The sequence below is a fragment of the Tachysurus fulvidraco genome, chromosome 12 (assembly GCF_022655615.1).
Source record: "Tachysurus fulvidraco isolate hzauxx_2018 chromosome 12, HZAU_PFXX_2.0, whole genome shotgun sequence".
Taxonomy (NCBI): domain Eukaryota; kingdom Metazoa; phylum Chordata; class Actinopteri; order Siluriformes; family Bagridae; genus Tachysurus; species Tachysurus fulvidraco.
The window spans coordinates 5846407-5990585 of NC_062529.1; the positions used below are offsets into that span (position 1 = coordinate 5846407).

The following is a 144179-nucleotide window of genomic DNA, read 5'->3' on the forward strand; positions in this document are numbered from 1 at the left end:
GCTCTGGTCTCTGGCTCCACCTGCAGCCCCGCCCTGGTCTCTGGCCCTGCTCTGGTCTCTGGCTCCGCCTGCGGCACCGCCCTGGTCTCCGGCCCTACTCTGGTCTCTGGCTCTGCCTGCGGCTCCACCCTGGCCTCCTGCTCCGCCGGCTCTGCCTTGGTCACCTGCTCCGCCGCCTCCGCCCTGGCCTCCTGCTCCGCCCTGGCCTCCTGCTCTTCTGGCTCTGCCCTGGCCACCTGCTCTACTGCCTCCATCCTGGTCACCTGCTCTGCCGCTTCCACCCTGGCCTCCTGTTCTTCCGGCTCCGCCCTGGCCTCATGCTTTTCTGGCTCCGCCCTGGCCACCTGCTCTGCCGGCTCCGCCATGGCTACCTGCTTGGCCGGCTCTGCCACAACACGAACTCAACCCGCCCTCCCACCCTTGTGGTGCCTTCGTTCCACCCTCCTGGACTAGTTTCCGTGGCCTTGGGAGCATCTGGGAGCCGCTTGTGGGGTGTGTGTGTGTGTGTGTGTGTGTGTTTCTGTAATGAGCCTGTCTGTGTTTGCCCTGTTTCTGTCCGCTGTTTTGCCCTGCTGTTGATTGTTTGGCCCTGCCTACTTGTTTATTACCATGGACACTAATCATACCCAATCCTTCCCTCAGGTGTGTCGTCTCAGTCTCTCCTGTCACATATATATACACTGTTTGTTCACTTCCCTGTCGCGAGTCGTTATATGTATGTGCATGTTTGTCTGTTTCTTATCCGCCCGGTGTTTTGCTTAGTCCTGCTCTCCTGTCTGTGTTCCTGTGTCGTGTTTTGTTCATTAAAAGGATTTACTGCAATTGGATTCTCACTCGTCTTTGCCTGTCCATGACATCACCACTGTTTATCTTTGTTAGGCAGTTTTCAAAACAGTGATGGCAAAGAATAAATGAACATTTCCATCGTATTTATATTCTGCCAACCTATAGCAAGAAAGTAAAGTACACATAAACCATGTCATGCTCACTGCACAGCGCTGAGTTAAAGGCAGGGTCTCCGATTTTTTAAAGCCAATGTTAACATTTGAAATCACCAAAATAACACACCCCTAACCCAAATGGGTCCCACCCCTGAATTGATAGCTTTGCCCACACATACATACTGTACATAACCCAGGCAACTAATGGAAAGAAATGTGTCTTTATCATAGCTGAAGGGAAGAACAATACGATTGCAGATAAACAAACAAGCAAAAATGACACATAAGCATAATCATGCAAAGGACGGCATATATTAGTCTGTGAAACAAAGTGAAACAAACGTTACTCACCCATCGAGAAGGAAAAAAGCGTCTTGGCGTCTTAAGTAAAGTTGGCCGCATATTCACAGATTGGAGTTTCCCGCATCAATATCTCCTGAGCTAAAAGGCTCCTTCCCGCTCCTTCAGTTCTCTCCAGCGCTGGAAAGCTGATCCTATATTAACACGGGTCCTACTTCTTTCCTTATCATAAGCCTTTCTTCACTTTCTTTCTTTGTTTTTATCCTCCATGTCAATGTTAAAACCGCTTTCTGCTAATGTCACACATGTAGTAATCTAAAAACTCAACTGGGAGAAGCACTGATGGCGAAAATGGTCATAATTAAGAATTAGGAATTTGTATTGGGATAATTACAGATGTACTGTAGAAGAGAGTCTTTGTAGAATACATGTAAGGCCAGGGAAGACACACCCATTCACTATGGAGAATTCATACCCACATGTGTCACTATTAAAAGATGTACCTGTAAAAGAGAAGTGTGAACACTTATGAGGGTGACATTAAAATGTGTGAAATCTGGTGATTAGAAACACTGTTCAGATCCCACTGTGTTTTATAGTGCGAAAATAAAAGTTTATTGTGATGTCTTCTAGCTGAATAGCCTTGGCTGACAGAACATTTGAGATGACACCACAAGCAAACACAGTTGTGCTAAAAGCAATGTGGCAGTTACCACATATTTTTGTATATGATCCCCATTTAAATGCAGTTCTTAAGGAACTCTGAGCAAACATAATGTGGGTCTAATTTAGTATTGTGCACTGGGGCAAATAACCCCCAAATTTGATTACAAGCCATGTAAAATGTGGTATCCTAAATTTTGGTTTTATATTAATATTAATATTAACCATTTATAATGAAGCTTGAAAACTGCAAATTGTAAAACTACAGGTGAAATTTTTGAGACATCTGATATCAGAGTTGCAGATATACAAAACAATCCAAAGCCTAAAACAAAGAAACAACTAATGTTATTTTTAAGCATGTGTTCTTTATACAGAACCTTTATACATAATTATGCAATCATTGAGGCACCTTTGAGTGCAGTGGCTCATGGGAAGGGTCTACAGGCCCACAGTGCACTTAGTAGGACATCTGAAGCAGAAAAGGCCTTTTTAGGATTTGAAACTAGCTTTACTATCCACACCAGGATTACATATACCAGGTCCAAACAAATCATTCACACAGATATTGGATTAAAAAATGGCTATGAATTCAAAAGCCATAGCAGCAGCAGAAAAAGCAGCCAATGCTTCAGGTAACATTGTAGAATACAGTGAAAATACCCTATAGTTCCAGGTCCAGTACCATTTCTTCTCCTTTAACAGAAAACAGTACATACTGTATGTCAGCAACCATGATGGTTATGATTTTCTTACTTGAAAATGCCAAATGTCAAAAGGAATGCTGTACTGTACTAAACCTTGTACTAAACCTTGTGTAACAGTTGTAAATTAAATTTGTGGGTCCGATTTGCAGGGGACGCCATCTCAGAATCCAGACCATGAAATGTTTTTAGATGGATCAGCCTTCAGAAACCAGAAAACAGGCCGTAGCTACAGTACGTATATACTAGATATGCAGTAGTCCCACCATATGACGTAGTGAAAGGTGAATCACTAGCAGGACATTTTGAAGGACGTACCTTGAAGATCTTCAGGCACGTTGCACAGCAGAAGAAAGAGCAGCATGGAGAAAAGCAGGATGTGTGGTAAGAAATGGGGTTTGGTACAGGCCCAAAGACAAACCATTCTTGCCTAATAAATTGTTTCCTTAATGTAATAAGTTGCCGCATGAGTAAAACCATGTTACACCAAGGGCTTTCGAAGATTTTGTGAAAAATGGTATGTTATTGTGAAACCTTGTCCTCTATTCTTTTACAAATCCATAAGTAGATGAAGGAGTAGCTGCCCAAGGTGATGTAAACAGATCTCAAGCCAGGTATTTGGGTGGTGGTGAAGGATTTCAGGAAAAACTGCCTGGAAAGCCAGGTGATGGCTGGGAAGGTTCCAGGTACTTCTGACCCTGCAGACTGCAGTGAAAGTTGCAGAGAGAAGGACGTGGATTAACCCTAGCCATTGTAAACAAGTCCCAGAGTCTGGGGGGCCCAGAGTCTTAAGAGGAGCAAGAAAGGACTTCAAGAGCATGTGTAAAGTGTCGGAAGAAACCTCCTGCTATAGCACACCTTGTCAATGCTGAGAGAAGAAGCAGCTTCATTTGAGCCCGCAGGGCGAAGACACACACATTTCACACATTGCTTCCTGATAGAGTAACACATGTATGTGCAAGTATAAAACCGGACAAACATAAGACAAGTTAAAAGCTTTGTTGGAACAAGGAACATAGACTTGTAAAATTAGATGACACAGACAGTGACTGGACTTCTCCATTTGGAGATGAGTTCTCTGATTGGCCTATTCAGACTGACTTAGAACTAGACAGAGGTAAATACAGAGAGTAGAGACTGCATGTGACTTATAAAGAAGTCATAATCAGATTGACACTTTGCTTTTATTTGCATTTTATATGTTCGGATCCTATATAACAATATCATTCACGAACAGGTAATTGGCTGCCACCAACAGATCCTGCACGTTTCTTCACGTGATTCTAATCCGCTTTGTGTAAGCATACCGGATGATGGAGTTCATTATGTTTGGAGCCACGCCGGGGATGGTGTATGTATATGATCTGGTTTAGGCTGCTCCACCTTGAGAACAGAGCTCTGCTCAAAAACCCTCCGATGTGGCTGAATTACAACAATTCTACAAAGATGAGTGGACCAAAATTCCTCCACAGCGCTGTAACAGACTCATTGCAAGTTATCGCAAACACTTTATTGCAGTTCTTGGTGCTAAGGGTGGCCCAATCAGTTATTAGGTTTAGGGGCAAACACGACCATGTAGGTTTGGATTTTGTTTTCCTTTGATAATAAAAAGCTTCATTTAAAAACTGCATGTTGTGTTTGCTTGTGTTATCTTTGACTAATATTTAAATTTGTTTGATGAAATAATGAAGTGTGACAAAAAATACAAAATCATCTTTTTCACACCACTGTAGAACATACAGTATGTTTGGTTGCATTCCACCCTGTGTTTTTTGTTGCATTTCTTTCTATTATTTCTTTCCAAAGAAATTTCACCTGGGTTGTGGTTTTGGATTTGATGTTCAAAGTCTTATGTTTGTCCAAGGTTTACTGCTACCATTAGGCCCAGTTGCGGAGGAGCATATGGAAGCTTGGATTACAGTAAAGGAACAGAATGTTCTGTGTTTTTTTCTATTTCAGTAACAGCTTGACTAATGTCATGTCTAAATTTATCCAATTTGAAAGAAAACTGTGAAACATTTATTTAAGAGATAGCAATATTAGAACGAGGAACAGAAAAATATAATAAACACATGTTGTACCATTAATTAAGTTCTCCCAAGAAAACCATTTCATGCAACAGTTAACACATTTATTCCTTTAGCTGTTTATGGAGTGTTTACAAATTGCAAACTTATGCAAACTGAAAATTTATGCAAAACAGAGTAACTCAAAATTGCAAACTTATGCAAACTCCATAAAAGTTGTTCATGGAGTATCTGCAAATTGCAGATACTGTATTTTTCTGAAAAACTCACATTTTAGGTAAAAAAAAAAACTATTGTGTGCTGTCAGAACATTCTACATTCTAAATAACTTTGCAGATCATTCATGCTGTCCTTATATCAGTTACACTCTGACTCTCTCACACACACACACACACACGCACACACACACGCACACACACACGCACACACAAAGTAGTCTTCTTTAAATGCCTTACATCCAGGAAGAAACTGAACAATGAGACAGACATAACTGAACAAAAAGACCAAAAAATAATGCCTGATTATAACCTGCTATTAAGAGACAGATAATGTTTATTAATTTATTAACAATTATTAACATTTATTAATTTTTAATGTCAGAGACAAAATCCCACTTGTATTGATACACAGCATTTGTGAATGCTAAAATCCATTTGCTGTGACGTTCATTTAATTGTCATGGATTTCCTGAGAGGATCGTGTGTTATTGATGAACTCCATACGCCACTGGAGGACAGCCACTCTAGAACATCTGTATCATGCATTCTCTGGACTTGCCTACGCCAACCCACTTAACTGCAAAGATATGAAAACACTAGTTAAATCACCAAGGTGCTGAATTACCTTCAAAATATAACTTATTGCTTTGTATGTTTTTGACTTACTAGGTACACCAATGTGATTCTCCACAAAGCGGATGTAGTTCTGTGATTTGGGGGGCAGATCATTCCACTTTCTGGCTGTTGAAGTATCTGTCTTCCAGCCAGGCAAGGTCTCATACTCCACTTCAACCTTCTGGAGTACCTCCAAGTTAGCTACATTTCCGAAAAAGAATACATTGAAAGAAATCTAGCAGACCAGCAATTTACATAAAATTACAAAGGATTCTAACTGAATATACTCTTGACCAACCAGAAAAATAAAAATGACCAATCAAGTAAAAAAAAAACAACAACAAACAAAAAACTAATACACAGTGCCCTGGCTGAAGTCAATTATGTGTTTCATAGGTGACAGCCTTTGGCTTAAAATCAATGTTTTTGGTCATTTTGACATCATTTGGCAGTGGCAGTGATATATGAATAAGTGTATAAGAGAAAAGTGAAAATAAGTAATAAGAATAATCTTAAGCCTTTTTTGTTCAAATTAAGTCTTAATAGAAAATATGCTTACTTTAAGTAAGTATGGCTTAAGAATTTCCATATATGAGTATGTAAGTGTATATGCAACATACAGTTTAAATGGTATTCGGACCATTGTTTTACCTTTCTATTCCTCCTATTACTGCTCTAATTAGCCCTTATGTTTTATATATATATATAACTTTTGATGTGTAGCAGTCAAGACCTATACATTTTATACATTTTTTAATTTAAATGGCAGTTTCCACTGTTGGCTGGGGAATGGAATAAGGATCTATCACTCATGTTAATTGAACAAGAACAAGAAATTTCCACCTATAGTAAAAAAATGTTGTATGCAAAAATCCAGGTATATAAGCAGTTTTTAAAATACTCAAAATACCCATCTGGTACCAACATCCAGGCCAAAATCAAGCCTCCCAAACAAGTCAGAGAGATCACAATTTTCTTTCATTCTGCTAATGTGAACATTAACTGACAATATTGATAGTGATTCTTTCAGATTTTACCTGGGAAATGGGGAATTCGTTTGCCATTGAGTTTGTAGGCGATACCCACTTTAATCTCATCAAGCACATCGAGAATGTCCAATTTAGTCAAAGCAATTCTGCAGAAAAACACAAAAGCACAAAACTCTTTGTTTACACAATATATTATGCAGTACTTTCATTTAAATATTGTTACATAACAAAATTTACATTTTTCATATGTACTAAATAACTCACGCAGTGAAGCCATTGATCATGTGAGCGTATCTAAGGATAACTAGGTCCAGCCATCCACAGCGTCTCTTCCTGCCGGTCGTCACACCAACTTCATGACCTCGTGTCTGTAACAGCTCCCCTACAGCCTGAATAAAAAAAAAAAAAAAACATTCATTAAAAACAATAACATTTCAATTTATTCATTGTAAATCAGCACTTCTGTCAGTGATGATTACTGTATTATTTACTTTGAAAATGCCACATTAAATACCTATGGTATTCATATCATGACTCTCTGTAATAATTCACACATTCTGCCTTTTCTGTCTAGCATGGCGTGTTATGGGGCTGGAATTTGTCTACATGCATGAAATGGTTTTCTCACATTACTGACAGTTCAGGAACAAGTGGAAATGTTATGTAATTGTACTTGGACCTAAGCCCTGAAAAGTATGACCGAAGGCAGTGTTTATGTTTTGATTTTCTTTGAGTGAGCTTCCCCCCCTTGATAGCAATTATTTAATATCAAGCTAAAATAAAATAATTTAAAGGAATAACATTTTATTTTATAGATTTTATTTATAGTAATCCTCTGAATAACTCTCAGCAAGTAGACCGCTGTCACATTCTGAAACTAAACTCCTGGCACAGTTTCACAGCCTAAAGTTATCTCCTGATCATGTGATGTTATTAGAGCACTGAAACAGCTGGTGCTGTTGGATAATCCTCTCATTCAATGATGAATGAAAGTCACAATATGTATAAGATTGCAGTATAGTGTTTACCATTTAAGTCAATAAGGTGTGCGTTACATAGACGTTACGTGTTACCACATTAGAAGAATATGTGCTGATAGTCTGCTGACGCTCACATATCCATGCAATAAAACAGCTGTGTTTTTTCAATCGTGTTCAGATGTGAAAAACCTCAGATCATTTAAAAATAAAGTACTGATTAAATTATTATGGCACTCTGTCAAAGCAATATTAAAGTGTGACACATGTAAATGTATTAACCTAGACATGAACAATAAAATTTTAAATAACAACTAGTGTACCCAATCACAGCTTGAGAGCAAGTTTCTATTTGTCTGCGACACTTATATTTGTCGTTAAATCAAAATGACTGTCCCATTACCATGACTGATGATGAACGGAAGCTAAAGTGTGGTCAAGAGGATTATTTAAACAGATTGTACATAGCTCTTACATTGAGTTGTTCTGTTGGGAAAGCCCCAATGCCCACTCTAGTGGTATAGGCTTTTGATACACCATACACATCGCCAATATTTGCTGGAGGAATGCCAAGGCCGGTGCACACTCCCCCAACAGTGCAGTTGGATGACGTCACGAATGGATAAGTTCCTAAGCAGAAGACAGACAGACCCTTTGAATGAGCGGTGTAAGTCACGCTGATGTACATGTAAAACTCTCTTGGATGTCAGTACCAAAATCGATGTCGAGCAAGGCAGCGTTTGCCCCCTCCACAAGAATTTTCTTCAGAGGTCCGTGAATAGCATCATACATAAAATACACTCCATCCCTCACCATGGGTCTTATTCTCTCTGCATAATCCTGCAAATGTTCATACGGAGGATTAGGTCACAAAACCATTGTGTCCATGTTCATATCACGTAAATCTAGAGCTTTTTTAATTTGATTTGCCTTTAGTATTTTTAGTTCACCCTCAACATCCACTTTAAGAGCTGGGTACATGGACTGGTATTGCTGCACCAGGTTTTTGAACCTAAAAGGGAAAATGCAGAAGATGTATAAGTTTAGACTCTAATCACAACCTTGTAAATTTTGGTTGGCAAAAATATGTTAGAACATTACTTAGTAGAAAACTCTTTAAAGTCTGCTAGCAGGTCACAGATGCGAAGTCCAGTTCGGGATGCCTTGCATGCGTACGTTGGTCCAATGCCTTTCTTGGTCGTTCCTATACTGTTATGAAAGATCAAACCGTAAAAATAAATGGATATGCTTCCTAAACCCAAGTCCTGTGCTAGTCTAGATAGAGCCTAATTATTTCATGAAATCACCACATCTTACTTCTTGCCTTCCTGTGCTTGTCTTTGTACTTCTTGCATTCCATCCACAGCCTGGTGGAAATCAAAAACTACGAGAGAAAAGAGTTCTGCATCAGTATAATTTTTTAAAGATTGCTAAATCCATGTAAAATTACGACATGAATGTGAACATAGTTATTGGCTGACCTGTTGACTACCTAGCAAAAGTGTGTAGATTTAGTTGTTGGTATAAATAAAACTGTATTAGATTTTTTTTTCCTTCAGAGGGTTGTTAACAGTGCGTATTACCCCAAATGAGAGAACATTGATTAAATAGTGTGTTAAAATCAGGATAGGAACAAAGCCAACATACAAATATTATACCTATGTGAGCTCTGTCAGAGATGACGAGTCTCTTCTCCCATCCTTTCAAGCCTAGTCATGAAGAAGATAAAAAAAAATCAATAAAATTCCTGGATGAAACTGACACAACCGTATAGCTGTTAATTGTTTAGATATTTACCAAATGAACAAAATTGTATAATGAAAAGTGAATCAAATTGGCATCATTTGGCTCTGCTGTCCTCCAGAACATAGCCAAGTCAAACACACCTGTTCCACAGACATCTCTCAAAACAGGACTGTGGTTAAATATCAGATGTTTGTGCTCTTTGTGCCCAAAAACAACACTTGTGTCAGACCCATTTGATTTAGGACAATCACATTACAAAGTAAACTAGCTCTACTTTACCTTTCTTCTCATTTTTGTCAATCTCTTCAAAAAGCCCTGGAAGATGAATGACTACACCGTTACCTGTTAGTGGACAGAGGAAGGAGTAAAGTTCAGAAGCAGAATGACCTTCGTAAGTCACTTCATATAGTTATTTTATCTATTATTTCTTTACATGCCCCTTGATCCCCAACAAATACCTTCCTAGGTTTAGGAACATAATGAGAGGTTTAGGAACATAATGAGATTAGCAATAAAACAAGAAACAATGGCTTCCTGATAAGATAAACAGGTACCGACCCTCAGTATCAACACACAAGGTAAAAGAAATTATATATTAAACACAGTTTAAAATAATTGAGACAAAACTGCATTGTGTGTTTGCATTTTTGGGGTAAATTAAAATACTAGAAATAATAAGCTAGTAGAAAATCCATCTCTTCATCCATTTCTTCATGCTGTGCAAATCTTCATACACTTTTATTATAAATTACTGTAGAAATCTCAAATCTGAAAATAGTGCTGCCTGTAACAGAAATGATTTTATATATAAATGATAGTCTTTATCCTTTTCCACAGTTTCAATCACATAGACTATTGCTATTTATCAAAGAAAATCACTGATATAAGTTTTTAATTCCACATTTTCCATCATGGGAGAGTCTTAAGGACAGCTTTCTGCTTTCTCTGTAACATGACTGTGTTTTCTTTTCCTTATTTATTTCAAGAGAGAAAAATGAGGCTGGTGAGTAAACAACTGTTTATAGCATAAGTGGAACATTATAAACTATTAGTTTATGCAAGAATTAGATATACATTCATATATATTTTCATAAACCAACAAGTTTCAAATTGTATACATTTTCAATTCAATATTTTACATACTGCCTGTTAATCACATGGCTTTAACAGTAACAGTGATGTTTTAACATGACCATTTTGCATTAAACACTAAAATGTTACCCATCAAGCAACATTTGGGCTAAAACAAATGCTCAGTAAACACAGATTGAAGGTTCTGTGTTATATGTTAGAGAGCGGTGAATTAATTTATTTGAAGTATACAGTATGTTTAAAACATTTAAGAAAAATATCACAGAGCTCTGATTTTTCTGATTTCTGATAACAGGAACTAAATTCTCTTACCGACATCCCATAACATTAAATGTTTCTACAAATAAGTAAATGTATGGTGAGTCCTTTAGTTTAATTGTTGGAAAATCGAGGTGTATAAGAGAAATAAATCCTATTGTGATGTGTTGTAAAAGCAAAATAATCCTCTTGAAACCAATGCTCTGTGCCAGGGGGTAACACTACTCTCTGACATGGATTATTTTCTTAACTGCACAGCCTGTTTTATCCGTTACTTAATAGCCAATGATCATAAACAACTTCTCCACACTAAGAAATATTATTAAACCGCTCGTGTTATGCCGTGCGTACAACTCAGCTACTCACCAATGAGTGATATACATTTGGTGTTGATGATACCACTAGGCAGGAGATGAAAGTCATACTCTGTCCCTTCGACCACTACTGTATGGCCTGCATTATTTCCTCCCTGCAAGATGACACAGACATGACTTTCATATCCATATAACACAAATGTCCATTATAGCTTGTGGATTTTGGCTGGCTGGCTGGCTGCCCAAAACCATGATTTTTATTCTTGTTTCCATTTGAAAATATTATGCTGACCCTTACTTGCCCTTTCTCAAACCTGAGACAGGTCAAACCAGAGCTTACAATACAGGGCCTATTTTTTGAACTGCTATGGCCAAGCGGCTCACTTCACGCTTCGAGCTAAGTCTGACTTGGCCTTCTCACATGTCAAAGCTAGCTTGTGAATGTAACCCAGCCTCACTTGTGAGAGGTTGCACCCAGGCCTGTGAGTGACATTTAGTGATTTTATGGACATCACTGTTACAAAAATTCCAGACTAGAATCTCTGTTGAGCAAAAGGAGTTAGACCAGCTTTTCTGTTTTTATTTATTTATATGTTTGTTTGTTTGTTTGTTTATTTATTTATTTCTTTTTGAAAGCATATGTAATGGCTGGGTACAGAAAGGGTTGACTAAAAAAAATACCATGAAACTGTGTGAAGAAATACAAGGTATAATACATACAAGAAATCAGATACAGAGCTGTTTTTTTTTTCATACCTTCACTGTTCACTCACAATTTAAAACAACATTGTCATAAGGTCCATGTTGACATTAAATGATCATATATTTGTAGACATTATAATATACATTATCTAAGTTACTTGTTTTTGAGTTACTGAGGTTTGGGGTTAAATCCATTCAATCCTAATAATAAGCCACTCAAACAGGATCATAATAAATACATACAATAATAAATACATTGGAACACTTTAATAACCACTAATTTAGCATCATGTAAGTCCTTTCCAATTATATTAACTTTGCAAATCTCCACAAAGAAGCTACTAATAAATGTCATTTTCAGTTTTTAAAAAAAAATAAAGTTACCTACATACAGTATGCTAAAAGAAGCACGAACTCACCTGACATCTGCAGACGATGTCAGCCTCTGTGGCCAACAAGTCCACCACTTTTCCTTTGCCTTCGTCTCCCCATTGCGCCCCGAGCACCACGGTCACTTTGTTGCCCGATTCTGCCCGCGGTCGTTTTGCCCCTCCGGAGGCGTTTTTGGGGTTGTAGTGGTCGTTCCCTGAGCGGCTCGATGACATTCTTACTGGCCTGAAAACCAACAACTGAGTCAGAGCAGAGGGCAAAGACTGAGCGCTCCGCTGAACGAAAAAGACTCACGCATGCGCAGTGACCCTCCGACCTGCCTGCTCTATAAGACGAGTCAGCGCAAAAAAGTACCAAGGTAGATTTGACTGAAGCACCGAAACGAAAACCGGAACAATTTACATAATTTAATTCTGATAAAGTATATCATTTTAATAAATGCAATAAAAATCCTTATGAGTAGGCATGACTAAGATAATTAAGTTATGGGAACCAGTTAACAAAAGGCACGAGGTGAATTTCATATGTTTTTCTCTGACTTAAAATGTAACAATGCTATTTGTTTGTTTTACCTCTGTATAGATTCTTACGCCTATTTACTTATTAAAATGTGTCCACATTTAATTATCTATTTACTTTTCTTTACTAAATTGTGACTCGTTATAATAATCCATCCCCATACCTTACTAAATTGTGACTGGATATAATAATCCATCCCCATACCTTATTAAATTGTGACTGGTTATAATAATCCATCCCCATACCTTACTAAATTGTGACTGGTTATAATAATCCATCCCCATACCTTACTAAATTGTGACTGGTTATAATAATCCATCCCCATACCTTATTAAATTGTGACTGGTTATAATAATCCATCCCCATAATTTACTAAATTATGACTGGTTTAATAATCCATCCCCATGACTAACTAAATTGTGACTGGATATAATAATCCATCCCCATGCCTTAATAAATTGTGGCCAGACATTATTATTTACGAAGAAGGGATGTCACCATTAGTGCTTAGTTGGCCCTTAGCACCGGTGACTGTTTTTTAAATAATTTAAATATTTTAAATTAAAATAAATAAAATAAAATAAAAACAGCATACTGTGATAATACGAAAATGTTACTGTTACCATTTTCTTTTTCACTTGCACATCGTGTACTACATAAAGGTGAATTCAACGGTAGCATCATTTAAGTACTATTGAAGCTAGGGTCGCTTCCTGTGGATAGCCCCCTCATATGTCCATACTATGTTTCTCTTTCTCTTGTTTCTTCTTTTTTCTCTTTGATGCAGTAAGTACCTTCTCATTTTTTAACAACTATGTTGGAAAACATATCCTGTGGTCAGGAAAAAGATGGTACTCTCATAATGGTCAAATTACTGTTCTGCATCAAATAAAGAAAACAACTAAGGAGATTGCTGAAATTATAGATCAGTATATAGATTACTAAAATTGTGTTAAAACAATGTTTTCTGTCTACCACTATTAAAATCTGGAAGGATCATGATGAACCATCATCTTCGAGGAAGAAATGTGGTCAGAAAAAAAATCTTTAATGTTCATGGAGACTTAAAAATTTTGTGTAACCAGATTCTAAAAAACAACAGTGGAACTAATGGCAATATTTTATAGTGAAAATAAGGGCATTTCTACATGCTCAATGTAAAGAGGGATTAAAATTAAACAGCCTTAAGAAAACTGCTTCCCAGTGATTCTAATTGAAAAATATGCTACAATTTGCTAGGAAGTGTAAAGTTTGGATAGAAAAATGACATGTGGTCTGATAAATCTAGATTTACACTGTCCCAGAGAGATGGGCGAATCAGGGTAATGAAACAGGCCGATGAAGTATTGCTCCATCATACTTAATGGCTACTGTCCAACCCTATGGGGGCAGTGTTATTATCTGGGGTTACTGGGGTCATCGGGCCTAGGTTCAGCAACATTATAAGCCCAAAAGCTGAATATAGGAATATACTGAATGCCCAGTTTTTTCATCAATGGACTTTTTCTTCCCCAATGGCACAGCAAATTCCAAGATGACAATACCATGATTCATCGGTCTCAAATTGTGAAAGAGTTGTTCAGGGAGAATGAGACATCATTTTCAGACATTCATTGGCCACCAGACCTTAATCCCATTGATAATCTCTGGGATGTGCTGAAGAAGACTTCATGTATAGGTCAATCTCTTCCATCATTGATACCATCATGATGATCTTGGTGAGAAACTCTGTATGGAAATGAATGTTGTGACATTGCATGAGCTTATTGAAACAATGCCACAGTGAATGGATGTCATAATCAAAGCAAAAGGAGAACCAATGGAATATTGGTGTTTTGGCTATTCAGTGTATGTGCTGTCAAATGAGCAACACATACTGCTTCACTTTTCCTACCAGGGCAGTCCTTCCTTTGTGTATTCTCCATTCAATCGTTCATTGCTGAATCTTATATACTCATATTTATGTTGCATATCATATAATGATCATCAGTCATGTTTGGACTGATGATGGCAGCCACATCATTAATTCCCCTATGCTCGCTAGCATTGCAGACATTCCAAAGATGGATCATGATCCTGTAACAGGATCCCACACACTACAAATTAAAATATGTTTTTGTCACAGGCTAGGGAACCCACTGGCAGTGCATAGCAATTCTTACACAAGGAATCTGAGTGGTGTTCTTTAAGATTAGCTTGATTACTGGGTCCTACAGAGTGCATCTTTTTCTGATGGCCCCTATTATAGAGGTGTAACAGGCCAGAAAGTCAGTGCTGGGTGTTACCATGCACCTTCTCCAAAATTTTAAAAGGTTAACATTGCCCTCAACTACCCGGCCCAGGGGTGTAAGTGTGGCAATCATCTCTGAGCAAAATTCAATGCAGTCTATGCAGATTATGATTAATCTGATGAAACCTAATGCTACATACTTATGTAATTGTAGTTCTGTAAAGCCTCTAAACAGGCATCTCAAACCTGAAAAAGTTCAGTAAGTTAAATGATTGTTGTACATCAGCTGTATTTATTGTGAATAATGCATCACACAAAATGTTCAGTGCATAAGCTCTTACGTCTCAGTATTAGTTATTATTTTTAATTACTTTATAGTGAACACAAAGAACTGAAAACATAAATGGATATCTTTATCAAAATGGCCATTATAAAAAATAGTTACATAAAGTTTGTTCATAAAAGGTACTTAGTGAAGTACAGTTATATTGAAGAAAATACATCATTAATACAATCTGTCACATCTCAGAGAATAATCAAAAAGCTGAACCAACATTTTTTTTTCATTGTGTGTTGAATTATTGTTGGGATTTGACATGAGTTTATTAAAAGCACGTTGTTAAATGTTGATACATTGTCTTTTAGCATTAAGTAAAAAACAAACAAACAAAAACTTGAAATCGACCAACAGAGTTCAAGAACTTAATGTTGTCTTATGTTGACTGTTAGTTGGTTAAATTAAGTGTCCATCCAGAACAGTTACTGTAAATTACACCAACCACAGCATACTCAACAAGCTGTATTTATTTCAATAACAACATTGCAAGAGATAGATATCAACTAAATAATTTTCCTTAGGTCTTATCATACAATATCCCAAGTAGTCAGTCATAAATATAACATTTATATGATTACTAAGACAGCCAAATAAAATATGGGACCAGTTTTCCAGGCAGGTTTGCACAAGATTAAGTGATATTTAAAGCCAAGCTGCCAACCTTATTAACTCCAAAGAGCAATTCAAAATTAATTCAAAATCTGTGCTATAAGAGATGGTTATATTGCTATAACAAACCACATCATAGAATACTTTCTGTCCCCTTAAACAGATACTGTACATTCACTCAGAACTATATCTACATTAAAATATTACAGCACAATTTTGATTCAGATCTGGAACACCGGACCATCTTACACTATTACTGCTAAATACACATAATTCCAATATACAGAAATCGTTTCGATTTTTTGTCCACTGCTCCCAGATATATTTATCTATATGTAAACAACAATCTGGCTTATCATAATATAGTGCACAAACTATTGAAATATTTGGCCACACTCAACTCTACAGAGCAAAAGTAAGCGGTTTCAAAAAGTAATATTTTTTATAATAATTTTTTTTTTCATTAAAATATCAGAACGTTGTCCGTCGGCACACACCAAAATTTTGCTTCTGCTCTGTGGGATAAGCCCTTGGTTTCCGTGTGTTGTGTGTGAAAGAGCCTTTAAAGGGAGCTTTAAAAGTGAATCTTGAATACACATACAGTACAATTAAGGCTTCATCTCTTCCCTCGTGGTTTCCCTTTCTTGGGTCTCCCTGGAATGGTAATAAATAAGTAGATAAATAAATAAGTAGAAAAATAAATAAATAAATGTCCATCATTAGCACTTTTTTTTTATTTCAATCCTCTAGGGATTGAATTGAGGGATAAAAGTCTTGTGATTCGTCTGAAATAAAACATGCAAAAGCAATTCTATGATTCAGGTAAAATGTATTAAACTCCTTACTGATTAACCATTTTGGTTTTTTAGACACATACACTATATACAGAATTTGTTGTTTAAACTGTTATAATTAGTTGTAACTCAATTCTGAAATCATATTTAAATTTACCCATCACCTGAACAGACGAGATTATTTCATGAGTTTTACAGAAAAAAAAGCAATTTAAAAAAAAAAGATTTAGTTCTAGAAAGGTATAATGAGAAAGTATAATCAGATTTTGTTTAAAACGTTAGTTTAGTTATCAGACGATTTGTAATTATAAATGTAATGTTAGACTTGATTTGATTTAGTAATAAATTGTGGAGTACTCAGAAATGTGTGCATTAGCTCTTGCAGCTCCTTCCGATATCAGCAGGCAAAAAGTCCAGAGAGGCTTTGAAAAGGTTAGAACAATGATTACCCTTATTTCCACAGACACAAAAGGTTAATGAATTAGGACGATTGTGTTAAAACGCACACGGACACACGGATTTTGTTATTGTAGACGGGGTTTTACGCTCCTCCCTTTAAGCCTTGTTAGTTTGGTATCCAGCGACGTGACCTACCTTACTGCAACACACAGTTCTTTTTACTGTCTCCCTCGCTGTTACCCTCAGCTTCAAAGTGGCAGAGAGAGAGACACACCAAAGGACTGAATGACATTTATTTGTGTCCTGATAAACGTCTAGCTCACACCGAATCAGGACTAAATAGATTCATTTCTTTAAAATTGAGTTTAATAAAATAGCAAGCAAAAATATTTGTTTCACCAATATATAAGAAAAAATAAACAAAAAAAATTCTTTAGGTTTTGCACCCAAAAAGCCATATATTAACATGAATGTACTTTTAATCTCAGACAGCAGACACACACACACGTAAACACAAATGCGTAGTTTACCTTCTTTATTACTTTTTTTACGTCCTCGAAGTAGTCTGTGTGATTTCGGCTGAGAGACAGGAGGATTAGAGGGGGCAGAGCCATCCACAGCATGCGCTCCGTCAGGCACATCAGGTTCACACGGCATCTCTGTATTTCTGTTATTGTTTCCTGCAACAGAAGTCTCAGTGGTGCTGCTAGATTCTACTTGAGTTTTGCTTGAGTCTCTCTTTGCATTCTGTTCTTGGCTTTTAGGCACCATGTCATCAGTGACCGTGCCATTTCCATTCACATTCGAGTCAGTATGAGCACCAGAGTTGACATTTGTCATGTTTTTTAATGTGGTATCAATAGAAGATTGATGATCATTGACTTGGCTATTATTAGAGTTACAGTTACGTTGTGTGCCATCTTTTCCTGCAGATGGGTTCACAGTAGATGGAGGCACTATAGAGAATGGTGTGTCCACAGAAGTCTTTTCTGTTGGTGGAGTCTCGTTGGAAGATTTTCTCTCACTAAGGATTTCATTTGGAAGAGTTTGTGCTTCTTTGTGATCTTTTATGTAATCCTGAACTGGAGGAAGCTCTGCTGAAGGCTTCATTGGTGTAGCTGTATTGTTAGACAGGGTGTTTTCATCTGAGAGGACTAGCTGGGTCTCTTGATGTTTGAGTGGAGCTTCTTTACCAGTTACTGTGGTGGCTGTTTCTCCTCTGGGGCTGGTGGAGGAAGCGCTGACTGGTTCTTCGACGCTTGTCTCCTCTGAGTGAGGATGAGGGAGGTCCTGAGCTACACCTGATGTGACTTCTCCTTCTGCACACTTGGCATTTGGTGCTAAAGAATGAGATTAAGGCAGAAATTGATTGAAATTAATTGATTTATGAAGACATTTGATTAAAGAAGAAATAGCATGAGTGAAATGTCTAAATAATGCATATTTTGAACTGCAGTTTGGTTTTTAGTCCTTGATTCATTTTTTGGTCAAATGTGGTTAGCTTTTGCCCAGTGTAGAGCATTCTTAATATTGCAGCACTGATATGCCAACCAGTATTTTTTAAAACGACTGTAATGGCATGCTGTCAATCAGCCCAACACTGTATAGGGGAATGAAACACAAACACACATATCAGATGGAGGCTTGAATGGAGCTAATACAAAGTACTAGATGGCAGGGCATAAAACATACCCCCTTTCACACACACAGACCTCTTTCACTGCTGCATGTGAGCAATAGATTGTGGCCATATTATAAACAAGCAACCATCATTGAAATACGGACATGAATGTATTAATTGCAAATAAATGAACAAATAAACTGCTGTGCAGGTGTTTAATATTTACCATATTTAAAAATAATGTGTAAATGGTATAATTTGTATAAATTGTTTGTACAATGTAGACAGACATTACATTTCTTCATTCCAGCCTGATGTGGAGAACAGTTATCTAAAAATGACTAAACAACAGACAAAACAATAGGAGATTGACAGCATGCCATTCATTCTCTCAAGAGATTACTGAATGATGAATATACGAGAACAGCTTTTAAATCTCGACGGAACACAAACAGCTGTATGTGCTGTAAGCCACCAAAGAAAAGCAGGGAGGTGAAGCAGCAGCCGCAGGCTAATTTGTTGGGCAGAAGGTTGTGAGTGATGCCGAATGTTAGTAGTGCGTGACCAAGAGCCTGAATGTCTCTTCACTCTTTAGCTCTTTTTGCCATGGAAAAATAGAACACATTATATAGGCTGGCACAATCACTGGTATTCATCAGCAGTGATCATGAACTAGTGGAGATGAAAAGGGAGAGTGATTTCAGGCATTTGGACTGGAGCCGTTGCGGAGAAGTCCGAGTTGTCTTGTCCTTACCGGTGTCCCTATGCATTTCACTAGAGGGGGCACTTTCCGTTTCGCACCTTGGCCTGGTCTTTCTAAGCTGGAAACCTTTTCTGATGTCAGCCAGAAGGTTGTCAATGATGCAGCCATCCTCCTGAGGCACAGCACCTCTTCTAACTGCAAAGACACATAGCAAATATAGACTGAAGTCAGAAAGTCTAAAAGTCAGTAAGGACTGCTTTATTTATTTAACCTGCTTATTCAGGAAACACTTCAACTAGCACTTCTTTCCTTATCTTTTGCATTGTGCATATCTTTTGCAAAACAACAAAAACAAACAAAAAAAAACCACCTTTGACACTTTTTTATTGTAACTTTGCACAAATGTTTCAAACTCATGGTATTTTAAGTATGAAACCTAGTGAGCCAGCATTAATGTATTCAATGTTAGAGATTTAAGCACTTATGTACGTCGCTCTGGATAAGGGCGTCTGTCAAATGCTGTAAAAGTAAATGTATGACATTTTTGCAGAGCAAATAAAGTGAGTTGTAAATGTAGCAAAAAAGTACTCAACAAAACCTAATAGCAAATTAAACGCAGGGTATATCCTAACCTACTTCTCACATACACATCATAATTTAGTAGCTCAATGCCAGGTTGCGTGTACCAGTAACTGCTGACACGTGATGTAAAAACAATTGTAGTTGATTGAGATCTATTTTAAAGCTGTCAGTAATATAAGAATGGAAGTCATACACATGTATATACATACATACATACATACACTTTCCCCCCACCATACACATGTATATACATACCCCCTTCCCCACCACACATGCTGGTGACTTATAAAAGTTTAATATATTTCCACAAAATTAGTTTAAAAGCTTATTTTCAACTTCATGTATTGTATGTATGTATTATAAAACTGGGCAGCTAGTGAGCGTTCCTGTGCAGGACACTGAAAACCATATTATCCCAAGGTCAAAGAGAGGGAAAGCCCTGCCAGGCTTGAGACGGGTTTAGCATGTACTTACTGATCTTGCCGTTCTCTCCTTTCTGTCGCTTGGACTCCTCCTCTGCCAGCTGCTTTTTCCTCTTCTCCGCTTTGGCAGCTTGCTCCTTGCGGATCTTGTTCTCCTAAAGCAGAAACAAACAGGACCAGCAGAAGGTCAGTAGGAGAGAAGAGAGCAGGCTATTTTCAGTCATGAGTGCAATAATCCTAAGATAGTAGCAACCAGGAAAGTTATACACTGCTTCACCCATAAAAGCTTTTGATGATCTGATTAGCTTCAAACAATTGAAAGAGATTACCTTTAATGCTTTGAGGAAAAGCCCTCGGAAAGTCTTGATGGTGCTAAAGAGTTCCTCTAGTGACAACTGAGCAGTATCCTCACATAGGTACTGAGCCAGAGCTTCCTTGTTCTTCTCAATTTCAGCAAAACTATCCTCCAAATCATTACATGAATGAAGGTTCTCCTACAGATGTGAAGCAACCCCAAGAAAAGCATTATACTTGGTTGAAACGACCATATGGAATTACAAGAAACATCACTAAGATTTATTTTGTAATTCAATTCTGAGTTGAGTTTTTAACTTAGATGTTTTCAGTAACATATTTTTATGTTAGCGATTGAAACATTGACATGGAGAATAAAAACAAAGAAAAAAAGCGAAGAAATGCTAAACGCAGTTACTAGCAAAATGCGGTTGTAGCTGCCTCTCTACATAACTACGATAGAAAAGAGGTGTTATTTATGTAGTAACAGCATTTAGTTCAAGAGTTATTGACTCGGGAAACTCCAATCTGTGAATATTCGGCAACTTCCTGCTCCTTCAGTTCTCTCCAGCGCTGGAAAGCTGATCTTATATTAACACATCCTACTTCTTGCCTTATCGTAAGCCTTTCTTCACTTTCTTTCTTTGTTTTTATCCTCCATGTCAATATTAAAACCCTTCTTTGATCTACTGTTGTGTCAGTCAGCTTTGTGTTCTTCATTTGAACAGGAAGGAATTAGTGTTGGGTCTGTGGTGAACTCAGAAATTGCTCAGGGGCTCTTGGTTGCTTAAGTTGTAGTTTAATAACTTAAAACTATCACTTCACAGCACACAACCAATAACCATTGAAAAAATCCCTTAGGTATTACCGTGTCTAGTATACAATAATCCGCTCACCTTGATAATACTTAAAAATTGCTCTTGTAGATCCTGAACTGACGAAGAGACTTTTTTCTCGGTGTCCCTTAAACGCTTGGACAGCGCATTGGCCTCAGCTTGAATACAATCTAGGTTTATTCTGGGACAGAAGCAGATCACAAACAGGATATTTTAACCAATAAGACTAAATCGATTTTGCATTTAATCATCTAGACCATATAATTGCTCATTAGCTCTATGAGGAACATCCCATTGAAATAAATAGAAGTTTTGCAATGTATTCACCCTGCAGCTCTTTCACAGCTTTCAATGTCTTCAGGAAGGTTCAGAAGCTCGGGGTGGTTCAACTCTGCTTCCTGGAACAAAGAAAATTTGTTTTTCCCCCCTTTTCATTTTACCATATAAACAATTCTAAATTCCTAAACGGAATAACAAATAAATTATTCTACGTAAAATCATTATCCCTACTCAAGATAATCATCACAGCTACTTACATGAAAGTGCAATCTAATACTTGCAGTCAGTTCTTAAAAGTCATGCTGTGTCATGTTAGAGTACCTCGAGGATGTGGTGTAACAGAGTGATACGGCCCTTGTTGGCTTTGGTTTCTGTCAGCTTCAGCAATGAGCTAATCTTGAATCCTTCAGCATTTCCTGTATGACTTCCCTGCAAAAGTAAATATTGTAAACAGTTGTTTATACATCAAATTGTGATCCATATTTCCTTTTAAATTATTTTAAATGGATGTAATAATTCATGTGATCTGTGTATAAAAATGCAGCTTTCATATAATGTGCTTACATAGTTGAGGAAGTTTCCAACTCGTAGGATTAACCTGCAGAAACTAGGCAGCAGTGTGCTCTTTCTGAGACCTACAGGGGGCGACATACACCAACAACAAACTGATCTAGGGCTATAATTGTACTAAAGTAATACTATACAGAAGAGACTTCCTCTAAAAGATTACAACATCCACAAATTTGTGTATTTGTAGTGTCAACATTTATATATGTGATTTTATCGGTACTGGTGTTTGCATAGGAACCACCCAGGCATGAGTAACAGGATACATCTAAGCTGTCTGTTTATTCAATGACTTAATCTGTCATATAACTTCAGCATATGTCTTTAAAATTATAATACATCAGCGTTGATACTGTTATATCAGTGTGATAATACTGTTCAGTAAATATATTGATGTAAGGGAGTTTTTAAAAAAATGGCAAAGATACTACACAAACATTATCTTTAGATGTGTGACATGTCAGAAAACATGCTAAAAGTTTGGTAAGGCAGTGCTGCTCCCCTTAAATGTCACGAACCTTAAAAGTATTTAGGAAACTGAACAAGCATGTGCATATGTATCTTTGCATCAACAGATACTGTTCAAAGTGATGACTTCATTTTGTCCAGTAATCTATCAAGAACTCACCTTCTATCACAATGCGGTTTGTAAACATGCAAGTGGGACTAAGCTGAGCGCAACAGATAAAGGATTACACTACACAACTCAGATATACTGTATATATAAACACAACAGAAAAAAAATTTGAGAGCTGCTTGTAACATTTTTATAGAGAAGCTTCATGCTTAATACAAATTCTGTGTTCATAATTATTCGCCTTTTAACTAGTCTGAAAAGCTACTCAGTGAGTAAGGATGAGTCAGCTGAGGCTTGCTTCAGGACAGCCTTGGGTTGTAGCCCACGCAACAGTGCAGCTCACTCACTCTTACACGCCTCGTCCACCAGCTGTGCTTTGGGCTTCAGAATCTCTAGCACAGACGAAGTCTCCTCACACAACAACATGCAGTCAATCCTCAGTTGATAGCTAGAGACAGAGACACAGACATGAAGAAGGGGGGATGCGTGGGCAGGAAGTGGGGTGAATCTAAGGCTGAACATTAATGGATTTTTCATTTCAGTACAATGGGGACTGGGTGAATTTAAAGCTTATTATTAGGTGAAAAAGAAGGAAGCGGTTACCAGGGAACAGCGAGGAGCGAAAGGTAAAACTTGTCGACATTGGCAAGCTTGTCTCGCTCTCCTTGGAAAGAGTTCAAGTTGTCGATCTACAAGAAGACAGTCAACAGAGGTCATAAATGAAAAGTCTTTTCTAGTCAGAGGTGTTCATTTATTGCGTAGGGGCAGGACTCTTGATGATCAGAATGAACTGCAGAGAAGGCAGAATACTGGAAAACAGATTTTCTCTGCTAGGTCATAAAGTACAAATTAGGAACATTTCCTGTTCTCTTGCGCAAGGTTTTAAATGAACTCATTATTTTTTGTATATATATTTAATGCTGCACCATCAATGGCTATTTTCATGACAAGATCAACTGAGGTAAAATGGAACAGTCTGTACTGTAAGTTCTTACCATACTACAGCAATAAAAAACAAACAAACAAACAAAAACAAAAACTTAGAACTTATGTTTTAAAAACAGCAGCTACATAAAGCTCTTTCACTTTGGTACTCAATAAGAATTTAAGGATTTTTCCTGGTGAGACATTTTGGAAAACACCTAAAGATGTATTTTCTGAGTAACATCATTGATCAGGTCATGAAAACAGCCTTTGTACTTTAAAATCCTATTATTCTTACTGAATTTTAAATTAAAAGCATTGTCTATAATTGTCAAGAGCAGGACAATCCAGTAGTTTAATTTTAACAGTTTATTGTTTTAGAGTTTGAATTTAGAATTTAGTTGAATGTGGGAGCCTTTTGTTTTTAAATGTATGAGTTATTATTCGTGGGCAATCTGTACTTGTCAGCTTAAAGGCTTCCTTTGCAGCAATGTCTGCTTGTTCATCACAAGAGTGTAAAACAAAGCAAGCCATCAAATAAGGATCTGCTCAAAACAAAGTAAGAACCTGGTCTTAGGCCATAAAGAATGGAGTCCTGGCATATTCCTTGAGACATGCAAAATCACAATGAGATGCACCAGGTTAATGTCAGCATTATCTAAATCATACAGCTGATTTCAAATGCCTCCACCTTTGACAATAATTTCAGTGACAGGGCCTACGTTTCCCCGTTTGGAGGGAAGTGCTAATATAGGTTTTATTTAACAGAAATTACTGCCATAGTGCACCTCAACATGCTTTGAGGAGAGTGCTGCCTGCCCCAGTTTGTTTCAGCTAATCATAAAGACTGATTGGTTAGTCTGCCACTAATAGTCAAACAAAAACAAAACTGTGGCATTTTTGGGTTTGAAACTCAATCTCCTGTTGGGTTAAACCTTAGAACACATCATTCATTTTTAGAAATTACATTCAGGGGTGAGTGACCAACCTCATGCTTCTCTGGAAGGAGCTTCAGTAGCTGTTTCAACACCTCAACGTCAAACTTGGAACGATCCCCCTTCTGAATCATGCCCACAAACTCCTCATTAGAGCTGTTCAAAAAGAAGAACAAACATGATGGTCTGATGACTAATGAAGGAAGTTTATCTACATTAGTCAGCTTACCATTTGAATTGTTTGAGAAAGATATTCAGATTCAGATTCTTCTTGGAATCAATAAAGGAAATCTACAAGACAGGAAATAATGAATTACAAGCTAATTTATTACAAACAATTGTAGCAAGAATGTGTGATGCAGATGTAAACATAAATCACTTCTTTGAGTTCTTTCTTGGCAGGAGCAGCTGGGCCCTTCTCTTTGGGCTCGGTCACTGGGAGACTGAAGAGTTGCTCAATGCTGGTGTAGTCTGGTTCCACAGTGGAACTGATTTGTTCTGAGGCCCATATATTGAAACCATCTACAGAAGACAGGAAACATTTGAAATATACCCTTTTTCCATTCTATTCGTGGGAAGGCCAAACTCTCATTTTCAATACATAAGCTGCATTTCTCTCACCATATGGGATAAGAAAAAAAAAGACAATGGTGTGGTTCATTAACAAAAGGCAGTTCTTTAACTATATTAAGATTAAAACTATATTACATTACAAGATAATGCTTGACTAATAAATAATTGACAGTTGTTTAAGTTGGCACAGTTCTAACACAGTGCAAAACGTGACTACAAAATTGTAACCTCTCCAATCGAAAATGGCACACTTACCAGTGACCGCTCTGGAGTTGAGCTTCTGCCAGTTGAGCTTCTTCATCCTAAGTGTAGGATATGGACCAGTCTTCAATGGCATGCTGTAAGATCTTCCCAAAAACTGAACATTTTGGGCTACTATTATATCTCCCCCCATAGGAGGTGGGCAAGGAGGTACCATCCCTGGGAAGGGTGGAGGCGGTGGTGGCATTCCCATGCCAGGCAAAGGTGGTGGAGGAGGAGCACCCATGCCTGGAAAAGGTGGAGGAGGTGGAGGAGCACCCATTCCTGGTAAAGGTGGAGGAGGAGGAGCACCCATGCCTGGTAAAGGTGGAGGAGGTGGTGGAGGAGCACCCATGCCTGGTAAAGGTGGAGGAGGTGGTGGAGAAGCACCCATGCCTGGTAAAGGTGGAGGAGGAGGTGGAAGAGCACCAATGCCTGGTAAAGGTGGAGGGGGAACACCACCAAACCCTTGTATAGGTGGTGGTGGTGGTGGTGGTGGAACACCCACAATGCTTGGTATAGATGATGAAGGAGGTGGGGTTGAAGAAGGAGGAGCAGGCTGGGTGGTGCAGAGCTTCTCTTTGGAGCAGAAAGGCATTGCCTCGTTGGCCTTGGATATAATTTCTAAAGATTCTTTCACCCCATTAATCAGCTCGGTCTGAATTGCTTTCTCTGCTTTCTTGGTAGGTGGAGCATCTACATAATGAGAACTGGTGGATGAATCTTTGGAAACAGCAAGTCGCTGCATGATCGTCTCACAGGACCCCATTTGAGCTACAATACAGAAATTGCACAATTTAATAAAATTTATAAAAAAAAAATTATTAAAGTAATATCATCTTAGCTTACATTAGTACTTTGTGCTCAACTCTAAACTAAAAGCCATTTTTCACAAGAAGAAAATATATGAAATATCCAACATGAACGAGCATTTAAAATGGTACTTGCCATGTCATCTATACAGCATTATTGTTTACAGCTAAATTCAAAAACATTTGGGAATGAAATTTCCAACCAGCAACTATAAATGTTAGTGGTGTTTTGCAACTAATGCTATTAAAATGTACTGTTAATGTCTGTCTTGAACATGTAACTTCTTGCTTTTAAAGGTAAATCAGATTATGTCAGAATTATAGCCTATTCAACTTCCTAGGAATAACCGTTAAATCCAAGGAAGTTCAAAATGTGTCATTAGATACGTGATTAGACAGGCCTCTTGATTGTTCACCTCAGGAAATTCCTATCTGATGTCTACTGTGTGCTGTTGTAAGAGGTGAGAAATCACAATAAGAAAATATTTACTAAAACAGAGAAATTCATTGATCCTACAAGGACATAGAAATTTTAAGAGATTTAACCAGCCAGCTAAAACTATTCTGAACAACACAAACCCCTAATAAAAGGAAAAGCAACTACTAATAGATTAACCTATTACTACTATTAATTTGTCAAATGAAATAGAGTAAAAATGCAGTTAGACGATATTAGAAAGAAACCTAAAGTCAAAAATACCCACGGGAACTCAAAAATAATTACTATAAATTTAGTTGTGATTTCCACCACTGTAACTAAATGCAAGTAAGTCATGAACGCTCAAAGTTCCAGGACCCCACTTGGTCCCATAAAGTAACTCTAAAGTAAAAATAAAATAACTCCCATAAAGACTAAGATCTTTCCAGACCTTTAAAAGACCTACATGATTTTGAAAGCATGTTGGAGAGATCTGGACAGAGAGTGGACTCACAGTTCTGGGCCAGGAGGACAGCACGATTGGTTAGTGCCTCCAAGGCCTGCCAGATGTCTGCCCGCTCTGGTCCCAACACCAACAGCGTCTGGAGGATGGATAGCAGCTGAAGCGATGCAGGGGAGCTACTCACCTACAGGGACGAGAGTTTACAAGACCATTAGGATTCAAACACTATTACACAGCATATTCATGACCATGAATCATGGTTTGCAATTTTTCACCAGAACCGGCAACATTTATTTGCTCTTTGGCATAAAATAACCTTTAATTTAGAATATGGTCTAGCAAACTTTAACGGTAACAATAAACATATGTAAACAGGGTTTTAGATCATAAGGCATCATGTAAAAGCTAAAAATTAAGAGTTGCAATGTGCAGTGTACTGAGAAATATTGTCATTTATTATGTTTGTGGATATACACACAAGTACATGAACACATTATATATGATTATCAGTTCCTGGGACATTTGGACAAACTCACTTTGTTAAACAGAGTGATGAAGACTTCCTGGTGATTGCTCATATCAATGCCTCCATAAAGCCTTAACAGTTCCTCATCATCTTCAGCCATGGCTTCCTCAAATGCCTCACACTGGATGATCAAGTCTTCATCCTCCTCCTCCCTAAGGGATGATGGGACATATTTAGAGGAATCGTTTTGAAAATGTTTCTAGGAAATCAAGTAGGAGCTGCTATGGAGGCAATAAATCGTTTATTAAACTCACCTCAGCTTCGGTAGGAGGTCAAGCAGCTGTAAACCTGGTAAATAAAATAAAAAAGAACAACGTAGTTTTTATGAGGCTTTCACGAATCTGCGACTTGAGAAACATTCCTGTATTTCAGTAAACTAAGCCCAAGACGCAAACAGCGTGTTTTTCCTTTGGACGGAATTCCGCACGGACATAAAGGTGAACGCAATTAAGACGCGAGGCCTCATTAACCAATCGCCCGAACAAGGGCTACGTTCCAATCCGCATGCTACAGCACTAAGGGACGCCAAAGTAGTGCGCTAACCACGTGTGTATTTCACTTGCTACGCAGTGTACTAGGGCAGTAGATTGAGCTTGGTTCCGATTTGCTCCTTTTCCGTCTTTCTTTCGATTTTCTGACTTTTTAAAGTACACAAACAGTTCAACTAAAATCTAATGGTGTGGCGTCCCAAAGCATTTTAGAAATGCTTAAATAATACATATATATATGAAACATATATATTTACTTTCATTATATATATATATATATATATATATATATATATATATATATATATATATATATATATATATATATATATAAAACCTTTATCCCTATTTACTTTTATCAGGGTGGTGTTTTAAATATGCCCTGAGTCATCCTGAACATGAACATGTTTTTGATTAAACATGGGATTAATATTTTATTAATCTAATAATATAATATTATATATATATATATATATATATATATATATATATATATATATATATATATATATATATATATATATATATATATGTGTGTGTGTGTATATATATATATATATATATATATATATATATATATATATATATATATATATATATATTACAAAACTACTGTTTTTTTTTTTTTGGCAAAAACCAAAACAGACAATGTGATCCAGCAACTTAATGCTAGTCATTTGTTAACCATGTACGTAGCTAGCATTCATTCAACATTTTAAGCTGTAATATACTAAGCTTTGATGTTGTAGGTGGTACATCTGAGAATGCTCAGGGTCATTTATTTCAACATGACCACATTAGATTGAGAACTGTCCCTAGTCCCTAGAACTGTCCCTCCACAATAAAACCACTTATTCCACTAAAGTCCAGGATTTGAATTGAGAGAATGGATGAATGTTTCAGCTTCAACATATACACTTAAGATGCACTCATTACATTTAGATGCAACTGATGACTCAATCGGATTGAAAAGCCTTCGCGTAAACACCTCAGTCCATCCGTATAAAAGGGAACTTAGATTGAAAGGAGCAGTGCATATGTGTAATAATCCAGTACATAGGAAAAACTAGCCAACTTTTTTCAGTTTCAAAAATACGGAAGATACCTTGGACGTGCACATGGACATACAATTAGTTTTGTTAATTTTTAGTTAATCTGGTTTTTGCTTCAAACATATTTATACTCATTCTTCCTGTTCTACTGTGAGCCTGTTAGGATGATAAGGATCCGGTTTAGTTTTTATCATACTGGTCATCCTCTTCTTAAGGTGGAATACATACTGTAGGTGATGATTTTATGAATATTCGTAATATTATTATAGGCTGTACCTATCATGAATTGACTAACAGTATATAAAATTTTAGCTTAGACAAAGATTCTCATATATAAAAACATAGAATCACAAAGGAGAGCTGGATTTTTATGCCAGATGCAACGCTCACATTTTAATCTAGGTTTGGGACTGCATCTGAGACTGTACTGGCTTGTGCAACACCCCAGTGACTGCGTTGGTTCCCTGCCCAGTAAATGAACTCAGATGACAGCAAGTAACTTGTATTGAAGAGAAAAGCCAGAGGTCAAACATGATATAGCAAGGGCATTTTAACGTCTACACACATGAGTTCATGGTAAGTAGGTGATGACTAGATGAAGAACACATGGGTTTCAACAGGAAACCAGCCTGGTGGTGCTCCACTTAGTCATAGTACCGTCAGTGCATATATAACCTACTGGTACAAATACAGTATACATAATAGATGCAGTTTAAACAGATAAGTTAACATACTGAAATACTTTCACTATAAACTAGACTGGTTCCTAGTGATAACAGCAGTTTTATTCTACATATATTATTTTTTGCCCTTTTATCACTTTTCTCCTCAAATTTTTTAGAAAAAAAGAAAGGAAAACACTGCTCTCATGTATACTGCATACCGATGAATTCTTTGCGCATCTTGTCCCTTTGGCGCAGATCTTCAATGCTGAAGATGAGCGCGTTGATGAAGCTCAGCAGTGTCACCATGTAGTGCACGTTATCTGTGTTCTGCAGCTCATTCATGATCACACTGAAGCGGTACTGCTGCATCTTTACAGCCTGCAAGACAAAAATAATGCTCAATCTAACATCCAACACACAGCTGCTATAACCACAGCTTGCTTTTTTATGATAAAATTAAAAATAGAATTTGGTATGATATTAAGAGCGTGTAGTCAATGTAATAAGTTTATTTTCAGGGCACATTTAAATGTATTTATAATTCATATTTATGATACATTCGTCACTACTTCCAGGATTTCATGATTTTGAAATGAATGCGATATCTAGCAAACTCAGTAATATTCCAAGGAGCTCGCATTCATCATCCATCAATCCACGTGTGAACTGTGTGAACGTGTCCTTGTGTGAACTGGTGTCCTATATTTTTGTACAATAACCAGTGCATTGTGTGATGTAAGTAGGATTAAGATTTGGACATAGCAAAAGTCTAAGTGTGAAACTGCTCATTACTAAACAACATTCTGAGTCAGGACCCCACTATGTACTTATGCACAACTCTCCTAGACAAAAGGGTTCTTCATTGGTCCTTTGAATGCTGAATTGTTCTAGTATTGAACATTTTCTGAGAAAAGTTAGAATCCCAAATCTTGGCAAATTTCCACGTAAGTCTCCACTATCATATGATAACTACCAAAAAGGGAGGGTGAAGGATAACACTTGCATCCTCCAAAGACACATGAAGGCAAATGCTGCATCTCTTTAATGTCCTGCTCATGCAGCATCACAGGGCATAAGCAGCGAAACATGGACACTTGGGGAAAGGTAATATCCACTTAGCTCTGTACATCAAACTTTTACAGGTTCTCAGGAATAGACAAATTCGTTATGCTATGTTCCCAAAGATGGATGGATGCTATAGTAATAATGTTTAGCAGTGGGTGTGCACAACTAGCATTCCAAATGACAACAAATAATTTTTTGGGAAGTAAAATAAAACATTCAGAAGTTGCTCCATATTTACATGAAGTTCAACTTTTGGATATGGTGGTTGTACTGTATGTGTGAAAGGTTCCAAGGTTCCATCCGTCTTCTACACCACTTATCCTACTGGGTCATGGAGAACCTGGCATCTATCCCAGAAGACTCAGGCACAACAATGCATTATTTGAGAAATCACGTCCTAGACAATTTACCTACGCCGGCATTCATTTAATTCATTCATGGGTGTAAAATATTGAAATAATACTGGTGTAACTAATTTTGAAGAAGAGGACTTCACATTCCTTGAGGACTCTAATTCACATTTTTGATTTAGTTCCAAGTTTTATGTTTGGCTAAGGTGAATTTGAATGGAAATAAAAAATTAACCGGTTGAAAAAGAAACTGATCATGTATTAATAATAAAACACTGATAATTGGCACTTGCCTTATAGTGGTCCAGAGAGTCCAGGGCCAATCTGTAACCTTCTGCAGAAAACATGCTGAGAGCAGCCAGCAGCTCAAACACCTGCTTCTTTACCATGATGTTAGATGTATCCAGAGCTGCGGGAGTCAATACACAAAAAATAAAAACACAAATTTTACACCAAACATTTGTATGTTCATATCACATTGCTCTTTTTGTCATTTTTGTGCTATGATTGTTGATCTGTTAGGAAATCTAACCGATAACAAAAACATACCAGGAAACTAGATTGGTACACCAACTACTGCCAGAAGAATTGTTCGGGATGCAAAGAAAAAAAACCCACAAACGACTTTGAGAGAAATACAAGCTGTTCTGCAAAAAAAGTGGTGTTGTTGTTTCAAAGAGCACAATGAGGAGGTACTTGAACATAAATAACGTGGATGGTCGAGTTGCCAAGAGAAAGCTATTACTGTGCCCACCTTCTGGTATGCCAGACAGCAACTAGACAAGCCTCACAGCTTCTGGAGCAGAATCATTTGGAGTGATAAGACAAAAATTTAACTTTATATTCACAACCATAAACGCTGTGTTTGGAGAGGCGTCAACAAGGCCTACGGTGAAAAGTACGCAATCCCCACTGTAAAGCATGGTGGTGGATTGCTTATGTACTTGGGCTTTGTGAGCTCCAGTGGCACAGGGAAGTTAGTAAAAAATGATGGCAAGAAGAATGCAGCATGTTATCAGAAAATACTGCCAGAAAATTTGCATTCTACAGCATGAAAGCTGTGTATTGGACGATTTGGGATGTTCCAACATACCATTGATCCAAAGCACAAGGCAAGTTAGGCCCTCAAATGGCTATTCCAGAAAAAAAGGTGAAGGTTCTGGGGTGGCCATCACAGTCTCCTGTCCTCAATATTATTTAGCAACCTGAGAGAATTATGGACCTCATGGACAATTAATACAAAAGACTGCATGCCATCATTCATGCTAAAGGGGGCAATACACAATATTAAGAACTAAAGGTGAGCAAAGTTTTGTACAGGGATTATTTCCTTTTTTTATGTTTTGTTTGCTATATGTTTTGTTTTGTTTGTTTTATCTTCTCACTCATGTTTTCTTGGTACACATCTAGCAAATTCTCCCAAGTTATGCAAGCTTTTGTGCAAAACTGTATCGCAGCTTTGGAGGTTGGGGTCAGACATAATACAGCACCCCTGGAGAAGAAAGAGGGTTAAGGGCTTTGCTCAAGGGCCCAAAAGTGGCAGCTTGGCAGCACTCGGGCTTGAACACCAATCTTCTAATCAACAACCCATATCATTAACCGCTTGGCTTTATGGATATGGATGACTCTACATAAATTATGTTCATTAAAATATATTAAAAATACTAAAAATGTTATACCTTGTGAGAGCTTACGCACATAACCCTCATTTTCCATGATGAAATGGATCCCTATGGATGAGTTCATTACAGCCTTGACACAGTTGACGCAGGTGAGCTGGAGCAGTGCGTCGGTTATGCGCGAGCAGCCCCGACCTGAGAGACGATCCAGGGCCTCCAACAACAGGTCGATGCCTGACAATTCGAGAAACTGTACCATCCATGCCTGATCACTGCCCTCTAGTCGCTTTTTCAGGCCAGAGTAGTTGACCACGGTGGGTACCTGCAGCAGGCGGATGCACAGCTCGGGTTCAGCATTCTCTAGGTTGGCCTCCTGAGTGCTCGAGTCTGAGTCCTGAGATGAGCCCAGGTGACTTTTCACTACCGCCCATTTCTTCTGCACTCTGTCTGACTTCACTGACATGGTAAAGATGATTCAGATGATGAAGGAGGAAGATCTGTCAAAATAAAAACAAAAACATACAAACAGATCAGTTCAACATGCAGAGCTGACTAAAATGAGGCAAGTAATTCTAATATATACGATATGCATCCATCCATCCATCCATCCATCCATCCATCCATTCTCTACACTGCTTATCCTACTGGGTTATGGGGAAAGTGGAGCCTATTGTACACAGTGGCATTGTCCTGCTGGAACATGCTCATTAGTTCCAGTGAAGAGAATTCCTAATGCTAATCCTGATGAACAAAGACAGATATTCTAGACCAGGGGGTGTCCAGTCATATCCACCAGGAGCTTGTGTGGATGCAGGTTTTCATTCCAATCAAGCAAGAGCTAAACCCAATTCCAAAGGTTTAATCAGTTCATCTTGGCTTTCATTAGACTTAGATGTGGCTTCCACTTGATTGAAATTAAAACCTGCACCCATGCTGACCCTTTCCGGATAAGACTGTACATCCTTGTTCAAGACAATTGCATGCTTTTCATCTTTTAGAGGAGGCCTACATATGGGTGTGATGGCCAGTTGTCAATATAGATTTGACTCTATAGTGTATGATTTTGCATCTAACATTAGTTGTGAAGGCAAAAAAAGGCAAAGACATAGTTAGCTAACTATAGTTTTAAAATTTACATAACTGTTGGTTTGATACCTTTGATACGGGGTTAATATTGAATCCTGGTTATTACTAATCTGATGTTTCACACTATACATTCCTAATCCCTGCCTTAACATTGTTAATTGCATATCTCATGCTTTCATGTCAGTAAGAAAGAAATATGTCTTTAAATCCCTAGATACTACCCTCAGCATGTTTCCATGTGAGATATTATATAAAAGGGTTATTAATGTGTTGATACTGGATGTGATGCAGATACAGCCTCTGTCCAAATGGATGCTGCACCCCTGATCTGAGCATCTGACCTTCCATCCAGGGTGCATTCAGGATTGAAACAAGACTAAACTGTGGTGCAGTTGGAGGAAGTGACAGCTGTGCACATTTGCACAGTGACAGTGTGGCTTAGTAACACCGCCTGCAAATCTCTGCAGGGTGTACTGTCAGCTGCAGAAGACAAAAGGCTCAACCCACTTTTCAGTTCAGAATGCTGGGAAAGATTTCATAATCTTGTTCCAGAACTAGCGTGAATTGATTGAGATCTGTGACATCTGTTAACATCTAACAATTCTAACAGATTATGACAGAGTCATGCTGATATTTTTATACTTATGCTCTGCTTCATTCCTTTGGTTTAGGGGTTAAGTATAGTTTTATTTAGTTACAGCTACAGTGGTGTGAAAAAGTGTTTGCCCTCAGTGATTTTTGAATTTTCTTACACATTTGTCACACTTTAATGTTTCAGATCATCAAACAAATTTAAATATTAGTCAAAGATAACAAGTTACAATTAACTGTGGTTTATCGATTTCTCGATTTTTATTCAATTTCTCTGGCCACACCCAGGCTTGATTACTGCCACACCTGTTCACAAACAAGAAATCACCTAAATAAGACCTGACTGCAAAGTGAAGTAGACCAAAAGACCCTCAAAAGCTACATATCATTCTGAGATCCAAAGAATTTCCGGAACAAATGAGAAAGTAATTGAGATCTATTAGTCTGGAAAAAGATTATAAAGCCATTTCTAAAGCTTTGGGACTCCAGCGAACCACAGTGAGATCCATTATCCACAAATGGTGAAAACATGGAACAGTGGTGAACCTTCCCAGGAGTGGCGGGCCGACCAAAATTACCCCAAGAGCAAAGCGACGACTCATCCAAGATGTCACAAAAGACCCGACAACAACATACTTGCCTCAGTTAAGGTCAGTTTTCATGACTCCACCATAAGAAAGAGACTGGGCAAAAAAAATGGCCTGCATGGCAGAGTTCCAAGACGAAAAACACTGCTGAGCAAAAAGAACATAAAGGCTCATCTCAGATTTGCCAGAAAACATCTTGATGGTCCCCAAGACTTTTGGGAAAATACTCTGTGGACTGACAAGTCAAAAGTTTAACTTTTTGGAAGGTGTGTGTCACATTACATCTGGTGTAAAAGTAACCCTGCATTTCATAAAAAGAACATCATTCCAACAGTAAAATATGGTAGTCTATGATGGTCTGGGGCTGTTTTGCTACTTCAAGACCTGGAAGACTTGCTGTGATAAATGGAACAATGAATTCTGCTGTCTACCAAAACATCCTGAAGAACAATGTGCGGCAATCTGTTTGTGACCTCAAGCTGAAGCGAACTTGGGTTTCTGCAGCAGGACAATGATCCAAAACACACCAGCAAGTCCACCTCTGAATGGCTGAAGAAAAACAAAATGAAGACTTTAGAGTAGCCTAGTCAAAGTTCTGACCTGATTCCTATTGAGATGCTTTGGCATGAACTTAAAAAGGCGGTTCATGTTCAAAAACTCTCCAATGTGGCTGAATTACAACAATTCTGCAAAGAAGAGTGGACCAACATTCCTCCACAATGCTGTAACAGATTCATTGCAAGTTATCACAAACACTTTTTTGCAGTTCTTGCTACTAAGGGTGGTCCAACCAGTTATTAGGTAACACTTTTTCACACAGGGCCATGTGGGTCTGGATTTTGTTTTCCCTTAATAATAAAAACCATCATTTAAAAACTGCATATTGTGTTTACTTGTTATCTTTGACTAATATTTAAATTTGTTTGATGATCTGAAATATTAAAGTGTGACAAACGTGCAAAAAAATAAAAAATCAGGAAGCGGGCCAACACTTGTATGTACTGTATATAAGGAAATAATGAGATGGATGTGAGACGGAATCATATGAAAATTACTGGCACAGAGAGATGGATGTGGCTTATTCCCTATTGCATTACCTTGTTTACATATTCCAGTGATCTCTACCCCTATCGTTCTGCCTTGCTTTCTCCATCAGCTAGATAAATTTCTCCTCTACTTGTCTCTACTTGATTTGTTCTGGGCATTCTTTACCTTGCTCTGATTTCTTTTGTAAAGTATAACCATCATCTGGTAACTTTCATGGAAATGGAATGTCTGTGTCACGTCTAATCACTCACACCTTTTTTTTTATCACTTTATCCTGGTCAAGGTTGTGAAATGGCTTCCTGTTTCCTTGAATAATATTTTCTATGAAGAAAAGAACCATACTTGACTTGGTTTGTGGTTTGAATTTATTCTGAATATTTGTTAAAGCAGAAACAATTCATGATACTAAAAATGAATTAATTAACAGCAACGTCACTATGCTCTTAAATAAAAGGTTGCCATTCGACCTCATTTGTATTACTTGACTCTTACAGCTCAGCAGGAGAGACTTCTGACAGACATTATTACTTCTGATTAACAGTATTATGACATCAGTACTTCATTATACTTAATGAGTATATTCTAAGTTAAAGAAAGTCAGGTGGTTTAGGCACTGGCTCTAACTGTATCGAATGTTATTATCCTCATATGGACATAATGATCCCTTCCCTCTTCTGTGGTTTGAACAAGGTACACAACTGGCCAATTTCAAATTTAACATAACCTGTTACGTTGGTTTTAACCATCTGAAAGGATGATGCCTTGATCTATAATTAGCCCTTTATAATGCTTTTGGTTCACATGATTGAAGTCTTTCTTGTTTGTAGCTTACGGTTGTTGTTGAGTGTAATGCAAGGGAACAGATTTTGCTATAAAATGACAGCAACTTGATGTTGGTGGTAATGGAGATACGTGCAAACTCAAAAAATTACACTGTTCTCATATCTTGGCCTTGAGTTTCAGATAAACAGTGTGTTTCTGTTAAGCGTTCCTACTCACTGAAGGTTGGATGAAGAAGTTATCTGAAAGCCGCACATTATACATTTGACCAATAACACAGCTTACCATTAGCAACAGTATTATTTTACTATTACTATTATGTTTAGACTGAATGTATCAGACTGAAACTTAGGTAGGTCTATAAAATGCACTTAATAGAGAAAAGCAGGTCCAGATTTGTTTGGGCATGAAATGTAAACAAAACCGCTGCTTTCTTTCTCTAAAGGTGTCACTTTGAAAATATGCGCGCCTGTAAGCTATTCCAATGTAACTAATACCACAGCAAAAGCAAAATTACCAGTGTTAGTGTTATATTCTACTGTTTTGCTGAATAAGAACTAAATTACTAACACTTTGCTATTTATTATACTTACAAACCCTTAATACAGCCCTGCTTTGTTTTTCTTCTTTCTTTTTTTTACAACTTGTGACACACTGTGTTTGATTGATAAGAAAATTACAATGTTATGAGTATGCACATATGTAATTTCCGTATTTTTGACATGATATATTATTACGTTACGCAATCACAGCACAAAGACTTTGTCTTTTATTGGACAAATCCTTTTTAACTGTATATATATATATATATATATATATATATATATATATATATATATATGTATAAAACTGTATACACGATCAGCTATAACATTAAAACCACCTACCGAATATTGTGTAGGTCCCCTGTGTTCTGATACCTTTCTATCATAGCATGAACGTTATGAGCATTAACAGCTGTTTGTGTTACAGAAGCTCTTCTGTGGGATCGGACCAGACAGGCTAGCCCTCACTTTCTTGAACCAAAAGTGGTTCTGGAACTAAAACCTTGACCCAGTCACTGGTCCGAGGTTTTTTTTCTAGAAAGTGAATGCTAGCCTGGGAGACTAGTAATTCTGCAGACATCGCTATTATTCATACATCCTTCATGTTAGCCATAGAAATACAGTGCTAGCATGAAGGATAGTATTTTAAACAGAATATCAGAATCAAAACCTGTATCATAGCATTTTGGTAGACTCCCTCATATAGAGTGACTTTTGTTTTTTGTCTCAATTATACAATTGAGCAACCGAGGGTTAAGGACCTTGGGGCAGCTTGGTGGACCTGAGACTTGAACTCTCAACCTCCCAATTGGTAGTCCAATACCTTAACCACTAGTCTACCACATTGCAAAAGAGTTTTTGCAACTTTTTCTCTCTTAAGGGCTTAAGGAAATATCATGTGACAGAGCATTACCTCATGACTACAAATTTTCCTGTCCCAGCATTAACATTGTTTATGACTCAAACGCAGTTGTTTATAAATTCTAAAAACACACTCCCCTGTTAGGAATGGAAATGAGAATTAATGGAATTTGGTGCAAAACAGATATACATACTAGGCATTGTACTGGCTGTGAGCAAACAGCAGATTTTACCAAATGTGGAGAAAATTGTTCCCGCTATTTTGGGAAAGATGTGGTCATGCAGGAAATTATAATCATAGTGTTGGAAACTCTGAGCTGTTATAGCACAGTTATCCACAGTGAAGCTAAATGCTACTTCAGCTAGATAATTTAGCTGACATAACAAATGCCTAGCAGTGGAAAGAGGGAGTTTCTTCTTACTTCACTCAGTTCGTCCCTTTCTAGAGAAATACTGTACATGATGTATTTGTTTGCTTGTCTGTCCCAAAATGTGCTTTTTTTTTTTTTTTTAGTTATTTCTGCAAAGGCTGAATAATTGAACTTTTTATATTTGCTCTAGTCCGATAGTGGATGCCTTTAAATATTTCATTTTCTTGGCCCACATATCCAGAATAAGTTTACTACTGTTGAAGAACTTGAGTTGTTCAATGCCTCAACAAGAAGAATATCCAAACTGAAGAGCGCAAGAGGATCATCTTTTTACACGCGAGCAGTGATCGGGACTTTATTTCTGTTTTTTATTAAGTCGCATAGATACCCTGTGTTTATAGTTCATATCATTTAAAACATTTTTTATATCGTCTATATATACATTCACTTTCTTGTATAATGTAGTTATGATGCATTTAGTTTAATTGCAACAGTAATGCATCTATTCCTAGTTCAAATAAATGTAACTCTAATATATAAATATAAACTTTAGTATGCATTGATTTATTAGGTAGGAATGCACTCTGAATACACACACACACACACACACACACACACACACACACACACACACACACACACACACACACACACACACACACTCAATTTATTATTGCTACTCCTACTGGCATGTTTTTGGCAACATAAACATGAACATGACTAATGATATTCTACACTGATGAGCATGAACATGAATAACAATCTTTCACAGATGATTGATCTAAACACTCCATTAAAAAAAATAAACATTAGCTAAAAGGGCATTGCATTTTGCCTTATAGGGTACTAAACCTTATAACACTTCTTAGAAAGAAAATTGGTTAAAAGTCTCTTAAGGAAGTATTTGATATTGACCACAAAGCATGTCATGTAAACAATAAAGCAGGAGTACACAATATACTAAACATCATGTAAACAAGTGTACAGTGTGCTCATACTACACATATGATGCTGAGTAATGGGAACGTTAAAGGGAAAGTTAAGCAGTGAGCACAAAGCCGAGCCTGCTATGGCAAATACAAGCAATAGTTTGCCACCAAGGGATTTATTCTGGACAATGAGGTACTTATGTCAGAATGAATGCCGGCTATGTATAAAATTCAATACAAACTCAACCCGTGTCACCATCACTCCTGATTCCTCTTCAGTTTAATCCAACAATGAATAATACACCAAAGCTTTTACTGTAATTTTGTCATACATTCATTAAATACTGTATCTGGGTCAGGGTCACAGTAGATCTGAAATATTATAGGAAGATCCCAGGAACACTACGTTGGAATGACGTTGATATACGCTTTAGATGGAATTTCAGTACATTGCAGGGCACCCATGTAATAGCCATTGTAGCAAATCCAAAAACAGACAGATCCAGACAGATCCAAGCTATGCATAACAGTGCCATTTATCCTCTTGGAATTCATCTAATGGAATTCCAGGTCTGTCAGAGGTGCCAATCTATAAACCTTTGCTAAACAGTACACCAAACACTTCTTTATAAAAAGGACAGGCTGAAGAAGTGAATTATTAAATTTAAATTAAATTAAATTTAATTAAAGCCTAAAAAAAAGTGGTTGACCAAGAAGCATGGAATGTATGCAACAGCACACAAACATGTAAACAAGATTATTATTATTATTATTATTATTATTATTATTATTATTATTATTATTATTAATTTTTATTTTTTTCTTTAATTAATCTTATGAAATGCAATTTAGAAAAAAAAAAAATCACAGCCTGCTTTAAAACCTTTCTTAAATAAGCCTGTGTAAAAAGCATTTTTGTTCCCTTACAGAAAAATGGACGCTTGCCAGTTGGCACTTTTGTTCAGGCAGCTTTTCAGTTGCTGCCAGTAAGTGCTTGGTGATGCCCACACAAAGTGTTACTGCAGACTCTTTGTAGACAATACCTCTTTACAGTGAGAACCAGATACCCAGCAATTCTACTGTTTGGTTTTTGGTTCTGGTTCTGAGGTTTGGGTGTTGTCTGCTAAAGCTTTATTCAGATACACAACAACAGCAAAAGCACCGTCATGCAGTAAATCAAGTCTGGCATGTGTTTCCAATCGCTCCAAATTAAAAAGGTATTAAGAATCGTGTTTTTAATACCAAGTTAATTATTAACTCAACAAAAAGAATAAGGCTTATTTTTTTTATCTGCAACTGAGACCTAAAAGCACACGACAGCAAGCATTTACATTCTTTTCAATCACTTATTTAAGCCTGTTTGTGAGATTAGCTTTGACTAACTGGCTTTTAACAAGATCATTATTTGCATGAAATAAGAGAAAAGTTTAAATTTAATTGACACATATACAGTGCAATGATAAATACTAAAGGTACAAAGGGTGTACCTAAGGGACCCACCCTAGTGACAACGAGCGGTCCAGTTTTTATTCCCAAGGTGTGCTACTCGATTACATAATGTATTACTTGATCAAATGCATTCATTGTTACAGGATGTAAGGACTTCCATGCAGTGTCAGTGCTTCCTATTTAAAGCTGAACAATGGTGAAAAAGGAAACACGTTACCATAACAACAAAGTTATGCTGTTTCTCCTTTTTGACCCCGTGTCTCATGTGATCCTGACATGTTCTTCCCCTGAAATACAAACACTTGAAGTGGAAAATATGTCCTGAATGTTGATGCTAACACCGCAGCAGTGTGTAAGAGTGAATGCTCTCTTGGGTGTTAACCTACATTTGTCTGATCACATCTTTTTCCAGTCACAGTGTGTTTGTGACATAAACATTTCTGTCAATTTGGAAACGTTCCTGAGACTAAATAAGCCATATGTACTCGGATATTTAATATGCTAAGAATTCAATTCAATTCAATTTTACTTGCATTGTGCTTTTAACAATGGACATTGTCTCAAAGTGGCTTTTCAGGAGTAAAGAAATTTAGAATAAAAAGTAGAAATTTATTTCATATTTATCCCTAATGTGCAAGCCTGAAGCTCCCTGAAACAATATGAGGAAAAAACATTAACAAGAGCCAGCCCAAAGGGAAGTCATCCTCATCCGGGTGACACTGGAGAGTGTGATAATAAATTACTTCCTTTATACCACCCTAAGGTGGTAGGGCGTTTTCGTATATTGCTCCCAAACTTTGCAATAGTCTTCCTGATAGTGTTCGGGCCTCAGACTCTTTCCCAGTTTAAAAGTAGATTAAAGACATATCTCTTTAGCCAGGCATACACATAATACATCCCATAATCTTGTGTTCTAGTACATGTACATTATTATGTATTGCTTGCTAATATTATGAACAGCAGCTATGCTAATTCTTCTCCACTGCTTCTCTCTTTCTACTCATCCCGAGGCATCCAGAAATTGTACCAGCTCCGATTGTCTTCCATGTCATGAAGAAATTGGACCTTCACTGAGATGAGGCCAACCATGTGAGGATCCTTAGACACCTAGAGATTTACCAGCTCCACTTGGACTGTGCTTCATGAAGTATTCTGACATACTAAGAGGAGATGCCAACTACATGTGGTCTTTGAGAATAACAACATTATCATCAATACTACATTTGTCGGACTGTATATTTATAATCACACCCTCCAGTGTCACCCATATGATGATGGGTTCCCCTTTGAGTCTGGTTCCTCTCAAGGTTTCTTCCTTTACCATCTAAGGGAGTTTTTCCTTGCCACAGTCACCTCAGTCACCTCAGCCTTGTTCATTAGGGATGAATTAAATACAAACACATTTAAATATATCAAATATTAATCCTGAATGTTTGTATGATATTAATCTTTATATAAACGTTTGGCTTTATGTTTATGTTTGTGCTGTGGGGAAGTTGTGGCCTAATGGTTAGAGAGTTTGACTCCTAACCCTAAGGCTCGGGCCGACCACGACTGAGGTGCCCTTGAGCAAGGCACCAAACCCCCCAACTGCTCCCCAGGTGCCGCAGCATAAATGGCTGCCCACTGCTCCGGGTGTGTGTTCATTGCTGTGTGTGTGCACTTTGGATGGATTAGACGCAGAGAACAAATTCTGAGTATTGGTCCCCATACTTAGCTGTATGTCACGTCACTTTCATGTTTATGTTTTGTAAAGCTGCTTTGATACAATATCTATTGTTAAAATCGCTATGCAATACAATTGGAATTGTGTAATCAGCAGCTTCTGAGCAATATATAGGTATATAAATATATAAGTAGGAGCATCAACGTGATTTCTGGATTCATTATAGATTTAACATATTTACATAATATAATTATGTTAAACAGAAGTTCAAACATTTTGTAAATGTTTAAGAAAAACTGTTCACTGTCACACAATGTCAGTCAAGGACAGCCATTGTGTTGTATTGTTCTAGTCAGGAAGCCAAAAGAACATATCTTAGTGCATGGTGTAAACATTCCTTATTTTTTTTCCCAGTCTCTGGCTGTAATATTGGATTAAAGGGACCATGGAACTTTGTCATCCTTCCTCTGTAAATGACTGTCTTGTCTTGATAGTACAATCTCAAAGAACAAACATGAGCCATTTCTTGTTTAAAACCAAAAAGACAGACAAGCATTTCAGATAAAGTAAATACTGAATCGTACTGCCAGTACACAATACACATCGGTTTTACTGACTCCTCCTCTATTCCTACATGCAGATCTTTTCGTATTGTCTTTTTCATGAGCCTACACACCCTATTTCATTTGTTGTACTCTTCATCTCTAAGACCAAAATGAAATACAATGAAAACCTGCATGCTTACTGCTTTACTTTTTAGTAATGGACAAGTAAATTAAACTATTAAACTTTTTGCAGATTTGCAAGGTCCTTTAGTGCGACACCCGCACCTAACATTCTCAGCTCACTGACGTTTATACTACTGTACCTTCACATATACAGTATAGAGATTCACAGCCACAAAGAGACCAAAGATCATTCATTTTCAGTAAAAGCTGCTGACCTCCAGAGACATGAACAACAGCGATGACTTTGGTGACTAAATGTGGGTGTGTCCAGCTGTGTCAAAGCTGAGGAAAGTTGAACTGTATTCAAATATGGCACAACTTGGTACAGCAACCACGAATGGAAGTAAAGACAGTAAAGCACACGTAATCCATGAAAATGTGCATATGCTGCGTTTCCTTCATCTCATGTGATATGATGCAGATATCATCTGCTGAATTTTATATAAAAAAACACCAAATCTCGCTCCAGAATGTTTCATTTTTCTGGCAAAATTGATTTTGAATGCTGGTTGCACAGTGACCAGCAACTTGCGATAAAATCACTGTATGTGAAAGTACTGTAGCTAAATGCTTTAATATTTCTGTATAACTGTCTAAGGATATTTGTTCCATATTAGACTCTTCAGATATTTGTGATGTGGAATGCCATTTAAAACGCTTTTCTATTGTTTTCTTGTTTTCACATTTACCTCACTACACCATTATATGAAGTGCTGCTGATGTATTTTTTTGGCAGCGTGTAATGTATTTTTCTAATGAATGCACTAGCAAAGTTAGTATTAATTCAGTCTGTTGACTCCTGCAGAATCTTCAGTCTACTCTCACACTTCTGCAAAGTGGAAAATAAATCCTTTGACTCAAAATTTTCCATAACCAGTTAGGAACGATCATTTATAGTACAGATCTATGTACTCTCCCACGGTGGCAATACTGCTGATGACGATAACTTGTGCTATTTTTTCAGCACTATTTTGGGTGGAGTTTTGTTAATGGAAAGCAGCTTAGCAGAAATCCAGTTGTACATTTCAATTAAGGTCAAGAACCCTAACAAGAAATCCAGTAGTGATACTAGAGATGAATGACACTAAAATTATACAAGGGAAGAAACCTTTAGAGGAACCAGACTCAAAGGGGAACCCATTACAAGTTACTATTCTTTCATAGTTATATTCTGAGGATTAAAACAGTACAGAATGAGATCATTCTGTACTGTTTTAATCCTCAGAAAGGAACATTGAAGTTTTTATCAATACAGCAAGTGAAGTTTGTGACTAAAGTCTTTGGGTGTATGGTGTTTTTTGTAAGTGGAATCTTTAGGATTTCAATGTAGGACCATCCACAGAATGTTGATGGTATCTATGTAGGATCAGTGGTACAGTACCACCACTATGCCAGACTGCAAGAGACTGTAGATGTTTGAAAAATCATTTCACGCAATTATTAGTTGAATTTAAAAAATAGAAATCCACCTATTTTGGTGGTGTCCTTGTTCGACACTGAATTTTCTTGTCATGTTACAATCCATTTAAGAATAGAAAGTAGACATTTAGAGCTGTGATAATTTGTAGTTTTTACCTAGATATTCATTGAAAAAAAAAACACAATTGGAGAGATCAAACCACTTTCTGCTCTTGAGATGCCCCAAGTGCTTGTTCATAAACATCTAAAATTTAAAGGTGCCCTCAACCACTTTATACATCTACTGTATGAATACAATGGAATCAGAAGGTATGAACAGAATAAATGCTTCATTGTTTCATTTTTTATACAACATGACATTCATGACAATTTATGTTAGACAACTTGAATAAAAAGAAGGTTCTTAGAAATATTTACATGAATTTCAGACTTTGCAGTCTTGTCAAGTTTAGATCAAATCCATAGGAATGTCTGAACACATGCTTCAGTAGTGGAAATTAGACATGAGTTAGTTAAGACTTTTTGTACAAAGCAGATAACATGGTCAAAACTACACATTTGCTTACATTTAGATAGGAACCTAGAAATAGTGCAAAATCGTGAATATTACCGTATATATTTAAGATACTGAATATTTGCTTTCTGTCTTTTCAAATATTTCAAAATTTCAAATAAGTAAATAAACATTTTTTTAAATATTTCAAAATCTGTTTATTTCCAAGATTTTCAATGTGGTCTCTGACTTTTTTCCCCCACACTTCATTTTTTGTTTCTGTATGAATAAGTGCATTATCTGGATATTGGAAGTGCAATTCTTTCCTTTGTGTTGGAGTTTTCAGTGTATATACATTACTCAATAATTATACTACACAATAGCATAGAACAAAGTATACGTATGTGATTCGGGGCACACCTACAATCCTTTCTCACTGCAGATAATAAGTCACTGAACAGATAATAATAAATGTATTCCTTAATCATGCTGTCTTCTAGACCTGCTCTGACTACAGTCTGTAACCTCTGCAAGAGTTGCTTATGATTGAATATATGTATGTAAATGAAGTCTTTAGACTCTTTTATTGCTAATTATATGCTATTACATTTCACTCTATGAGTTATATGGTAATATTTTTCAGTTTGTAAGATAGGTTTTTCACACTTCAGATTTTTTCCTGCTTTGTTCCCACAAAACGAATGTTCCTGTTTGTGCTTCAAAGTGAGCTTCGATGACTTCCTAGCCTTCACTACATTTAGAAATAGCAACGTAACATCTGACTCCATTATATTTTTTTGCGAGTTCTCTCATTTAGTCCTCTCAGTTCACATGTTTGAATTTCCTTATTTACCACTAGACATACCAATCCTTATTACAATTTTTTTTGGATACATCTGATACTGTCCTTCAGACAAGAACAGAGCTGAGCAAGTTTCTGTTATGTGAGTGATGCAATGACTGATACTGAATTCATACCAAAGTGCAAGATCTTGGTGGTGTCTACATACACAACAGTAAGGACAACAGAGTTGGGATTGCACAATATATCTAATCTGACTAGATACTAATTTCAGAACACACTCTAATGCCTTTACTCCGTATCACTCCTTGAAGGCCACACATTATCAATAAATGTTTGAACACATCGTATAGTAAACAGGTTCATAGTGAGGGTCATTTGTGAATTATTTGTGATTTCTTTAAATGTAAAATCTAAGTACATTAAAAAATTCCTTAGCATAACTGATTACCATATGCATATGAAAAAGTTGTACAGGTAAGCAACTTTACTTTTCTTTACTCTACTTTTTTTTTTAGCATATACTATGTTGTGGCTTAACCCCTTACACTCACTGAGAACTTTATTAAGAACACTATATTAATACTTGGTAACGATTCCCTTTGCTCTCATTTCTTAATGCCATGGGTTCTACAAGATGTTGGACATATTCCTGGTTGACATGATAGCATCATGCAACTCCAGCTAAACCAGTCTCACCCGTATGCCCTGACCTCACTCATTAACTAGGCATTTCTGTATGCAAAACTGCCTCTCATTGGATGCTTTTTATTGCATAATTATGAATAAACGGAGACCGTTGTGAGTGAATAATACGGAGTTAAGCTGTGATCCGGTGAAGTAATCCTTAAATTGTGCTATTATTTAACACCTTAACTCGTGTTTAATACTTGTTTTACTCTCGCTGAAGGGAAGACAGTTGTACAAGTATCTCACTACATGTTATATTGTGTATGGTTATGTATGTGACAGATACATTTTAAATTAAGACTACAGGTGTTCCTAATAAAATGTAGCTCACCGGTTCCTAATCCTAATCCTATAGTAATCCCTGTGCTTTATTTAAGTGATTTTCTTTTCTAACACTCCACTTCAACAAAGGAAGATGATCATTTGATCCAGGTGTGTTGGGAGCAAGGAAAACACTAAAACATGCACTGCAGGGGGCAAGGACCAGTTTTGAGGACTTGAGATTTAGCTGAATGCAGCTCAGTGGACCAGAGGAGTGTTTACACAGATTATCATAAATGTTTAATTTTAGTTACCGGCTATATGTGTTAAGAGACCCAATGATCACATAACTCATAATGTAAAGACTGTGATAGCTCAGTGGTACTGACTACTATGCTGAATTTTGATAACTGATCTTTAATGTCTGTTCACTTCTGTAAGTTGAGGTTAAGGGTTCTTATGCTGTAAATATAAAAACAATTAAACAGAAATTAATAATATTTTTATTGTCCATGTGTCAGATCATGTGTTCAGAGGAGTCCATGGCACTGGTCAAAAGTGATACAAAGGTGATACATCACTATAAAGTATGTGAAATTGTCTTAAATCTATTACAATAATTCACTTATATAGAATTGAAGCTTCCCAAATTTTAGTTAAATACCCCTGACCTATTGTGTTACATCACTGGACAGTTTCCTAATGTAGGAGTCAAGCAGCTGGAAAACAGCATGGAGGCAGTGCAGTGGTCACGTGACCTGCATGTGCGTAATGTATAGGCTACTGATCACATCGAACTTGTACACAACGTGTCTCTCACAATCAGCAAGACACTTGCAATTACACAACAACACAAAGATTAGACAAGCTCTAGCCTACAGTACACGAATACAGATGTGGAGAAAGCCACAAAACACATGAAACCCGAGGAACAGTGTTTAAGACGCTGAGAGAAACATACAGAGATACAGATGCTATAAATCTATCGTATCTATAAACAATATACTCATTTAGGTCAAATGCAGTGTATACATTGCCTACTATTTCCAAATGACCAGCGCTATTATCATCTACAGAACAGTCTTATAATGGAGTAATAACGGTAAGCGAGAGCTCTGAAAATGTCATTGTTTCAAGTTGCTAAATATGGCGAATATTAGGTTTGTTGATCTGCTCTTTTTCTAAACCATCTAACTTCGGAAAGCGAATTCGCCATGAATCGGTGTTTATTTCATTATGACAGCATGATATAAGGCGAAAACAGACAGACAGACAGACAGACAGACAGACAGACAGATAGACAGACAGACTTACCTCTGTTTCTTTAAAGTGCTTCAGTAAATAGTTCCTATGTTATCCTGCATCCACATTACATCATAAGCAGGAGAGCTGCTCCGTATGATCTATTATCACTACTGCGATGGAGAGGAGATGTGAGCCCATGATTCATACTCTCTCTCTCTCTCTCTCTCTCTCTCTCTCTCTCTCTCTCTCTCTCTCTCTCACACACACACACACACACACACACACACACACACACACACACACACACACACACACACACAGTTTTGGTTACTCCACCCTCACTGGAGTTGCTGGCTCATCAGGAGCCACGTCCCGACCACTGCTGTACTCTGTGTGTGTGTGTGTGTGTGTGCGTGTGTGTGTGTGTGTGGGTGTGTGCGTGTGTATGTGTGTGTGTGCGCGCGCGCCCGTCTTGCTGACAACCATATGTCCCTACAACATTAGGAATTTTTGACTGATTTGACCTTGTGGAAACATTTATGATGATCTCAGTTTCACATTTCTGCTTCAGGTTCTGTAACTTCCAGTGTTTTCAGTAAATCACTACACTTCATTCTCCATGGCATTAATCATTTGAGGCACAATTTACCTTCATATATACATACCTATAATAATATAACATTAAATATAACTTTCCATATGAACAATGTTACAATAAATTACCTTTATTATAGTTCCACTGAAAATGATGAAAATATCGTTTATAATTGAGATAAATTAGATTCTTTGTTTGTGTGTATACGTGTGTTTTCTTCAGTCATTAAAAATGAGCTTTCATGAGCTTCCCCTCATCTTTTTTTATTTTTTTATTTTTATGAATTACACTGCTGAGTTTGAGAAATGGCATAAATAAGCAGATGTTTTCACAAATGTGGACAAGAAGTCCAAAATCTTTTATACAAAGATGATTTTTATCTGGTCACACCTGAGACAAAAATGTGCCTCAAGCCAACACATGAGCAGAGCAGAGGCTTTAGTGAAAGAGGTGCATGTTTTAAATAACATGCTGGTGAGAAGCATGAATGGTATTTGAGACGTCAGCACAAAAGTTCACTTGGTAAAGGCCACATTTTTTGAAGGGAATTCATGATTAAGCCTAAATAAATAATTATATTTAAAGCTAATTCATTTAAAAGCCTTGCAAACAGTATATCTTTGTTACCTTATAATTTTACATAGTGTTAAATATGAGAGATTTGGTTTAAGTATGATGTCAATTATGAGAAATTTGTTTTGACCAAGAATTTTACCAAGCAAAAGCAAACAAGTGCAACAGTGTGACACAAGGACAGTGCAAACAGACAATACAATACACTACAAGACGAAATACACAAAATACACAAACTTGTGACCAGTGTGCATATTGTATGTTATAAAGTACAGTGTACAACTAGAGCAATTGTAAACATGTACAAACTTATGTAGGAGCAACAGTATGATCTATGATCAAAACAGCATGGTGGTGTGACTGTGATGGTCAGGTTTCCATAAACATTTGAAGGACATGAGCTTCCTTGACCTAATATCGAGTGGATATTCAGTACATTGCTATTATGAATTTACAAAGATATATGAAGAGATTAAACAGCATGCAAAATATTTTAATTACAGTGTATGTGTTTACAATGGATTCCTGCATCTATTTTCTGTAGGGTAGATCCTATCCTACACAGGGTCACAGGGAGACTCCATGCATTTATGAATGCGAATGCAGGCTAGAGAGAGAGCTGTTTATTGTAAGGTGGGGACACCACTCACACACCCATTCACACAAAGAACTATTTATCAGTGCTAATTAGCATGCAACACATGTCTTTGGACTGGGGAAGGAAACCAGAGTATCAAGAGGAAACACCAAAACCCCCTGAGAGCATGCACAGAAGAACATCAGAAGAATTCGCTTTTTACCACACAGGCCACTTTGTAAGCTTATTCAGTCTCTTGTCATTTCAACATCGGACTTCTGTAAATCTCTGCTGTCAGGTCTACCAACTCTGCCAGCTCTACCGCTCTGCAAGCTGCCTTTAACCCTCTCCACTCCAACATTGCTGACCCTGTGTTCTGAAGAAGGAAGAATTTCACTGTGTAGTAATGTATATCTAAAATATATGTGGCAATAATAAAATGCTTCAAATGATCCAAAATGTAGTGACTGTAACCTGCCTAAAGTCTCCCACACCTCCCATGTTGCTGTGTTCCCTCTACAGGTAGCTGCAGATAACAGCATGGTGCAGACACTGATGCAGACACTGCACCATGCCGGAAAAAGACGGAAACTTTGATCATTGCCCCAGATAAGAAAATTCCACAGATCAGACAACATCTTGGTTCTTTGGGTTCTTCTGTTCAGTCAAGCCTCAGGAACCTTGGTGTTGTATTTGATAAATCCATGTCTTTAGGTCAACATTCAGGACAGTTGGTTAAAAGCTAAAATGTTGGTTTAAATTTCTAAAATGAGGAAAATGTTGTCCAATGCAGATCTAGAGATGATTATACATGCTTTTATCTCTTCACGTTTGGACTATTGTAATTCACTTTTTACCTGTCTTAACAAACGTGTTTTAAATCGTCTTCAGATTGTTCAGAATTCAGCAGCGAGGCTTTTAACTGGAACCAGCAGAAGATCTCACATCACACCAGTTTTATACTCTCTTCACTGGTTACCAATCAAATATAGAATTGATTTTAAAAATTTGGTCCTCACTTATAGAGCCCTTCATGGGAATACTCCTGGGTACATCACTGACCTGTTGACCCCTTATGGTTCTTCGAGAGCATTGAGGTCATCAGGTCAAAATCTGCTTGTGGTCCCTAAAACCCATTTTAAAACTCGGGGGGATCTTTCTTTTCAGTCTGTGGCCCCCAGATTGTGGAACGCGTTGCCCCTGTCTCTGTGTGTGGCTGATTCTGCTGATTCCTTTAAAAAGCAACTGAAGACACTCTTATTTAGACAAGCTTTTAGCTGATTGGGCTTTTATGGTTTCATCCCTGTTGTAGTGTGTTTTTATTGTTTTATAATTGTAGTTTTATCATCTCTATAAATTTCTCTTTTTACTTTGTAAGATTGTTTTATTGTACTTTTAAGTTTTATTGTTATATTTTGTAAAGCACTTTGTGATTTTATCTGTGAAAGGTGCTATATAAATAAACCTTACTTACTTACTTACTTACCATGCTCCCTCAGATCTTCTAGCACAGCTTGTCTGGTCCCACCATCTCTCACGATTGAAGGCAAGATAGGAAGGTAGACTCTTTTCTGTCCTGGCATGGACTTCATCTAGATGTTTTGAAAATCTACCTCTTCCTGAATTACATATTTATTCATAGCACTGGAGTTACAACTGAAGAAATGAAAGGGTTCTTGGTACAGAGACTTTGGCATAAATGTGTATGCAGGAAGGCATGGAACCAGAAACTTTACCATTACTGGCACACAAATGGAGTGAAAGTAATTAAAACTTCAGATTTTTCTATCTGCATGCTGGGCATCATCATCAAACCTTTACTAAACATCAAATTGACATGATATAACACAACTACAAGTGCAAAAAAAGACATAAGTGCACACGTATTGGCCTCCCAAAATATGTTTGTGTTGTGTTATACAGGAGAATTGAATTAGATTGAATTTGAACTACATATCATATGTTGTTTGCTTCTTTACCTAATCCCCTCTTGACCCATTATTGACAACTGGTGGCTGTTGTGCAATTTAATTTCCATTTGGAAAACAGTATGGCAGAAATAATAATGCTCACTTGGAAATTTAAAAGTTTTATATCAAACCATTGTTACATTTTTTAAAGGTTTTACCTGGGCTTGTTCTGAGAACTCTTGAAGATGATCTTTCTTCAAACATATTCTATAACAATCTCTGGAGCATCCCAAGTGTCTTTATATTGAGATCATGTGAGACTTTAATTGTTTAAAGTTCAGTACCCTTCACATAATAATGTGATTTTTTGTGGCAGCTGGTTGCATCAGAATGAGTGGAAAATCACTTTCTGGAGCAGTTGGGAGTTGTCTGATTGCACACAGGGAAGATCTGCCAGAAGTGAGTTACAATAGTTCACAGGGTCCCAAGGCTACACTGAAGTGAATCTAAAATGTTGGAAGCAGATTAAACACTGACGTGTGCAGGACAGGGATACTCTTAAGATGGACAATGGATTGAACCTGAGTGAAATGAGTGAAGGAAAGAAAATAGCTTGAATCCCCTTAAAGCAGAAACGTCATGATTTGAGTCAGCTTACAAAAAGCCTGACAAAATTTTCTGTTAATCAAGCCAGTTTTAGCAAATGGTGCCATCTGCTGGGCGCTTTCTGTAACCGCTTTTTTTTTTTTTTTCCGATTTTAACTATACTGAAACAGCTTTTAACAAACTGGTGACACTGGAACTTAATAATAATAATAGTTATAAATTATTATTATTATTATTATTATTATTATTATTATTATTATTATTATTATTATTATCACTAGTAGTAGAAGTAATATTCATCCATTATCAGCAGGGCACCATGAAATGATGCAGCACAGTGAAATGATTTCCTTCACATTGGGAAATTGGGGTCAGAGTCACTGAGCCACAGCTACCTGCTGCTACTACTGCAACTGCTACTATTACTGATGCTGCTGTTGCTGCCACTGTTTTTATGGACCCAGAGCCCATCTGGGTGTAATGTAGGAATACACACTGGTTACACACTGGGCCAATATGGTCCATGGTAAATCATTTTGCACGCACAAATACATTCACACACTTAATTTACACCTACGGGTAATTTGTCAAAGCTTGTCCACCTACTGATAGGTAGGTAGACTCTTCTGTTCTGGCATCCAAGGTGGAGGAATGAACTTCCTCTTGATGTCCTGTTATATATATATATATATATATATATATATATATATATATATATATATATATATATATATATATATATATATATATAAAACTATAAACTATAACTTTTTAAAAAGCTATCATTCCTTTAGTCTGTGTTCTAGTGAACCAGTGCTAATATTTTATATATATATATATATATATATATATATATATATATATATATATATATATATATATATATATATATATATGGAGAAGTCACAACACTTTTGTATCTATATTGATTATAAGTATTTCCCTGGAGTTACAACTGAAGAATTTTAAGGGTTCTAGTACAGAGACGTTAGCATATTTAAAGGCCAAGAATAACAATGTTTAGCTCTTAAATTAAAGCTCTGTTATAAATTCTTTTGTACAACTTTTTATCCAATTAAGATAATAAATGTGTATACATTTTTCACATGTGGCTCATGATACAACTACTACTACTACTACTACTACTACTACTACTACTACTACTACTACTACTAATTCATAATTAACATGACACTATACACACAATCACTCACTCATTCACACCTAGGGACAATTTAGTCACCTGTATGCATGTTTTTGTGTAAACATGAGGAAATTCATGGCGACTCTGTGATAATATTTACATGTGATAATGTATTGTTTTCTCACTGTATTATGAATCTTAAACAAATTGAAAGAAAATACGTCACAATAGAAATAGTAGTATCTGGAGTAGTATTTTTACGTCACGCATGTAATGTTACGTCATATAACACATGAACACGTGATACACATGTGCGTATTCAACGGGTCAAAGGACTTTTATTTTGCATGCTCGTAATCCGGAAGCGTTTATTCTGTGCTACATTTTCAAAATAGCTTATAATAGCGATGAGTTTTAATTGCTAGTTATTTAACAAAAAACAAAAAAATGGCTTCTACAAAAGAATTATTACAGATGGACCTGTACGGTTTACTCGGAGTCGAAGGAAGAGCGACAGAGAAAGAGGTGCAGTAAAAAAGTCCCAGATGATTATTAAGACTCGTGGTAGTGAGTAGAGCTAGCGGTGTCCTGACCGGCTGGTGTTTGTGATGGACGTGATGTGGGGAATAAAATGACTTAAACACCGTTACAGTGAATTAATAAATCAACATTAAAGACCAAACATTGTGTTAGTTGGCTGTCGTGTTAGCTTTCGACTCTTACGGTCTGTCAGTGGTCTTGAGTCATGTGGCTGACAGGTTGCTCTGTCATATCGTCCTTTATTTACATTTGTTTTCAAACATGACAAATATTAAATATCATTTAAATGGACCAGGAAGCAAGGCTGTGCATCTTTTTTTTTAAATAGTGAATATTTATTACTTTTATACAATATATCATCTATTACATCCTACAATTACATCCCACTCTCAAAAAAATAAAATAAAAGGCAGCAAACCGCACTTGGTCTATGTACAATAACTATGTACAGAAGATGTACATTTATAGTTATCATCAAAAGCACATTTAGCATATTGTTTTTCAACTTGTCTGCCTTTACAAATTTAAGGTTACGGTTTTGTTTATTGAATTTTAAGAACAGCTGAGATCCCTGTACATATATCTACTACTTAGAGCTTTAAAATGAAAGGTAATTATAACAGGTATATAGTATTATATTATAATATTATGTACATGTGATGTTATGAAGTGTAATGCTAATTTTTCTTTGTAGTACCTTGGCAAAAACAAACAGCTGAAGACCAACTGAGAACCTGCACAATTAATACAAATAGACTATATATAATATATATATATATATACACACACACTAAACATATAATAAAATACTGTAAAGAAATGTATTGTGTCCGGACCTGTGAATAATTTTATTAACATTCATTTTATACATTTTAATTAGTTTTTCATTTAGTTTTTTATTTATATTTAACTCCCACACAAACTAACACTTATTTACTTATTAGTTAAAAAAAACAAAAAACACCTTCTTATCAACAAGAAACACCTGTCAGTCACTTGTTCCAATATTTGTGATCACTTGAAAAATGAGTGGGTTTAAACTAAAAGTGCCATGTTTTTATATTTCTTTAGGCAGACTGAATGTTTTTTGTTAGGGCGGAGAGATTAAAAACCTTTCTACATTTCACACCATTACAGGTTTCAAAGTATATTAAAAACTTCATTGTGTTCAAAAGTGACAGCTGACAGATTTTCTCATATGTCAAGAATGACAGCCATGTTACTACAAAGAAAAGGTTTTCAGCTCTTATTTTGTAATTCCTTCTTCCTGCTGGTTTATTTCCTGTCTTTAGTGCCTACACACAGGTCGCAGGTAGACCCTTGCATGTCTCAGGTTACTAGTTTATAGGAAGATATCATGCTTACTAATAAAGAAGATGGTTCTGAAGTGCCTGTATGGTTGTGTTACCAGTGTGTAAGCTTTAAATTTAACTTCAGGCCTTGATAAAATCACGCTTGTATAATAGGGATGTATCATTTACACTTTTGGCTTTTTCAAGGACGAATGTGGTGCTGAGCTCATAGTAACTAACTAAAGCATCAGTGGTGGGATAGAGTTTGGCTTCAAGCACGTTTTATATCAGAACTGTGTTTTCCAGTAAAATACAGATCAGTGTTTGTTTAATGCTACGTCCACAGATGGCACCCTTGTACTAGTATAACTCCGACCAAGTGCTTGCGTGCCTGGCTCGTGATGAGAATGATGCAAAGCAGGGGCTCTAAAACACACTTCTGGCTGCAGTAAACCCATTCAATGACCTTTTAAGCTAAAAAGAGCATTCACTTTTTGAAGATCACGTCATCATAAAGAAAAGAGATTATTTAATAATAGATAAAGAACACATTGAAATTCTTTTCTTCACATATCCCAGCCTTGGAAGTTGGGGAGCAGTGAGTTAAGGGTGTTGCTCAACTGCACAACAGGGACAGCTTGACAATGGTGGGATTGAACCCTGATCCGCTAATCAACAACCCAGAGCCTTAACCACTTGTGCTACCAGTAAGAGAGTCAAATGCGTATATCTTTTAAATTTAAATGTGTAATGTATTGGGTTTAGTAGTCTGTGCTTGATCTCCATTTTTCTTTGTCATAGGATGATTAAGTTCAACCCTCTGCAGCGGACTCTTCTGGTGCTCGGAAATACTTTCTTAATTACTTGTTATATGCATTTATATAGTTATAAAGTGCCAGTTTTCTGGATACTACAAAGTCCTCTGGTTTAAAGAATCCATTGTCCTTATAACTTGTGCAATATCTTCATATACACCAATCAGACATAACATTAAAACCACTGACAGGTGAAGTGAATAACAGGGATTTGCTCGTTACCGTGGCACCTGTCATGTGGTGGGATAGATTAGGAGTCGATGAGGAAGGAAAATGGGGAAAGGTAAAGAGCTAGTGACTTTGACAAAGGCCAGATTGTGATGTTGAATGACCTGATCAGAGCATCTCCAGAACATATCCATGTCATGTGAGGTGTTCCTGGTATGTAGCGGTTAGTACCTAGCAAAAGTTGTTAAACAACGGATAACCAGTGAATTACATGGTGACTCTGCATGTGAGTCCAATTCTCACTGATGTGCATGGGAAGCGAAGGCAAGCCCGTCTGGTTCAATCTCACAGAAGAGCAGAAGGCTGGATAGAGGACACTTGAACCATGAGGCAGTGGAAGAAGGTGGCTTGGTCCGATGAATCACGTTTTCTTTTACACAATGTGACCAGCCAGATGTTTGTGCATGTGAAATCACCAGAATGCTCTACATTATTACTTTGAGATGATACTTTACATAACATTTACCTAGTAGACAAACTACATCTCTTTATGCCACACTGAAAATCTTGTTCAGGAATGGTTTAGGGAGGCATGGTGGCTTAGTGGTTAGCACGTTCGCCTTACACCTCCAGGGTCGGGGTTCGATTCCCACCTCCGCCTTGTGTGTGTGGAGTTTGCATGTTCTCCCTGTGCCTCGGGGGTTTCCTCTGGGTACTCCGGTTTCCTCCCCCGGTCCAAAGACAAGCATGGTAGTTTGATTGGCATCTCTGGAAAATTGTCCGTAGTGTGTGAGTGAATGAGAGTGTGTGTGTGCCCTGCGATGGGTTGGCACTCCGTCCAGGGTGTATCCTGCCTCAATGCCCGATGACGCCTGAGATAGGCACAGGCTCCCCGTGACCCGAGAAGTTCAGATAAGCAGTAGAACGTGAATGAATGAATGGTTTAAGGAACATTGGCTGAAAGACTTGGCCTCCAGATTCCCCTGATCTCAGTTTGATAACGGGTGTGTGGGATGTTCTGGACAAACAAGTCAGATCCATGGAGTCCCCACATTGCATCTTATAGGACTTAAAGGATCTGTCGCTAATACCTTGGTGCTGGACACAGCACACCCTCAGAGGGTTCATGGAGTCCAGGCCTTGATGGGTCAGAGCTTTTTTGTGGCATATTGGGGGACCTACACAATATTAGGCAGTTGGAATTAATGTTATGGCTGAATGAATAGAATGTACTTTCAGAACACTGACTCTGTTTGTTATGCAATGGTCTGTACAATGGAAAGGAGATTGCTAACCATGTGGCAGCAGCACAATGCATAAAACCATGCAGGTCAAGAGCTTCAGGTAAAGGGAAGAGAGTTCAGATTGTTTTGAGCTGCCAGGTTACAGTAACACGTACAATGTCTTTACATCTGTGGGGAGCAGAATAGTTTCTCACCATGCACAAAACCTCCAACCTTTCAGGTGGATGAGCTGAAACAGCAGAAGATGACCTCGAGTTCCCTATAACAAGAATCTGAGTTTATCATGAGCACAAACTCACCCAAACTGGACAGACAGACCATGCACTCTTTTTCTAGTTTGTAGAGATGCTTTTCTGCTCACCACAGATGTAAACAGAGATATTTGAGATACTATAGATTTCCTGTTAGCTCAGAACAGTCTAATCTTTCTCCTCCGATCTCTCTCATCATCAAGGTGTTTCAGTCTGCCGACCCTCGAAACACAGGATACGTTCTGCTTTCTGTAAATTCACCATTCTGTATAAACTCCAGAGACTGTTGTGTGTGTAGAAAATCCTAGAATATCAGCAGTTTCTGACATACTCAAGCCAGCCCATCTGGTACCTACAACCATTCTGATGTTTGATGTGAACAATAAATGTATCTGCATATTAGGCATTGTGCTGATGCCAGATGTACAAGAGTATTTGGCAAACAAGTCGGTGTGAATTAGATGTTCTGTATGACTAATGTATGACAACATGTATATTGCAACCAGCACTTTTCAGAGCTGTGCTGTTCTAAAAGATTCATCAAAACCATTTGACTGTGCTATAAGTGCTCTTAGCCTGAATTGCACCATTTTTTTATATTCAGTATGGACCAGTACCTTTTTATGGTTATTTCAAAATACTATTACGATATATTTTTATTTCAATAGTGACGAGGAATATGGTGCAAGATGACCGTGCCTCTCGGCTGACGTTATTAGAGATCATCCACTGGTAATGTAAGCTTGTTTATCAGTACAAGAGCTAACCTGGACTCATACTGAAGTAACCAAATTCCAAATTCTTGTCTATAACTATATGAAGAGGGGGCACGGTGGCTTAGTGGTTAGCATGTTCGCCTCACACCTCCAGGGTTGGGGGTTCGATTCCTGCCTCCGCCTTGTGTGTGTGGAGTTTGCATGTTCTCCCCATGCCTCGGGGTTTCCTCCGGGTACTCGGGTTTCCTCCCCCGGTCCAAAGACATGCATGGTAGGTTGATTGGCATCTCTGGATAATTGTCCGTAGTGTGTGAGTGAATGAGAGTGTGTGTGTGCCCTGCGATGGGTTGGCACTCCGTCCAGGGTGTATCCTGCCTAGATGCCCGATGACACCTGACCCGAGAAGTTCGGATAAGCAGTAGAAAATGAATGAATGAATGAACTACATGAAGAATCAGTGCATTTGGTCCAAGTCGAATACATTTACGTTTATTCCATCTTCTTTTCATTCGAGCAGCATGTCAATCCTTCAAAGCGCTCAGAAGCAGACAGAAAATGAAATTAGCCCTCCTGTCTTACAGGTTTTAATTTGCACCCAGGGTAAAACCTATCAGCTGCACTCTTTTTGAACCCTATCTAAAAAGCCAGAGAACGCAAACTCAGATATGGATCATACCTCATGGGAAAAGCTGTATTTTCCCGCAGCTAATTTGGTGGATTAGAGGCACGGTGAAGATTGCAAGCATAAAATGTTCGGTTAGATAATGATGTTTAGTTTTGGAAAGCCAACCAACTGAACCATGAGTTGTTGGATTATTAGGATAAAGACACATGTAGGTATGTTGTTGCCAGATTTGCTGTGTGGTGGTCTTAGCTCTCCAACATGGCTTTTTTTCCTTACAGAAAGTTGCACTGCTACAAATTATAAAAAAAAGGACTATCATGATGTACAGTAATAAGCACGCATGCTCACTTCTGATCATTGTTTGTTTTTAGATTAGAGTGATGGTCACAGAGATGTTCACACGTCCTGTCAGTGGACGAAAATTTGTTCAGTAGGATACTAACTGATGGCAAATCCGATATGTGCATCTCTATTATCATAAAGTTTTTTTAAACACAATTCTCTTTTTCAAAACTCTTCATATAGCTGTGCCAAAGCTCCATTTGTCTCAATCTAAACAAGAGAAAATGTTTCTTTCTTTTTTGCTTTGTGGTCAGATTGGATTGTTTTGTCTTAGGATAATCTTGTCGTGTTTTTGTTTGATTTGTAGAGCTGTGCATCATTTGTCCATCGTGCTTAATTGACGAACCTATCTGAACCTTAGTGTTTCTCTGAGACCCACTTTCCTTTACTGATTTTGTTCTTTTTAGTTAACTTTGCCCTCCTTGTCCCTAGCAGTTAAATCGGTTTAATTAAAAGCATATCATCATTAACATTAATGTCACAAACGATTGGATAATATGTGCAGTCTAAATGGTTTAAAACTATTGGAGGTTTTAGTCGCTGTTTTTGAGTGTACATATGTATATGTGCATGTGTATACATGTGTGAGAGTGCATATGTATGTGTGTGTGTGTGTGTGTGTGTGTGTGTGTGTGTGTGTGTATGTATATGTGCATGTGTATGCATGTGTGAGAGTGCATATGTGTGTGTGTGTGTACATATGTATATGTGCATGTGTATGCATGTGTGAGAGTGCATATGTGTGTGTGTGTGTACATATGTATATGTGCATGTGTATGCATGTGTGAGAGTGCATATGTGTGTGTGTGTGTGTGTGTGTGTGTGTGTGTGTGTGTGTACATATGTGTATGTGCATGTGTATGCATGTGTGAGAGTGCATATGTATGTGTGTGTGTACATATGTGTATGTGCATGTGTATGCATGTGTGAGGGTGTGTGTGTATGTGTGTGTACATATGTATATGTGCATGTGTGTGCATATGTGTGTGTGTACATATCTATATGTGCATGTGTGTGCATATGTGTGTGTACATATGTATATGTGCATGTGTGTGCATATCTGTGTGTGTGTACATGTGTATATGTGCATGTGTGTGCATATGTGTGTGTGTACATATGTATATGTGCATGTGTGTGCATATGTGTGTGTGTGTGTACATATGCATATGTGTGTGTGTACATATGTATATGTGCATGTGTGTGCATATGTGTGTGTGTGTACATATGTATATGTGCATGTGTATGCATGTGTGAGAGTGCGTGTGTGTGTGTGTACACATGTACATGTGCATGTGTATGCATATGTGAGAGTGCGTGTGTGTGTACACATGTACATGTGTATGCATGTGTATGCATGTGTGAGAGTGTGCGTGTGCGTGTGCGTGTGTGTGTGTGTGTGTACTTATGTATATGTGCATGTGTATGCATGTGTGAGAGTGCGTGTGTGTGTGTGTATACACATGTACATGTGCATGTGTATGCATATGTGAGAGTCCGTGTGTGTGTACACATGTACATGTGCATGTGTATGCATGTGTATGCATGTGTGAGAGTGTGCGTGTGCGTGTGTGTGTGTGTGTGTGTGTGTGTACATATGTATATGTGCGTGTGTGTGTACTTATGTATATATGCATGTGTGAGAGTGCGTGTGTGTGTACATATGTGTGCATGTGTGTGCATATGTGTGTGTGTGTGTGTTTACATACTGTATGTATATGTGCATGTGTGTGCATATGTGTGTGTGTGTGTTTACATACTGTATGTATATGTGCATGTGTGTGCATATGTGTGTGTGTGTGTTTACATATGTATATGTGCATGTGTATGCATGTGTCAGAGTGCATATGTATATGTGTGTGTGCGTGTGTACATATGTATATATGCATGTGTGAGAGTGCATATGTATGTGCGTGTACATATGTATATGTGCATGTGTATGCATGTGTGAGAGTGCATGTGTAGTGTACATATGTGTATGTGCATGTGTATGCATGTGAGAGTGCATACGTGTGTGTGTGTGTGTACATATGTATATGTGCATGTGTGTGCATATGTGTGTTTGTGTGTGTGTACATATGTATATGTGCATGTGTATGCATGTGTGAGTGCGTGTGTGTGTGTGTGTGTACATATGTATATGTGCATGTATGTGCATATGTGTGTGTGTGTACATATGCATATGTGTGTGTGTGTACATATGCATATGTGTGTGTGTGTACATGTGTGTGTGTGTACATATGTATATGTGCATGTGTATGCATGTGTGAGAGTGTGCGTGTGTGTGTACTTATGTATATATGCATGTGTGAGAGTGTGTGTGAGTACATATGTGTGCATGTGTGTGCATATGTGTGTGTGTGTGTGTGTGTGTTTACATACTGTATGTATATGTGCATGTGTGTGCATATGTGTGTGTGTGTTTACATATGTATATGTGCATGTGTATGCATGTGTGAGAGTGCATATGTATGTGTGTGTGTGTGTACATATGTATATATGCATGTGTGAGAGTGCATATGTATGTGTGTGTGTGTGCGTGTGTACATATGTATATATGCATGTGTGAGAGTGCATATGTATGTGTGTGTACATATGTATAAGTGCATGTGTATGCATGTGTGAGAGTGCATGTGTAGTGTACATATGTGTATGTGCATGTGTATGCATGTGTGAGAGTGCATACATGTGTGTGTGTGTGTGTACATATGTATATGTGCATGTGTGTGCATATGTGTTTGTGTGTGTGTACATATGTATATGTGCATGTGTATGCATGTGTGAGAGTGCATGTGTGTGTGTGTGTGTGTGTGTGTACATGTGTGTGTGTGTACATATGTATATGTGCATGTGTACGCATGTGTGAGAGTGTGTGTGTGTACATATGTATATGTGCATGTGTACGCATGTGTGAGTGTGTGTGCACATATGTATATGTGCATGTGTACGCATGTGTGAGAGTGTGTGTGTGTGTGTACATATGTATATGTGCATGTGTGAGAGTTTGTGTGTGTGTACATATGTATATGTGTGTGTGTGTGTGTGTACATATGTATATGTGCATGTGTGTGTGTGTGTGTGTGTGTGTGTGTGTGTGTGTGTACATATGTATATGTGCGTGTGTGTGTGCGTGTGTGTGTGTGTGTGTGTGTGTGTGTGTGTGTGTTATCATAGAAGTAAAATATAGAAATATGAATTTTAGCCTTGCGGGGACATTTGGCTGGTGTCACATGAAGAAATAATGTTTACTTTGAAAATCTGCAGCTTTTATTCAAAAAGCTTTCCTTTGGGCTACTGGAGTTAAGCTTATTGACTTTCTGGTAAAATATGATGTAGATAAAAATAACATTAATTAGCTGCATTAATAATTACAACAATGCAAGGTTTTCCCAAGTGCAGTAGGACCAACATGCGTGTGTGAGTGTAATAATGTGGTTTTCTGGTCAAACCCCCTTTAGTTTGCATCCTTTGATGTTAAATATGAAGTGTATAAAACACTCTGTAGTAACATTCAGTTGGCTCGTGCCATTCTAAACTTTTGGTGAACCGTTATCACCACCTTTTTTTTTTTAAATTTCCAGAATATTTCATATTGTGTTTTCTTGGGACTGTCACCCCTTTCCGTGATTCCTCCCCCTTATACGTTTTAGTTCTGCACTGTTCTTTGCCAGTAACGGCATGAATAACAATAGAGTCTGAAATTTTATCATGAACTCCTTTGCCAAGAAGCATACAGTGGCTTGGACAGATCTCAAGAAAAGCAGTCTCTTAGTTTTCTGAAACCTAGTAAGACATGAACATACTATTCGGATTCAGAGGATGTGGAGTGAAAGTTGGGTTTCTTGCAGGAGAATAATTGGTGGTGTTATGTCTGAATCACGAATACTACAGCATACTTTGCTAACCGCAGCGGTGGCCTGCAAAATGATTTTTTTTAAATTGAATTATCTTTTTTTTTTTAGATCAAGAAAGCATACAGACAGAAAGCTTTATCCTGCCATCCAGACAAGAACCCAGATAATCCCAAGGCTGGTGAGTTGGTTTCACATCTATACATATGTTCAGTGGCTATTTAATAGGAACAGCTATACACCTGCTTATTCATCCAATTATTCATCAGTTCCCAGTACATCATGTGGTAGTAGTGCAACAAGCCAAGATCTTCACATCAACCTTCAGAGCTCGCTGGTGACTTATAGCGTCTCTTTTCTTTTGTTGCACAAACCTGCACTTTAAGCGTTAATGTGTTTGCTCTCTGGCCCAACAGTGGCTGTCTGGTTCTCGTGGGATCAGAACCACTACTTAGTTTATGTACATTTTAAACAGAAATGCCTTTGTAGCAGGAAGTTTAGATTTAACAGGAAGTTTATGTTTCTGTAGTATCGTACTGTTTATTGGAACATTCAGCCGTACCATTTTAGCGATGTGCTTTTCTTGCCGGTAACAGCATGACTAGGAAGGACTTAAAATCTTAGCATGATCTCATTTCCCATGATGGAGTGTCATGTTCATGGGAGAAAAGGTTTGGATACATTCTACAGACACATGGCAGCAGGCTATATCGTGCTTTGAGGCTATATTGTGTAGAGATTACGTCTTTGACGATGATATTAGAAATGTGCTAAAATCTGTATGTTACTAATGTAATAAATGTAATGTAAACATCTCCGACACAGTGAAGAAATGTCATAGCGCCAAATTATCTTATTTCTGCCACTATGGCATTTCTGTGCTGTGTCAGAGATGTTACCTCTAATATGGTTCTCTGCGTTTAACCCATCCAAAGTGCACACACACAGCAGTGAACAAACACACACACACACACACACACACACACACACACACACACACACACACACACACACACACACACACACACACACACACACACACACGGAGCAGTAAAGAAACTTTAAAGCCTCTTAAACGTCTTTCTCACTACTTCTAAGACTTTTTGACCTTAAGAGCTCTTTTCAGGGTTAAGATGCTTTATGAATAACTTTTGTCTTTATTAGGATCTTCTTTTTAATCTCAAGGGGAAATGCCCACATTTCATTAAGTTTCTTAGAATTTTGGAATTAGGAGCAACTCTTTGCACTAAGAATTGTCATTTATGCGGGCCCTGAAATTTTTGCTCTAAAATCAACTGTTATTTTTAGCTGTACTTTAATCTCAGTACCTTGAATAAAGCCTCAATTCTGGCTGAGGAAAAGCAGCTCTAAAGCATGATGCTGCCATCACCATGCTTCAATGTGAGTGTGGTGTACTTTTTCTGATGTGCTTTTCACTGTTGTAAATAGATTATTAGATTACGCTAAACCAAATATTGTAATAAGTGCAAATATTGTAATATAATAAGATTATTAATCCAATTTCTAAGGAGCAAAATAATTTGCCAATAAAAAAAGAGTATGAAAAATGGCTAGGAAAACTTGGTGAAATAAACGTTATTTTGTTTTACATTTACATACATTTACATTTACAGCATTTGGCAGACGCCCTTATCCAGAGCGACGTACATAAGTGCTTAAATCTCTAACATTGAATACATTAATGCTGGTTCACTAGGTTACATACTTAAGATACCGTGAGTTTAAAACATTTGTTCAAAGTTACAATGAAAAAGTGTCAAAGGTTTTTTTTTTCTTTTAAATGCAAAAGATAAGGAAAGAAGTGCTAGTTGAAATGTTTCCTGAATAAGTAGGTCTTCAACCGCCGCTTGAAAATAGCCAGTGACTCAGCTGTCCGGACCTCTAGGGGAAGTTCATTCCACCACCTTGGTGCCAGAACAGAGAAGAGTCTTGTAGTATACTTGCCTCTTACCCTGAGAGATGGTGGAACCAGTCGTGCAGTGCTGGTAGATCGGAGGTTACGGGGTACAGTGCGAGGAATGATGAGGGCTTTGAGGTAAGAGGGAGCTGGTCCATTTTTGGCTTTGTAGGCCAGCATCAGTGTTTTGAATCGGATGCGTGCAGCTACCGGAAGCCAGTGGAGGGATCGCAGCAGCGGGGTGGTATGCGAGAACTTTGGCAGGTTGAAAACAAGCCGGGCTCCTTATAATAAGAATTACTAGCTCAATATTTCTATAGTCTAGGAATTTCCATAAGATGTCTATAGGTCACTGAGAGCAGAAATATCCAGTCTTTAAATGTGAAGACAAAGTGAGAAATGGAAAGTAAGGATTTGTTCGGGACCATCTTTAATTGTTCCGATGCTGCTCCTTTTACTGATTGTTTACTGTGTTATCAACACAATCACTACTGGATTTATATATATTGGTCGGATGATAACCTGATAAATGGAAGAATAATGAAGAGTTGATATTAGCTGATGCATCTGGTAAACAGTCCGTGTGGTGCTGTGATCCTGAAAGAAGCTGAGTGAACAATCCATAGGGGCTTTGGATCGTTCAAGCTCTAGGTTACTGATCACGGGGTCACAGGTTCAAGCCCCAGCCCCCCCCACCGGCAAGCTGCCACTGTTGACCCTGCACTCTGACCTGCACTTCCTAACAATCTGATATGTGTGAAGAAAATAATTTCACTGTACTGTAATTCTGCGCTTCTTCTTTTACATTTGTTAACTTGGGAAATGTTTTAATCTAAAGGTGACCTGAACTGATGAGTGTTGGGAACCGAGTAACGCTGAAAGCTTGGCAGTACCGGTATTGAAACTCTTAACTATTACAGTACACTACGAGCTAGAAAACGGTTAAGCAACCCAAAATGCGAATCTACGTTTAATCAATTACAACAGAGGACGTGTGGCTCTTTCAAAAGCCTTGGGTTTTCTGCATTGTGCTATTGTAAAGCATATGGAGCCATTCCATCATGTTTAGTTTGAGTTAATCCTGTCTTTAACCCAGGCATCATACTCACAAAGCCCAGTGGCTAATGCGGTTAGTGGTTCAGACAAATCCAGGCAGTTCCCCTTATATTCCTGCACCACGGGTCTCTAGGGACAGTCCCGAGAACAAAACTCAACAGGCCTGGAATTGTAATTCAGTGTTCGAAAACGTGAATCTGCACCTTGGACAAGGAAGCTGTGCGGCATGGTTTCGATTGAGGCTCGTGCGGTCTCTGGACGCCTCGGCTGAATCCTGATTAAGTCAGCAAACGAGGGGGTAATGGGGGTTCAGAGCCCAAAGAGTTGGGGCTGGCTTTCCCAGAAACGAAAACCGAGAAGTCTGCAGAGAATGCGGCCTCAGATGCATGTCATTTACGCTCTCACACAACAAGAGGAAGCCATGAAAGGGGCAGAAAAAGGGGGGGAGGCAAGGTTCTCTTCTGGACACTCCATGAACTGACTGTCAAAATTCACCTATGCAATATGACAGGGATGGTTGAGAGTAATATTTATGAAATGATTTTAATAATTTTTGTTAGATTATATTGTACTATTCTAATAGAATCCTGCCAGTCTCTTGGGTGTAGCTTGAAGGCCATGTTGGTGTGAAATATAGCACCTCACACATTGTTTGGCACAATTTGTCAACTGCATTTTCCTCATCCATTAATGGGGGTAAAATCACCACAGGACCACTGATGCTGCTGAGGGTGATGGATTATTCATAACAAAATATTGACACTGACATTTTAGTGGAGTGGGTAACTCATCCAAGCGTAGTATCTAACTATGTACTCATAATGTAGGTGTGTGGTAAAGTTAGGTTGATGCTAGAAGGTCTGGATTACGTAGTAGCTTTTATTGGCCAAGAACCGCCCAACAGTTGTCTGGCTGACATCTAAATAAACCAATCACAGTTTGTTTTGCTCAGCATTATGTTTAGGGCATGACATTGTAAAGTCCCAACAGACCAGTGTGCAACATAATTTTTGTACAAATTAATGAGTCTGTACCACAAACTTCATACAGTTTTTAAAATCCAGCATTTGGCTGATCCTCATATGCTCTCATTGATCTCGTATGTAAATATTTCCTTCTTCTAACACGGTGTAACAATGCCTTTGTCTTCAGGAGTACAGTTAAAAAAACGCAACACACACATTTCATTAAATTTCTGACATTTAGCAGACATCCTTATCCAGAGTGACTTACATTTTTATTTCAAGCAACTGAGGGTTAAGGGCCTTGCTCAAGGGCCCAGCATTGGCAGCTCGGTGGACCTGGGATTCGAACTGATCAGTAGTCGAACACTTTAACCACTGAGTTACAACATCCCATTGTGTTAAAGCTAAACAATCAGATGATGACTTTGATACTCCTGAGTTGCTTCCAATTTTGCATGTTGTATGCATCAGATGTTCAGCCACTGGTTTATGGGTGTAAACCTCTGACGCTGTTCATTAGTTCACTAGGATGGCTGAAGACAGGTGATGTCTCTTCAGTGTCCTCAAGAAGAACAGGCACTGGTATGCTTTCTTGACCAATCTGGAGGTGTTAGAGTTCCAGGGCAGGTCCTCTGAGATGTGGGTCCACAGGAACTTGAAGCTGGAGACACGTTCAACCGGCAACTCATTGATGTGGATGGGGGGTGTGCATGCCTGCTCCCTCCTTCCTGAAGTCCATGATGAGCTCCTTTGCTTTGCCGGTGTTATGGAGCAGGTTGTTTTCGGCACACCACACAGCCAGATGCTGTACCTCTTCCCTGTAAGCTGTCTCATGGTTGTTGGTGATGAGGCCAATCACTATGGTGTCGTCAGCAACTTGATTATGGAATTAGATCCATGCACAGGCCTGCTGTCATGAGTGAAGAGGGAATAGAGGAATAGGCTCAGCACACATCCCTGTGGAACACCTGTGCTAAGGGTCATGGTGGCAGAGCGGATGTGGCCTGACCTGACATGCTGGGGTCTGTTGATCAGAAAGTCAATAATCCAGTGACAGAGAGAGGTGTTGATGCCTAGATCCCCAAGTTTGGTGCTTAGCTCGGAAGGGATGATGGTATAAACGCTGAGCTAACGTCCACAAAGAGCATTTGTGCATATGTATTATTAATGTCCAGATGTATTATTATTGTCCGTAGTATGTGCTTCTATTGCTCAGGTAAGCAAACCGATGTGGGTCGAACGTGGATGGGAGTGTGCCAGGATCAGTTGCTCAAAGCACTTCATGGTAATGGGTGTGAGTGCTACTGGGCGGTAGTCGTTCAGGCACATCGGGTTGGAGTGATTTTAAGACGTTAACCTCACATTTCATTGTCTTATGTGTACATTGTGAAATGATGTGGTGTAAAAGCTAGATGCTTAGTAACAGATCTCATCATAACTCAAACAGCTGTGTGTTGAATAAACAGTAGTCACACCATAGTGTCAAACGGCGATGGAAATACTGTCAATTGGAGTGTAATTCTTTCTTTTTTTTACAGTGATGCTCAGAAAAGTATCTCCAGGAGAAACTCTCAGGAGTGTCTCAGGAGTCTTAAAACTGTGTCTTTATGTGGCAACATAAATTGTCACTAATATAAAAGCACCTGATAAGCTCTTATTTACAGTGGTGATGCTCTGTATTTATACAGTCATGGTTGTTGATGGCATAATTATGTAAATAAAAATGTTTAGAATGTACAGTGTGAAATGTTGGATTATAAATAACCAGGATTATCCATGTCGGTCCCTTTGTATTCATTCCTACTTACAGACCAGGTTCAGTCAGTTATAACATACACACGATGAACTGTGTGGTCGAATTGTATCTAATACACTGGCTACAGCTTTTGGGAATTCAGTATAAATTTTGAAACAGTGAAATAAATTGAACATTGAAGTATATAAAAGAGTAATATTTCTGTATGCATTTTTGATGTTGCAAGCAAATCACTCACATACAATTCATTCACATTACAATGTCATTAAGCATGATATTAAATTATAAATGCTGAAATATAATAATAATTAATAATTTATAAAGTAGATAAGCCTTGCTTCCAGTTCATGAAGATGTCACAGTCTGAACTGTCTGAACTCGGACATGATTAAAATAAGAGACGGGTTGTTGATGACTAATGATTTTAAAAGGGCACATTGTAAAATATTAAAATAAAGCATATAACTGGCAATTTGGCAGAAGTATTTGGTCATTGAAAGGAAAGATACCTTCAAAAAAAACTTTCCATCCATCCATCCATCCATCCATCCATCCATCCATCCATCCATCCATCCATCCATCCATCCATCCATCCATCCAATCATCTATCCATGCATCCATTCATTCATCCATCCATTTTCTGTACTGCTTATACTTCAGAAGGTCCTAAGCAGAGAGCCTTGAGGTTATCCCAATAGACTCTGGAAACCCAGATCCCAACCCTCTCGACCCCAAACCTACCCACACACACACACACACACACACACACACACAATTTAGAGATATCAGTCTCTATTTTTTCATTTCTCCAAATACTACATCAGCATATACATATATGGTCAAAATGACAATAAAAAGCTTCTTGACTTGATTAAAGAGCAGTAAACAGTAATAAACTTAATAAAGTCAACATTAGTAGACTCAGGTGTAATTTGTGCAGTTGTGTAAGGAAATTAGTTTTACTGAACAGCTTGAAAAATCTGCTTCAGTTCTTCTGGATCTTCAGGGATCTCAATGTGTTTTTTTCCCTTTCTTTTTTCTTGAGTGGTCTGTTATGTAATATATTGTTTTCTTAACTGACATAAAACATTTTTTCCCAGTAACCTTTCATTTTTGTTTGAAAAGTTGTGTTGGATCCCTACAATGTTTTTGTACTGACTGAGGAATGCAGTAATAAAATAAACATCTATCTAACATCTATTTAACAAATTCTGTACTAAAAAAATAAGGGCTCTGAGTTGTTTTCACAGTACAGTATATTTATCTAAAAACATGCAGATATGTGAATTTTGCTGTTTTTCATCAACGTTAATCGGCCGTGGTCTTAAATATGATCATTTAATATGATGGTGATTTATTCTCCAAAATATTTACTTAACGCTGTGCTATAATTCTAGGACAATGAAGTCTAATGATAGTAAAAACATGTATTCGTCATTCGTCATAAACGTATATTTATGTCCCATAACTGCACTGCCTCAGCAATGTTCATGCTGGTTACAGGTTTGTTTTCGCATCCACAAACTGATTAAAAAAAGCAAGAGTAATAATCACCAGCTGGGGAACATCTCTCATTTTATTAGCGTTATTGTAATTATGATGGGAGGCCATACGACATGATGAGAAAGGTGAAGCCTAACACAAGTGAATGTTCTCAACATTTTAACGAAATCTTGCTAATCTGCTAGATATCTCTAAAGGTCATTGACCAGCTAATATTTTGGAAAATGACCGATTCTAGCTGTTATAACATCAGCGAACGGTTTTACAGACGTTCTCTAGTCACGCCGGAAGAAAAAACGGCGCATTATGAAGCGTCTGGTGCATGGCGCAACAATCCTAATCCGAGTTAAAACAGAGGAGAGGTTTCAGTATAAATAACAAGATGCAGCTCATTCAGGACATGAGCTCATTCAGGAAGTTCACAAAATAACCTGCTCAGAAGTAGTACAATTTTCTTTTGCCACAATTCAGTAGAAAGTCCTTCTTAATTTCTTCATAACAATAGATAGATGCTTATGATTGGGGGATTTAATGATGTGCGTGCTCCGTCACTTATTAGTGAGAAACAGAAAGGCACTCATGCCAGAAGCGAGTCCTTAAAGTTCTGAAGGAGTGTAGGGTCTGCAATGGAGGAAGGGGCGTTTGGGGGAGGTTTGTGTGGAACCCCTTTCTTGTCAGCTCCTCCACAGGGCTTAATAAGAGCTGCGGCAGGGGGCCTCCAGGTTTACGTGAGAAAAGCGGCAGGCCATCATTAGAGGAAACGGCTTTCGTGAGACTGAGCGCTCTCTTTTAATGCTGCAAATGTGGGTTAACACGAGCCACTCGCAAATTGCCAACCCGATCATTATAATTATTTAAGATCCCTCATTTAGCTGTGAACATGCACGTGTGAACCGTGGTCCAGTTACCATTCTCACCACACAGAATGTTTCCATTTATGTCTTTTTTTCCCTTTTTTTCAGAACTCTCTCTCTCTCTCTCTCTCTCTCTCTCTCTCTCTCTCTCTCTCTCTCTCTCTCTCTGTCTCTCTCTCTGTCTCTCTCTCTCTTCTCTCCCTTGTTTTTATTATTTATTTATTTATATTTTTGCTTTCCACCAGGGTAACCGTCAGTCAAACATATGTTTTGAATGGTGATTTCATGGTTTTGTCTTTCGTGCGAAGAAGACACACAGGCACAACTGTCCTTAAACCTAACCGTAAACTAAGCCTGGGTTTAATTGTACTTGATTGTTCATTGTTGTCTGTCGTACACAGCTGAGCTCTTCCACCAGCTCTCCCAGGCCCTCGAGGTGCTGACTGATGCAGCGGCACGGGTAAGAAAATTGTCTAAACAACATGAAATGAACTACTGCGCATCCAGCACTCACACTAACACTTACACAAGGCAGCATTATATACCTTGTGCCGATAGGGACTCACGCATTACTAGTCAAGAGGTTACCTTTCAAAGTGGATCTTATACCAATAATTGAAAACAGTTCTGTTATGAGAGAGTTCTGCTTCAAAAGGCATGAAAATTACCTGAAAATCAAACCAAGAGTTTTCTGCTTTTATTTTTTTTAATGCAAATTTGTTGTCGTTTGCGCCATGAATGTATTCTGTCCAGGCGGCCTATGACAAGATCTGTGCTGCAAAGAAGCAAGCAGAGGAGAGAAACAACAGACTAGATGACAAGAGGAAAAAGATCAAATTAGGTGACAAACATCTCAGCGTTCTTCACCTTCAGCCTAAATCTCATTATCTGCCAAATTACAATTAGCCGAGAGTCCCTTTACAGAGCTCGATGACCTTCTCTGCTGTTTCAATGCTTTCTGTTGTGTTTAATCGGCTTTACATGCTTTTTTCTCTTTTCGTATGTTGGTCTGCAGACTTAGAGGCTCGTGAACGACAAGCAGAGGCAGAAGTGCAGAAAACAGAGGAATTCAAAAACACCCGAACGTTAGAAGAAGAAGTAAGTTTTGGGATAAAAAAAAATGAAGGTCTAAAATATCAGAGATTTACACACACACACACACACACACACACACACACACACACACACACACACACACACACACACACACACACACACAGTTCAAACCTGTATACTTCTAAGCACTATTTTGTATAAAATATTTTTTCTTTCTTCTTCTTCTTCTTCTTTTTTTTTTTTTTGCAAATTCTTTTTATTGGTAGGATGTGTGAGTCACATAACTGTCAACAGTAGAGTAATCTTCTTTCCATTTTTTTTTTAGATACAACAGACAGACAATGACAAAAACAACAACAACAAAAATCTCCCACCGTGAATCCTGGCCCATTTAAATTGAACGTAATCAACAAAACAACCTACAACAAAAGCAACTAGTTCGACAGACCCTTAAGGCCTGTTATGAAAAAAAACTTGCCAGTGTTACCTCTAATTGTATATTTAAAGAAATGTTTTTTTACCATTTTGAATCTTTACACTTGTAAAATCTGCTCCAGTCCTACAGCACGTCCCCTCCTTAAATAATCATAACTAGAGCTATAATACTTCTATAATGCTTATATAAGGATAAAAGTGCCATCAATATCATCGTTTTATAAATAGATTTACTGGATTACGTATACAACTTATACGTCACGGCACATGACGTGTTTCACGCAAGAATTATGTGGCGCTTTGATATGACGGCATCTCCATGACATAAACGTATCGGCGTAATCGACGGCTCAAATAGAACTCCTGCCAAATTGCCTACATAGTAGTGTCATTGTTCAAGTAACGAATGAATTCTTTCTTTCATTAGCTCTGATACTGTTTAAAATCATTAGAATGGAATGAGACTAATGCCTCCTGTTTTTCCTAATAACAAAGCTGCTTTCGAGCAAATGGAGTAAGTCACTGCTGTAGATCAGTGTAGCTAATTCCCATTAAAATGTCCCTGCATCTACTAAACAAAAGAAATCAGTTACCGGGTTTCTTTCTCTACTCATCTTAATTCTCAATTCAGTCTCTGTGTGTCAGCTTGATCCTTTTATTCTCCCAATGGCCGAACGAAAACCATTGCTTCCACACGGTATCCGCTGTTCACTTACTAATCGTTTACGAACACTAACCGTGGTTAAACTGCAGAATAATTTGCCTTATACTCATAAAGGGGAATAATGAATGAAATTTTTCACATGCCAGCGGAGTGAATTTTTTTTTATCCGTTCTCCCTGGCTGGAGTATGGTTATGGTTTGAATTTAGATATGTGGAAGCCTAATTTGTTGACAGACAGTAGGTGGCGGTGTTCCGTATTAAGAGACTCGGTTTAGGGTTACTGCAGTTCATATGGTTTCGCATAGTACATAGTGCACTGCGGTTTTGGTCAGATTTGAAGAAATTCCTATAGCACTGAGTGTGCGTTGATGTGTTATGTAAGCATGATTTGTGTGCTGGTGCATGCTAACATGGCATATGTCTGCAGTAAACTATGATTGTTGACTGGATTCTGTCTCGTGTGTGTGTGTGTGTGTGTGTGTGTGTGCCTGTGCAGATTGCCCGCTTGAGAGAAGAGGGCTCCAGACAGCTGCAAGAAGAGCAGAGACTGATTCGAGAGCAGATCCAGAAAGAGAGGGAGTGGAGGCTCAATGCTCACTCCACACATGCAGGTACTTACGTGCTATTATTACTTGGAGCTTATACAATATTCAACTCACATGCAAAACATTTCGTTCACATGCTATCGATAAACCAAAGCAATTTACCATTTTGTAAAAATTGCATATAACTGCGTTATTATGTTGTTGTTATTTTTTTATCATCTCGATACAAAGCCTATGATACAAATGTTGCACCATAAAAAGTGTTATCTGATTAATAAAATCATTCGTTTAGTAAACTAAGGGTATCGAAAGTAAACCTGAGCAGGATGACAGAATTAAAAGCAAACGTTAGATGAAGTGGGAGATGAAGTGTATGTGCGTATGTGTGCACTCACACTTCCATAAACCACACTCTGGTCGTAACATAAATGATCATTGGACGGTGATAAGAATTGTTCTTGAACAGCGACACTGGATTATTTCACCGTCTCTCTCCAACCCCACTTCCATTTTTTTTTTCTCTCGACAGATTTTTCACCAGTGCAGCAAGACAACAGAAAGGTCACCCCTAAATTAAAGGTGCTTTTTTCACTGTTTATGTATTGGATCTTTTTTGCTGCAAATGAACATTCATTACTTTATGGTAATAACAGATTTCAAACTTGCGAGAGCCAGGAAAAGTGCTCTTGTCTATGTCTATACACATGTTACATAGGATGAATCCTGGTGCGGTGGATGGCGTTAAACATGAGGTCCTGCAAAAATAAAAAATAAAACAAACAAACAAACAAAAAAAACAAATAAGGCAAGAACATTTAAAACAGTTCATATGAAACCAAACTTTCTTAAACAGGCTGTTTATGACCCTGTAACCCTTTTCTATTTTTTCTCAAATCCTGGCAGATCCTAGGAAGAATTATATCTACGTAAAATAAGCTCTATTCTGTTGCCTTTGGAAAGGCTTCTGCTTGTCTTATTAGTGGACACAGTTCAGTGTTAGCTAATGGATTGGTGTTATTAATCACATCAGTACACTTCTTACTGCTCCCAACTCTAATGAATTAAGTAAGTGATATGTACAGTATATGCGCCAGAGGTAAATAATGGGTCAAGCGCTATTGGATTACATTTCTTTTGCACTAAATATACTTTTCAGATATCTTTAACACTCTGAGACTCTCTGTCTGAGAAAGGAAAGCTTTACCTTTTATAGCCATTGAGTTATTTCTTTATGATTCTTTCTGTAAGAGGAATGACTTGTTTTCCTTTAAGGAGTCACTCACAGGTTATTTCACAGTACATCACCGCTGCTTAAAGTTTATTTAAACAAACTGCCTAGAATGTCAACACTTACTGTGGATATGAAAAAAAGTCTACACACCCCTGTTAAAGTTGCCTAGAGAATTTTCATCTTGGTCTCATCTAACATGCTAAAGCCATGGTACTCAGAGGAATACAATAGAATTTCCAAAACATTACTAAGTACAATGGAAGACCGTGAAGGCCATCATCACCATGTGGCGAAAATGAGGCATTATAGTCACAGGGGATGTGGTAGCCTAGTGGTTAAGGTGTTTGACTACCAATCGGAAGTCATTTGTCACCATTGGGCCCCTGATGAAGGCTCTTGATCCGCAATTGCTCAGCTGTATGAAATGTAAGTCGCTCTGGATAAGGGCGTCTGCCAAGTGCTGTAAATAAACTGAAATGAAATTAAATGAAATAATGACATCACCAAGAACAGGACATCCCTCTGAATGAAATGAAATGACAAAAAAGAAAACTTATCGGAGAGGTTACACCAACATTAAAAAAGCTGCAGGAATATCTGGCATGTGCCGGTTACTTCCTGCGTGTGAGATCCATCACTTCCTGCATGTGAGAGGCGTTCTTCACATACGTTAGGATGTCTAAGCGGAGCCCTTTCTCACAAAAAATACATCCAAGTCCACCTAAATGCTCCCAAACCATGTTGCAAAATGTTTTATGGATTGATGAAGCCAAAGCTTAATTCTAGAAGATTCGTTTTTGTGTGAGATCAAGACAATTTATCTTCCAAAGAACAAAATATACGTGAGGAAGCATTGTGATCATGCTATGGAGCTGCTTTTCTACAGCTGAGACTGGAGCTCTAGTCATGATGGTGGAAATACTGGATAGCTAGACAGCTGAAAATGAAGAAATAAATTCACCTTCCAGCACGACAAGAACCTAAAGCACCCAAGATCCCATTACAATTTATAGATGTGGACTATTTTGTAAAATGAAATAAGATTGCCAAATAAACAGGTGCTATATGTCTAAGACTTCTGACTCATAGACTCAAAAGGATTTGAGTGCTGTATTACCTTTATTTTAAAGTCAAGTCAAGTCACCTTTATTGTCACATGACTTGACTTGAAAATAAAGGTAATACTGCACTCAAATCCTTTTGAGTCTCTCTCGATTTTCTCTCTCCTCACTATTTTTTTTTGTAATCTTTACAAAAATCATACCAAGATTTTACATATTCTTTTTTTACTTACGTATACCTTCAGTATGTAGACTTTTTTCTATTTACTGTATATTGTAAACGTTATATATATTATATATACTGTATGGATCCAGTGCACGAATCCTTACGTGTCTTCCTCGGTTTGCATGGGACCTTCACCGGTTTGAGCCTTTTTCTGGTGTGTTGCAGGCAATTCTGTTGAAACCCATCATTCACCACAGCTTAGAAAAAACGAGCTTAAAAACCCAGAGCCCAACCATCTCGCGTGAGGTAGTGTTATTTTTCGTGTAAGGGCGTTTGCTTTTGTTCTGGAAAGGAAAAAAAATATTGCTCTTATTTGTAGCTATATGGTTGGGTTGTCTGAAATGTACCGAAGACGTTGCCAGAGAATCCCAGCATGTGACTATGAAAAATGCTTGGAGTGTTCAACCTGGAAAATGTCCTCCTTTCAAAATTGGAGCATCATTTAAAGTCTGTTGCCTATTTTTTTTTCTTTTTTTCTTTTTGAATAGGAATAGTTTATAAAGAAAAGAGAAGAACACTCATAACCACATAACCAAGTGATTCCCAGACTCAGATTCTTGATGAATGAAATGAAATGGAAGCAGTTGCAAATGCTCCAGTGATTCATGAGGAGAAATGACAGCTTGTGAAAGCATGGAAGCTCCGTGCTACAAGTGTATCCATATAAACAGTAGAGCACTTTTCAAGCTATCTCTAACGGCTGATTAAGTAGAAGCATGAAAACTCTGAGCTGGAGGTTAATGTTAGCATGTAAAACAGAGTCGCCACAAGCACTCTGAAATGACCCGTTCACATTCATATACTCCACCACAGTTACTAGCATGACACTCTATAAAGGATTTCTCCAGCTGCTATCCACACTTCCTTTAAAAAAAAAATTCTCACTGGCACCACTAACATCTGTAAATGAGTCTGGTGACTGTTAGCGCATCATTAAAATATCTAGTGGTTAGCAGGTGAGTCACTGCTGTGCATACCCCAGGCTCCCATGTTAGTTTAATCAATCCCTTCCTTTCTCTTCATTATAAAATGAGAGATACAGTTTATTGTACATTCTAGGGCCTGTTGAGCTTCAGGTCTAATTAAAAAGTCTGATTTCTGCTTCTTGACCTTCATGTTCTTGTTCTACATTTATCACTGTGGGGCATCAATCCCAATTCCAGCAGATTTTTAATGACAGCTACAATAACCTCCTTACCCTGAGCTATTATGAATAAATAGCTGTTGTTTAGTTTTTGTTTCGTGTTTGTGATTTCGTGGATTTATTCACAGTGTATTTATTTATTTGCTCTGTAATTATATGTTAAATGACATTTGAAGCAACAGCTTTACATCTCTCCGTCTCTCTCTCTCTCTCTCTCTCTCTGTCTTTTTCAGCTGAAGTGGAAGTGTAAAAAAGATGACGACACCAATGGAGGTTATTCTCAAGAAGTTCTCCAAGGCCTCCTTCAGAAGGTGACAAACTGATTTGTCTCTAAATCCGACACATTTGCGTAAGAAAAGAACATTATCGGTTTATCTCTATACAATTCCCCTTTGCATGCAGTTTGTTTGGATTGCCGCAGCATATTTTAACAAGTGTGAGAAAGCCTCCTCACACACGAACAAGCTGTTTCTCTTCCTAATGAGCGAGGTCTGGTGTCCAGCGCCCCAGGTTTTCAGGCCTGCATGACATCAACTGTTTAAATACTTTTACTTCTCCCTCTTATGCAAGTGCCATTAAATTTTTTGTAGCAGCGAAAAGTGCCGAGGGCACTGCGAGTGCCCTCTTAAAGAGCTGCACGCCACTCTCACTTAGCCGTCTTTGCTGGTATGTTTAGTGCTGTCATGGGAGTTTCTGGGAAATGTGCTCTTCTCATGCAACACAGCAGCATGTGTACCACCCTGGTGAAGCACGAAACTGACTTGGAGACCTTCTGGCAGAGATGCTGGTTTGTTAGCATTCCGGATCATACTGATTACTTCACGTTAATTTAAACCCCCTCAATTCTCCCCAAAATTCTCCTCTTATTTCAATGGAGCAACATCTGAAAAATTCAGCAAGATCCCAGATTACAGATGATTACTTTTCTTTTATATCTTTGATAGAAGTCACAATCCAAGGCTGTCCTGAAGGATTGTTAGAACTCGGGAAGCAAAAGGAATTAAGTAATGAGTTTTGATAGGATGGCAGCCAGGTATTCCTGGCAAATAGGTGATGGACTCTAGTCTTTATTTGGCAAGGGTCTATGTATGTTTTGGAACTGGACATTATAGCTACAGTCAAACTAGAACCCCCAGAAAGAAAGAAAAAAACTCTGGAAAAGTTACATATATGAAAGATGAATCCTTTGGGAGTCATCTCCTTTGTCACTGTTGGCAAGTTTCTGGTCCTTAGTGTCCAATTGCGTTCCTGACTTCCCGTTTCCCAGCGAAGGAACATCGATTCCCAGCAGGCTTACATTCTCAGAAACCATTCCTCCTTACTCAACAAAATGTCTCTGGTAATAACTCAATAAGCTCTTGTCCATGACAGGTGACCTGTTGATGAAGCACTGTTTGAGTGCTTGTTCTTTCCTTCAGCTACGATTAGTGGAGCCTCCTTAATGACTTTAAGTGAACATGGACTTCAGACAAAGCTAATATTCCATCCAAACCCATTTTTTACTCCTTTCTGAAGGTCAGAGGTTATTAAGCGGAACCAAGCCAAACCTCCCATTACTCCCCAGTGTAAATCTTACTGGCAGGCCTCGGGAGCCGAGCCATGTTCATTTCAGCCCCCGCATCCAACACAACGCAGAACCATTAGCAGAAAGCCAAATGGTTCCATAAGTGGTAAAGATAACTCAACTCATTCTCAGAAGATGGACCGTTACCATTTTACAATTTTCTCATGGACAGAACACGAATAGGTTGTGCTATCGCAATGGTATACAGTTAAAACATGTAAGCTCTGATATGGATGGTTTTTTTGTTTTTTTTACTGTTCGCCTTAAACCAATCTACCCCTTAGAACCTTTCACAATTTAAAGCTACCTTGATTGATGTGAAGTTGATATGTTGATATGTTATGTTGATTTCTTTATCTCTCCGCAGTATGGTGACATATTAAACATTGTAATATCCGGCAAGAAGAAAGGCAGCGCAGTGATCGAGTTTGCCACTGTAAGAGCAGCGGTGAGTACTTACAGACTGACTCGTAATTCCAGAAATATTCTGCACCGGCAATTCTGGGTTATCTTGTTTCACCAATTCCACTGCTTATACTTTACCAGGGGTTATTTTTAATCCTGGATATTCATCATCTGTCCTTTCACACTGTACATTCCTAAACCCTGGCTTAACCTTCTCATTTACATATTTGCACCGTCAACAACCATAGTGGGATAAATACAGCACATGATTGTCTTGCACTTCAGTGAGGGAAGTAAAGCACAGGCTTGGTGTCCTACATCCGATCAGGTTTTTTTTTTATGTTTCATAAAAAGTAAAAAAGAACAATTTTTTTACTACTAGTGTAGTTGACCAGGCCTTCACTGGCATCCAATATCTGCAAATTTTTCAGTTTCTTGAATTTCCCTCTCACTAGGGCAATCACTTTCAGTATTGTACCGTCTGGCACTACCGCGTCATTTTTGTTAAGTGTTGTTACTTCCTGTTTGCCTTTACATACGATATGAGGCACAGAGGTACTGTTCAATTCCTTGTTGGGTGTCCGTTGCTAAGAATCAAGCCGTAACTTTCTAACACCACAACGTTTTATGATGTATACATTTGACACTGTAATGCAAGGTTAAGGCCATAAAAGTGGTGATAATCCTCATGTAATGTAAGGTTCCATAATCCCGGGTAAAATGCGGTTAAAGAACTCTTCTAAATTACAATTCAATGTTTACATATTCATTGTAAATTGGATAAATAGCAAAAAAAAAAAACCCTGTACTGTACATTACATACTTAGTCTTAGAAAACTGAAATCTTTTTACACATGTTCCAGTGCGAGTTACTTCACTGTGCCTTGCAAAGTAAATTGTTGCTTAACAGCAAAGCTTTGTTAGAGAGATTTATTGTTAGCTACCCACTTATATCATCATTAATATTAATTGCGTAATCCCAGGGTTTATTTGAAACTTCTACCAAAGGCCCTTACGCACATTTGTGTGCCCGAAGGTGACATTTATGCCTTTATAGATTTATAGTTTGTGTGTATATATATTGTGTGTGTGTGTGTGTGAGATTCTGTAAAGGAGCAGTCTAACATGTTTAATGGAGTCCAGAGTTGTACTTATTGTCAGGATCTGTCTGGCTGCATGCTGGCTCTTGGACTGTTGTGGGCTCTGCCTGCTTGTGTGGTTGCTTCCCCAGAGATCATGGCAGCCATGCTTCAAGAACAGACTCTTTGTGTGTGGTGTTTTATGGTCCCAGGGCAGACTGGAGGCCTGGGGCTAGTTCAAGTTCAACACAGACACACACGCACTATGTAAAATGCACATAGAGATGAAATCACTGTACAGTGACTTTCACAGTGATAACAATACAGACTATTGGGTTTTTCCTTTAGCTTGTACTAACTTTGACTGTCATTTTACTCTATGTTGCTTTTTCTTTTTTTTTAAATGTATATTTTAAGATTTAAAAGGAAGACTCTACCTTTCAACACACTAGATATGATCCTTAGAATATATTTCGGAATATTTCTCAGTGATTTTTGGCACTTTAGGACACATACAATGACATATGATAGTGTAAGTACAATTGTCTCCTTCTGAGATCACAAACCCCACAACCAGACATCATGAAAAATTTTGTTTTTGGCAGTGACGCAAGATGGCAGCTTTGTACGGCAAGCCTTGAGGTACTTCTGGCATAACGAAACACAAAACAGACTCTGTGTTCACATTGCACAAAGCAAAAGGACCAGAAAATGGCCCGTACTCAGACAACCTCGAGAAGTAGCCTCAGTACGGTTCGTGTGTGGGTCCTTTTGGGTGGGTGAAGCTGGATTAAAAGATAACATGCATCAATCAATTATAAATGAACAAAAAAGGTAGATTAATAACTCAACTCAACACACCCAGAGATGATGAAAAATGAAAGAAGGATAATATCTTATTATATAAAGATACAAATTCGATTAATAGTATATATAGCAAGAAGTTAAGTCAGAGATTTGACCTTGTTCTCAGTGGTTCCAATTTTAAACTTACACTCTCGCTAATTATCTGGTTGCGTGAGTGATTATGATGTCAAAATAAAAGCCTTCAGTTATCTCATATTCAAAATGAACACAAATGAAAGTAAAATAAAGTAAACAACATATTAAAAATAGTATACCTGAATCCATACAGGGGTCTGAAATCATTTAGCGTTCACATCTACACGCTATATATCCACAAAGAGTACAGATGAGGAGGTGAGAGAGCTGGACGTACTAAAGGAGTGAAGAGTATTGTGAGTAATATAGAAAACTATTAACCACGGTGAAAATAGACCAACGTGTATATAAAAGACGAAATAAAGAACAAGCAATTTAACTCAGAATTTCATTACAATTAAATACTGGACACCATCGAAGACCACATTGATTACAAAGATAAATATACAAGACGTTCATTTTTCTTTTAACTGCTCGGAGATTCCTGGATTTGGTGCTAAGAAGGAAGTAGAGGATTTTGTAAAGACGATAGAGTCCAATATATGCACATTTCATAGAGATTTAAATATGTACTTGTGTTTGTCATAAAATGTTAGGGGACTCATGTCCAGATCTGGAAACTTTGTGCCATGCTGAGATAGCATTTTATTCCTCTTCCAACTACGTCTGAACATTGAAATCTCATTCAAAAAACAAAGCTGTTAAGGAGACTAACATTTTGTATTCATTTCCTACTCCTATACAGGAACTGGCATGTAAAAATGAGTGTGGTTTGAAAGGAAACCCTTTAAAAATCACATGGCTGGAGGGACAACCTGAGAGCGCTGCTCCAACGGCGGCCGATAACTCTACAGCTGGAGTGTTTACTTCATCACAGGTATAGTGACTACCACAGTCCTTGTATGTTTCTATTCTTTTTTCTCCTGAAATATTAGCCCTGCTTCCATATGCTCCATAGATGCTTACCATTATAAAAAAACAAACAAACAAAAAAAAACAGCAGGTTTGACCTCCAATCCAAATAACATGTTCCTACTTTTTGAAGAGAAATATGTAAACGCTTGACATTCTATATTCGCATCAGTGGGTAAATATGTTTGCCGCACTCGCGTGCTCGTTGTGGGGCTTCCAGACAATGTGTTTAGAGAAATGGGGTTTGGGTTTGTTTCCTTTGGAAGGCACTCTCTGTGCACGTCTAGCAGTTTTGGCGGCCCCCTGGGCTGTCCCTCATTAAGGCCTGACCCAGCAGGCGGAACGTGAGAAGCACAGGACCAGCTAGCTGTATATGTAATGGACGACTGGCACGAGAGGCTGCTTTACTCTGACCCCCCTCAAGGGAAGAGTTAACCCTAAACATTCCGCTTTGCTCCCTGCTCATAAAGTACCTCTATCCATCATTTACATTTTTTCACTATTCATTCCTCTTGACTTATCTCTGCGTATTGCTAAAGCAGTGATGAAACGACTTCCTGTTCCCGAAACACATTTTGGAATGTGTCACAGCGTCTGATTAAAAATATCATTTAGCTCTGGATTTTCTCATCATTTCATTTTTTGGAAGAATATTCACTATTGTTGTTATGATAACAATATCGAAAGCCTATTACCTCATCATTGCTGTTCCCAGGCGCTACTAAAGAAAAACATTGTTATAATGTAGAAATTTTCATGCTAGTCTGCAGTTATGGAGGTGAACATTACTAATGCTGTCAAGCATCTGGGTCAAGGTTACTCTTGACAGTCTTGGAGGATTGCCGGCGCTGCTGCATATCCCGCAATGCCTGTGTTCCCTCGCCTCCTCACGCCAGCTGTAATTGTAGAGGTTTTGAGATGTTTTTTTTTTTTTTAACCTCATGAATTTCCCATTAGTGCACAGAGACCTTGGCATATTTTTTTTAGCCCTTTTGCTGCTATTTTCTGGATTTGGTAACAAAGTTTGTAATCATTTGTGGAAGGTAAGAAGCTATTTATTCATTTTTATTATTAAAATGAAATAAGACAGGTATAGGCAGAACTAAACTTTAATATGGATATGTCTATTCTGTTACTTCTAATCTGTACACTTTGCAATACTAATTTGCAAATGTTGACGATATCCCAGAGCTACTTTTTAATTTATTTCCACTAACATTGATGATCTACAATTCTAAAGTTTCTTGAGTATAATTGATGGAAAAGCAGTGATTCAATACTGTACAAGGCTTGCTTTTCACAGCCGGTTACGTACTGCTTTATAAAATACGCCAAGTCTACTTCATTAGATGCCGATGTGTTGCTATTAGACATGACATATGTACCTAATAAATTTTTATGAGTGGTTTTCCTACACTACAGTGACTCGCAACAACAAAGCAGCAGGAGATCATTCATTTTCAGTGACTTAAACTGACATGAGCCACGATTGTTGGTGACCACGTGTGGGTGTGTCCGGCGACCTGACCGAGTTGAGGAAAGTTTAACTTTATGTAAATATAGAGCGAATTGGTGCATTGACTACCAACAGGAGTAGAGATAGTTGCTTCTCCTTCATCTCGTATCTCCCTCCAGAAGGTTTTATTCTAGCACAGGAAAACTGCCAAGTAGGATGCTAGTTGTGCCATCCAATGATAAATGCTATTACTATGTAAAGCAGTAGTAAGGACCCCTGACTGGAGATCTGCATCGATAAAATCACTGTACGTGTGATCGAAGCTTTATGCTTTCAGATGGCCAGAGAATTTTTCTAGCATTAATGAAGGGTTATTTTCATTCTTGCTCTTGATGCATTGTTTTGCTCTTTTCAACACAGAGCCTTTAATCTTTAGTAGCATGCTAGTGTCAATACTTTTGGAATGAGTATTCACAGTGTCATATGATTAATAGTGTATGTAGAAACTAAAGTTTTATTTTTTAATCTTTACTACGTTGCGGGGGAAAAAAATCCCACTGAAAGAATTCATTCATTGATAAATCATCTCACTATGTCTCTCACTGCTATAAGTTTTAACTTGGAACATTTGGATCTTTTTTTCTTTTCTGTCAGACGTATTATAGTTCCCACCAGACACAACATTAAACAGATGTGTCTACTACGCTCACTTTTCCTTTTTTCCAGCTGTATCTATAAGCCATGACTGAAAGAAGTACATTATTCTGCTGATATATTTGTCCAGTTTGGGACATGTTTTGGAAGCACTAGTTAGGGCCAGGTTTCCTAGACAGTCATCTAATAGGAATCGGGTTTCTGAGAAACATCTTGTGTAGTAGCTCAGATGTCGATTTTAGCACAAGTTAAAGACATAATCTATTACTGAGATTTGTTCCTCTGACGTAGCGATCCTTCGTGGTCGTAATGTTAAAATATTGCGCAAACTCTGTTATCAGAATCAAGGTACATCAGATTCATACTTTTGTCACAACTAACCTCATCCTAAATGGTCTCAGGTTCCGAAGAGATTATTTACTCAGAGAAAAAAAAAAAAACAACAACAGTGAAATGATGTTGCATGCTTGCGGGAGCATTGTTGCAGGCAACCGCAGTTACAACAAGGAAAGGAATGTCTTGGTTATCAAAACAATATTTTAGGCAAGGTTTTGTGTAGAATCAAAGAAAGAAGTGTATATTTTCATTGAGATGGCAGGTTTCTGGTATTAGGGTGATAGCAGACTGGAATTTGGAAAGGAAAATGGTACCAGATGTTGTCTGGGTATTGGGCAGACGTCTGGCTTGTTCTGCAGCCCCAAGGTAATTTGTCTTCTAATTGTTGTCCCTTTTTTCTTACATCAGCCATGTAAGACTTGACTGCTTGGGCAAGTTCACAATCAGTTTTTTTTTTTTTTTAAATTAATTAATTTTGTTCCTTGAACTTCTATTACATTTTATGGGCATAATTTCACTGCTATATCTGATTTTTCTTTAGCCAATTCCCATATTATGGTTCTAAGCTTTCATAATATTCAGTATTGCTCTATAAATGCCTTTAAACCAAGACATCATTCTAAGCCAAGACATCATTCTAAGTATAGCATAGGAAGAACATTTCCTCCTCTATGTAGTGCTTTTTTCTCTAGTCCGTGGTTGTAACAATGAATTACAGTAAAACAGCCTATCTGCTGACTTTAGAGTGTACCATGCAACATGCAGTACATGATTACTGTAGACCGTTTGATCTCAGTCACATATTAGTTTTGATGAAATAGAAAAAATCTACTGATAATATATAAAATCACTACTTTCCTGTGTGATTACAAACGGGGTAAATTTTTATTAAATATGTGTCAGATGTTGGTGGCTTAGTGGTTAGCATGTTCGCCTCACACATCCAGGGTTGCAGGTTTGATTCCCGCCTTCGCCTTGTGTGTGTGGAGTTTGCATGTTCTCCCCGTGCCTCGGGGGTTTCCTCCAGGTACTCCCGTTTCCTCCCCCGGTCCAAAGACATGCATGGTAGGTTGATTGGCATCTCTGGAAAATTGTCCGTAGTGTGTGAGTGAATGAGAGTGTGTGTGTGCCCTGCGATGGGTTGGCACTCCATCCAGGGTGTATCCTGCCTCGATGCCCGATGACACCTGAGATAGGCACAGGCTCCCTGTGACCCGATTAGTTTGGATAAGCGGTAGAAAATGAATGAATGAATGAATGAATGAATGAATGTGTCAGTTGTTACGTCACAGTGTTTGATTGATTTGTATGAATTGTTGCAGCGCAAATATTGAACATCAATTCACAACCAACGTTCATATCCTACCCGTGCTCCTGACTGTGTGTAAATGTACACAAAAGAAGACTAACTAATCTAAACATTGAATCGAGAGACGTCAAATTAAAAAATGGGCATGGCTTTACTGCACTTTAATACATGACGTATACTGTTCAGTTTAAATTGTTTCTTTTTATTACAGCCTTTATCAGACAGGCTTGTCCCAAACGACTTCCTCGTCACATCCTCATGTTAGTTCACCAGAACAGGGACAAAGAATCAAGAACATTTTTGAAAACCAGTCATTCTCTATTATGCTCATGTTGGAGGTTTGGGGGACAAAGTTAGGGAGGCCAGATTAAGATGGTTTGGACATGTTCAGAGGAGGGAGAAGGAGTATATTGGTAGGAGAATGTTGGACATGGAGCTGCCAGGCAGGAGGCAAAAAGGAAGGCCAAAGAGGGGGTATATGGATGTAATTAATGAGGATGCAGAAGATAGGGATAGGTGGAGAGAGATTATTCGTTGTGGCGACCCCTGAAGGGAAAAGCCGAAAGAAGAAGAAGAAGAGTCATTCTCTATTATTCGCACTCATTTTGAATCTGAAAAACACAAACCCATTATTTAAGAGAAATAAAACTAAGTATTAGTTTCATCATAATCATTCAGCTATAACAAAAGAAACAGCACTGGCTAAGCTGAAGACGGGCCGGTCTGCCTGCATGTAGCCATAACCCCTAAACAAATGCCTCAGCTGAAATGTAGCACATATTATTATTATTATTATTAGATTATTAAATAGGTCTATTGGCGTAGTAGTGAGTCAAAATAGTTTCCACTTCTGTTTTTCAGGCTTCACTCTAATTGTTTTGTGCTCAAAGCTGTTTTGGACACTTAAGTCTTATGGACTTTTTAAAGAGTCACTAGGTAGAAATGAGCTGTGCCGTGCACTTTCTCTGTAATTTGCTGGTGGCTTTATGATCATCATGCCTAAAATGTCTGTAAATCTGATAGAAGCTTGAAGTTTGGGTTAGTTCATGCAAATACTTTACTAAAAAATAATATTGAGTGTTAGTGAAAGAGAATTTATAGAAACATCATTATACTTAACTCACATGTTTACAGGGCCTAAATAACAACTGTGCGGTCCTTGCTAATTACAGTGATCCCTCGTTTATCGTGGTTAATGGGGACCGGAACCCCTTGCGATAGTTGAAAATCCGTAGTTTGACCTTTTCACTGATGGTCATCATCTTCCTCTTCCTCTTCCTCTTTGGCTCTCTAGAGGAATCTTTTGCAGGGGCACGGCGCTTAGGAGGCATTGTAAGGGCTTAAGGAAAAGTTAATTTCAAACACAATACGCGAGACACAGTTGACAGCGTGAACGAGAGTGGCGAGATACAACAAGGGAAGAAGCTGGGAGAGGATGCGATGATGCGCAGCCAATCAGCTCAGATCTCGTGCCGGGAACCAATCATATGCCTTGTCTGAGTGCCCGTGGGTATGTACAAAGCTTCTGAAAGAGTTTCTCTCTTTGTCTGGCATCCTGGGAAACCGATTACTGTACTAACCTCAGGTTCATCACATGGCATCGTGCACACCCACGTTTGCACGCTCATTTTCACCTAGGTTGGTCAAGCCACTTTATACACAATCTACAATAATGAGACTAAAGTGCAGTCTGTGCTATTGTCTTTGGTAGGATTACTGGGACTACTTTTCAAAAACACTGAAACACATTAAAACCTGCTGTTATTTTTTCATAACACACGAACAACATTTGCCAAAGATAGCTTTTTACCTTAGATAATCAAATGAGATTATCAATGTAAACTTGAAAATATGCCTAAAACTGATCTTATTGTGGAAATAGAAGAGGAGAAGTTTTTTATGTCATGTATGAGTTTTTTTTGTCATGTATCACAGGAAGGAAAGATAAAACTACACACAGATTTAGGGAACTAGACCTGAGACGGGAAATGTTACCTGTCCATCGTCATGCTGCATCGTCTAGTAAAGGACAATAATGTACAATACTGTCTTTGGTTCCATATAAAAATAAAGGCAATGGTGGCTCAAGCCGCTGAACAAGTCCCTTAACTCTCTGCTCCAGAGGTGCTGTATCATGGCTGACCATGCACCCTGACCCCATCATCTAAAAGTTGGGAGATGCGAAAGATGAATTTCACTGTGTTGTAATGTATATCATTCATTCATTCATTCATTTTCTACCGCTTTTATCCGAGCCTCTCGGGTCATGTATCATACATTTGTAATGTATATGCGATAAAATAAAGGCTTTTATTTAAATAATAATAATAACTGGTAAATTATGTATGTTTGAGTTACAGGTTTTCTCTTTAGTATGTCACTAATTGAAAGAACATTTTTTTCTGAACAGAAAGAAATGAATGAAATGACATTACATTGCACCATACAAAACTGATACAGATTTAAATACAACCACCTACTTCGTGTTTAAATCTGTCTACAGATGCAGATATTTGAAACACTAAGCAAATACAGATAGTGAGGTGGCAAAACACCCCTACTATTTCCTTCTTTATTACAGTACTTTGTAAGGAGCTTCAGTGTTAGTTTTTCCCCTCAACACTAATTCCCTCATTCAATTGGTGAAATCCTACGTCCTTGACACTAATGCCAGTAATAGACTCCTCAACCGTTATGCACACTTCTTTTGAGCGAATGGAGGTAAATTGCTATGCTTCTAAAAGTTTGGTCTAATACAATGTACGTAACTGCGGTTTATCAGCTATTGTAAGTAAGCTGAGCTCTTGATTGAGGAAGCTGGAAAAACATTGTAGGAATTCATTTTGTGAACCAATAAACATAGTCGTATTTGCCGTAAGGTTTTATTTCTCTTTAAGAAAGTGCAGATCATCACAATCCGATGGCACTTGTATATGTTGTATATTTATTAATTTAAAATTGTTTATTAATAAATGTCTGTTACTCCTATTTATCTGTAGCCTGCCTTTAAATGTACTGCCATTGTACACAATTTGTGTTGAAATTTATCAGCTAATTATAGACCAAAGTGTCAAGAGACATTTATTAATTGTTAATACAGAGTTTTAACTTAATAAATATAAAACCTCAGCGAGTGGTATCAGGGTTGTAAAGATCAGAGTGTTCTTAAGAAAAAAAAATACAGCAGTAAAAAGTGGTTTATCTCAATTTGCCATGCAGATGAAGAACTCAACCGACAATAAGCACTAAGTTTAGGATTATGGTTGAGATTCTGAAATATTTCATGGATGTTACGGAAAGAACAATCGGACCAACAGTTTTGTTGCACTGTTGCCCCCAGGATTTATTAGACTAAAACAATGAGTAATGTAAGGGAGTATGTTGCGCTTCACCATACTTTAGCTACTTGTTAAATGTGTTAGCTACAAAAAGAGCAAACTCCATTAAGTTGGCAAAAAGCTAATCATGTTATGTTATTAGTAACATTTGTTTACCGTATTTTCTGGACTATAAGCTGCAACTTTTTTCCTATGCTTTGAACCTTGCGGCTTAAACAATGACGCGGCTAGTATATGGATTTTTCTAGCTTTAAATTATTATTATATAAAAAAAAAACACATTCTGTGACGTGCTCAGACCAATGCTTTCATTAGGCCAATGAAATTGCCGAACGGGTTAAAGGGTCTCTGATGTTTGAGAAATGCTTCAGAAAATTGAGTCGGGACCACAAACAAAAAATCAAAACAAACGTGTAGCCAATGAGCAGAAAGGGGTGTGTCTTGTCAATATGCGGCAGAGTGTTCAGTGCGCATGTGTGACATTAGCAGAAAGCGGTTTTAATATTGACATGGAGGATAAAAACAAAGAAAGAAAGTGAAGAACGTCTTACGATAAGACAAGTAGGACGTGTTAATATAGGATCAGCTTTCCAGCGCTGGAGAGAACTGACGGAGCAGGAAGTTGGCCGCATATTCACAGATTGGAGTTTCCTGAGTCAATAACTCCTGAGCTAAACACTGTTACTACACAAAACGCGGTTGTAGCTGCCTCTCTACATTACTACGATAGAAAAGAGGTGTTATTTGTGTAGTAACAGCGTTTAGCTCAGGAGTTATTGACTCGGGAAACTCCAATCTGTGAATATGTGGCCGACTTCCTGCTCCTTCAGTTCTCTCCAGCGCTGGAAAGCTGATCCTATATTTACACGGGTCCTACTCAGTTTTCTGAAGCATTTCTCAAACATCGGAGATCCTACCTTTAACTCCGACACTGAAGTAGATGACTTCAGTGGTTTCAGTGCACAGGAGGAAGATAGTGAGTGACCAATGACTTTCTTCGTAGGCTACTGTTTACTGCTAATTTTTTTTTTTTGTTACAAGCCGTGTTTCGTTAAAGCCTATTTATTTTTGTGACAAGCCGTGTTTGCTGAAAGCCTGTGTAAAGTTAATTTGTTTCAGTGTACCTGTAGGCACCTGTGGCTTATAGACATGTGTGGCTTAAAAATCAGTGGGTGAGGCTTATATTCAGGTGTGCTCAATAGTCCGGAAATTACGATGCATATCTTATTGCCATAATCCAATAATTATCAGTTATTGTTGTCAAATTTCATTCATTCGCATGAATTCTGTTATTTATTGGCAAATTGTTAGTTACAAAGTCCCATGACACATACCTTAATGGCCTTAACCAGACTGAAATGGACTTTTTTTGTAAAAATGGGAATACTTTTGATACTGAAGGTAATATGAATTTTTTGAGACCTGAAATTGTATTGGACTTTATGTGATTAAATAGTATTAGCTGTTATATTTATGGCATTCTTATGTGATTTAAATGGAAATATTGAACAGTACTTCACCATGAAACACCACCTGCACTAAGACATGGCTACAGCACACTTCATACAGCAGGATATATTCATTCAAAGGTTTTACTTTGGCAGATTAATTTCGCTTTATTCGTACTGTAACTGTATCGAATCCCCGGCAGCTTCCAAGTTGAATGGATCTGCCATGCGTTTTCTTTTTCCTTTATCGAAACTACTTCAATCTGTGCTTAAATATTTATGTTTATCTGACACTTTCCATGTTCAGTCGTGGTGTTAGCTGTGTGTAAAATCAATAGATGAACAGCTGAATTAAACTGTGTGATGTATCTGTGAATTTGATTGGGATAAATTTAAACAGGTTTATTGAGTTCATTTGAATTCATCAATGTTGTACTTATTACAGTATAGGAAGCCACTCAGAAGTGCACCGTGTCTGAGACCCCTTGTTTAAGGTGTCACATGGATGCCATTTCCCATTGATGGGAGATTATAATGCAGTCTGTGCTATTGTTTTTGGTGGGATTACTTCTCTAAAACACCAAAACACATAAACCTGCATAAGTTTGTTATTGTTTCATAAACAACATTTGCTCAAGATCTTTTTAAAGTCTTTTATTTGGATATTCAAATCAAGATAATGGAAAATATAAAAATAAGCCTAAAACTGTTTCAGTCTTATTGTAGAAATACAGGATGAGGATGTCTTGTGCTTTACATCTTATATAATAGTAATAATTTTTTTTATGTATGATAAGTAAGTATGTGTTAAAAAGCTTCAGTTCTAGAGAAATTATATTATAATATTAAATATCCTAAAATCAGTTTTAAAAAACTATTAACTATCCATGTACAGTATTGTTACAAGTCTGATTCATAACAGTGCCAAAAGGACAGAAATATTAGTATAAAATTATATATGTCACATTAGCAGCCCCGTATTTAATATTTCTAACATGTGATTGTTAATTTTGGTTGTCCTGACTGTAGTCAAATACTGAACCCCAACGTGAATAACAAGCTTTGTTTATTATTGTCTATATTAGGGATGTCCTCAACACTCTGTATCTGGTATTCTTCCAGTGAGGTCAGGATGTCTACACACCGGTTTTCCATTAATACATAACTCATCACATGGCACAGTTTTTCCTTTACTGGTGGAGTTTATCCATAACCCGCAGTACGTCATCCAATATAGAGGGCCCCAGGTCTAGATTAAAAGTGAAAGTTGTGTCAAATTCATCTGGCTGGAATTCCTCAGGAGCAGTCTGTGTTGAAGCTTTACCTGAGCTGAGGCTCCCCCAGACAGGGCTTTTACTGATACAAGGCTCTTCTTGATTCAGTTCGTAAGCTTCTTCCTCTGCATCCTCAGTGTCCAGAAGCGGGAGAGAGTTACATTTTACACGTGTTTCAGTCAAAGGCTGGTATCGGAACCCCCAGTCATCGCTTTCCTGGCTCGGCTCTGTTTCGTTCATGAGGCGAGGAGGCTTTTGAGGAGGCATACAAGCCTGGAGCAGGTTCTGCTCACTCTGAGAGCTTTGCAGCAGCAACCTGCTGCCCTGCTTCAGGAAAGAGAGGTCTCCAAAGCTGTCTCTGTTTGCATCCGAGTCAACGTGGGTGAGGTGTCGGAAATCTGCCAGTGGAAGACTGATCATGTTCACGGACAGAGATTTCCTCTTTGACGATCTCCTTGGCCATCTTCCTGAAGGAGGCTTACCTTGTAATGTTGTCCTTAGGGGCATCCTGCTGAATTTGGTCAAACGCTAAAAACACTCGATGTAAGGGATCTTTATGGATAGCACATCAAGGAAAACTTTATTCTAAAAAAAAGACAAAATGAGTGAAGCAAAGAAAACGATTTAGCATAATCATGTAAGTCGACTTAGGCACATTTACCAAATGATGGCAATTATCAGAATCAGAAACAGAATCAGAATCAAGTTTATTAGCCAAGTGTGTTGACACAATGAATTTGATTCCAGCTGTTTGTGACTCTCAAAAGTACAGACATAAATAACACCATACTATACAAGACAAGATAATACAGACTATACAAGACAATGCAGATGTGATAAAATATAGACAGTATGAGTATTAAATATGAATACAGAATATATGACTGATCACTTATGTACATAAAGTGTGAGAAGTGCATGGTAGTGCAAATAACAATATTGAGCAATATGCTTTTGTGCAATATGCAGCAGCAGTAGTGTGTGTAACATATACGGATGAGTTCTGATAATGCGGTACTTTTAGATACGAAGCAGGGAATATAATTATAATGAGCTGTTAATCAGGGTGTTTGCCTGGGGAAAGAAACTGTTCCTGTGTCTGGCAGTTTTAGTAAACAAAGTTCTGTAGCACCTACCAGAAGGGAGTGTGTCCAGGGTGTGAAGGGTCAGTAGTGATTTTTCCTGCCCGGTTTCTGGTTCTTGTATCTTACAAGTCCTGGGGAGTGGACAGGAGGGCGCCAATTATTTTCTTCTGCTGTTTTTACTGTGCGTTGCAGTCTATTCCTGTTCTTTATCCTTATAAAGTTAGATGTGCTGTTCTAAAAAATTGGGTATGGATAGATAGCACTTTGCCTTAAACATGGTCTTGAGATTTGATAGGACTTTAGTCGTTGTTCTAATAAGTTCTAGAATTCAAAGTTCTAGAATAAGGAAATAAATAATGAATAAGTCTCTGTTATTTGGGATAATCTTCACCTTTTACTCTTAATCTTAAGTCATTCTTTTTAAGCCATTCTAATCGATTTGATATGATTTGAGTGTCAATGCTTAGGCCAATTACATGTCTTAATTTATAACAGATGCTAATTATCAGACCTTCAGATCAAATCAATCGCAATATGAATCAATTCCCATATACAGACATTATTTACAGTACAATCTTTTGTTCTGGAAGCTAGGAAATGTAATACTCTTTGCATCCAAGTCACAGGCAAATACTTTGCACTGGCTGGCCAGTCAACCTTGAGGGACCTGAGATTTTATGCACTAAAGACCTCCTGCAGATTCACACACTTCAGATCCGTTCTCGTGACTTAAAACACTCACTGCATAAATGTGTATAGTACTAGAAAAAAAAGTTTGCTTGGCCCATAAAGGTTTTATCGTCACTTTAGTAGCAGCGGGAGATGAGGGAACGTGGACATAACAGCATTCTTTTTCAACCATGTAAGAATGAGGGAGGGAGAGGAGTGGCCCATTTTAAGGAAGCTCTAGTGAGTTCATCTGCCAAGACAAAATTAACATGGGCCTGAACCAACAAAACTTTGCCAAGACACCCCACAACCCCTATGAAAATACACCTCCTGTTCCCGCTCATCCACTTCATTCCTGTAGCCTCTCATTATTCAGTTTTGAGAAATACTGGTTTATATTATGCACGTTCAGTGCTGCAGGGTTTACAGTCACTGTTTACAGCAGATAACTCATGCTGACCCTCATTTTGAGAGGGTTTCATGAGCTGGATCCTTTCCCCAACACCTACTCACACGTGATTGTCAGTTTACTAGGATGAGACACATACTTGAGGCATTTTGGATTAAATGATGGCTTCTTCACCTCTGAAGTTCGGAAAATCTGAGAATCCTGTTATTATTATGGCTAGCCTATATCAGTCATTTTTGTATTTTGAAAAGAAATATGAATGCTGTGTTATTATAAATATAGTCTATTGTTTCTGAAGTCACTTGGACATATGCCTGTTCTACCCACTGTATCCACGTCTAGAGTTATTTTTTTTAAAAATTTTTTTAGTGTTATACATATTACCCCATCAACAAAAAAAAAATCATAAAACTCTGTTCTTTCTGTAAACCACTTAGTTCAAGCTCAACAGTTTAAAAAAAATTAGCCCCTAAATCTATTAAGAGTATAAACACATTTTGTTACCTTGCATAGATTCTTCTACATCTTCTAGATCTTCTAGAATCTTTATCTTGGTCTAGAAATTTAACCTTGATAAAGACTCTCCCCAGTTCATAGTCCTTTCTAGCTTGCAAGTGCTAAGGTCCAACGTCAGGTATGACGGCTGATAGTATTGTGTTACAATTATGCAGGTGAGGTCTGAATAGAAGGCGTGTCTGTCAGGACAGGTGGAGTTATGTTTTAACACACACCGTGTCGGATTCTTTATAATCCTACAAATTATACCCTTCTCATAACCTTCCCGTTTTGCTACACTTAAAACTCCCTCGTTGCATTTGGCTGAGCTGAGTTAAGAAGACACCGAGTTAAATGATGATTAATGTCTGTGTCACTGTTCATCTTTGTTGTTTTTCTTCTTTTTTGTGTCTACTTTACTAAAGCTGTCTTTATCCCAAGTATTGGTAGCTCAAGGATGATTGAATAGGTATCCACACAAGTTTGGAGGAAAGGCTTTCATAATCTTGGACATGTATAGGCTGGCTGCAGTTGCGCAAGTGGCTTTTCCAAACACAAACCTGTTTCAGCTCCCACGCCTACGTACTGTTTATTCACATCACTGTGTCTTCTGTTTGTACTTTACTTTGCAGTGGATAAATGGCACGTATCACAGCAAGGGTAGTATGAAAGCTTTGATCCTAATGTTTGCTTTTATCATGATGTTTTCTGAATGTACGTTTTTCTAGGACATTGTCTGTCTGTCCAGTTAGAATATGCACCAATCAGCCAGAATATTAAAACCACTTACAGGTGAAGTGAGTAACACCGATTGTCTCATTACAATAACACCTGTCGTGGTGGCCTGGTCTGATGAATCATGTTATATTTTACGTCATGCAGATGTCTGTGTGCATGCGTGAGTGATGTTAACCTGGGAAGGAGATGGCACCAGGAGTCAGAGTCTAGACATTTTTTTTATTTTTTGTTTAAGCTGGATGCCTTTCCCAGCAAATCAGAGAATAACTAATGATAATAATAAATAAATGAATACGTTATTGGCCTGTATGGGCTTACAACCATACTAATGTGGCCCCAGGTGAATTTACAGTAGCAAATTGGATAAGGGCGTCTGCCAAATGCTGTAAATGTAAATTAGTACACTGTAGATATATAGAAAGGCTGACAGATATTTGACGTCACAAACAGTGTCAGTTAAAAAAAATACAAGAACAAACAAACATTTCTGCCAGAACAGCTTAGTGTGCCTTGGGCCAGTTTCTTGCAATGTGTTGTGAGGAACAGCATTTTATTTCACATGTATATTTCTGTCTAACTTTTCATTCGCTATCCCCTGAAGAACAGTTGCTTCTGTATTTCCTTATACATCACATTAAAACACAAGCATCACTGCTGGCTGGGCAGAATTTGATTGAGGTTTCTGTTATCTGTACCCCACTGATGAACCTGCTAACTCACATACTCCCTCATAGGGATGTAATGTTTCAATAAAGCCCAGTGAAAATAAGCAATGGTTCTTATTATGTGGAGAGCATGTTCCATCATCGGTATCGAGCCAGACATATCAGCTCCTCCAGTCAAACACTGCTTATGCTTCCGCTCAGTTTAATGACTCTGGGATGACCTGTGCCTGGAACAAGTACTGCATTGTTGAAAAGAGCAAAATGGTTCATATCAAGACAACTTGACAGGAAGTAGTCCTTCTGTTGGACACATGCTGTTCCAGGACATGCTCCAAGTTTTCTTGACCGGTGCCTTCTGGAGTGTGAAAGCTAAGATGTCTCAGTGATCATCTTTCTTTCTACAAGTTCTTTCATACTTGTGCAATAAATATTTACTCTTCCCTTGTCATTATCAAGAGAATCAAGTCTTTCTCCACAGATTCACTCTTGCAATTCAAGCAACATTCACCTGAACATTTTAACAGCTTTCATTCCACTTCCTGCACCCGTCTACACCGTCCCTTTGGGTCTTCACGCAAAAGGTTAACTAAGACATTGATGAATCTTAGTGATATCTGAAGTCTCTGTAACACAACAAGCTTGGTGTTTCATGAGAAGTAACGTTAGAACTGCTTTCATGTTCTACTTTGTATGTCTCTTGGCATAAGACTTGATTTTTCCGGCCTTTACTTATAAGGCGGATGGATTGTTGAGTGCGATTTTAGCCAAGTTCAGGCCATCGCTGGTTTCTCTAGTACTTGGTACAGCTTTTCCTCAAACCCTGAGATTTGTAATCCTAGTTGCTTGGGAAAAGTATTTCCAGATCTAACTTTGGGCAGGCTTTGTGTATTAAACTGGCTTATTTTGTGTGTGTATATACATTTGTGTGCTTCTTGTGGATTTGGTTCTAATGGTTTAGTCCATAAACACAAGATTAACAACAATTACTGCTTTGTCTACTTACTTATCTGTCTTTTCTGCAGATTTGTTCATTATCTTGCTTGAAGAGCAGCCTTGGATTTCTTTTGCCATCTCTAATATCATGGATTGTATAGTCTAATGGCATATTTGTCCAGGTGAATGTCAAATATATGAGTCTTTGCACAGTCTATAATTGGGAAGTAAAACTGAGAAATAACACCTGGCCCTTCAAAGCCTGAAGTGTGCCATATTTAACACAGTTCTTATATATATATCATTGCCAGGCATGTCAGTGTGAAATAAAGCAGAATTTATAGCCTTTATAAACTTACATATAGTCCTCAGAGTAGACAGCTGAAACTGTTTTTTTTTTTTACTTGACAGTGTGAATGCTTATATTTCTTGAGTGCAAGTTCATGCTACAATATCTGTGAAACTATTTTCATGCTTGTGGCTCTTGACAGAGAATTTTTTTCTCATCATTAGGTGACAATTCTTAATCTTGAGATTCGGGAGACGGAAGTAAACATGGCTTGGAAATGTTCTGTTCCAAGCAGGATTTGCTAATCAGATTTATAAAAGATTGTTGGCACGTTTTTGGACATTTCTCTTCATGCCAGCTAAAGTGCTGAACAGTAAATGCCTCCTAACTTGATGGCAAACACCACCTTCATTGTTTGTCTAGAAATCGAGATCTTCCTAGACATAATTTTGTATTGTTCACTGCTTACCCTTAATGTCCCCATGACTGAGGTTTGGTCTGGGATTGCCTCACCATACAATGCTGGAAATAGATCACTTTTTTATTCTTCTATTCAAGAGCAGTCTCCTGAGTATTACAAAAATGCATAGAGGAGAACCTCAGTTATGTAGTACTATGTGAAAGATTTGGGTCTATTTTAGAGTAGTAACTCACCAGCCGGCAGTGTAGTTATCCATACGTGATGATTAATAATGGATGATTGCATTCGCTTTTACTTTGAACGTCGACTCATGGGATTGACAACATATATTGTAGGGGTGCAGCTTTAGATACGTAGCAGAAATACGATCGAATAACGAGAAAATTAAGTCGTTATCACGACGAAACAAGACAGAAAAAATATAATAATGCATGGCCTCTTAGGACTTCCGTACAATACTGACTTAAATGACTTACATTTGCTGACTTAAATTTAACGTAAATAACTTGTATGTATATAATATATATTTCATTCATTCATTCATTTTTTACTGCTTAACCCGAACTTCTCGGGTCACGTGGAGCCTGTGCCTATCTCAGGCGTCATTGGGCATCGAGGCAGGATAGACCCTGGACGGAGTGCCAACCCATCGCAGGGCACACACACACTCTCATTCACTCACACACTCACACACTATGGACAATTTTTTTCCAGAGATGCCAATCGACCTACCATGCATGTCTTTGGAACCCCCTGAGGCACGGGGAGAACATGCAAACTCCACACACACAAGGCGGAGGCGGGAATCGAACCCCCAAGCCACTGTGCCCCCCTTAATATATATTTATATAATATAATGTATATAATATATAAAATATAACGCACAATAATAAATCTAAACAGCTCTGACTGTGAATTGTTATTCTTATTATAACTGAGGCTGTACTGATTTATTACTGAGCCTCTGCATGAAAACTGACATTGAAAAGTTGAAAAAGTCAGACTGGATTTTATTTATTATTATTATTTTTTAACCCGATCCTCTTTTGTATTTTATGCAGTGAATGTGTGATATGTCGAGAGACATGACACGTATCTAAAACACGACCTATTTTCTAAATTCTGTCGCATCACAGCCAACAGTTCTCTCAGGCACAGATCATTGTTTTCAGACAGTTTATGAAAATAATTTTTTTTTCCACATAAAAAATAATGAAATGTTGGGTCATCGAAAAGGAAAGCTTTAAAAAGAAAAAAGCTCTCCAATTTTTAAAACCATTGTTCCCATTATGAATGTGCTTGGACTTTGTTTATCATGTCTGATGCGTAGCTTGTTACTGTAGTTACTCTATATGTTCTTATTTTTATTTTTTATTATAGTTCTTGGAATTTAGTTCTTATTGCGCTGTTTTTGTCCTTTAGCTGCTCCCTGTTTTGGGGGGTCGCCACAGCGGATCATACGAGCCGCACATTTTGATTTGGCACAGGTTTTACGCCAGACGCCCTTCCTGACCCAACCCTAACATTTTATCTGGCCTTGAGACCGGCACTGAGAGTTAACCTTTCAATGACTGGGTTGTGGCAGAGAGAGAGTGCATGATCCTGATGCTGGACCACCAGGGACATGTTAGTTCTTCGTATAGTTTTATTCATCACTCCAGCAGTACAAACTATGCAGCAAATTTTGCAAAGATTTTGGATATGACCCAAGCAAACTCTTTGGATTCAAGTATGCACAAACCTCAAGCTATTGTTTTATTTCACACATAGTTGGGCCTAAGACCAAAAGAGACCCAAAGAGAACTTTGACACTGTTGATCTTTTTGATACTTTTGAATAAATCTTCCCTGCCGATTCAATAATAATGTTTAATCTGTTAAAGTCCTGTGTCTCTCAAATGGAATATGAGTAATTAATAAATAATAAATAAAATGAACATGACGGATGGTGATATTATAATAACATACATATAATGATATATTTAAATATTTAAGAACTATGATTATTGCTGAACATGATGAGAGGTATTGGTTATGTTATCCAGAGGAAAATATTGTTTAAATGGGAACAAATTCTGCAGGAGGTGTCCAGTCTTCTTAGTAAAAAGCTGAAGAGGCTTAAGTTTTTTTTTATTCTAACCAAGGAGGAAATCGGCAGCCAGGCCTCACTGATAAGATGGTTCATGCATGCATACTATTACACATTAGCTTCATGTATGACCTGACCATACTGTAAACTTACAGCAATGGAGATTTTTTTTCTCAGCCTGGGTTTTTATTTGATGGTTCATATGTTGGAGGTTAATCCCTACCTCTCTGTTCTGACTTTGTTCTCCAACAAAGTGGAGGAAGTTGTCCTTCTGCAAACACACAGAAAACAAATAATATTAGGAAGTTCCATTTTACACCAATGTTAGGCGCCACTATTCAGTGCACATCTAAGCTGTTAGACTCCCACTCTATACTAAGAGAAGCTTGTTCTCTTTGTATAAAGTATTCATTTCTGCCGGGAACGTCCTGTTCACAGGCATGCGGCAGCTTGGATCTGGAGTTTGTTTGACTTATTGAAGAGGCTCAGGCACACATTTCTTGTATACATATCAATCTCCCTTAATGATCAAGTTCTTTGGCTGTCATTAATCAAGTCAGACACGTCCCACTGACGCGAAAGTATGAGTAGAAAAAAAAAACAGACTGTACTGACTGTTTGTACTACTGTGTTTGATAAAATTGATTCCTTACCCAACACAATCTTTTCATAAACCTCTGGCAAGATTCTAAACTAAATAAAATCATTTCCATGTTGTTTTAGTAAAATACATTTCTATTTTCCTAAAGCATCACTGTCAGAAAATGTTATGCAGAATAAATATATTGTATAATATAATAATAATAATAGCAATAAGATAATTTATGTAATATATTTTTTGCCTGAACACAGACAGAGACAATCACATTATGTGAACCTTTTCTATGATTGTTTTTTTTTTCAGTAGATTTAAAAAAGTACAAAAAAAAAGTAGTCTATTTGTATAGGAGATTGTAGATAAGAAAAGTTACATCATTCTAAATTGTAATTCATTTCTCATGCTCTGGGCACTTGCGTTCAATCTGCCCAGGGAGCACAGCCTTCACACAAATTATAGCTGCACAACAAAGCAACTATTCATTGGATGTCATTTTGGGTCGTGTCTGGATGCTGTACTCGGAGATGCAGCAGTGTAACCTAATCTCTAACAGGTTTATATAACTATAATATTTAAAAATGTTATTTTTTGTCATTTGTCAATAAATTGTAAGTTCCGTTTGTTTGATTGTGTTTATTTTAGAAACACATTGTTCGGCTAGCTAGTCTCTGTAACTCATCATTCGACCATTTATACCACAGTAAACAGTGAAATGAAGCAATGGTTTTCCAGGACCATGGTGCTACAAAAGAAATGACATAAAACAAAACACAAAACAACACAGAGCTAAGGACTTAAGTCCTAGTCACATGAAGTGCAACATGTGCAGCCTAGTCCACTGCTGTGAGACAAGGAAAGTGCAAGCAGACGATACAAGACACTACATGACAAAATACACAAAGAAAGTTCACAAAAATAGTGCTGACCATTGTGCATAGAGTATTATAAAGTACATTGTGCAACAATTGTAAACATATACAAACTTATGTAGTAGCAGCAGTTAAATGAGGTGTTGAAATGTAGTGTGTAAAACAGCTATTGAGTGATTGCTTTGTACAGTCCAGTGTAGTTCACACAGTGTGTGTGTGTGTGTGTGTGTGTGTGTGTGTGTGTGTGTGTGTGTGTGTGTGTGTGTGTGTGTGTGTGTGTGTGTGTGTGTGTGTGTGTGTGTGTATGTGTGTGGTATAGTTCAGTTCTGTTTGTTGAGAGCTTGATGGCTTGAGGGAAGAAACTGTTACACAGTCTCGTTGTGAGGGCCCGAATGCTAATGTTTTTCCAGATGGAGGGAGCGTAATGAGTGCGTGATGGGTGTGTGGGATCAACCACAATGCTGTTTGCTTTGCTTATGCAAAGCAATTTGTTATGAATTTCCATGATGGAGGGAAGAGAGATTCCAGTGATCCTCTCAGTTGTCCTCACTATCTGCTCCAGAGCCTTGTGATCCGAGATGGTGCAGTTCCCAAACCAGACAGTGATGCAGCTGCTCAGGATGTTCGCAATGATCCCTCTGTAGAACATGGTCAGGATCAGGGGAGAGAGATGGGATTTCCTCACCCATCGTAGGAAGTAGAGGCGCTGCTGGGCTTTCTTACTGATGGAGCTGGTGTTGAGTGGCCAGGTGAGGTTCTCCGCCAGATGAGCTAGTTTGTCACTTTGTGGTGCTACATTTTTGAGGCAATTGGTGCTCTTACCTATGAGGAAAGACAGAGAACTAAAACAGGATTGATTTCATTCAGACGTCAGGGAGAAGAAATACTTTCTGTCGGTTATCTTGGTACAGTAAAGTTGATAGGCTGGCTGGCAGTACTGTGATCAAATGCAAGGCATGTTCTGTGCTGCGCTTCTCCTACTGTAAAACCTGGACACACTTTATATCAAATATGAAAAGGATTTGGTTATAAAAGATATTTGAGATGTGTTCATATATAGTATATCTCTATAACTTCACCTTTCAAAAGAGCTAGGGTGTTAAGTGACATTATATCAAGAGCACAATATCTGGGAAAATACTGCATGTAGTGGAGTCTCTGTGGAGCTTTTAGCCTTTTTTGAAAAATTCTACATCTTGACCTCAGCTTAAGTAACCAAAATTAACATTGTTTATTTTGAATAACTGTTTTTTTACATTATGTTTCTTTAATTAAAAATGCTTACAGTTTTATCTAAAACAAAACAGCCAAATGCCCCCAGGTAGTCAAAACCGTCAGATATTCCCAACCTTCTTGGGACATTTTGTCCCCATCAAGAAATAAAAACGTTTGCACTATAAATAAATGTAATTTAAGGTAGGAGAGTGCTGGACTGATGGGTTCCAGCCCTTTCTTTAATACTGGGCAACACCTAATCCAAATCTCTTCTGTGGTGCTGTTGTGTGGAAATACAAATCACAGATAATAGCGCGCGCTTGCATGTGTGAGAAGGCGTCATGCACTGGTTTAGCATTAATCTAAACAACCTGTGACTCAGCAAAAGACAGGAGTCTAAATGTAGAGTGTTTTTACCTTTTGTGAGTGTTTCCTCTGACCTAAATCCCATGAAGCAGCCGTCTCCATATGTAGCAACTCAGGCTTGCTCAGTTTATGCACACATTGTACTGTTAGGATGTATACACATACATAGACACCCTAGAGCCAAAAACACTCCTCACACCTGTGACAGCGCTCACGCTCATGTTATGAGTAAGAGCAGTCTCCCAGCTCATCCTGTATTCAGCCAGCCATCTGGTGTATCACAGGCCAAAGCCCTGGGGTTTTTTCCTGACATCACCGCTGTTCAACTCCCATCCATGATCATGATCACATGAACCGATGAGGTCAGCCATGCCATTCACAAGTGTTAACTCAAATTCTTCCTGAGGTGAAGTTCTCACAGATTCTTCTATACACTGGACACTTTATTAGAAGATGATTCATTCCAATCAGCCTATCATGTGGCAGCAGGACAGTGTATAAAAATCATGAAGATACAGATCAAGAGCCTCCAGTACTTTTCATGACAATCATCCAAATATGAGAAATAATGTTATCACGGTGACCGAGGCATGGTTGTTGATGCAAGAAGGCTGGGTTGAGTATTTCAGAAACTGGATCAATCTAGAACAGTCAAAAATAAACTGGGCAAAAAAACAAACATCCAGTAGAGACACTGAATTGTTGGTGAGATAGTTCAGAGAAGATTGGCCAGACTGGATCAAGTATACAGGAACTCAAGTGGACATAGTGAGGAGAAAAGCATCTTAGAACACACAGTAAGTCAAACCTTGAGACAGCAGAAGAACACATCAGGATTGACTGTCAGCCAAGAACCGGAATCTGGGTCTTAAAAGGACACAGGCTGACCAAAACTGGACCTGGACTTTTTTTTCTACCAGTTTTCTGCTGCCTAGTTACAGTGAGCTCATACCAGAGTCCTGCATCTGTGTGATTTTCTGCATTTCACTGCCACATTTTTGGCTGAATGTACAGGTGTTCCTTATAAAATGGACAGTGAGTATGTGAAAGTCTCATGTTTGACTTATTGGGCCCTCGTTTTTGAGTCGCTGGGCTTCAACTGTTGTTAGTGTTTGTGATCTTGTGTTCTACATCTTGGTCAGAAAGACTTCTCAGAAGCTTTAAGTATAACCACACACACACATACACACACACACACACACACACACACACACACACACACACACACACCTGCATTACTTAGTTTAGCTGTGTCTCTGTCCATAAGAGGGTGCAGTGGAGCTTGGGTTTAAGGAGCTAAAGATGAGAAATCTAGTCTGGCAGGGTTGTTTTTGTTTGATATAATTGAAGATGCAGCATTTGTTTATGTACTTAATTGAGCTTGCGTGATGTTTGGTGGTTGGGAGGTGGACATGAGGCTTGAGCTCACACAACAGGAATGCTAATGGCAGTTCTGTCCTGCCTGCACTCACAGCATTATTTCTCCCCATCTCTTTATCTCCTCCCTCCATATGCACATCACTTGGGTAAATACTGGTGACCACAACCACGTCTTACAGATGGTTTACCTTACAACACGTATCACTTACTGTCATGTTTCTTTCCCCTTTTCCAAACACACACACACACACACACACACACACACACACACACACACACACACACACACACACACACACACACACACACACACACACACACACACACAAACACAGAGATATACCAATAGACTATACTCTCACAGTATTTTACCTTGACACAATCTTTAGATTTTCTCATTAATAATTTTAAAATGCATTTTGAAAATCTTTTTTTCTTTGTCTGTGTAGTGCCCATCTGAATTACTAATACAGATACACAACAGATCTGAAACAATATATAATAAAAATTTAAATTATGAATAGTTCAAAAAGATGGAGGATGATTTTTTAACAGTGAATGGATTCAAAATAATACAAGTGTTTCATCATTCGTCATTTCGATTGTTATTTATTCAAATGACACAGAAAATAGACCTTTTGACATATTTATCTTATTATTTGTTTTTTTAACCCAATATTTCTAAGCTTTCTTTGATGTTGCTCATCTTACTTGCACTTCTGTTGTCAATTTGGGTTTCCCTGAAAGGGGATTAATAAAGGTACATCTCTCTTATCTTATATTACTAGTGCATTCAAAAGCTGTATGTTATTACAGCACTGTAAAATATAGTAGCAGAACACTGATGCTTTGAGTTTTGTAGCTGGTGATCCAGGGGCTTTTGTGAAGACTGATGGCACAATAAATTTGGCTAAGCACTATAATATTTCTCCTTGAATCCTGGTTCAGTCTGTCAGGATGTGCAGACTGGGCCATAGATGATAAAGATGACTACCCTTAACATAAATATTTAAGATTTAAACATTAATAATGGCCTGAATTGAAAAAGGTGACCCATATGTTCTGATCTAAACGTTAAGGAACTTGAAATGTTCAGCATTGAGGCCAAGATCTGTTTAAAGCAAAATACAGGAGGCTCGGTACCGTTGTTTGGTATAACCATACTGTACATTACGTGTAGGGTGCCAATAATTTTGGAAAGAACATTGCTGAAGAAGCATAAGCACAAATTATTACTGGTGTTTATTACCTATTATTGTTATCGTGATGGGTGCCAATAATTCCAGAGGGTAGTTCATAAGGAGATTTTGGAGACAATGCTATGAGATTTAATAAGTTTCTATTAAAAGTGGAGACATGAGATGTTGGGGTTCATGGAGAGCCTCTGACTGAGAATAATATCTGAATGATGGTGAAGTGACTCGGTTAAAGCAGTAAACCTATTGACTGGCATCCATGACAGTGGTGGGAGGAATGGCATACTGTTTTTCCAGTCAATCAAAGTGACACTAGCCAATCACATGCATCTTTGAGCTCTCGTATGTGAAAGACGGTTGATTTCCTCCGACAGAATTACTGCTGTAGTGCAACATGTGGAGCAATTTGGAAAGATGAGTTTGGCTGGCTTAATGTCTCAGAGGAAACATGTTAGTTTTCACCCTCGCTGGTTAGTAAAAGGATAGGCAAGGAGTTGGCTTGTGAATGGGAATTAGCAGGCAGATAATTTGGGAGAAAAATGCAAGAGGTGAAAAAGCCTGCCTTTATCTGAGATAAGTGTGATTAGCTGCTTGTGTAATTATTCTGCTAAATGCCAGACTTTTATCAGCAGTTGCTTCTAATTTCTAATAAAAATAAAGCATTTTGAATATTTAATGGTGTTTTTTTTTGCTGTTTTTTTTTACAGACTCCTTTGAGCAACGAAAGGGATTACGAGAGCCTCGTTTTAATGCGTATGAGACAGGCGGCAGAAAGACAGAAACTTATCGAGGAAATGCAGCGAGAAGATGAAGAGGAAGAAGCAGCAATGACCTGACGACACACTCAACATCTCTACTTAAACATATAATAACCCTTCATTACCATTTTGTGCTTGTTTTTACCCTCGCATTTTGAATCCTCACAAATCAATAAAGTATTTTCTTTTGGTAAATGCTGACAATCAGGTTTGTGTAACTCAATGTGTTCCTCGGCTTTCGGCCGAGGGCGTGCCTTAGCAGGAAAAGATTTTCTCTAAGGAAGCACGCAGTCCGTGAATGGCTTCAATCAGTCGGCGCACAGCCTGAAACTGCCGACCGTGTCTCTCGGGGTGAATTGCTGAATTCAGAGCTTGCTCTTGTCCAGTGCTGAACACAATAGAATTATGGAAGGAGGTAAACATACAGTAGAATCCTGCTGGAGTTAATGAAAGGTGACCAGAGTTTCTGGCCTCTCTGAGTTAACTTTGCTGGTTACAATGATTAGAATTCAGATTGTGTGTATTGGAGAGTGTGTCCCAAATCAACAATGGCACTCATGGAGTCTCAAGGCCAAAGAAGCTGACCTTGTTTTTTTTGTTTGTTTGTTTTTTTACACCTCTCAGTAGGAAAGATTTCTTGCTGCATTGTTGAAATCTGCTAAATATATTTTAAACCACATTAATCATGTATCTGTTATATGCTTCTGTGTTCAATCATATTGTCTTTTAACATGCTCGCTTTAAAAAAAAAAAAAAAAAAGATTCTCAGTCCGGTCAGTCCAACAGTTGTCGTTTTTGCTCTGCTCCAGCGCCTATCATACCTGAGGCAGGTAATCAACAGTTGATTATCCATTTCATGTATATTAGGAACTGGAATGAAGAGAAAATTTGAACCGACTGCTGGCCTGCTGAACTGGATGGAGAATCTCTGGTGTCCATTAAAGGCTTAAAGACATCTAAATGTGTTTAAATAGATACAGTTCTACCAAATTGAACGTTTTGCCATCTGTAGACCTTCTACTTTCTTCTCCTGGGAACCACAAGCCTCTATTACTACTTCCTTGATTAAGTGCTGTTGAACATCCTCTCCAAAATACTCTAAATATTTGATTCAGTATTGGAGGACAGGGTCCACTTGCTGAGGCTGAATTCCTCTCAAAGGTGTCTTCTTCTTCTTCCTTCCATCTCTGTCTTAGAGTTTTTTTACTTTCTTTCGTTCCCTCAGAGTGCTTCAAGGTTTGTGTTATTAAAAAATACTACAAAATATTAATTTTAAAAGTATCAACAGAGGATAGAATTTGCACCGGTATACATGAGGGTAAGTGTTGTCAAATTGTATAGAATATCCTGGTGTTTTTCTTCTTCTTCTTTTTTTTGTTGTTAAATCCTGCATTGATCCTTGACAACGTAGCTGGTTTATGCAGATTTTACTGAAGATTATAAGTATAATGAAATGGCTATATGAGTAGGTGGTCATAAGGGATTAGTACATGAGTGCAGAAAATTAATGGTGTCACTTCTATGACCGAAAAAAAAGAAAAATCTATGATTTAGGTCAGAAGAGGAAAATACTTACATATTGTTCTTTGTTGTTGTGCTCATACATTATAGTATACTTTGAATATTACTAAAATTGACTTATTACTTAAATACTTATTCTAATACTTACACTGTACAAAGTACAATCAATCAAATGGACTCAGTTTAGCATCTATTCAGGATCATTGTAGGAAAAGCTATCAGTAATCTTGCCTGTTCATCATCTTTGTCTACCCCCGAATGAAGGAAATAATGCTCTGTGTCTGAATATGGAAGATGGAAGACTGCAGTGTGGAGCTTGATCATAAGCACCTTGGCTCTACTGTAGTAAAATGTTTCAGTATACTGGCATAAAGTAGCATAAGACTCCTATAAATCAGGCCCATCACCTTTGCCTCCATAGAAGTCTTAAATCATCTCCATCTAATTTGAAAAAGCATGTTGAGCTTTGTTTTGTTAGTTTGCCAACAATAGCAGTCTATATTTAACTAAATTCTACTGTATGCTTTGCTAATGCCAGGCCAGATTAGATGCTAGCAAGGATTCCATTAGCTAACAAAATATAGCTACTGTTGGCAGCCAAGCCAAATTCTAGCTAATGTTAAAAAAATGTTTACAGGATATTTTACTTCTGCATAATTCATAAGAAAAATATGTAGTGTTATTCATGTATATGAAAAGCAAACCTACAAAGATTGATTACTTCTGAATAAAAATATTCTAACTGTTTTTCGGTAAATAATACATCTTCTCATGAAAACATAACATTTAAGTACATTTAAAAGTACATTTCTATACAAATAACTACCCTTCACTTAGGCCCAACATATTGTTATATAAGTAGCTAGATGGAGTAATATTTCTTTAAAAAGCAAAGACAGCAGAATTACATTTAGTCTGAGTGCAGATACAGTATATTTAGTGGATCCTGCTATAGAGGTTCTGCAAACTTTTCTCATATTCAACAATAATGCACAAAAAGGCCACCTGAGTAAGAGCTCTCTCTTGTGGAGAACCTTCTGCCTGCTGAAAGTGAATGAGTTACAAGCTGTATAAATGTTTTGTATTTAAATCTTAGACACAAGGCAATAATCAGTGAATTACATTGAAACAATAAAACACCCACAACCGCTCCTCGTGCACTAGTCACACAAAGCCCGATGTGGCATCAATAAGAGCACATGTCTGCAACACTAGAGAACTGGGTATAAAGTGGGAAACAATAGCAGTTAAAAGTTTCTAAAAGAGCCCAATGTCTTTTGAAGGCAAGGCCCAAAGTAAGAGCGATGACAGACAGCAAGCATACAGTATGATGTATGTAAACCAGGATGACTGAAAATAAGACACACTGCAGTAAAAACAAATCATATTTTGCGAGGCAAAAGTGATTCTGTTGAACTTTTGCTTTCTACACGTCTCCTTAGAGACATTATGTCTCTGGATGTTAAAAGTGCACAGGCTACAGGAAGTTCAAGAAGATTTCCAGGTAAATCCTGTAGTGTAAGGTTCATTTCCAGGGGTGGAAAATGCTTGAGTAACTGTACTTTCTTACTGGGGTCATGGAAGATTTGTACTCAAGTAAAGTATTATTGAAAATAAGTAGTTGTCTAATTAAAAAAACATATTTTAACTCCTTACATTTTCATTTCTCACAGTAGTACTTGTCTTATTTATATCTCAAATAAGTAAATATATCTGCCTTTAGAATTAAAGTCGGTTCAACTTAAATTATAGTAAATTAGAAAGTAATCTTTTGTAACTTCGTGGTTTAACTAGCTAGCTTGGCAAGTTCAGTAAGTTACTTTAGTTAGTTAAGAATATGGTTTTGATGTGCCTGAGATTTCATGCAAAAAAAGATTGACCAAGTAGATACTTGCTTCCATATTTCTACTTTAAATTGGTTAAGACCTTGATCAGGGGGCACGGTGGCTTAGTGGTTAGCACGTTCGCCTCACACCTCCAGGGTTGGAGGTTCGATTCCCGCATCCGCCTTGTGTGTGTGGAGTTTGCATGTTCTCCCCGTGCCTCGGGGGTTTCCTCCGAGTACTCTGGTTTCCTCCCCCCGGTCCAAAGACATGCATGGTAGGTTGATTGGCATCTCTGGAAAATTGTCCGCAGTGTGTGAGTGAATGAGAGTGTGTGTGCCCTGCGAGAGGTTGGCACACCGTCCAGGGTGTATCCTGCCTTGATGCCCGATGACACCTGAGATAGGCACAGGCTCCGCGTGACCCGAGAAGTTCGGATAAGTGGTAGAAAATGAATGAATGAATGAAAGACCTTGACCATTACATACTCAGTACTCATCTATACAGGGATAGTAATTTAATAGTAATTTAATTTCAAACGTTCCCATTTTTATTCTCTTTCTATACTTCCGTAAAACTGCTTTGAAACAAAGTCAATTGTTCAAATAACTTGAATTGAATACCTTTACTTAATCAACAGTTCTTTAGCTTTTTCCACCCCTGTTGATCTACCTATCCAACTGTCACCAGGCCTGCATTCTCATTAGAGGTCATGTCCCTGAAAGACTACTGCTAGACCACTTGTGCACTACTTTGCTTGACCGCATACGTACTGTATATAACATTTTCACTAACTTGAAAAGAGCTACAAGTAAAATTTCTACTTACCAAAACCATGAGCTTTTTATTAAATGAGTAGTGGTCATGGACACGGGTCATCAAGTTTGTGCAGCAGGTACATCTGAATTCATTTTATCTTACTATTTCCTCCAGACAGTTGCCTGTTTCCTCCCACCTCTGAGAAACATATAGCGATCATACATTTTTGTGTGCATGGTGCCCTGTACACACATGGTGGGGATGTGGTAGCCTAATGGTTAAGGATTTGGACTACCAATCGGGTCCAACAAGCTACCACTGCTGGCCCCGTCAGCAAGGCCCTTAACTCTCAATTGCTCAGTTGTATAAAATGTGATAAAAATGTAAGATAAGGGCGTGTGCAAAGTGCTGGAAATGCCCTGTGATGCACTGGTGTTCTATGCAGAACGTGTCCCTGCCTCGTGCATGCTGTTTCTGGATAGGCTTCTGATTCTGAGTGTTAACATCAGTGAGGATCTCACCTGGTCCACACACACTGACGGTGTTGAAGAAGGCACACCAACACCTCTTCTTCCTGAGACGGCTTAGGAAGTTTGGAATGAGCCCCAGCATCCTCAGAACATTCTACACCTGCACTATAGAGAGCCCTGAAAAGGGTCGTGCAAACTGCCAGCCACATTGTTGGAGGTGAGCTTCCCTCCCTTCAGGACATCTACACCAGGCAGTGTATAAAAAAAATCTCGGAGGATCACTAATGACTCCAGCCACCCACAGACTGCTCTCTCTGCTCCCCTCAGGAAGACGTCTCCGCAGCATCCTATCCCGCACTAGTCGACTGAGGGATAGCTTTTTCCCTCAGGCCATCAGACTACAGCATACTTCCACAATATGGTATGCTACACACTGCACCCTAACTTCAACAGTTCAACACTGGACTACACACACACACACACACACACACACACACACTGCATTCATACTGCATCTACACACACTGGACTATACACACACACTGCATTTAATTTAATATACTGTAACAATCTATCTGACAATAAGCTATCGGTACCACAGGATATTTCTGTATCTGTACAGTCTGTTGCACCTTACATGTTACATATATATTACATGTATATAATATTTATACTTATATATATTATTTATATTTATACTTATACTTGTACACTGTGTGTACTGACTATGTATGAGCACATTGCATCTTTTCCACATTTTCTGCATTTGCACATTTCACCCGATACTGAGCAATTTGCACATTTTTTTAACCTGTTTGTAAATTGTTCTAATTTCTGTTCTTAACTACTGTATGTAAATGGTTCTGCAATTTCTGGATCTCGCTCCCAAGAATTTCACTCACCATGGCACATGTGCTGTGGTGAAGTGACAATAAAGGTGACTTGACTTGATCCACTGCAAATCTAACCAGGATAAAGCCTTTAAAAAAGATAAATGACAGTATGTTGTTTTCCAACCCTTGCTTTTTTTTTTTTTTTTCCCAGCAACACAACAAAACTAACCAGTATTATTAAACCTTTATCCAAGATTCCATGGCCGGTTTACCACTGTCATTCATCTTTGAGTCACACCTTTTCCAAAATCCTTCTCCCTGTTATGTAATACCCATCTCAGAGCCATACCACTTTCCCTCTATATTTGTCGTTCGATGCAACATTTCAGTCACATGGTTCTGTTTACTTGCTTGGCTCAATCACATCCCTGGAAAGTAGCTTTCAAATTACAACACAGGAAACCCAATTACACTCAGCCCATCCACACACACGCACACACTCGTCCTGCTGGAGCGATGAGCCAGATCAGCTTGTGTTGCTCGTGCTGCTTGTGCTGCTTTTTAGACTCTTGAGACATCTGCTGCTACTATCTCCACATGTCCATCTCCACAGAAATCACCTCAATCCTGCTTCCGGCATTCTCCCCTCTCTCACATTTTATCACCTCCAAGATCTGTCTGCCAAACCATCAGATCCTTAGAAGGGAAGAAGCCTGGAAGTCGAAGGAAACCTTCCAAGCACGTTCCTTAGGGAAAAATTACCAACCGTTTTGATGTTAGAGGAACAAATTGCAGGCCAAGTCACGGTGGAGGTGCTTATTTAGAGCCAAGTGAAGAGAGCTCTGGATAAATATTTGGCAAAGTGATAACTAAGAATGAGTTCCTAATTAAACCACACACTGTGCTCCAGGCTTGTAGTACGCACCAAAAGAAGCACAACACATTTTTGTTTACAAGAATGAGCTAATGAAGGGCTTGGTGGTTAGCTGATGTTTAGTAGACTGTAACTTGCTAATGTGTAGAGTTTTACTTTAGCTATCCAGGTCTGGAAAAAAGGGAAATCCCAATATAAATCAAGTCAAGTGCAGACAAATGCTCACATTAGTTTTCTCTAGGCATTTGGTGTGAGAATACTTTAAGTTGATTGTTTCTACTTAGGTAATTAGCTGTAGGTTTCTTTCCACTTAGGAGGCCATTTCAGTACAAATTTTAAACGGAATTTTAATACGTAATCTTAAAATTTTAAATGTACCTCGAAATTATCTTAAAAAACCCCCACAAAAAACCAGGAGGCCAAAAATGAACCCTGACAAGACAATAATCCAAAACACAAGGCACATACTACAGAAAAACATTTTGAAAAGAAGGCAGTGTATGACATCTTGCAGAGTTATAACACATACGTCAGTAATAATAAGCAATCACTGGCCAAGCGGTATCTTAGCATCTGAAGCTATAACAAATAAAATTGATGCGAATTGAATTGAATCCGTTATTTGATCAGTTTTCTTGTGAAATTAAAAAACCATCTGTAAAACATTTGTCATTATACCAAAAAAAAGAGGCACCTGGCTCTTAAAATGTAATCTTCATCCAAATCATGATACTAAATAAACACACACAACATCTTTATACACTTTATACTTTTTATATTTTTTATACATCTTTATACAATATCTCCCCAGTAGAAGTTCAAAAACCTCTTATGAAGAATATTAAAGCAAGGTCCGTGACGTCCTTGTATCTTTATACACTGTACTTTATCCAGTGAACAATTAACTGGTTTAATAATGACAAGGTAATTAAAGGCAAAAGTATACAATCCCTTACAAACATGTTTTCAAGACTTAACCATGAAAGACACAATACAAATACAGCTGACTGGAGTTATTTTAAAAAATCTCGGTTGAAATCACCTTTCAGTAAGACTGAGGTCAGAAATCTGTATTGACAATTCTAATGTTCAAATTTTTTTTTGTTTGTTTAGCAAACCTGTAGATTTACTTCTTTGGACATGTCTGTGGAAATTCTTTATCCAACATAATCCTGACATGTGTTCTGTAAATACAATCGATAAGGGACATTTGCTGCTAGTAAAAAAAAAAATCAACAACATTGCATGTATCATACACAATATCACATTAACACATTAATGGCATTTGGCACTAGGTTACAGACTGAGAATAGCATGAAGAAGAGAAAGCCTTTATTTTGTCACATATGCATTATAGCACAGTGAAATTCTTTCTTCACATATCCCAAATTTGGATGTTAGGGTCAGCCATGATACAGCTCCACTGGAGCAGAAAGGGTCAAGGGCCCTGCTCAAGCAGTGCTGGGGCTTGAACCCTGATCCTACAATCCACCCAGAGCCACCACTGCTCCACAGCCCTCCTGAGTCTCTGCTGGGTTGTAAATTTACATGTAAGTGTTAAAGAAAATGCTTTTGAAGGCCTTTTGAAATTCACACTCTGCCAACCAAAGTAAAAAAAATCATAACTTATGTCCTGACAAACTGACAGACAGTCGCAGGTTAACCAAAAGGTTTATTAAAACAATAGGTGGGTAGTTCAAAACAGTATGTACAAAGTAATAACAAAAAAACAGAGCAGAATTTTAGCTAGTTTACTTTCTGACTTATTTTTAGAAGGTGGAAATAAGCACATGAAGAACATTCATACAAACTGTGAGGCAGCAGTGTTACCTTCTACATAACCATGCTGCCCCAGGTAACATGTAAAGTTACGAGTCATTATGAATCAGTGTCATAAGTCATCTGGGAATCTTCTATCAGCCCTAAAGACATAACTATCAGCCTCTTCTATCATCTTCTATCAGCCGTAACGCCATATACATCTGAACGAAATGAGGTGTCTTGACGTGGGGTATCTCTCTATGTCTCTCTCACTCACACACACACACACACACACACACACACCCACACACACACACGCACGCACACAGACACACAGTTATTCGGATTATTCTCACTGTCCCTGATGGATGGCAAGAAAACTATTCATTAATCTCAAATACATGCCTCCTTCATTCTTGCTCCAAGTAAACGCTTTTTAACCTATTTATTTTTTATTTAGATCTCTTTGTGGTAAAACAAACATGTATCATAATACATTTACATCACTGTTGTCAAGAATAAAGACATTGGAAATCAATTTATTATTTATTTCTTAGCTCCAAACAAACCAGATTCAGCCCAGAAAGCCTTCATCATATTCTGATGAGTTAAATCAGGTGTTAAATGAGGTGGAATAGTGAAGTCTGCAGTGAATGTGGCGATTTACACAGTCAGGCAAAATATGTAAACAACTCAGCATAGCACGAAGCTGAATAAAGCAATAAACTCATCAGTGACATGATGTTTGGATGAGAAATTAGGTTGACCTATGTGTAGAATTATATTTAATGAAGCATCTAAAATTAACGACAGAAACATAAATATGTATTGTAATTACTGGCCTTTCATATGGTTTATTTGAAGTACATACATTTAAACATGTCTAAACAGGAATAAACAGCAGTCACTACTGAACAGACGTGCCTTGTACTGTTTCTGATTAGATTATATAATGTCAGGTCAGATTGGCTTGGATTTTCAAACGAAAAGGAAATTCTCCATTTGGAGTTTTGATTAGAAAACATTTTCAGAATGAAAAATAATGAATCTGTGATAGACAAGAAAGAATTGTGTACCAAGAATTCTACTTTAATACATTAATACACTACATTGATAATTAAAAAAATTACAAGTCCCCCAAATGACACTGGAATTAGGGCAGGGCAAAACAATTTGATTGCCTTAGCGTTACAGAGAGACAAATTCTCCATTTACAGTATTAACTTCAAAACATTTACACAATGAAAAAAAAGCCATTGTACTTTCAAGACTAGACTCAAGCCAACACTGCTCAAATCAGTTTATGTCAGATAACCTTGTTTCATGTGTAATCTTTTTTTTTTTTTATAAACATACTTCATATCATGACATTGTAGGTTGTTGAGCAAGCTCGTTAGACTCTTTGTGAAGACACCACACCAGAGTCTGTCCGACTCCTGTCATGGTCACCACTCTGTAGGCGAGCTTCTCGAGCTTATCCAGGACTAATCGCGGTGGTTCATCCACGTAGTATTCCGAACTGCAAGACACAAACATATTCATATTTATTCTATTGAGGTTTTATTCTGTTGAAATTTAAACCACATGCTCTGACTCTGACAGAACAACCAGTTGTAAAATTAGCTGCTGTATTTCATTTCGAATGCTATGCAAATTATTGGCAAAACATTAATTCATTTTCTACCGCTTATCCGAACTACTCGGGTCACGGGGAGCCTGTGCCTATCTCAGGCATCATCGGGCATCAAGGCAGGATACCCTGGACAGAGTGCCAACCCATCGCAGGGCACACACATACACTCACACGCTCAATCACTCACACAATACGGACAATTTTCCGGAGATGCCAGGAATATATGGTACGTGGTAGAGACACAGCCGTCTGGACCTTATTATTAACTCAGTCCTCTTTGGTAATAATGACCCTGTGATTGACAAGACAGAGTACCAAGAAGATTACTTTAATATTTCCCACTAGGGCTATAAAATTCTTCAAAATACAAATAGCCAACTTAACTATTTGATTTTTGAAGGATTTTATTTTAAATAATAGGAAAAGATACTTGTGGATTTGAATCCTTCTCTCTAGTCGGTTGTCTTACTCTAGCATTCGGTCTGACGGCTCCATATTAGCGTCATCAGTAGAAACATTAAAAACTAAAAGAAAGTAGATAATTTTTTAAAATTTAATTTATTAAATGACGATATCCGACATGATCAATGATTCAGATTAATCGTTGCAGCTCAAACTGACATGCTGTAGTCTGCAGATCTAATTTAACTTTAATCTCATGCTAATTCTGTTTTGGCTAGCCTATCACAATCAGAATATGCTTTCTTTATTTGGCAAGTATGCTCACATATACAAGGAATTTCTTTTGTGCTGGAGGTAGACACAGAACATTAACATTAAATATAAACAGGATAAAGCAATTAAGAATAGAAAACAGGTGGAACTCAGGAGTCCTATGTTGAGATAAAATGTACACATGTACAGGAGATATTACAGTTAAATTTTGTTGTTAATTACAACAGTCACTATATGCATATTACTTACTATGAGCACTTTCATGCCGGCACAAAAGGTGAACAAACAATGATAAATAAATTGATAGACAGACAGACAGACACTTTACTGAGGGACTACAGGTGAAAAATAGCCATCTGGCTAAGTCTGGCATATTGACAGAAATGTTTATTAATATGCATTGTCCCTGTAATAAATAAATAAACAAACACACACACACAAACAAACAAATAAATAAATAAATACTGATGCTAGAGGAAATACAAAATTACACAATCCAAACACTCGGGCTATATCTGGGTGGTTCACATGATCTAGTATTCTATACACCAGTTAGTAGTTCACTCAGATAGTACTTACTATTACTAGTTTATTTACTTTTATTTTTAATGAGACCCTGATTCATTTCTTATTACAGACGTTCCACAGAGATATGGAAAAGTACTGCTCTTGTCTGTGTTCCCTTCAAACCATCACATTCAGTATTCTCCCCTGTTACTCACCTTTAACCCTAGATACCTAAAGGAGTGTCAACAAATATATTAGAGTTAGATTAGGACCCAAACCTCGCCCCCACCTAGGCTACTCAGACCACATCTCTGTTATGCTAATTCCAGCATACAGACCACTCGTCAGACTATAAACCGGTTCTGAAGGTGAAAACCTGACCAGCAGGAGCCACATCTGCTCTTTAGGACTGCTTTGAGTGCGCTGACTGGAACATCTTCAGGAAGGCTGAAACCAATGGTGGTCAATTTGGAGGAGTACATGGCCTCAGTGATCAGCTACATTGGCAAGTGCATTGATGATGTGACCACCTCCAAGACCTTCACCACACTCTCAAACCAGAAGCCATGGACATGTGTGTTAAAGTGTGTGTTCTGCTGACAACAGAGATCTAGCCTTCAGAACAAGGGACAGGAAGGTCCTAAGAACAGCAAGGGCCAAACTGTCCCGAGCTATCAGAGAAGAAAGTACGCACATGCCCAGACAATCCACAGCCACTTCCAGGACAGTGGAGTCACCCAGCGCATATGGCAGAGCATATAGACGATCACGAACTACAAGACATCTTCACCTGCATGCAATAGTGATGCCTTCCTCCTAGATGCGCTGAATGACTTGTACGCTCGATTTGTGGTGCAGAATAATGTAGCGGCAAGGAAGACCATCCCTCCCCCCAACGATCATGTACTCTGCCTATCCACGGCCGATGTGAGGAGAACTCTATGTAGAGTTAACCCACGGAGGTCTACTGGACAAGACAATATTGACAGGGTGCTCAGGGAATGTGTAGAACAGCTAGCGGATGTCTTCACTGACATCTTCAACGTTTCCCTGAGCAGCACTGTTGCTCCTACGTGCCTCAAGACACCACCATTGTCCCCGTCCCAAAAAAGTCTACAGTGTCCTGCCTCAAGGACTATCGTCCTGCCGCACTCATGCCCATTGTTGTGAAGTGCTTCAAGAAGCTCTTCATGAGGCACATCAAGACCCAGCTATCACCCTTACTGGACCCCCTACAGTTTGCCTATTGCCCAAACCGCTCCACAGATGATGCCATTGCCACAGCCCTTTATTTAGCCCTCACCCACCTGGACAATAAAGACATGTACATACAAATTCTGTTCATAGACTTTAGTTCAGCATTCAATACTATAATCCCTCAGCACCTGATTGGGAGCTGAGCCTGCTGGGACCAAACACCTCCCTCTGCAACTGGATCCTGTACTTCCTGACTGGGAGACCTCAGTCAGTCCGGATCAAGAACATCATCTCCAGCACCACCACACTGAGCACTGGAGCCCCTCAGGGCTGTGTGCTCAGCCTACCGCTATTCACCTTGCTGACTCACAATTGTGCAGCAATGCACAATCGAACCATATTATCAAGTTTGCCAATGACAACAGTGGTTGGTTTCATCAGCAAGAACGACGAGTCAGCATATGAGAGAAGGTGCAACAGCTAACTGTCTGGTGTAGAGCCAAAAACCTGTTTCTGAATGTTGATAAAACTAAAGAGATGGTTGTTAACTTCAAGGGAAGCACAGAGTGACCAATCTCCGCTGAACACCGATGGATCGTCAGGAGCACCAAATTTCATGCCTATCGGAGAACCTCACCTGGTCACTCAAAACCAGCTCCATCACCAAGAAAGCCCAGCAGCATCTCTACTTCTTACAAAGAAAAGTACATCTCCCTCCCCTACATCTTTTTTTTTTTTTTTTTTTTTTTTACAGAGGAACCATGGAGAGCATTCTGAGCAGCTGCATCACTGTCTGGTTTGGGAACTGCACCGTTGTGAATCGCAAGACTCTGCAGCAGATAGTAAGGACAGCTGAGAAAATCATTGGAGTCTCTCTTCCCTCTATCATGGACATTTACACCACATGCTGCATCCGCAAGGCCAACAGCATTGTGATTGTCCCCACACACCCCTCACACACTCTTCACCCTCCTGCCATCTGGAAAAGGTACCGAATCATTCGGTCGCTCACGACCAGACTGTGTAACAGTTTCTTCCCACAAGTCATCAGACTCCTTAATAACTGAACTTAATGAGCACAACACACACATGCACATCAACTGTATGGACTGCACAGACCTATACTAAATACACACACATACTATATATATATATCCATCAAACTGTTTATATGCTGTTTTGCACACTGCTCTTTACACATGCTGTCTCACATTTCAGTTAATTGCTGTTTTGCACAACATCTCAGGTAACTGCTGCTATAATACTGTGTTCATTTCAGTATTTCTCACACGCAATATTGTTTGAACATACAGTATTTACACTGCGCGGCGCTGATTTTGTTTTTATTGTCTTTTGTTTATTGTCATCTGTGTATTGTCTTGTATTTTCTGTTTGCACTATCCTTTGTCCTGCACTGACTTTTCTGTCTTTTGTCCTTCACTGTTTGCACCAGGTTGCACAGTTGCACATTAGCTGGCTAGGACTACTTACTAAGTCCTTAGCTCTGTCTTTGTTTTATGTAGCACCATGGTCCTGGGGAAACGTTGTCTCATTTCACTGTGTACTGCAACAGCTATATATGTTTGGAATGACAATAAAAGCTTCTTGACTTGACTTACTACAGGTTATTGTAGACAACTCACTGCCTTTCTCATAGACAGCTTTGCATTGACTATGACAGTGGCACAGACTTCCTGCGTCATCATCACTCATACGATAAGCGCAAATGGATAGAACAGAACAAACCTTTGCGAATGAAACTCGGAGCGCCTGCTGTGCCTCTGTGTGCGTCCACGGGAACGATGGACAAGATTTTACAAGCAAAATTCTGTGAAATTAATCATAGAATTCATGGCTGAATACTTTTCAAGTCTAGACAAGAAGATTTTATTGTCATTTCGACCATATATAGTTGGCACAGTACGTAGTGAAATGAAACAACATTTCTCCAGGACATTGATGCTACATAAAACAACACAGAGCTAAGGACATAAAATAAGTTCTACTAGCCACATGAAGTGCATTATGTGCACTCACTCACTCATTTTCAACCGCTTATCCGAAATTCTCGGGTCACAGGGAGCTTGTGCCTATCTCAGACGTCATTGGGCATCAAGGCAGGATGGATAGAGTGCCAACCCATCGCAGGGCATACACACACTCTCATTCACTCACGCAATCACACACTACGGACAATTTACCAGAGATGTCAATCAACCTACCATGCATGTCTTTGGAAACCGGGGGAGGAAACCGGAGTACCCGGAGGAAACCCTGAGGCACGGGGAGAACATGCAAACTCCACACACACAAGGCAGAGGCGGGAATCGAACCCCCAACCCTGGAGGTGTGAGGCGAATGTGCTAACCACTAAGCCACCGTGCCCCCGTGCATTGTGTGCAACCTAGTGTAAATAGTGCAAGACAAATGACAGTACAAACAGAAAATAAAGCGCAGACCAGTGTGCATATGGTATTTTGAAGCATTGTATCAGAATGTCCTAGTTTTCATACAGTGTGTTAACAGCACAGCTGCAAAAATTCCATCATGTTTTGGATGAGCATTGTGGGCATATCTCTTCCAGTCATCTTTTCCTGCACAGCTGTTCTCTTCGGAGATCTACAGAAAAATGCAATCTGAATGGAAGAAAATGCATCTCGAGACAGCCTGTACAGATTTAGTTGATGCATTCTGCAATGTAAGAAATGTACATTTGAAGTAATGTCCTGAAATTTCCTTCACATGACAGCTGTTGTTGCTCACGTGACACTAGGCGATTCTCGTTACTGATGGATCAGAAAGATTTCTGTATAAACATTTAGGTTTAGGTCTTTTTCTATTACGGATATCCATCTCAAACATGTTCATTAGTTTGCCAGATGATTTTAATTAAAGGGAAAACCTACTTAAAGAGGTTGTTCCACATTATTAAGCAAGTCCAGTTCTCATGCAATTCTGGCAAAAGTAATAATTATTTCACAAAAAAACAACAGATCATTGAATTGTAAAACGATTTTGGGTTTTTTGCTTTTCACATACATTACAAAACTTTTACATTTTCTTTCTTGAGTTTATATTTTCAGAATAGATACGTTAGCATAAATGATTTACTGTATAAAGGATTTTAAACTGTGGATTATTTGTAAGCTTAGGTAGTCTTAAGAAATGGCTGTATAAAATCTATTTCGTTGTTTATTTTCTTTTATTTTGAGATACAATAAATTATAGTATGGAACTATATTTCAGAGAGGATGAATATCATTGGTCTCCATATGAAACAGTTGTTCCTAGTGTTAGTGATAATTATTATTATTATTATTCCAAACTCTGCTTTTCTTTTATGCTGCTTGCAACTGAAAGGCACAAGATTATTTCATAACTTTTACATCAACTTTATGCTTTTTATTTACATAGACCTACATCCCACTGGTAAAATTAAATACGGATAATTCATTTGTTTCTCTGTCTGTGGGCTACTGTGGTGCAACAGCCCGAACCAGTAATGCTGGGAATGGCACTGTACGATTCCTCTCACCATGTGAAGATTATATGCTTTTGACCAACATAGTTTGTCTACATGGCGACACCATGTTTACACCATATTTCAAAATTTGACAGAAATAATGTCAGGCTTTAGCCAGTTTGCTGCATTACAATTCTTGCACAGTTCATGTGAGTTTATTATCTAAGCAAGACAAAAAAGCAAGTTAAGCACCTGTTTGTTTTACTCAACTTGTGCTTTTATTACAAGCAAGATAAATGAGATTTTGGCCATTTTTCCTTAGCTAATTTTTGGCTAGTGAGAAGGTTGTGTATAAGCCTAATAATCAGTGTGCCTATCAGAGCAATAAGAGCACAGACGATGCAGTTTCCTCAGCGCTGCACTCTGTGCTCATTCACCTGGACAATAAAACATATGAACAACATGTAATACCGTTATCCTTTCCAGGTTAATCACCAAACTTGAGGATCTAGGCATCAACTCCTCCGTCTATCATTGGATTATTGACTTTCTGATCAACAGACCCCAGTATGTCAGGTTAGTCCCCATCACCCGTAAAACACAGGTGTACCACAGGGCAGCGTGCTGAGCCTATTCCTCTATTCCCTATTTATACATGACTGCAGGCCTGTGCATGGATCTAATTCCATAATCAAATTTGCTGACGACACCATAGTGATTGGCCTCATCACCAACAATGATGAGACAGCCTACAGGGAAGAGGTACAGCATCTGGCTACGTGGTGTGCCGACAACAACCTGCTCCTTAACACCTGTAAAACAAAAGGAGCTCTCCCACATCCACATCAATGATCTTGCAGTGTATGTGTCTCCAGCTTCAAGTTCCTGGGAATCCACATATCAGAGGACCTGTCCAGCAACACCTCCAGCCTGGCCAAGAAAGCTCACCAGCAACTGTTCTTCCTGAGGACACTGAAGAAACATTACCTGTCTTCAGCCAACCTAGTGAACTTTTATCGCTGTGTGATTGAGAGCATCCTATGGGCATGGTATGGGAACTGCACAGCCGCAGACTGCAAGGCACTGCAACAGCTGGTGAAAACTGCACAGTGCATCACAGGAACTCTACTTTCAGCTATTGAGGACGTCCAAAAGAAAAGATGCTGTCTGTGTCGAGCTCGCAGCATTCGTGAAGTCTCCACTCACCCTGATTGTTTGTTCCCCTTCCCTCCGGTAGGCACTTCAGGAGCCTCCAGACAAAAGCGAGTAGAGTGAGGAACAGCTTTTTCCCTAGAGCTGTCACCTTACTGAACTCCCAGTGACCACCCACCCCTGTATATTATGTCAATAGCACCTGTATATTTGTCTATATAATAAATAACACTGTTAATATTTCATGTCTATAGCACCCAACCTGTATATCTTGTATATCCATAGCATATTTATCTGTTTATTACATTTACAGCATTTAGCAGACACCCTTTTCCAGAGTAACTTACAACTGAGCAACTGAGGGTTAAGGTCCTTGCTCAGGGGCCCAGCTGTGGCAGCATGGTGGACCTGGGGTTCGAACCCCTGACCTTCCGATCAGTAGCCCAACACCTTAACCACTGAGCTACCACATCCCCATTATTACCTGTTCATACTGTAAATACTGTAATCATACTTTATATACTGTACACCTTGCACTTACTGCTTATTGCACTTCTGGTTAGATGCCAAACTGCATTTCATTGTCTTGTACCTGTACATGTGTAATGACAATAAAGTTGATTCTAATCTAATCTAAAATTGAACACATTAAACTCATTAAATTACACAGGACCTTCATGATCGGTGTCTGGCACTCCTGTGCTAGGTGTAGTACTGCTGAACACTTACAAGTTGTTGCCCAGCATGGTAGTTCTCCTTGCTCCCAAATAGAGCATGAGGGCAGGATCTGAATACTCATCACCAACCCTGGTGGGCCCGGACTCCTGGAAGCACACACAGTTTATCCACTGTCACTATTTCAACTGCAGTTTGGTGTGAAGTACAATAACATCAACAACACAATCAAAATGAAACTGACTAGACTAGATGAGTTTATTCTTGTTATCTATAGTAACCATTTTATCCTGGACAAAGTCGCAGTAGACCATAAGCTTATCCTGGGAAGGATGTGCTTTTTACCTCTGACAGAATTTGGCTAAGGCTGTAAATAAGGAATACATCTGATGATGAGAAACTGAACAGGTAGGCAACTCTGCATTTTGGTACAGTAGGTAGTGTTGTTGCATTTCTGTCATCCCCCCATCACAAAACATGCCCCAATGTGCAAGTTTATTGTGTCTTGCAATGACCCAGACCAGAATAATTTGCTCATAGAAATGAAGGTAACTAAGGTACCGTTACTTTTATTTTGGGTACATTTTACATTCTATAGGTACAAAGCTTTAAAAAAAATAAATTAAGAATTTAAGAACCATTAAATAGGACCATTGATCTTCTCAAAGTAAAACGTATAGAGTAAAAGGTACAAAAACAGAGGAAACTAGACATGAGATCGGAATTTCAGCTTTCATTCCCTGATATATACATCTAGATGTGTTAAGCAACTAAGAAGATGTCATATTTTGTTTGAACCCCCACCATTATCCACCACATACAGTGGAAATGTCATGGCTTGCATGGCTTCCTCTGGAACAAGGAAATTCCCTCTAACAGGAAATTAAAGCTAAAAAGCTGTTTTCCATCTCATGTTCATGTTCTAATCTAAACCTAAATGTTTTCAGTGTATAGAAAAAACAAAACAAAAAAACAAATCGCCTTTGTTGTTCTAATACTTCCTGAGGGGACTGTATGTGTAGAATTATATTTTATCTGGTTGTTTCATGAAGATGTTTCTCACACACACACACACACACACACACATACACACACAAACACGTTTCACTCAACACTCACACTTAGATATTACTGATGTATTATCATATGCCTTTTGTCTACACTTTGTTGACATTTCCTCATAACAGTGAGAAAGAAAAAAACCACCAAGAACATAGTAGGCAACAAACAACAACAACAACAATAATAATAATAATAATACTTCATGGAGCATGTCTATTCGTCCTCTAAAAGGAGAAACTAAAGTTTTTATCTGCCAAAGGTGTTAGATTATAACAGTGAATAGTCCAGTTTATTAACTAACCAGAAGTGAGCTGCAAACTGTTTACATTTTCTATACAAAACAAGAATACAAGGTCTCAGAAACAAAATGCCAACATGCTCTGAATACAAAAGCTACTTGTTAACGCATAAAAAGTAAAGTTTGTCTATTGTAGGATTTTTTTTAACCAAAACAGGATGATGTACAACGACACGAATGTTGAAGACTAATGCTATAATAAAGCTTAATGCTATAATAAAGCCTAATGCTATAATAAAGCTTAATGCTATAATATAGCTTAATGCTGTAACCTGCGTGCAAACGGAAACCTGTCCAGAAGTCACATGTTATAAAGCCTAACAGTTTATCCCATATAATATATACACACCATCCGGATCTGTGTGCTGACCAGAATGTACGGCATATTCGGTTTATCGACGTGTTTGGGACGAGTTTCCCAGAAGATTTCTGTCCCTTGTGCACTTCGCTGCAGAATTATTGGCACTCGGTTTACAATCACAGCGGAATGCGGAAAGGACACCCACCCACCGCTACGGACCAATCAGAGAGCTACGCTCAATCCGGAGACGTTTCCTATTGGACATGAAGTGTGCCGCGTGCGGTGTACAATCCAATATGACGTCATGTGACAAGTAGTGAATTAATGTAGGGAGAAAGAAGCACTTTGGGACAAAGCCAGCAAAAGTCTTTCTGCTAGTAATTTATGTCGGCGTTTTGAAAATAACAGGAATACAAAAAACACCGGGTTGGTCATGCTGAGAAAACGCAATTTCACGAACACTTATGTTATTAAAAACAAAACAAAATAAATGAAATAAATAAAAAAATAATAATCAATAAATAAGCTACAGTTAGTCTAAAATGCAGCTGCCAGAGTTCTTGCCAGGTCAGGGAAATATGATCATATAACCCCAATTTAATCATCTCTACACTGGCTACTTGTCAAATGTAGAATTGATTACAAACTGATGCTACTTACAGTATTTGCTGCTCTAAATGGTTTAGCTCCCATGTATCTAACCAGCATTCTAACATGTTACAATCTGTCAAGCTCTTTGAGATCACAAAACTACAACAAATAGTTCAACAGGTAGTTCCCAGAATATGACAGTCTACTAAAGGTGGTAGGGTGTTTTTAGCTCCCAAACTTTGGAATAGTCTTCCTGACAGTCTTCGGGGCTCAGACACGCTTTCCCAGTTTCTATGTATATTTAAGACATATCTCTTTATCCATTCATACACATAATGCATCCCATAACCCTGTGCTCCTGTAGTTCTGATCAATTTCACATTATCATCTAGTGCTGGATAATATTATGAACAGCAGGCATTCAGAGATTGGGTGAGCTCAGTTTGTGTTTTGCTTCATGAAGATTTCAGACCTTTAGTAAGAAGAAGCCAACCCCATGAGGATCCTGAAGGATCTAGAGATTTACCAGCTCCAGTTGTATTCTAACATGTAGTCTTCAAGGACAGCAACGTCCTACAACTTTACAGTATATGACATGTAGAAAGGAAATTATTCACAATAACATTCTCCTGTGTTTATAAGGATTTCTATATCACACCCTCATGTCACCCAAATGAGGATGGGTTCTCTTTTGAGTCTGGTTACATTCAAGATTCCTTTCTCTTCCAACTACAGTAATGGAGTATTTCCTTGCCACAGTTGCAGTCTAATATCAATCTGAACTTTTGTATAATATTAAACTTTGTAAACTTTTTGTACTGTATTTCTTATGTTTTATAAAGCTGCTTTGAGACAATGTCCATTGCTAAAAGCACTATACAAATAAATGATTTGTAGCCAAATGTCTGAATTAAATGAATGTAATTTTTTTGTATAAAAAAGGTCTTATAAGGCATTATAATAACAAGAAACATTTGTTATATACAGACAGATGGTGTGATAAGAACTACTTTTGTTTAGGTGTGAAAAGTACCATTGGGCATTGTTTCCTTAAGGACTCAATTCTCAGTCCTGGTGGCTGGTTTTTTAATTTCCTCTTGGGAAAATGGCTAATTTCCTCCTTGGAGCTGATCTAATCAGTTTAAAATGAGCTTAAGGCTTCTGTGTAAGTAGAAAAGACCCCAACTGAACAACAGAAGTGGGCTTGATAAAATCAGCAATATGGCTGTGGTGCCAGCAGGAGAAATAAATCATCTGTTGGCTGTTTCATACACTACTGGGAAAAGAAACTTATGCATAAGGCTTACTTTTTCAGTCAGGTCTGATTACCTGTGTTTTAGTATTTCTTTCTTCATACTAACTATAAAATTAAATTAAACATTCAACCAACCAGTAAATCCATTTACATTAATATGCAACCAAATATTTTGTAATAGTTTTGTCTGAATACTTGCTCAGTCTCACGAAAAGACAATCACATTGGCTGCTGAGTTCTAAACTGTGGCACATTCTCATTCACAGTTTAGATTTTAAGTAAAAACAACATAAAGACAAAGAGCAAAAACCACATGGTGCATCACATAAACCGCCATTAAACTACAGCACCTGACAGCTTTGACTCAGGCTCCAACCATGCAGAAAAGCCAAAAGTCATGAGCAGAGAGAACCGCCTTACCCACAACAACAACAACAGCAAAACACTCAGAACTTATAATCTGAAACAAAATGTAGAACAAACACATAGAGAAGTGTTTAGGGGCTGTGTTCCACTTACTAAATGTATCCTTAAGATCAAGGCTATCTAAACCAGAAACAGAAACTTTGCAATATGTGAGCACTTTTTTCACTTTGTGAATTTATACATATTCCTGGGCCTCTCTATTGTAAAATAGTTAAAATTGTATAATTGACTCTTTGATAATACTAGTTAACAAAGTTTTTGCCCCTAATTGCTTATACCGTGTACTGCATCATATCAATTAAAATTACCATGCAGTAATACTAGTTATAGAAAAATGGCTACAAAAGATTTATTGAATTGAGGTTTATTTTATTATTAGTTTTTTCCATGTTCTCATTATATTGTCCTGGGTAGTGGTGTTCAAAGTCTAGTATATCCTAGGTAAAGCACTTGGCTTGATTCAATTAATATGCTCCCATATTCTACTTGAATTAATAAATACAGTATAAGCATCAAGGATATGAACGATTCTCTAGCGATTCAGCACCACATAGTTTTCATCATTGTGAGTGCACAGGAAGTCCTAAATCACTGCAACAAAGCCAATCTGATTTCTTCTTCCTAGTGAGCTTTTGTGTTCTGTTTCCTCATATACTGTAACTTAGGAAAGAAGTCTTGAAAGTACTGGAAAGCTACAGTCTCTATGTAAATCTGATACAAATTGTTTCTTAAACCTCAATGTGATGTGCAGTGGTGGCATCACCATCTTCCAGTGTGCACCAATGTCTCCCATGACACTGTTCCTTCCCACACTAAACTCAGTATGATGTAGCCATTATATCACTTTGTGGTGTGACTTGTAGTCTCTGTTTTAATTCCAAAGACAAAGATAAAGATAGAAACTTGGTAAAACCTTTTAAGAGAACCAACACAAATGCCACCATTTTGAAGTTTCAACATACTTCAAGGCATCCAGCAATGTGTTGATGCTATTATAATCCGCTTGAAATCAGAAACTTATATTGAATTGAGTGACAACAGACAGTGCCTTGGGCACAAAAGCAAAGGAATCTATAGTAAAAATAAAATAAAAATAATAGTAATTTTAAATTTTTTTTGTGCTATATAAAATTAACACTTAACACTTAATGCCTAGGATCAACAACAACAATAACATTGTTACATAGAGTATTTGCTTGTGCAAGCAAGCCAAAACTATTATTCACAATTCAGTTATCGTTGTATAATTAGATATCTCACAACAGCTTTATACAGGACTTCACTGAAAAACCAGTCTCTGACAAACCAGTTGGATTCTTAGTAACATATTTACCCCATGATTTTAAATGAAACTTGAACACTATAAATATCTGACACACTGACGATGAATAATTTACAACAATGTCCTGAGGGTGGCATGGTGGCAAAGTGGGTAGTATCAGGTATCTCAGTTGGACCTCAGCTCAGATAAATTTCCATGCATGTTCTCAATGAGTCCTTGTAGGTTATTACAAGCTTCTCAAGTTTTTTCAAAAGCCATAACACTTTTCTGTTCCAGAGTGCAACAGTAAGGCATTGAATGATGAGCACATCATGTGCCACAGCCATCCATGTCTGAGAGTCCATAAGAGAAATACTGGCCATACTCTCTGGGTGGAATAGATATCATACTCCCTTTCCTCCTGTAAATCAAAGTGAAGCTTAGCCAGTTGCTGGCATCCATCATGAAAGTGGAACATCATTACTGGAATACCATATCATTATGCTAAGTTGCACATAGGTATCAGTCTGTGCACGATGCTCTGCAAAGCACTAGTGACACATCCAGGTTATATTGTGCCACATCCACAGTAATAAAATAATTACTGATGATGGATGCTTTATAGATAAACAGTGTTCTAATTGTATAATCAGTATTTGCAGAGCAGCATCTGTATAATAACACTAATTACACTAACATGGACAGCCAGAAAACAAACAATTAATTTTTATATTATTTTACAGTGCTACTGTCTCATGCGACATTCCACTGTAATTACTGCTGATCCAACATTGACACCAACCTCATAGTCTATTAACACCAAGACATTAGTTTGTTTCAATAAAATGAAGCAAGCCTTTGTGAAAATAATGCTGGAAAGCAAACGGTGTAGATCAGATAGGTCACTTATGTGGCGCAGACGTGCTGGAAGGCATGCAGTTTTAAGGGTGAATACTAGGTTAGCTGCCAGCTTATCAGAGTTTACATAACAAAGTGCAGACTTGCTGTTTCAAGCCAAGTGCAAGAACATCCCCAAACAATGAAAAATGCTAATCTTGCTCAATGGAATGGAGGTGAAAAGCCTACAGTACATCAGTAGAGTGTATTGTAAAGTGTCAAGTTTGATAAACAAAGTCCTGATAAATGTATATCTTACATCATGTGTATGCAGCTGGATTTAGTTCTGTCCAAGTATCAAGGACTCAGGAAATTTACTAAAAATATTTTTTCCTTTATTGTGATTTTGATTTATTTAACCTCATGGTAGATCGGCATACAAGCAAATACGTATTGTGATGTGAAACTTTTAATCATATTATTGGCAGCATTTGATTGAGGATGTTGGAGAGATAAAAGCTGACATCCACTATGACCTCAAAGTGTGAGCACAATGTCAGACGGTGTTTAAAAGATAGATGGGAAGTCAGGAAAAGAAACAGATGCTACTGGCCCCCTGCCATCTCAGCACAAACTGTAGCAAAAACACAGAGCATGCATCTTGCACACTGGTTAATTTACAGTATTTCTTTTTGACTCCATTTTCCCTAAGAAGTGAGGTTTTACATAACGAACCTACAAGCCAATTTCAATATAAAACAACACATGTCTGAGATTACCGATGTACAGTTTGATGTAAAAAAAACAAAACAAAAATGACACACAAGCACCAACTATTAGTTTTGTTTAGTTTAGTACTGTTATGCTCTTTATCAAAGTTTTATTTTATGTAGAAACTGTTAAATCCATTATTTTTAAAGGCATCTTCTTCCTAAGAAATGGCTGAGATTTGTGGACAGAACCGTACGTGTGTAATTCACCGCTCCCATGAGACTCTGTATTAAATAATTTATCTCTTATCTGTTATTTGTAAAAAAAAAAAAAAAAAAGCAACTATCACTATTTATTGGTACTAACTAGGCATCTAGGCATTTTAAATGGCACTGCTTACACAATGTCCAAAACTTTTTGGAACAAACACATTTATTTGGTTTTTACACTCACACATTCATTGTAACATCTGATTCACATGCAACATGGCCATGATGGACCCAATATTTTAGGTTAGATGGCAACATCATAGAAATCACATTAGTTCAATTTCATAAAATGTTTGCTGTAATAATGGTTGTAATGATATTGTTATTAGAGCATCAGATGAGGGGTTAATCATTAATAAGTGTTAATAGATAGTTTCATGAAAACTGTATGTGTAGTTTGCCTAAAACAGAAGTATATATCAGTTTTGCATGATTTTAATCTTGGACTTGAACCTATTTTTCTTCCATATAACCAAGAACCTCTGTCAAGAACTACATCTCTGTTTTCATACTGAAGATGATAGTTTGGACAAGACAGCACCTTAGTCAGTGCACTGCTTATATTGAGGTACAAATTTTCTTTGAGTTAATAGTATATAGTATATAGCAGATAATATAGCAGATGAGTGCCTGGTCAGATTACCCTGCAAACTGAGAACATGTTTTATTTATAGGCGAGCGCAAGTAATGCATCAATACATTATCATTATTATAATAACAACTCAAAAGAGTAAATTAATTGTTAGGTAAAAAAAGCATACATCCCATGCATACAATATAATTTCATGACCACAGTTTAGTATCATGCGGCTGCATTAAACAATCACACAATTGCTGCAAATATATATATATATATATATATATATATATATATATATATATATATATATATATATATATATATATATATATATATGATGCCTAGATCCTTTGTATATATAGCAAATGATATATAAATCATAAAAGATAAAAAATGTGTTGATAAAAAAGATGAGGATCTTCTACTATTTTATTATTATTAATATAATAATAATAATAATAATTATTATTATTATTATTATTAATAATAATAATAATAATAATAATAATAATAATAATAATAATAATAATAATAATAATAATAATAATAATAATAATAAGAATGGTAATGTATATATTTATTCATTTATTTATTATTGTTATTATTACTATTATTCATTTTCTAAATTATCAATATTATGTTGCATTATATTACATTTGATAACACAAAGAAAAAATATATCTGCTCTGATTTTTGTTTTTGTTTTTTTGGTCTTAAAGAAAAGTGCGTCTAATGGTCCATATTCTTACAAAAAAAACGACCACAAACACTTCCAACCACATGCATAATACTTCTTTGAAAACATATAACATTCCCAGTTTAACTATTGACATAACTTTTGGACTTAAATGCCCACATTTGTATATGGCCCAATGTTTGCAAACAGATAAAGTTAAAGATAAATTTAAAGTTTCTACAATTAAAAATGTTGAAGCACTGTTTAAGGAACATTTATGAATGATAGAGTTGTCAAGTATTTATAAGTATAACTTTTACACATTTTGTAGTGTTATAAGCTGGAATTAAACTGAACGTTTTAAGAAATATACAGTATGTCATAGATCTATACATAGTAACCTATAATACTGTACTGGGTAGTGGGGGAAAGGGAAATGCAAATGTATTTTTCAAAAGTGTAAAATCTCTCTCTCTCTCTCTCTCTCTCTCTCTCTCTCTCTCTCTCTCTCTCTCTCTTTCTCTCTGTCTCTCTCTCTCTGTCTGTCGAGATATATATGTCACTCCCTATTTATGGAGCTACTTCATCAAACCAGACGTTCTACCCCTGGTTGGAGTCTTCTTGCCCCAGTGTGCACTCTGCCGGGGATTCATCTGCATGGTCAGCCAGTGACTCATGGGATTGTTGTAGCCGGAGACGCCCGGAGACTGTCATGCCTTCTTTGAACCAATGTTGTGTCAGTTAGCTGTATGGTCTGGTCTTTATCAACAATCATTTGAAGACATTGACAGGAAGAAATTAGTGTTAGGTCTGTGTGGAAAACACGCTGGATCGTGATTAAACAAACATTTCAGGCGTGTATCGTGTGGAGCCCCGCCCCCACCTCGGCTACTCAGAACACATCTCTTTTATGCTAATTCCAGCATACAGACCACTCATCAGACTCTAAACCGGTTCTGAAGCAGGTGAAAACCTGAACAGCAGGAGCCACATCTGTTCTTTAGGACTGCTTTGAGTGCGCTGACTGGAACCAACGGCGACTCCGTCAACTCAAAGGAGTACACGGCATAAGTTACCAGCTACATTGGTAAGTGCATTGCTCTCCAAGGCCTTCACCACACGCTCCAACCAGAAGCCATAGATAACTGCTAAAGTGCATGTGCTACTGAAGACTAGAGACCTAGGGCCAAACTGTCCCAAGCCATCAGCGAGGCAAAGTATGCACATGCCCAGTCAATCCACAGCCACTTCCATTACAGCGGACACATCCAGTGCTTGTGGTAGGCCACGAACTACAAGACAGCTTCAACTGCCTGTGATAGTGATGCCTCCTGAATTGCTGAATGACTTCTATGCTTTGTTTGAGGTGCACAACAACGTAGTGGCAAGGAAGACCATCCCTCCCCCCAACAATCAGGTACTCTGTTTATCCACGGCTGATGTGAGGAGAACTCTATGCAGACTTAACTCATGGAAGTCTGCTGAACCAGACAACATTCCTGGCAGGGTGCTCGGGGAATTCGTAGAACAGCTACAGTAGTGGATGTCTTCACTGGCATCTTCAACATTTCACTGAGCTGCTGTCCTCACAACAACCACCATTGTCCCCGTCCCAAAGAAGTCTACAGTGTCCTGCCTCCATGACTATCATCCTGTTGCACTTATACCCATTGTAATGAAGTGCTTCGAGAGGCTCGTTACCACCCTCGATCAAACCCAGTTACCATGCTCACTGGACCGTCTACAGTTTGCCTATTGTGAAAACCGCTCCACGGAAGATGCCATTGTCATTACTCTTGCACTGTTTGCACCAGGTTGCACGGATGCACTTTATGTGGCTAGGACTACTTACTTAAGTCCTTAGCTCTTTGTTTTATGTAGCACCATGGTCCTTGAGAAACATTGTCTCATTTCAATGTGTGTACTGCAATGGCTATATAGATGGTTGAAATGACAATAAAAGCTTGTTGACTCTTGACTTTGTGAACTCTGTTTGTGCTGACCCATTAGTTCCTCGGGAGCTCTCGGTTGCACTATTATAAAATGTTGTAGAAAATACATCATTTACAAAAGCCGCTAAAAATGCCTAGCAATGTAACTGTGCAAATAATATTAATAGATTTCACAAAGAACCATGCATTTTTTAAATATATTGTACTGTATATATTTCAGCTGTTACCTGCTGCTGTTTTGCAAACTACCATGCAATACAGCACACTTGCAAAGCATGCAATTTGCTAATGCAGCAGCAGGTTATTTCAGTTTAAAAGGCCTGACTTGCATTTCCGTTCCTGGCGCACTGACTTGGCGGCAGAGAGCCAAGGGAAGTGGAGGACTCTATCTGTATTCACTTTGATTAATTATCAACAGTCTGCTGGCTGCAGGCTCTTCTGGAGGCTTGTGCAAGATCAGAACACACTAGCTCATATCCTGTGCCTGCAAAGTTTTCCCAACTGCAGCATGGAGACGGCAAACTCATTACCTTTTATGTCTGCCTGAGAGAATAGTGAAGAAGCATTGCAAATGGCAAAAGTCATGTAAGAAATTACATGTTAGAAAACAAAGCAGACTTTTTGTGCATGCCAGTTTTGTACAAAGAAAGAAAACATCGAAAAAAGAAGCTTATATGACTGTAAAGTAAACACTTCCTTTTCTGTTGTGGCCTGAACAACATTGGGAAAATTGGGTTATGCACTTGCTATTTGATTAGCATTGTGGGTTCCAGTTTGAACCACAATTTTTTATAGAGGAGAGAAAGGTCTTTAGGTCATATGCCAAAACATATTAATAACAGATTAATAAAAAAAAAAATCATTGATATAGTGGTTGTTTTGGGGAAGTAAAATGGATGGAAGGGAGAATTTCCATCATTTGCTTCCTTAAAACAACTGCAGCTATTATAAGCCATTATTTAATTTTAGATAATACTTGGGTAATAATTGCTACCAAAAATGCCACTTAAAACATATGCAGAGGTATCATAAAAATGTTCCCCAAGTACATGCCAGGGCATTTTGGTGATCTGCTTACACAAAGCCACCCAATTAAAGGCAGGGTCTCAGATTTTTGAGAGTCGGGCCGATTAATAAACAAAAATCAAAACAAAAATCAAAACAAACATGTAGCCAATGAGCAGAAAGGGGCGGGGCTTGTCAATATGCGGTGGAGAGAGAATTCAGTGTGCATGTGTGATATTAGCAGAAAACGGTTTTAACATTGAGATGGAGGATAAAAACAAAGAAAGAAAGTGAAGAAATGCTTACGATAAGGCAATAATTAGGACCCGTGTTAATATAGGATCAGCTTTCCAGCGCTGGAGAGAACTGACTGAGCAGGAAGTTGGCCACATATTCACAGATTGGTATTTCCCGAGTCAATAACTCCTGAGATAAATGCTGTTACTACACAAATAACACCTCTTTTCTATTGTAGTAATGTAGAGAGGCAGCTACAACCGTGTTTTGTGTAGTAACATTGTTTAGCCCAGGAGTTATTGACTTGGGAAATTCAACTTTACTTAAGACGCCGAGGCGTTTTTTTCCTCAGCGTCTTGCTTTGTTACACAGAACTAATATATGCCGTCATTTGCATGATGATGCTTGTGTGTCATTTTTGCTTGTTTGTTTATCTGCAATCGTATTGTTCTTCCCTTCAGCTATGATAGACACATTTCTTTCCATTAGTTGCCTGGGTTACGTATGCATGTGTGGGCGGAGCTTTCAATACAGGGGTGGGACCCATTTGGGTTAGGGATGTGTTTGTTTTGGTGATTTCAATTGTCGACAGTGGCTTTAAAAAAATGGAGACCCTGCCTTTAAACAAGTGTGGTATAGTAGGTTTGCTAAGTGGGTCACTTCATTCTACTGAAATGAGCACTTAGGACTTCATTTGAGGAACTCCTATTTAATAGAGTAATTTTTAATCATACATCTGCCCAGAATGACCCATATCCATGATATTCAGAAAAGTTTACATTGTAATTTTGAGTCATTAAGAAAACTTACCCTAAACTATAAAATCTTCAGCTTGTTTTTTTAGGATTCCTGTAAAGGCATTATCAGGCAGCACTTCTTACTTCAAAAAAACTAACTAACTAACTAACTAACTAACTAACTAACTAACTAACTAACTATTTTTTATTTGGTGCAATTATTGATGATGAAAGGAACCTTAAATTGAACCTAAGAAAGAAAATTGAAAGAAATTAATTTAAAGAGAAACGGACAAAACAAAAAAGTTTCTTTTTTTTTTAGGATACACCAGAAACATTTTACTGTTTATACTTTGCTTCCTGATATGTGACCTGAAGGATCAACAAGCTGAACGACTCCTGTTTTGAGCCATGAGAAACGATACGAGAGTAAGTTACATCACTGTTAAATACCACTTATCTTGTGTACTGCAAACACATGAAGTGGAAAAGATAGACAATATGAAGTCAATTAAATGACAGTGATGTAACTGGCCTACTAATTTTTTATTATAACCATATGTCTTGGATCTCAGAGGACTAGTGATTATGGATCTTTCTCCCTCTCTTCTCTGTCTTTCGTTTGTTTTTTCCTAAAACAAAATGTCGTTGTCGCTGTGCTAGTTATAGGACTGTGTCTTACAGTGGAGATTACACAGATGTGATCTTTCTTAACTTGTAATTGAATGTTTCATTTAAAAAACATTTTCTAAAAGCCATTAATATACATCAGCTAATCTCATATATACAGTATGATGATATATGTTCATCAGAAGGATAGCTTTTTGTAGAGGTCCTGGAACTACAGGCCTGACAATAATAAAAGCAATAATGACATTTTCAATATTGAGGTCAAAACAAAAAATTAAAAGGTTGAAACAGGATCATTGCTCTCACTCACTCTCACTCATTTTCTACCGCTTATCCAAACTACCTCGGGTCACAGGGAGCCTGTGCCTATCTCAGGCGTCATCGGGCATCAAGGCAGGATACACCCTGGACGGAGTGCCAACCCATTGCAGGGCACACACTCTCATTCACTCACGCAATCACACACTACGGACAATTTTCCAGAGATGCCAATCAACCTACCATGCATGTCTTTGGACCGAGGGAGGAAACCGGAGTACCCGGAGGAAACCCCCGAGGCACGGGGAGAACATGCAAACTCCACACACACACAGGGCGGAGGCACGAATCGAACCCCCAACCCAGAAGGTGTGAGGCAAACACGCTAACCACTAAGCCACCGTGCCCCCCAAGGATCATTGCTTTAATAGTAAGTGGGGATAACTGGCATAGCATCCTTTAGAGAAGCAATCAACTTCTCTAAAGAATCTATCTATGAATTCTCAGGTACTACATTCCCTGCTAGATGTCATAGATTGAGCATACACAAACCTTTGGAAATATGAATGAAGACTGGACCACTAACAGTAATCTGTAGAAAGTGAGTAATTCTGATTAACCATGGACAAGCCATAGCTATAATTGTGTGTATTCAGTTGATGGGTTTACCCCTTGGCCACTGGCATGTACACATTTCTCAAGTGGTTTGTTGCTCTGCTTAGTATCATATGCAGCTGCTTTAGAGATTTCCTTGTCAATCTCCAAGCTGATCAGAGCAACCAAACATGTGGGCTCAATAAAGCTGGTGGTCATATGGTTACAGGTACTAGGTCATGAAGTATGCATTACTATCCTTGGTTATGGTGTGTTGAAGATAAGTAAATTAAAAGCTTGTGATAGTTATTTGTTGTACAGCTGTGTACATCCTATGGTGTGTTGCATAAAGTGTTACCTTTCATGCTACTTGGAAAGAACATAGATCATTGTTTTTTTCCCCTTCACATTCCATTGGTTGGTGTGAATGGATGATGGAATGGAGTTCCCCTTCCAACCAATGACACTAATCCATGGGGGACAAGTTAATAGCAGGGAACTATAATTTCCACACTTTTCATGAGAATACTCGCTATGACTCGTTCCAGTCTCTCTATTAGTGTAGCTGTGCTTATTTGTACGATATCACAAAACCCCCTGGTGACACAAGCACCTGGACCCCCTGGCACAGTCCAAATCATTGAAGGCCAAAACAATGTGGCCAAAAAAAGGCTTTCACTCTGCAGATGTACTGCAAGGTAGAGTGACAGTCTGGAGACAACGTTCTCCTTACAAAGCTACAAATCACACATGACTAGATGCTTTAAATAATGGCAGTGGCATGTCTTCCCACTCATACTGCTCATGGTCTGTCTGTCAGGAAGCAGGAGATCCAATGACACAGGGATGGGCTCAGTGTCGGCTCCTGCTGCTCCAGTCATTACACAAAGCATGACCATCAAGGTGATACATACCTACAAATACTGCATGTGGTTGTCCAGTTGAGCGAGAGGTTAGGAGGGGATGTAATTTTGGACAGCTTGTACAAGAAGGGACAAAGCCAACTTTATTTCCTGTGGAAGACAGGAAGTATTTGGGAACCAGCAGCAGCACGTATTCTGTGAATCTGTTGTGTCAAGTATTATCTTTTACACTGCTGTTTCTGGGGCTACGAAGGACATCAAACATCTCCCTTAGTTCTTTGACAATACTCTAAATGTACTTATATCATTTTAGTTCTTAATATTATAAAATATGGGGGTGGTCGTGGCCTAATGGTTAGAGAGTCTGATTCGTAACTCAAAGGTTGTGGGTTCGAGTATCGGGCCGGCCACGACTGAGGTGCCCTTGAGCAAGGCACCGAACCCCCCAACTGCTCACCGGGCGCCGCAGTATAAATGCCTGCCCACTGCTCCGGGTGTGTGTTCACGGTGTGTGTGTGTTCACTGCTGTGTGTGTGCACTTTGTATGGGTCAAATGCAGAGAACGTATTCTGAGTATGGGTCACCGTACTTAGCCGCATGTCACGTCACTTTAAATAATCATATTTCTCTTAATCCGCTGTTCAGATTACTTCCAAATCCCAATTAGTCACAGCCATTTCATTCCAAAATATTGTGCAACAGTTTTAGTTGTAAAGTATATGATTCTGCCAATTAATATGAAATTTCAGAGCTCCCTGGTGATGTCCTTATTTCCTCATACTGCTAGAGTGATCTAACCACATAACCCAAAAGGACATCTAAGTTCTAGTTTCATAGGTAATGAACGATGTCTCTAACCTATTTTTGTATGTTTGGGTAATACATATAATAGTGGTGAAACATAAATTATAATTTATAATGTATATTTTTTTTAAACAAATATCCATTTTGGTAATATATACCAAGTGGCATGAACAATAACCCAATTATTAATTACTAAATTACTAATAAAAAAAAAAGGTGATGAGAAGTTTTTAAAGTAAAAGATGTAAATATTGCCAAGCTGAGAAAGATCCTGTCTGTCTGTGATGCTGAGAAGCTAATTCGTGCATTCATGACTTCCAGACTGGACTATTGTAATGCGTTACTACGTTTTCTTATTTAGCTCCCAAACTTTGGAACAGTCTTCCTGATAGTGTTCGGAGCTCAGACACACTTTCCCAGTTCAAAAGCAGATTAATAACTCATCTTTTTAGTCAGGCGTACACATAATACATAATACATCCCTTAAACTTATGCACCATTACATTAGACTTGCACATTTTTATGAACAGCAGATATGTTAATCCCTCTACACTGCTTTTCTCTTTCACACCCATCCCGAGGCATCCAGACATTGTACCAGCTCTGATCATCTTCCGTGCGATGAAGATTTTGGACCTCCACTGTGATGAGACTGACTCTATGAGAATCCTGAGACATCTACAGATCTTACAGCTCCAGTTGGACTCTATGATACCAAGAGGAGATCTGAACTCCATGTGATCTTTACACCAATTCAACATTTGCTTGACTGTATACTTGTAATCACACCCTCTAATGTCACCCATGTGAGGATGGGTTCCCCTTTGAGTCTGGTTCCTCTCAAGGTTTCTTCTTTACCAATTTAAGGGAGTATATATATATATATATATATATATATATATATATATATATATATATATATATATATATATATATATATATATATATATATCTTGAATTTTTTACTATATTGATTCTTTATATTATTCCTTATGTTTACCTTCTGTTCTATGTTTATGTTCTGTAAAGCTGCTTTGAGACAATGTCTATTGTAAAAAGCGCTATACAAATAAACTCGAATTGAATTGAGTTGAATTGAATTGAATACTAGGTGGTTGTCCTGCATCTTTAGTAAATAGGCTACATTTGGTCCAAAATGCAGCTGCCAGAGTTCTCACTAGGACAAGAAAGTATGATCATATAACCCCAATTTTATCATCTCTACACTGGATACCTGTTAAGTTTAGAATTGATTATAAACTGCTGCTACTTACGTACAAGGCTCTTAATGGTTTAGCTCCCATGTATCTAACTAGTCTTCTAACACGTTACAATCCTTCACGCTCTCTGAGATCACAAAACTCAGGACTTCTGGTAGTTACCAGAATATCTAAGTCTACTAAAGGCGGTAGAGAGTTTTCTTATTTAGCTCCCAAACTTTGGAATAGGCTTTCTGATAGTGTTCGGGGCTCAGACACACTTTCCCAGTTTAAATGTAGATTAAAAACTCACCTCACCTCATAATACATCCCATAATATTGTGCACTATTACATCAGACTTGCACATTTTTATGAACAGCAGATATGTTAATCCCTCTCCACGGCTTCTCTCTTTTTACCCATCCTGACGCATCCAGACATTGTACCAGCTCTGATCATCTTCCGTGCGATGAAGATTTTGGACCTCCACTCGAGGCCGACTCTGTGAGAATCCTGAGACATCTACACATCTACCAGCTCCAGTTGGACTCTGTGATACTAAAGAGGAGATCTGAACTCCATGTGATCTTTACACCAATACAACATTTGTTTGACTGTTTATTTATAATCACACCACCAGTGCCACCCATATGAGGTTGGGTTCCCCTTTGAGTCTGGTTCCTCTCAAGGTTTCTTCCTTACCAATTTAAGGGAGTTTTTCCTTGCCACTGCTGCCTGAGTCACCTCAGACTTGCTCATTGGGGATAAATACATATACATACATACATACACACTGTGAACTATATATATCTTGAAGTTCTATTATATTAATTCTTTCTATTATTCCTTATGTTTACGTTTTGTTCTATGATTATGTTCTGTAAAGCTGCTTTGAGACAATGTCTACTGTAAAAAGCGCTATACAAATAAACTTAAATTGAACTGAAAATGTGTGTGTGTGTGTGTGTGTGTGTGTGTGTGTGTGTGTGTGTGTGTGTGTGTGTGTGTGTGTGTGTGTGTGTGTGTGTGTGTGTGTGTGTGTGAAAGAGAGAGAGACAGAGCATCACAGAATGTCCAAATACTTCATGAAGCACAGTCCAACTGGAGCTGGTACATCTCTAGATGCCTCAGGATCCTCATAGTTTGGGCTCATCTGGTACAATCTCTGGGGGTGTGGTTAATGGCCAGGGACAGAAAATATAAAAATAGCTGAGCTGTGAGGCCAGAAAGTTTCAAATCACAGTAACAAATGCAAAAATATGGCTGAAAAGAGAGAGAGAGAGAGAGAGAGAGAGAGAGAGAGAGAGAGAGAGAGAGAGTACTCTGTGCAGAGAACTCTGTGCACTCGTAATGAAAGAGTGATGCTGTTTTGTTCACACACAGTTTGCAGATAACATTGTCATGACTGTTTGCAGTCACCATGAGATGTAAGTTTAAAAATGAACCTAAGGTATGTAACAGGTTGCATCCTTTGATTAGTGTAAGAATCTAATGAATGGATGCTAATTGTCTGTAATTCGCGGTAAGAACAACAGCCAAGAGGGACTTTTAAGTTTGTCATCCTTTACTTCCCTCAAACAACAAGAACTGCAGCTCTTATAGGTCATTATTTAATATTGAATAGTACTTGGGTGATGGAATTACTATCCAAAGTGCAACCTAAAAAAATACAGAAGCATCATAATAAGGTTCCCCTAACTCTGTTCTCTGACCTTGCCATGAAGAAAATCAAGAGAATCCTCACTGGACCTCAACACCACTGCCATTTCTAAAATATCTTTCAGAAACAACAATATTTTCAAGTTTGATAATTTCAGAGATATCGAAGAAACACAGTGAAGCAAATAAGTATTTGATACAATGCCGATTTTTCAAGTTTTCCCACTTACAAAGAATGGATAGATCTGTAATATTCATTGTAGGTACACCTTAATTGTGAGAGACAGAATCTAAAAAATCACATTGTATGATTTCGCTGGGCAACACGGAGTTTCAGCCCCAAAATCTGAAAGATCTAGAAAAGACCTGTATGGACGAGTGGGTCAAAATCCCTGACCTCTGTAATTGTAAGCAAAGGTTTCTGTACCAAATATTAAGTTGTATTTTTCGATTGTATCAAATACTTCTTTCATAAAATGGAAATTAATTATTTAAAAATCATACAATGTGATTTTCTGGATTTTTTTTAGATTCTGTCTCTCACAGTTAAGATGTACATACAATGAAAATTACACATCTCTCTATTCTTTGTAAGTGAGAAAACTTGAAAAATCATTTGACCCACTGTATAAGGGGCAAAATTTAGTTTAGTAATTAGTTTTCATTGGCATTACCAACAAAGGTACCTCTAAAGGCAAATAGCTAGAATGATCCTGAGAATTTGTAAGAAAACTGCATAATAGCTTGATTAATGAAATCAAGAGAGATTCATTACCTCAAAACCAAATCATTAATGCACAAGGACATTTCAATGGGAATTGGGATATGGAATGGGACACCTTCCATAAAGTTGTGCACTGTCAAGGGGAAACCACCAAATGTGTGAAAATGGTCCAAACTTTCATTTAAAACACAGCCACCTTTCACAGCATAATGCATTACCAACATCATTATGTACTATAACACTTCAGGCACTTGCTTGTCATGCTCCTGCTTGGTTCTCAGTAGAAAAGCTCCTAACTGCATGTTCTCCTGGATTTCACTCCTCTTGGTAAAGTAGAACAGACAAGGTTGCTCAACAGTGAAACTCTCCTGTAAACCAGCCAGAGAATGAGCACCTACTGTACAGTAGGTTATCAGATGATGCAATAACTACAATTACTTTCTTGAACAAGTGCTGCTGTTGTACTGTACAATCTCTGCATAAATTTGCTAGCTGAGTTGACTGACCTGATGAATAACATTTTGAAAGATTGGCTAGAACCCAAAAGAGAACAAACATTCTGTGTTTTTTCCCCCGTTAATTGTCAAGTAGACCTTGCCCTTAATATTTCAAATTTTGTACGGACACTGCACCATTTTACAGAGGAATAATACTGTGTAACCAATCTTATTTGTTGTTCAATTATTTTTCAGCGTGAAGGTAAACCTCATCTGTAAAAATATCTAGAATTAAGCTATTAACAAACATTTGTAATTGTATTCACAATGAAACTGAATCCGTTTTTTTTTTGTTTGTGTGTGTGTGTGTGTGTGTGTGTGTGTGTGCCCAAAAAATTCTTTGCACTAGATATTTGCAACAGTGTTAGGCATTTGGTCCAATAAACTAGATGTTCTTAAGTACTGTTGAACGTTTTTACACCTACTATTGATGTTGCTCACATTTCCTGGATGTTTTTGTGATATTTCTTTAT

The 144179-nt window shown here is 38.1% G+C and overlaps 5 protein-coding genes across 13 annotated transcripts; 1 reads left to right on the plus strand and 4 right to left on the minus strand.

Moving 5' to 3' along the window:
* Positions 1-5151: 5151 nt before the first annotated feature.
* adss1 (adenylosuccinate synthase 1) lies at positions 5152-12245 on the minus strand. The gene is made up of 13 exons (XM_027173619.2): positions 11966-12245; positions 10897-10999; positions 9460-9522; positions 9093-9143; positions 8752-8818; positions 8536-8643; positions 8365-8446; positions 8148-8274; positions 7910-8064; positions 6722-6846; positions 6506-6603; positions 5520-5669; positions 5152-5430 (listed from the first exon to the last, which is right to left on the minus strand). The coding sequence occupies exons 1-13, from the start codon at positions 12149-12151 to the stop codon at positions 5378-5380; spliced, it is 1368 nt and encodes a 455-aa protein (XP_027029420.2). The 5' UTR covers positions 12152-12245; the 3' UTR covers positions 5152-5377.
* A 2712-nt stretch (positions 12246-14957) lies between these two features.
* On the minus strand, positions 14958-48782 carry inf2 (inverted formin 2). Of its 7 annotated transcripts, none has more exons than XM_047821348.1 (23): positions 48455-48767; positions 32896-33332; positions 31510-31625; positions 30020-30179; positions 27851-27884; positions 27607-27748; positions 27074-27254; positions 25393-26151; positions 24944-25086; positions 24794-24855; positions 24618-24720; positions 23309-23394; positions 23053-23153; positions 22126-22196; positions 21883-21990; positions 21610-21680; positions 21343-21463; positions 20482-20646; positions 20205-20307; positions 19200-19343; positions 17355-18164; positions 17020-17070; positions 14958-16285 (listed from the first exon to the last, which is right to left on the minus strand). In XM_047821348.1, the coding sequence occupies exons 2-22, from the start codon at positions 33296-33298 to the stop codon at positions 17021-17023; spliced, it is 3933 nt and encodes a 1310-aa protein (XP_047677304.1). In that variant the 5' UTR covers positions 33299-33332; positions 48455-48767; the 3' UTR covers positions 14958-16285; position 17020. The 7 variants fall into 7 exon arrangements, with proteins under 7 accessions (XP_047677304.1, XP_027029442.2, XP_047677306.1 ...); XM_027173641.2 differs by having other exon boundaries at positions 27122-27254; positions 48455-48765; XM_047821350.1 differs by lacking the exon at positions 17020-17070 and having other exon boundaries at positions 48455-48766.
* Positions 48783-54121: 5339 nt separating this feature from the next.
* Positions 54122-107131, plus strand: dnajc17 (DnaJ (Hsp40) homolog, subfamily C, member 17). Its single transcript, XM_027173644.2, has 11 exons — positions 54122-54315; positions 63743-63812; positions 72085-72143; positions 72437-72524; positions 72699-72781; positions 74335-74449; positions 74913-74962; positions 78279-78356; positions 79977-80057; positions 82781-82912; positions 106886-107131. Exons 1-11 carry the CDS (start codon positions 54238-54240, stop codon positions 107012-107014), a joined length of 963 nt encoding a protein of 320 aa, XP_027029445.1. The 5' UTR covers positions 54122-54237; the 3' UTR covers positions 107015-107131.
* LOC113660286 (cdc42 effector protein 2) lies at positions 92128-95631 on the minus strand. 2 transcript variants are annotated; one of them, XM_027173645.2, is made up of 3 exons: positions 95430-95624; positions 93899-93978; positions 92128-93347 (listed from the first exon to the last, which is right to left on the minus strand). In XM_027173645.2, exon 3 carries the CDS (start codon positions 93267-93269, stop codon positions 92679-92681), a length of 591 nt encoding a protein of 196 aa, XP_027029446.1. In that variant the 5' UTR covers positions 93270-93347; positions 93899-93978; positions 95430-95624; the 3' UTR covers positions 92128-92678. The 2 variants fall into 2 exon arrangements, with proteins under 2 accessions (XP_027029446.1, XP_027029447.1); XM_027173646.2 differs by lacking the exon at positions 93899-93978 and having other exon boundaries at positions 95430-95631.
* Positions 107132-114007: 6876 nt separating the features above from the next.
* On the minus strand, positions 114008-126143 carry gchfr (GTP cyclohydrolase I feedback regulator). Of its 2 annotated transcripts, XM_027173691.2 has the most exons (4): positions 125989-126143; positions 124334-124428; positions 116334-116496; positions 114008-114747 (listed from the first exon to the last, which is right to left on the minus strand). In XM_027173691.2, exons 1-3 carry the CDS (start codon positions 126022-126024, stop codon positions 116340-116342), a joined length of 288 nt encoding a protein of 95 aa, XP_027029492.1. In that variant the 5' UTR covers positions 126025-126143; the 3' UTR covers positions 114008-114747; positions 116334-116339. The 2 variants fall into 2 exon arrangements, with proteins under 2 accessions (XP_027029492.1, XP_027029491.1); XM_027173690.2 differs by lacking the exon at positions 114008-114747 and having other exon boundaries at positions 115511-116496.
* Positions 126144-144179: the final 18036 nt, after the last annotated feature.

What these genes read in the sequence shown, in the direction of transcription:
- gchfr (XM_027173691.2), bottom strand. Translation starts at nt 126,024, where the DNA reads ATGCCGTACATTCTGGTCAGCACACAGATCCGGATG. An exon ending in TCAGCACACAGATCCGGATG is followed by an intron (nt 124,429 to 125,988) that starts GTGTGTATATAT and finishes GTGTGCTTCCAG; the next exon opens with GAGTCCGGGCCCACCAGGGT. An exon ending in ACCATGCTGGGCAACAACTT is followed by an intron (nt 116,497 to 124,333) that starts GTAAGTGTTCAG and finishes TGTGTCTTGCAG; the next exon opens with TTCGGAATACTACGTGGATG.
- LOC113660286 (XM_027173646.2), bottom strand. Translation starts at nt 93,269, where the DNA reads ATGCCCCTAAGGACAACATTACAAGGTAAGCCTCCTTCAGGAAGATGG.
- adss1 (XM_027173619.2), bottom strand. Translation starts at nt 12,151, where the DNA reads ATGTCATCGAGCCGCTCAGGGAACGACCACTACAACCCCAAAAACGCC. An exon ending in ACATCGTCTGCAGATGTCAG is followed by an intron (nt 11,000 to 11,965) that starts GTGAGTTCGTGC and finishes GTCATCTTGCAG; the next exon opens with GGAGGAAATAATGCAGGCCA. An exon ending in CAAATGTATATCACTCATTG is followed by an intron (nt 9,523 to 10,896) that starts GTGAGTAGCTGA and finishes GTCCACTAACAG; the next exon opens with GTAACGGTGTAGTCATTCAT.
- inf2 (XM_047821348.1), bottom strand. Translation starts at nt 33,298, where the DNA reads ATGTCAGTGAAGTCAGACAGAGTGCAGAAGAAATGGGCGGTAGTGAAA. An exon ending in CAACATGCTTTCAAAATCAT is followed by an intron (nt 26,152 to 27,073) that starts GTAGGTCTTTTA and finishes TCTGTATTGTAG; the next exon opens with CTCAAATGGGGTCCTGTGAG. An exon ending in AGCTGTGAAAGAGCTGCAGG is followed by an intron (nt 21,464 to 21,609) that starts GTGAATACATTG and finishes CTTCTGTCCCAG; the next exon opens with AATAAACCTAGATTGTATTC.
- dnajc17 (XM_027173644.2), top strand. Translation starts at nt 54,238, where the DNA reads ATGGCTTCTACAAAAGAATTATTACAGATGGACCTGTACGGTTTACTC. An exon ending in TGCTCACTCCACACATGCAG is followed by an intron (nt 74,450 to 74,912) that starts GTACTTACGTGC and finishes TTCTCTCGACAG; the next exon opens with ATTTTTCACCAGTGCAGCAA. An exon ending in TTGCCACTGTAAGAGCAGCG is followed by an intron (nt 80,058 to 82,780) that starts GTGAGTACTTAC and finishes ACTCCTATACAG; the next exon opens with GAACTGGCATGTAAAAATGA.